The 144,179-nt window shown below is 35.4% G+C and overlaps 6 protein-coding genes and 1 long non-coding RNA gene across 20 annotated transcripts; 3 read left to right on the forward strand and 4 right to left on the reverse strand.

The window, feature by feature from the left end:
- Positions 1–20,026: 20,026 nt before the first annotated feature.
- On the reverse strand, positions 20,027–109,505 carry LOC101887672 (kinesin-like protein unc-104). Of its 8 annotated transcripts, none has more exons than XM_059124945.1 (28): positions 63,522–64,294; positions 60,020–60,182; positions 53,043–53,210; positions 52,895–52,977; positions 52,587–52,826; positions 52,080–52,520; positions 50,902–51,065; positions 50,569–50,708; positions 47,324–47,350; positions 47,028–47,069; positions 42,946–43,077; positions 37,013–37,680; positions 36,828–36,939; positions 36,401–36,758; positions 34,816–35,250; positions 30,489–30,744; positions 30,258–30,414; positions 30,023–30,200; positions 29,868–29,955; positions 29,509–29,805; positions 29,075–29,434; positions 28,836–29,016; positions 27,570–27,962; positions 27,394–27,505; positions 24,000–24,189; positions 23,788–23,924; positions 23,608–23,709; positions 20,027–23,544 (listed from the first exon to the last, which is right to left on the reverse strand). In XM_059124945.1, exons 3-28 carry the CDS (start codon positions 53,143–53,145, stop codon positions 23,448–23,450), a joined length of 5,493 nt encoding a protein of 1,830 aa, XP_058980928.1. In that variant the 5' UTR covers positions 53,146–53,210; positions 60,020–60,182; positions 63,522–64,294; the 3' UTR covers positions 20,027–23,447. The 8 variants fall into 8 exon arrangements, with proteins under 8 accessions (XP_058980928.1, XP_058980927.1, XP_058980929.1 ...); XM_059124944.1 differs by having other exon boundaries at positions 28,827–29,016; positions 63,522–64,293; XM_059124946.1 differs by lacking the exon at positions 34,816–35,250 and having other exon boundaries at positions 28,827–29,016; positions 63,522–64,292.
- Positions 109,506–113,228: 3,723 nt separating this feature from the next.
- LOC105261658 (uncharacterized) lies at positions 113,229–114,549 on the reverse strand. Its single transcript, XM_059124952.1, has 4 exons — positions 114,371–114,549; positions 114,118–114,322; positions 113,695–113,825; positions 113,229–113,634 (listed from the first exon to the last, which is right to left on the reverse strand). The coding sequence occupies exons 2-4, from the start codon at positions 114,249–114,251 to the stop codon at positions 113,330–113,332; spliced, it is 570 nt and encodes a 189-aa protein (XP_058980935.1). The 5' UTR covers positions 114,252–114,322; positions 114,371–114,549; the 3' UTR covers positions 113,229–113,329.
- Positions 114,550–114,702: 153 nt separating this feature from the next.
- On the forward strand, positions 114,703–116,842 carry LOC101887500 (selenide, water dikinase 2). 5 transcript variants are annotated; one of them, XM_059124951.1, is made up of 2 exons: positions 114,703–114,725; positions 115,499–116,842. In XM_059124951.1, exon 2 carries the CDS (start codon positions 115,512–115,514, stop codon positions 116,649–116,651), a length of 1,140 nt encoding a protein of 379 aa, XP_058980934.1. In that variant the 5' UTR covers positions 114,703–114,725; positions 115,499–115,511; the 3' UTR covers positions 116,652–116,842. The 5 variants fall into 5 exon arrangements, with proteins under 5 accessions (XP_058980934.1, XP_005180930.2, XP_019891396.1 ...); XM_005180873.4 differs by lacking the exon at positions 114,703–114,725 and adding an exon at positions 114,940–115,077; XM_020035837.2 differs by lacking the exon at positions 114,703–114,725 and adding an exon at positions 114,967–115,081.
- Positions 116,843–119,496: 2,654 nt separating this feature from the next.
- On the reverse strand, positions 119,497–120,568 carry SOD2 (superoxide dismutase 2, mitochondrial). The gene is given in 3 exon segments (NM_001286887.1): positions 119,497–119,771; positions 119,840–120,303; positions 120,477–120,568. Coding segments are annotated over 3 exon segments (645 nt in total). The 5' UTR covers positions 120,515–120,568; the 3' UTR covers positions 119,497–119,628.
- Positions 120,569–125,503: 4,935 nt separating this feature from the next.
- Positions 125,504–131,144, forward strand: LOC131803569 (conserved oligomeric Golgi complex subunit 8-like). Of its 3 annotated transcripts, none has more exons than XM_059124936.1 (2): positions 125,504–126,366; positions 131,018–131,144. In XM_059124936.1, the coding sequence occupies exons 1-2, from the start codon at positions 125,698–125,700 to the stop codon at positions 131,024–131,026; spliced, it is 678 nt and encodes a 225-aa protein (XP_058980919.1). In that variant the 5' UTR covers positions 125,504–125,697; the 3' UTR covers positions 131,027–131,144. The 3 variants fall into 3 exon arrangements, with proteins under 3 accessions (XP_058980919.1, XP_058980918.1, XP_058980917.1); XM_059124935.1 differs by having other exon boundaries at positions 125,504–126,594; positions 131,018–131,131; XM_059124934.1 differs by lacking the exon at positions 131,018–131,144 and adding an exon at positions 128,547–130,923 and having other exon boundaries at positions 125,504–126,594.
- Positions 130,331–131,158, reverse strand: LOC131803570 (uncharacterized). The gene is made up of 4 exons (XR_009342659.1): positions 131,028–131,158; positions 130,809–130,955; positions 130,673–130,746; positions 130,331–130,607 (listed from the first exon to the last, which is right to left on the reverse strand). It is a non-coding gene; the product is annotated as an uncharacterized LOC131803570 (long non-coding RNA).
- Positions 131,159–136,637: 5,479 nt separating this feature from the next.
- LOC101888998 (vitamin K epoxide reductase complex subunit 1-like protein 1) lies at positions 136,638–140,165 on the forward strand. The gene is made up of 3 exons (XM_005180882.4): positions 136,638–136,966; positions 137,037–137,155; positions 139,839–140,165. The coding sequence occupies exons 1-3, from the start codon at positions 136,809–136,811 to the stop codon at positions 140,063–140,065; spliced, it is 504 nt and encodes a 167-aa protein (XP_005180939.1). The 5' UTR covers positions 136,638–136,808; the 3' UTR covers positions 140,066–140,165.
- The last annotated feature ends 4,014 nt before the right edge of the window (positions 140,166–144,179 follow it).

The following is a 144,179-nucleotide window of genomic DNA, read 5'->3' on the forward strand; positions in this document are numbered from 1 at the left end:
CGCTAACAAAAAGTGGATATGTAAATATAGTTCATATATAAGATCCCAGTTATACACATACAATTTTGGCGAGATTCTGTAACAAACAGCCATTTACTGTTCAAAACGATGGGTCTCCTTCTATCATTTTTTTCTGACATTTTCGTTTGTATTTTTTCGTTACAAAAACCAAAAATACAAGGAAGGAAGGGGAAGAAAGCTTTATTGTGTTTGTCACTCACAGAAAAAAAATATGCATTACAAAACCACAAAATATATTTTTTTTTCGATAAAATTCCAAACGGAATGAAAAATAACGTTACAAAAATTGGCTGTAAGTCTGATATAAATATAATCATATAACCATGTTTAGACTATATGGATTACTTGGATTACCCTTCAAAACTAATGAACTAATGAATATTATACGGTCGCAAACGGACCGATACTTGCGATTACCTTACTCTGTCTGAATGTGTCAATTTTCATTGTTTGCAACCTTAAATATGTCAGCTTTGAAATGAGTGCTGATTTCTACAAAATATTTCTGAAACCAATAATGTCGAATAAACAATTCTATTTTCATTTTTTGACTCTCTTTATCGAATGTTTCTATATTATGTAGCTCTCTATTTTATGAAATGTTCAAAGATATTTTCAATTCGTTTAGTGTTTAATTAACATTATGCAAATGGTAAATGCCAGAAATCGCGTCGCCTACCAACCGTTAAAAAGTACAATCATCACCAGCACAACAATATCTATCGATTTTGAAAATGTCCGCAAATCGTCCCTCACATGCCCTTTTGAAAGGGCAAGTTGTTCATAACGCACTTTGCACCCACAAATATAGCTATGACCTAATCACTATTGTATACACACACATGCATACACATACGAGAATTTCTTGTAAAACATTTTATTGTCAGTTCTTTTTCCGGTTTTAAATAAATATATTTTTTCGCACATTTTATAGCGAATAAAAAACTCTAACAAGGATGTTTTTATCAACATCCCTGACAGCTTTACACCACACGCTTTTGTTGGCAATAACAATAGAAGACCCGATGCCAAAAATATTGTTTACGACAATGCCAACGCATATTGAATATTTATACAACCTTTGAATATATATTCCTCTAAACCACATACATTATCGTAATGAACAAGGATGCACTATGCAGCCGGCAAAGAACATATATTTACAGGTACATTAGGATGTCCTTGAAAATGAGAGGCAAATGAAGTACAGACTTCAATAAAGGAGTATATACTTATAATGTTTCTAATTCTATAGAGTCTGAAATTGAGAAATATCAAGTGCAATGCCGGAAGAAACATAGTGCTTAGGATTTGTTCAAATTGTACACCGAACTTTAAAATTAAACCGCACTTTATTTTAATTAGAGCGTTTCTTGAGCCTGGCGATGTCCTTAGCAAAACTATAAATGTTAATGGGATCTTTCTTAAAAGAAAAAATTCTATCTCCCTTTGTCTCCTTTTGGCTGACTTAGGACTGCATCTACATCTTCTTAATCCTCACATACTCTACAGAAGTTAGAACAAGTAAAAAAGCTATAAGTTCGAACTGGCCGAACTTTGAATACCCTCCACCATTTGGAACAAATTTGACAATTTCAAAAAAAAAAAAAAAAATCTGTTAAAAATTCTGTAAAAATCTTAAAACTACCGAATATTAGGGTCTATACGACGACGTGGACCTGCATAGGCAACTATTGTCATAAGCCATAACAATATTCAAATACGAAAAATTCGGTGAATAATGTACCTATAGTTATAACAAAACTTAAACTTGCACAGACAACATTTCTGTCTTAGGCTATAGTATCCATTACGTACTTCAAATACCAAATTTGAAACAATTCCGGTGAATACTGTCGCTAAAATCATCAAAATACCGAATATCGGGAGATACCATAATATGGGGGCTATAAGAATAATTCGACCTGCACAGACAATTTTTCTGTCTTATGTGTGGACGTTGGCATGCACAGACAATTTTCTGTCTTAGGCTATAGTATCCATTACGAACTTCAAATACCAAATTTGAAACAATTCCGGTGGATAATAGCGCTAAAATCATCACAATACCGAATATCGGGAGGTACAGGGTTGCCCATATTCGACGGACCCATCTGGCAACGCCATAACTTTTGACAGAGATGTCACATCGCTTAATGACATACCGCGTTTGAAGCGTCAGTCCAAGCAGATTTTTACCATGAACCATGAGAAGTCAATTGTGAAAACTCAACGTGCTTTTAAAACATTAAAAAATGTGAGAAGCGCGCCTTCTAAGAACACCATTAAGCGTTTATACGAAAAATTTTCGACTGGTAGAGCCTTACTAGTCCGAAGAGGCCATATAAAAGTCGACCGAGAATATCGTTGCCGTACGAGCCAGTGTTGAGAGGTCCCCAAGAACATCCCAAAAACGCCGTTCTCAGCAGTTGGGCATGGCTCGGTCCACTTTAAAACTGATTATTCGCATTGATTTGCATTTGTTCCGGTACAAAATTCAATTGACGCAAAGAATGTTGCCTGCGGACAAGCCTCGTTGATTGGAATGGGCCCAAAGGGCCCAAAGATCCGTCGAATATGGGCAACCCTGTACTGCTATATGAGGGCTATACGAAGACGTGGACCTGCACATACAATTTTCTGTCTGAATGCTGTAGTATCCATTACGAACTTCAAATACCAAATTTGAAACAATTCCGGTGAATAGTGTTGCTTAAATCATCCAAATACTGGAAATTTGGAGGTACTATTATATGGGAGCTATAGAAAAAGTCCTACATAATATATATTTGAGTAAAATTTTATTAACCTACTTCATTTCGTTCAAATGCTAGAGTGATTTTCACAAACGGACTGTCGGGTAGACGGACAGAAGGACAGACATCGCTAAATCGTCATAGCATTTTATGCTGATCAAGAGATGTTACAAACGGAATGGCAAATGTTATATACCCTCCATACTATGGTGGAAGGTATAAAAACTGATGTTCCATTTAAAAAATCAGTAATCTAATACTGCAGTGACCTACCAACGGTTCGCGTTTGGTACGAAGTTTTTCTCCAATTCACACTTATACGACCCGAACGAATGCGGCAAGCATAACAAAGATAACAAACACTTTGATTTTTATGTTTAATCGCTTGGAGTGTCTAAACAATTCAATCATATATTTTCATGAACAGTCTCATTTTTCATACACTTGCATTTTCGTCAGGTCTTATTTTGGTCGACCCAATCATAGTTTCATAGTAAACCATGTTATTACTACAACATATATATGTACACGTATGTATATGTATGTGCAAATCATGACACACAAAAAAGAAATTTGCCGTCAGTTTAAAGGAGAATTTAATTTTGGCAATTTGACAAAACAAATACAGCGTTTTCCAGTATCTCCACCCCTGTGAATGATGTATTTTTGCTTTAATTGAAAATACATTTCTATACCCATACCAAATGGCAAAGATGCGTAATGGAAAAAGTTTTTCCCGCCAGGAAAGTTAAACATTTTTGTTTTTATGATGCTTTGAAATATTGACTCAAATACAGTAATATCGATCGACAGGCAAGTAAAGCAGCCTACTATCTAACTTGGCATGAAATCTCAACCAGATTTTTGCATCTAAGATATTCTTCTAATTAGAAAGGTGAGTACAATATACTACAATAAGGCCGAGAACTGCGTCGCTTATGAATCAACCTTTATAAAAAAAAATCAAGGTGGCTAAGAGGAAGGTATAGCAAGTTGATAGGAAGGCTCAAGCAGCTTTCCTTGATAAAAAAGAGCATTCAACTTTTCCTTATTATTGCACGATTTAAACAGAACCGATAAAGCTGGGATCCTGAACTATGGAATTAAGATTACTGTCAGAGTGTAGGATTGGGATATGTGCATGAAACATACAGAATGGTACTAAATTGGGTATTGTGTGAACGGATATTTCTTGAATCTCAACTATGACATTGGGAACACTGTTAATGTGAAGGGTTGAGATAAGAAGGTGGTTTTGGAAATACGGATTAAAAAGTAGTTAATGGTACTAAATTTGGTTTTTGGATAAGGAATTAAGTCCGAAGTCTAAAATTTGACATTATTGTCACATTTTGTGCGGTTTGGTTTATACTTGGCTGGGGATTTGGAAATACATACTAAAAAGTAGTGAATAAGGGCTAATATAAGTACGTGGTATTGGAACTAAGTGTGAGAACTGTACTAAGTGGTATTAAATTTTGTATATATTGTAAGAAAATAATAATTTATTAGATAGAAAAATAATATTTCGACTATACGTTTGAATTTATAGCATGCAAAGTTACTATTTTAATGTGTAAGGAAATCAGTGATTCAATTTATAACTTGAAATGGTGGTATTTTATTTAATACATTCCATATTCCAAATTCACTTAATATAAATTCATATTTTTTGCATACGAAGTAGGGGATATTTGCTAGTCTATATATATAAAAGTATTAAAAATGAGTGAGTGACTGACAGAGTAAGAATCAAAACCAGACGAAACGGCTAAAACCAAAATCTTGAAATTTTACACGAGGGTCAGTCTTGGTGCGTAGTCGAAAATAACAAAAACCAGTAAAGAAAGTCTTAAAGTCGGGCGGGGCCGACGTTATGATACCCAACACCACTTTGCAAATTTAGTAGAGCTCCACATAATATAATAATAAAAATAATCAATCATACACGCTATTATAAGTTAAAGTTCAAAAGACTAATTGCCGAAGCATTTGTATCTTTTAAATTCGGACTTATATTGCCCATTTGATATATATGGGAGCTATATCAAAATCTGAACTGATCTTGATAAAATTTGGCAAAGATATTTCTGTGCTGTATTTCATATATTTCCCTGAATATCGTTGTTACGGAGTGCATATTACGGCTGTGGGTAACAAATATAACAAATCGGATGAACAATATAAATGGGAGCTATAGCTATATCTGAACCGATCTTCACCAAATTTGGCATAATAGCTTCTAGACTCAATTCGGTCGTAAGTGCCAAAGTTCATCCCCTTTGGCAAATATAAATCGGTTATATAGGGGATATATATCCAAATCCGAACCGATCTCGATCAAATTTTGCAAAGGTATTTCTGAGCTGAATTTGATATATTTCCCCAAATATTGTTGTTACAGAGTGCATATTACGGCTGCGGAGGACTAAAATAACAAATCGGATGAATAATATATTTTGGAGCTACAGCTATATCTGAACCGATTTCGATCAAATTTGGCATACTTATTTTCAGGCGTAATTTGGTTGTATGTGCAAAATTCCATACTATTCGGGCTGATATTACAATTACGTTTGGTGCACAATAAAAGGCAAATCGGACGAAGATATATATGGGAGCTATATCTAAATTTTTACCGATTATCTCCAATTTCAATGGGGTTCTAATTTGAAAATTTGGAACTTTAAGGTTACGGAAAGTTCTAAAATGGTACTAAATTTCTAAAATAGTACCATTTGGTACTACGTGAATGGATAGAGAATGGTGCTAAATTTAGAAAAGTTAGGTTAAGGGTGAACGGATGAAGCTGGAAAACTTTATATTGGGGTCCCTGTTGGTGGTAGGTTTGCGAAAAAGAGGTGGTTTTGGAAATGTGTATTAAAAGTGCACGAATAGTACTATATTTGGTATTGGATGAAGGGATAGAGCTGAAATTCTGAAATTCGGTATTAATGCCACTGTTGGTGTCTAGTAGAGGCAATTTTGAAAATGTGTACTATGAACTTGAAAAATGTGCAAAATGCCACAAATGTGTCGTCGTACTGTAATTGTACTAAATGGTACTAAATTTTGTTATGGAGGAAACTACAGAACTGAATTCCTATGGTCACTGTAGGAATCTGAGGTTGAGATATAGAGATTATTTTTAAAATGCGTAATTTAACTGTACGAAAAGAACTATACGCTTCTAAATTTAGTATTATATTATTAAATAGAGCTGAAATCCTGAAATTTGATATTGAGATCACTGTTGGTTTTTAGAGTTTACATATGAATGAAATGAAAGCTTTTGAAACCTTTTGAGGAAAAAGATAAACATTTTCATACTATTCTTTCCGAAAAAGGAAAAACTTAAATAATATATAAAACCTTGAAAGTCGTTAGCTGGGAATACAATTGGAAATGGCTCTAATTAGGAGCTTCGGCTCGTTGTTCCCCCTCTACCATAGCTCAAACATTGGTAGTAACTTAGAGGTAGTCATAAACTGTACTGGTAGCCAGATCAATCCCTTAGCCATTCTCACAGTGAGCTGCCTAATCCGATCAATTCCGATCCATCTTAGAAACCCGAGATATTTACTCTGCTGTGAACTGCAATGCCCGAACCAATACACCACAATTTTCCGATCCGTATCTGAGAACCTGGACATCAACATCAAATACACCAACATCGTAAACCCTGATTATCTACCAGTCTTGATACAAATATGAAATAATTACGAAGTTAATTAAAAAGTGTGAAATTGCGAAGTCTGCAGCCTGTTTTTGGAAAAAGAATTTTCACAATTTTCCTTGCCTTTTAAATTATTGTTTTAAAAAAAGTTTCGAAAATATGACCTTTTACCATGTGCACGCCGAATTTTGATGTCCCGAAAATTCTTATACGTAAATTCATAATTCAAACCCATAATTCTGTACCAAAGAGCTAATTTTTTCATATCGTAAATAGTTTAATCATTCTATGACATTTCTTGAGGTGGTCACCAAAGGACTAGGGTGTACATGGAGATAGTGCCCATAGTCAGCCAGGACACCATCGAACTAGAGAAACTTACATTCCTTCTGATTAAATGTAATCGTCCATGATAGATAAAATAAAATTTCAGGCGAAACATTTGTCCACTATTCGATTTTTTTTGCATAATAATAATTCCCACTCATTACTCTTACCATTAATTTTTAATGTGTTAACATTTATTTTGTTGTTAATTTATTCCATTACATCTTTGAATCCTATCCCTAAATAGTCCAACAACCCCAATAGCAAAATGTAAATTAATCAAAATGGAAAAAACACATTTTTCTAATTTTATGTTACTGACTCTGTAATCCGTCCACAATATTGCCTGTCATGGCATTAACGAATTTGTTATGATGTTGATGTCGAAAACAGACATCACAAAAATTGTAAAATAAAAAAAAAAAAACATTGACCGAATAGAAAATGGAAAATAAATGGTGGCCATTATGAGCAACCTTGAGTGTGAATGCTCTACACTAAGCCTGGAAATCTGTTGTTCCATCTGCCAACCTATCCCCGGGCAATGTTGTTACAATCTGCATAATGTTCGACAATCGACTAAGAGGATTTCTAATGGCGTTCAGAGTTATTTATGTAGGTTTATTTAAAATCCGATTAGATGCGTGTTTCATTTAAATATTTTTAGGATTTAGCAAGCAATTAACACTTAAAATTGCATTAGGTTTTAGAGATGAATTATGAACATGTTACACCAATTTTAAGTAATTTGTATAAATAGTTTTCGGTATTGCAGGACAATTTACTTAATGATTTCCAATTCCTTATTATATAAATTAAGAAGTAAAAAAACAACTAAGTTCGGCCGGGCCGAACTTTTAATACCCTCCACCATTTGAAGGAACTTAAAAAATTTCCGAAAACTACCACTTAATTGAATACCGCTACATGGGGACTATACGAAAACGTGGACCTGCATACGAAAATTTTTGTCGTAAGCTGTAGCACCTATTACGAACTTCACATGCGAATTTTTCCAATAAATAATATCGCTAAAATCATGAAAATACCGAATATAGGGAGGTAACGTTATATAGGGACTATACGAAGACGTGGACCTGCATACGCAAGTTTTTCCCATAGGCTGTAGTACCCATTGAAATAATGTTGCTGAAATCATCAAAATACCGAATAGCGGGAGGTACCGTTATATGGTGGCTATACGAAGATCTGAGCCTGCATACAATTTTTTGCCATAGGTTGTAGCACCCATTTGGATCTTCCAGTATGAAATTTTAAACGATTCCGGTGAATTATGTTGCTGAAATCATCAAAATACCGAATATTGGGAGGTTACGTTATATGGGGGCTATACGAAGACTTGGACCTGCATACAAAAATTTGTGTCATAGACTGTAGTACCTATTACGAACTTCAAATACGAAATAATTCCGGTATATAATGTCACTGAAATCATGAAAATACCGAATATTTATGGCCCATTTACGAAATTATCCTGCCTAATATACCGAATACTAAATTTTCTAATTCGTTCCAAATGTAGAAGGGTATTCAAAGTTCGGCCCGGCCGAACTTACTGCTTTTTTACTTGGTATTTCTGACATTAGTCTGATACAGATGTAATTAGAAGCACCCATGGATGCACCCTACTGTTTATTGAAGATTTAGGATTGAAATTTGAGGCTGTACGCCACATCAAGAAACTTTCGATAAAAAGTTGTATAAACTGTCTGTATGCATTGATATCGGCTGTATCGCTTTCAATAACCTTCCAATGACTTTCCAATAACGCTTTCAAACTTTATATAAACATTTCGAACCTATGTCGACACCGCTTTCAGATAATTCAACATTTTAAAACATCTCAGGATATGCAATTTTCTTTGCGTTGTTTTGGGAAATTTCAAAAAAAAAATCAAGTGCTGTGAAGTCGTAATAAGCATTCAATAATGATAAAAGTAGGCATGATTTACTTTGAACAAATTCCAAATAAAAATGTATATTTGTTACGGGTAGAACTATTTAAATGTATTTATCTTAAAGGTGAGAACTAATAAAAACAAGTTTATTACTGACTTAAGTCATAATAAAGGAGTGTAGGGAGAACAAGTATAAATTATGCACCTAAATTTAACTAAGTCAACCTAAAGCTACCTTGTTCTTTTACGAAGAAGCTAGCCTAGGACTAACCCAGTAAAAAACTTTATATTTGCTTGCACCTTAAAGGTGCCGGTACAAAAGCATGTTGGCTAGGCACATTAATTGCTTATATGGTTGGTGGGGATAGTAAAAAGATCGTAAAAGAACAAACGATTTTTAGATAATTCGTCCATAAATTATAAGTTTTTAACATTACGATCTTGTGTTTTTTTTACGAAAAACAAGCATACCCTCCACCATACTATGGAGGGAATATTAACCTTGTTATTCCATTTATAACTCCTCGAAACACGCATGTGTGTCTGGTTCCTTTTCCTGCAGGAATTGTCCAGCAGCATCTTTCTGAGAGAGTAAGGTAGTTTTATTCTCTTTTGGAAAAAAAATGTAAAAAGTAAACAGACGGTATCCATGCAGAAACTTGTAAACAAATTTGTTAAGTTGTTCTGCAAAAACAATTAGTTTTGCTAAATTCAAAATTTTCAGTGGCAAAAATTTTCAGTAAAATTTAATCCCGATTCTTTTATTTTTAAATGTTTTCTTTACCTCATTGTAAAGAATATTAGAAGTTAGTCCTACCTAGGACTTAATGCGTTTTTACTTGTTGTTATACCCTACACCACATTGTAAAATGGAGAAGGAAACTATATACACCCATGGTTACTTTTTAGGATCTTCATAGAATCACTTTCTGAGTCGAATTATTCATGTCAGTCCGTCCGTCCGTCCGTCCGTCCAGTATTCTTGTGAACAAAATACAGGTCGCATTTATTATCCGATTGAGATGAGATTTTCCAAACAATGTTTGTTTGGCTCAAGGACGAACCGTATATATAGACAGATATAGCATTAGTTCCCATATATATGTTTCATCCGATTTAGTGTTTAAGTCCCTCACATTCGTAATATGCACTCCACAACAATGATGTTTGGTGCTGGATATCCAATAGAGCTCGGAAATACCTCTGCTAAATTTTATCAAGATCGATTCAGATTTGAGCATAGCTCCCATATATATCTTTAACCGATTTCCGGTTTACTGTACAAAAATGGCTAATATCAACCCAAATGGGGGTGAATTCCGGGACGTACGTTTTCATTTGGTGGAACTCGGATCCGATACATATTTTTTAATATAATCCTTCTCGAAGTGATATCATACACTCTATATTAATGTTATTTTGTATAAAATATTAAAATGTCTCTGTCAAATTTAGTGAAAATCGATTCAGAATTGGATATGCCTCCCATATATTAGTTAACTTTTAAACCAAACTATAACTGATCTTAAGCCAAATGTTGATAGGTGGTATGATCTACTTCAAATAAATTCTCTTATTACGGGAGCTCTACTAAATATACATAATGGTGTAGAATATTATATAGACTTTTGACTTTTCCTTACTGGTTTTTATACCCTCCACCATACTATGGAGGGTATATTAACTTTGTCATTCCGTTTGTAACCCCACGAAATATTCATGTCAGAACCAACAACGTATATTCTTGATCTGCGTAAAATTCTAAGTCAATTTAGCGATGTCCGTCTGTCTGCCTGTCTGTTATAATCACGATATCTTTCGAACGAAATGACATAGAATGCTAAAATTTTGCACACATGTTTATTTTGCCAGTAGGCAGATTAAGTTTGTAAATGGGCGATGTAGGTCCACGTTTTCATATAGCCCCCATATAACGGTACCTCCCGATATTCGGTATTTTGATGATTTGGTATTTGAAGGGAAGTTCAAAATGGATACTACCGCCTAAGACAGAAAATTATCTGTGCAGGTCCACTTCTCCATATAGCCCCCTTATAACGGTACCTCTTAATATTAGGTATTTTGATGATTTTAGCGTCATTATTCACCGTAGTAGTTTCAAATTACGTATTTAGAGTTCGTAACGGGAACTACAGTATGTGACAGGTCTTCGTATAGGCCCCATATATCAGTACCTCCCGATATTCGGTATTTTGACAATTTTAGGTACAATACTCATTGAAACTGTTTGAGATGTCGTATTTGAAGTTCGTAGTGGATGCTACAGCCTGTGACAGAAAATTGTCTATGCAGGTCCAGGTCTTCGCATAGCTCCAAGATAACGGTACCTCCATATATACGGTATTTTGATGCTTTTTTTGAATATGGTATATTTCGAATTTGAATATGGTATATTCGGTATTTTTAAGATTTTAATAGAATTTTTAACGGATTTTATTTCTTGAAAATTTCCAAATTCGTTCCAAATTGGGGGAGGGTATTCAAATTTCGGCCCGGCCGAACTTTCTGTTTTTCAAATGTTTTTTTTTTTTTTTTTTGAGATGTTCCAGAGGGAGTGGACATACATTGCGCTTCTCTGAACTTGATTGAAGTTTGCTAAAAATATCATAATGAACCAAATCGGTTACTCTCTCAGAGAAAGTTATAGGGAACAGCAGACGGACGATCTAGATCGGCTCCAGATTTTGTCTTATCAAATGGCATAGACCCGGAATACCATTTTAATTTTAGCAATTATATAAATTGATAAGGCTGTAATTCGAACTACAACTTCAAATATTATATTAGTTGTGTTGCAAGTACTATATTGTACTACGACATCAGATTTTCATAGTTGTTATTTGGCATAATAATGTTGGCATTTGCCCACACAAATTTCATTTCAAATAAACTGTCATCGTTAGTTTATCTATTGTCAGAGGATTATTGCATTGTAACAATAAAATGACAATAATTGTTTTTAAGTAACCCTTGTTAGAAAAGTTAAGTGAAGTATGTCATTTATTTGAAATCTGATATCAGTTTTAAGTGAAACGCAACATTTTGTATCAATCAAGTGTGATTGATTTCATAATGGATCATTATTTATATGGAAAGACAAAAAAATAATTAAAATAATTAACATCCTGTCGATAAATTTCAAACATGGTTCAGGGATACAAACGTCACACAAAAAAAGATGACGGAAATAAAATTAATAAAAATCAATTAATTTTGTTTCCGTTTCCACATTCCTAAAACATTTTTTTATTTTATTTTATTATTATGACCCATATCAACAACATTGGTATAATATTAATAAAACCTAATTTGTAGAGTTTTTCAAGCCTTGTATCTTTACATTTGAAACGTAAAATTAAAACAAGTAAGCAAAGGCTACGGTCGAGCGGGCCGACCGTTGAATACCCTACAACACTATAATAAACGATACAGTTTATATAAGCGAGATACTCGAAAGAATTCCACAAGATATTGTGACAAATAATAAAAGAAAACCATCAGGTTTCGTTCTCTAATTTTCGAATAATAGCAACTGAAAATAATTTACTCATTTCCAATTTATTGGTAGATGTTGCACTTAAATGGTCTTCCTAGATCTGGAACCAATATTTCCCAAAGACCTATAATCTCTCAGAAGTGGCAAAAGATTAACATTTATTATTGGTTTTTGACTGAAACGCATCTATATGAGATGCAGACATTCAAATATATTCTTCAACGAAATCAGCGTTAACGAAATAGTCAGAAGCGCGTCTTTCCTGTATTTGTGAATTCTCCAAAAAGTTACTGGAATGGACATTTTCGTATTTTGTCTATAAAAGTTGGCAAACTCCTTCACACATTTAATATTTTTGGATGGCCATCCAAAGCTGCTTGGCTTTTGCAATGTCCGGTAACCTCCATTCAAATGCGCGTGAGGATCGGGACATAATTACGACTTGCGGACAATTTTGCAGTTTTTTTGTCCATTTCAACCCCTAAATATATGGCGATTATCTCCAAAGAGAGTAGGCTTCTATTCTGACCCTCATCTTATCCCCATGCAAAATTTCATAAGGATCGGGCCATAAATGCGATCTGTATATGATATCCTGATATCCTAACTACTTAGTTTTGTTAGCTGTAGAAATATTACCAAATGTTTAATTCAAAATGAAAATATGCCAAAAATATGACAAAATTGAAAAAATATGAGAAAATGTTACAAGATCAATATTTTCATCTTTAGAGAGATATTTTTATGCAATTTTTTTGACGTTTTTTCTTTCCAGCCAAGAGGCCATTTTGAATTAATGCGAACTGTCGAAATCAGTTCAGCCGTTCTCGACATATAAGAGATCTTTCAAGCATATCTTCTTTGATAGACATATATATCGCACATATTTTGCTATATATCCGATGTGATGGATGTTAACATCAATGTAAAGATCAGAAGTAACCTTGTCATGGCTTTGTGATTTCGCCGGGATTTAAAGTATTCGCGGTTTAATGAAAAATTTTGAATTTTTTCAACACAAAAGATATGGTCTATTTTACCCGCTAAATATTATCCGATGACCACCCAAATTGGTTGGCTTCTTCCCCGACCTAAACTCTAGCTACATACGAAATTCCGCGTCGATTGGTCTATAATTGCGACCTGTAGAGCAACTGCAAAATCCGGAATTTTTTCAGTTTTTGGTCCATTTCAACCCCTAAATATTATGCTATCATCTCCAAAAGAAATAGGGTTCTATTCTGACCTTAACCCCACCTACGTTCTAAATTTCGTGAAGATCGGGCCATAATTGCCATACCTGTAGCGTGATTACAAATTAGCATGGACAGACGGACAGACGGACAGACGGACGGACGGACATACATAGCTAGATCGACTCAGCTCGGCGAGCTAGGAAGATCCATATATACTTTCCTATATGGGAAACCAATATTTCGAGGTGTTACATAAATTCTGGCCCAATCAAACTTATAATACCCCCAACACATAGTGTTGTAGGGTATAATGAAGAAATGCTGTCTAACTTTTCGAATCATTGACATTTTTGGAAAAAATTAAAAATCAGTAAATTTGATTAAATAGCCAAGAGAAATGAAACAAGGTCATGGAAGCCGGTTAATGTTGTCAAATCCAACGTTATAGGCAACAAATTAGCTTAGAGCAGTCGACATTGGAAATTTTTAAGGATCAGGATTTAATTTGGACAGGCATTTCTACAACCCCTGCAAGCATTTGGAAGTGAGTTACAGACTCCCTGGTATGTACGATGGTATGTAAATTTACAATAACAAAACTACTGTTGTCTACTCTATCGGCACGGAGTTATTACTTAGTTATTACCATGGTACAATAAAAAGGTAAGGTAGAGCTACCAGCTGATTACAATTTTTTTCTAAGTGTGCCCGACTTTTGCCAATTTTGTGTATGAATGTATTAATTGTTTTGAAAAATAAAAACAGAATATTTTCAAAATCAATGATTGGAAGACGCGTAAATTGCGAGACGTGCATTAAAGCTATTCGTCAGTTTTGCCATGTAGTTGAAAGATAGAACTGTTTGGATCATATTTTTTAAAGAAAGAAAGTCATGGCATTTCATTCATCTTTCCCGCTGTTTAACAGATTTTAACCAGTAAAGAAAGTCTTAAAGTCGGGCGGGGTCGACTTTATGATACCCTACACCGCTTTGCTAATTTAGTAGAGATCCGCATAACATTTAAAAGTTTTTATGGGAGAATTCAATCATACACGCTATGATTATAATTATAATTTAAAGTTCAAAGGACTAAAGATGACGAAGCATTTGTATCTGTTAAATTCGGACCTGTATTGGTCATTTGGTGCACAATTAATTTGAAATCGGATAAAGATATATATGGGAGCTATATCCAAATCTGAACCGACCTCGAAATTTACTAAAAATATTTCTGAGCTGTATTTGATATATTTCCCTGAATATCGTTATTACGGAGTGCATATTTCGGCTGTGGGTAACAAATACAACAAATCGGATGAACAATATATATGGGAGCTATAGCTATATCTGAACCGATCTTCACCAAATTTGACAAACTAGCTTCTACACTCAATTCAATTCTACATTCAATTCCATCCCATATGGACAAATATTATTATTTGGTGCACAATAAAAGGTAAATCGGATAAAGATATATATGGGAGCTATATCCAAATCGGAACCGATCTCGATAAAATGTTTTTGATATATTTCCCTGAATATCGTTGTTACAGAGAGCATATTACGGCTGCGGAGGACAAAAATAACAAATCGGATGATATGGGAGCTATAGCTATATCTGAACCGATTTCGATCGATCGATGGCATACTTATTTTCAAGCCTAATTTGGTTGTATGTGCAAAATTCCACACTATTGGGAATTGTACACGTTTGGTGCACAATATATATGGAAGCTATATCTAAGATATATATGGGAGCTATATCTAAATTTTTACCGATTATCTCCAATTTCAATAGGGTTCGTCCATGGGCCAAACAAATGATTTGTGCAAAATTTCATCTGGATAGGGCAATAAATGCGACCTGTACTTTGTTTACAAATATACATGGACAAACGGGCGGACAAATGGACAAAGACATAATACCCTGACCACCTTGTGGTGTAGGGTATACAAATGAGGAAAAATACTGAGTAAATGAAAACAACTTGTTGCATACAAATTTGACAGGAAGCGGGCATAGCCTCAGAGCTGTATTTCTGTTGTTCTACGAAGCTGTTCTACCTCCGTATTGTACCATGGTTACTACCATGGTACAATGATATCAAGGTAGGGCTATGAAACCATATGATTTTAATTTTTTTATTTTCTTGGCTTAATATGTCTCATTTATTTGTCTATGTATGTGTTTTCTTTTCAATAACAAAAAAATAGTTCAGAAAACATTCAAATTTGGGTGTTTTCAAAATGTTTATTTCAACGTATGCATCGACAAAATCTAGAGTTTTTATAGCGAAATAATCCTTTAGAGATATATAGTACATGATTTTGAAAAGAAGTGTTGACCTTTCATTCAGTTATCGCAGTTTTCAATTATTTATTCAAAATAAATGCAACAAGTTGTTTGATTTTTTATTGTTTTGATACTAATTCTGACATTACAAGCCAAACAGGTAGACCTCTATACTTGCAATTTTTTTCAAAGTTGGCCTACCTTCTCTTCATTGTACCATGGTTACTACTACGAATTGAACAAAAATAAGACTTTATTCCATACTAGATTACAAGACACTGTGGTGCAGTGCTAAGCATGCTCGCGTTGCTCTCTGAACACTCAGGTTCGATCCCATTTTTAAAACGAAGAAATAATAATCTATAAGTATTCCAGCTAATTAGTATAATGTCCATGCAGGGGCAGATTGGAAAAAGTACCAATAACAATATAAAAGATTAAAAATATTTTTTCACTTCCAATAACTGTCGAGAAAGTGACTTCCATGATTTTTTTTTTTTTTTTTTTGGCTAAAGTGGTTGGTATGTGTTGAGAACGTCAACAATCAAATTTGAAGCACTTCCGTTGAAAAACGTAGCCAAAATCATGAAAATACTAAATGCCTTGAGTTATATAAGAAATTTAGGTACATGTGGACCTTTATAGATCCAATGTTCTGCCACAGTGGGTGGAACCTAAAATGAACTCTAAATTCCAAACTTGAGGCAATTCAATTATAAATTAACAAAATACCGGATATCGGGACGAATTAGTACTTGTACCGAAATTCATCTTCATAAGTCAACTCCTTCTATTTTTGGCCACCGTTAATAAAAATACGCAACACAGTATTGCGCGGGCGGGCATCCCGTCCACCATAGTATGGATGGTATATTGAGTTTGTCATCCGTTTGTAACACCTCGAAGAATACATTTTAGACCACACAAATATATTTTTGATAAGCATAAAATTTTATGTCGATTTAACAATGCCCGTCCATCTGTCTGTGGAAATTACTCTAGCTTCCGAACGATAAACGGGAGAGATAAAAAAAACTGCAACAAAGTCAAACGCCATAATTTTTACATTTTATTTTTAAATTTTATTGAATGAAAGCAAAAATTATCGGAAATAGCATCAAATTTTACAATAAGTTTAGATTTGTTCGAATTGGTCACCTTTGTCACGAATTATGGCCTTCAAACGGCCAATGAAACCGTCACACGCTGCCCGAATGTTGCTGTGCGCTTGCTTAAGGTAATCGACACTTTGGTATTTTTAAAGCCAACCTTGCTTTCCAAAATACTCCAGACATAATAGTCCAACGGATTGGTATCCGGAGATTTTGGTGGCCATTGCGCACTGGAAATGAAGCGAGGAACCTCATTTTGTAACCATTCTTGGATGGCGCGAGCTAAGTGCAATGGTTCTGAGTCCCAAGGCTTTGATACACCCTCCAGAATATTTTTGCGATGATATTCGGCATTTATTCGGACGAGCGTAGAGCGACCATTGGCTGTTATGGCGGCCCACACCATCACCATGGCCGGCGCTTGAGTTCTGGTGACCAACCGAAGGTGCACATTTTCAGCTGACCTCTTTGGCAAATAAACACGATAATTTTGTTTGTTACAAACTGCTGGACAACGAATGTTTTCTCATCGGAGAAAACCAAATTCGGCAGTTCACCATCTTCGGCCACCGAAGCAACACTTCAGCTCTATTTTCTTTCTGTTGCGGTGTAAGTCCTTCCACTTTTTGGAATTTCAATGGTTTTGCCCCGAGCTCATTTTTCAATATTTGCCGAATGGAATATCGCGATATGTTCAGCTCAGGAGCCATTTTTCGGCCACAGCGACGCGGGTTTCAATCACGTCGCTCCTTTACTTTTCGAACCATTTCTGCTAATGTTACTGTTTTCTTCCGTCCACCTCCCACTTCCTTGACGTCGAGCTACGCTACCAGCATAACGGTAACGAGCGATGATACGAGACACAAAAGATTTATTCACATTTAAATGCTGGAGTGCTCTAACGATAGCCACTTGTGGTTTTCCAGCCAAATATAAAGAAATCACACTATCACGCTTGAATTCCATCACGATAATGAGCTATCACTGGAATAATTTTAACATCTGTCGGACGAGTGGCTTAGAAATGACAGAAGTCTGAAGTTGGTTACAGTTTTTTTCATCATACCCACCCTAGCACCTCACAGGTGCTATACCCCAATCTGAACTGATCCCGACAAATTTTGTCATAGATATTTCTAAGCCGTATCTGATATCTTGTAGGTAATAACATTGATATGGAGTGCATATGAAGATTGTAGGTAGCTTAAATCGGGTGATACAAATATACATCTGCACCGACTTTCACAAGGCTCAGTATATTTGCTTATACTCTAAATTCGATCGTATATGCTAAAATCCAATCAATTTGAGTTGATAATATAGTTTCAGTGCACAACAAACGTATAACGATATATGTAGTATCGTTGTTATGGAGTTCATATTACGGCTGTAATGGACTTAAATATAAAATCGGATGAAACATATATACGGGAGCTATAGCTTTATCTGATCTGATTTTCACTAAATATCATAAAATTGCCCTTGGGATAAATTCCATCTTATTTGTGTTAATATTACTCACTTGGAAGAAAATATATATGGAAGCGAGTTAGGTTTTTAAAGAAAAAAATATGGACCACGCCTACTTTTACGCCCATTATTTTGATTTATCTAAAATCCTTATATTGGCCAAAATAATGAAGATATCGCTTTGAAAATTATTACACGAGATACTGTTGACTTCCCATCCAACCCTTAGTATTTATTTGGGGTCCGATGAATAATATCACTTCAGAAAATAATAAGATTTGAACAAAAAATATTACTTTTTTAAAATCGCTAAAAAATTACGAAAAAGGCTATCTCATTGCAAAAATTCTAAAATCGGGGAAAAATTTTTAGGGAATCCAATTTTAAAATAATTGTACATTCTATTGACAAACTTCGTAAGGTCCTTTAAACATTTGTTTTTCTTTTTTTGTCAATTTCATATAATGTACGACTTTTTTTCAATCATATTATACACCATGTTTTCATATTTCCTTGATAACATCCTATTTTCAAATTAAAAATAAAAATTCCCGCCTTCGAAATTTGCACACAACTTGTGTTATGTGGTAAAAAAAACTATAATATTGTTTGTGATTTGAGATTTCCGAAATATTTATACCATAAAAACAAAATACTTTTATCCAGGGCTGTCAACTACTTGGGTTGGTTCGATTCAGTGTTTCGATTTTTTGAAATGGGCTTTCAGGCAACTCTAACCGTGATTTGGTTCGGGTCAAATGTTTTTATACAATCCACCATACATAGTATGGAGAGTACATTAAGTTCGTCATTCCGTTTGTAACTCATCGAAATAATATTTTTGGACATAACAAAGTATATATATTCTTTATCAGCGTAAAATTCTAAGACGATTTAGCCATGTCCGTCCGTCCGTTTGTTCTAATCACGCTAGAGTCAAAACAAGATAAGAAGCTGAAATTTTGCAAAGATCTGTCTTTAGTCTGCAGGTAGGTCGAGCAGATGGGCTATTTCGGTCCACGATATGGTATATCCCCCATATAACAGTACCCCACATATCCGGTATTTAGCTGATTTTAACCAAATTTTGGTGTCTTTTCGTATATGAAGCTCGGAACCGATATTACAGCCTCTGACAAAAACTACTTATGCAGGACCACATCTTCGTATAGTCCCCATATAACATTTTTCATTAGAGCGGTATTTTTCGACGGTTTTTTTTTTTTTAATTTTTCAAGTTTCTTCCGAATAGTGGAGTGTAAAAAAGTTTGACCCGGCCTTAACTCCTTTTACTTGTTTCTTACGGTTAATTTATAGAAATAGAGTTTCGATTAAAACCAGGTTTGTAGCCCTTTTTTAGCGATAAAGTGACTTGATCTAATTTATTAGTGTATTTCTGAAAAAGCCAACCCATGACTTGTGTCAGAAAAAGTTCTTATTATGAATTTTCTCCAGGAGTTGTTATTAGGAAACCATTCTTTTACCCAAAAACAAGTAATTCTAGAAAAAAAAATTATATAAAAGGACATAGATGGCTGATAATGAAGTTCTCTTTAAAACTTCTTTCTTAGCAATGTTGGCAGTGGATCCAGTTTGGGCATTTTTACTAAGTTTCCGTTGCCGCACTTTCGTTGTAAAGTATACATATTTCTTTCATTGCTAAGCCAAATTTTAAAGAATGTAAACAAAAAACCAAATAATTAACCAACCCTACATTGGACCCATTAAAACTTAATAATGATCGATCGATTTGCTACAGTTCATATTTATTTAATTAATTTATTTATTTAATTTATTTAAATGATTATACACTTTTTGTTACTTTACTTCTCCATCTCCACTGGTCTTCTGACTCTGACTATATCTGAATTTTTCATATATATATTTTTGTATATACTTTGTGTTTTTTTTTTAATTCTTAATTTGCTTTTTTCTAATACTACATGATTTCTTCTTGTTCTGGTTCATCGTTTTGTTGTTGTTCTCAATTTTGTTTTTGTTGCTGATGTTGTTATTAGTGTTGTTGTTATCCAGTTTTTTTGGGGGAAAATTGGATTTCAAATGACCATCCCATGGTTGTTTTCGACTTGCAAATCTGTTTTACTGACTGACTGAGACTTTCGACTGCTTTGAATAAATTATTGTATATAGTTTTGTTTTGTTTGTTTTTTTTTTTTATAATAAATATAAATAGTATTGGTATTCCAGTGTTGTTTCATAATATATTTTATTTTCAATTTTTTTTCTTCTTCTTTAGGATTTATTTTTTTTTTTATTGGTAATAATACTATTTTCTTGTTGTTCCTTCTCTTAAGAATGGTTTTCATAGGTTTTGTTTTTTTATTATTTTTCTCTTTTAAATAGTGTGAATTGTGTTGCCAATTTGCCAAAAAAAAAGAAAGAAAATCAAAACAAATATTGGTTTTTATGCATTTATATATATGTATGTATAAGTTAGTATGTATATATAGAGAGATCTATAGTTTTTAAAAACTAACCGACTGACTGAATGACAGAAACGAATGCCATAAGAAGCAAACACACGCACACACACACACAAAAGACTTCTAGAAAAGAATCCTTGAGAGAGCGAAACATGAAAATATAAACGCTTAAAATCCAAATCAATTTCACATTTGTTTTACTTTTTATAAATAAATAATATCAAAACATGTAAATACACTGAGAGAAAATGTAATTAAATTATTTAATTGCTTACTAACGAAAAAATAATAACTATGTACAATTTAAAAATAAAAAAATGAAACAGAAAAATGATACAAATACTTATGCATGTATATGTTTAGGGTAATATTTATATAACAAATTTCGATAATATAATAAATATACATAAAAAAAAAATAAAATTAATTAAAAAAATACAATTTCATAAAAACAGTTGTATGTAAATTGTAGCGCAGTAATTGGGGCGATTTGTAATAGACACAAAATATATGTTATTTTCTACATTTTATTGTTGAAAATGTGAGCTTAAGTAAGTTGCACTTTTTTCTTGAGAGCTTGCACTTTTTAGAAATATGTTTGTAACTACACAGATTCCAAATTTGATTTATTCAATTTTAACCTATTTAAATGAATATTGCACAAACATTTATATACATATAGCTATATTACCCATAGCCTCTATAGGATGGACCACAAGACATATATATATGATTTTAATACTCCCCCTTTGACTCAGATATCTATTTTCATAGGAAAATTATACAGAATCAATGATTTCCTAAGAAATCCTTTTAATGTGAGCACAATTTTTCTTGGCTTATTATCAAGCATTGAATTGAATTGTTCAAATACATTGATAGCAAAGTGCCAATACTTTTTACTATTTTCTTACATTAGACCACCTGTTAGACCATGGGGATTTGAAATTTGAAATAGCACTATGATTTAAAAGAAATGTTATTTTCGAATTCAATTCAGTTATAGTAAATAATTTTATTAAGAGGAATAAAATCCCTTTGAAACACAAAATATTTCCTAGCATTTGGTTCCTTGTGAATAGAATGAATATGCCATGGTTACATTGAATTTATGGCCATTTGGAACACAAATTTCTATTTCTGGATTTAAAACAGTGATTCATCAAAAAAGAAGTTCCTTCATCCGTTAATTTATACAAAAATGAATAAATATGTTATAACCCAGGGTTGAATAAATATCGTGTGAATAGAATAGCTATTTATAGCTGTGGAATTATTCTTAGAATTTTAAATAATCACATTTAAAAGCCGAAGCATTTTTTCTCAATAAGGCATTACTATTTTGATGACAGCTATATGTAGTCTATATACAGCAACATGGAAAATAGAATTAAAAATTACAACAACTATGTATAATGTGAATTCTTGCTCGTTCTGGGTGGGTGGAAGAATATCTCCGCTCTAATTTGACTAGCCATCATTTTATTGTTTGATATATTGTCTTTACGTGCTTCCTCAATACTGCCTTTAATTTACACACAACTGATCTTAATTCATAAATAATATCAATAATAAATTACTAATAAAAATCTGCTGCACATTTTCTTCTACTGCTTCCTCTTAATTTCTTTAGTTTTTTTAGGGGTTTCTTTTAAGTTCTTCATTCTTTTAATTATAACCAACAATAAAGCATTTTTTCGGTTTTAAATATGTGTTTCGTATAGTATAAGTAATAATAATAATAATTGTAGTTGTAATAATAATAAATTTTGACAAAAATTTGCTTACATTTAGAAATAATAATATTATTTACTTTCTTTGCGTTTAACTTTGCATTATTTGTGTTTTTCTTTGTTTTCTTGTAGATGCCGAGAAAAGATAAATGAATTAATAAATACATTAACATTAATTTAAACATAGAATGTTCTAAGGGGCGGGAACGGCGAAGGGGAAGAAACATATTACACATCAATTAATTTGTAGTTTAGCATTTGATTGGGATTTGCATATCTTTGCTGTATGCTTTTGGGTTGTTCTGGTAGTTCTTATTAGTTGAAATAATTGTTATTGATCATGAGGCTTCGGTTTTATAATAAACTTTGTTAGCGTTCTTTTGTGGTTATGGTGAATTTCCTTACTTTCTGTTTTTCTTGGAAACATTTATAGAGATTCTTTATAAATAATTATTTTGTTTTAATATACTTTTCCAAAAATTCGAACCTTTGCTGCCGACTTTGATGCTTTGTAAAATACATTTCTTTTGTTTGTTCTTAAATTTAATTTTTGTTTTGTTTCTTCTTTTCTGGGAGGGGTTTGTTTAAATATAATTCGAATAAGTTTTGTTTCTTTAGACTTTATATATTTTAATTATAATTAATCTTTGGGTGTTCTTATTCTTTCCCTTTTTTTGTTAAATATAAATGTAAACAATCAATGCCTGCATTTCAATTTTGTTGTTGTTATTTGTTTCAAATCTTATTATCATCATCGATGGAATCCGTTTATTTTTTGCATTTTAGATAGTTGTAGAAGATATTTTTTCCTTTTGTTATTTTTTTGGTCTTTTAACAAAGTCCTTGCCCATTTCCATACTGGCACTCCTTGACAAGATCCAAAGTCCATGACTGCTATCCTTATGTGTTAAATGTTGTTATGGAGTTTTGTGAGGATAGAATTTGTTCAATATACTAAAACGGATTCCATCGTAATCGTATCTCATTTATTATTACTTCCGGTGTTTGTGGCAATTGTAGCCTGGATCTGTGAAGCTGTTTGTGAGGCGGTCTCTTGTGTGCGTCGCGCTAAACGAGATCTGTAATGCAAAGGTATAATTGAGATTAGAGATATACCACTTTATATGGGTGTTGCTGCATACCTGATTTGCCCAGCCAACAATGGATTAATGGCATACAGCCAATCATGGACTTCTTTGTCGCCAAGGGTTTGCAAGAGATAACCACGGTGTTTGGTTACAACGCTAAAGAAATAAAAACAAAAACAATCAAATCGATTACAGTTGGTCTTCATAAGGTTCCTTTTATATTTGACAACCTACCTGAATGTATTTGGAATCTTAACCATGGCTGCTTGATCTTCGCTGCACTCAACTTGAGCTGTACCCAAATTCAAGATTGCACGTTCAACCGGATCTTTTTCAGATTTGTAAATAAAAACATAAGGACGGCGAACAATCTGAAATATGAAAATACATTGTAATAAAAAATTAATTTGAAATGCTGCCTGCATCGCTTAAATTTGGTTACATACCACCCAGCGTTTCTTCCAACCGGAACCGCCATGTTCCAACACATTCAACAAACCCTTGCGGGCCACCACAGGACTGACACGAATCTCCTCCAATTCGGGTACATACAAGCGTAGAGGGAGAGCTGGTTGAGTAGCCGGGGCTGGAGCTTCCCAGCCATTGGGGGCATCCGATCGATCGGGAGAGCATAATCTAGAGGATAAAGAAATAAAATGTTAAATTACTGTGCTTAAGAGGTAAGGTTTTCCTTTTTTTGTGTAACAAGTAACATTTAGAATATTAGTTTCGATAAATATTTGTTGCAGCATTTTTAAGCAATTTTACATAATTTTGTTATGAAGTATTAGTTAAGTGGTTTTTATTAAAGGAAAATTAAGAATGACTACACAGATGAAAATAAAACAGAAGCTGCCACATTGAAATAGGGAAATTGGTGTGAAAACAACGTAACAAAATTGAACAAGTAAACAAAAACGAAAAAAAGAAATTGAAAATTTTACCTTCGTCTAATACAGTAGTAACCAAAGAAGAGTTTTTTTTATTTAAATACACACACAAATATGAAAAAAAGAAAAAGTTTACAAAGTTAAAGAAAGTAAGATAAATCAATCAATATTATAAAGTTTTTTATTTAGTTTTCATGACCTTCCAGTTTTATTTAAGAATGAAGCAATTGTATTTTAGAGACACATATAAAAAACTGATCCAATGTAATACAAAGCCAGGGTGCAAGTGATTGCGGATGTATCACAAACTATTCGCAGGCAGCACTTTGCTTGTGAATGAAACACAAACACGGCAGAGGTGAGTTTTATAACTCATTAGTTAGTAGAATCACGATGTATAGACAAGCCCATAATCTGAGTAAAGTGATATGAATATCGATTTTTCTCAGCTAATTTAAGAACACTATTGTTGCTAAGGTCAGCAAAAAGACGATCAAATTGTTTTGTATCCTTTACAAAACCTAACAGAACCCATTATGGTCGTGCTTATAGGTCCAGGTTAAACGAAATGTTCAATTTTTAGACAATTCATATTTTGTGCATTTGGCTCCCTTTAAAATGATTTTTTCTATTTCTCTCTATGTCCACGGCTCAATGACACATTTAAACCATAATGTTCTTTTGTAAACCCGAGTAATATAAAAGGATATCGCAACTTGAGTGGAAAAACAATAATCTTTGGATTTTCTGCAAAGTCAAGGAATGATTAACATTCCGCAATTATATAGCCATGGGCATTACTAGTCATCAACACAGACTTCCCACTTGTTAGTCATGCCATACAGTTCGTAGATGTCGAAAGAACAACACTTCAGCAAAGTTCGAAGAATCGTTGACCCGGTTTACTTTATTGTCGTCAAATTCAAAATTTCGGTCTCTTTAATAGGATGTGGCCAAATTGGGAAATTTTGGCAGAGTAGTTAGCACACTGTATCGCATGCTGGGCATACGTTTCGCACAATCTAACAATTCGCGCCTAAACGCATTGGGACGACTTCACGATTGTGAAGACAATCGACGTTCTTTAGCTGCAATAGAGGGGATGTAGAGACCGAGGATGACATTGATACTGTATTGGTTAATAAAAACGGTGAATGCATTGGTAGGATCTTGGGGAGGGTTCTGGTCGGAATTAAATATCTACGACCAGCTGTATGCCTTTCTCTGTAGACCCTGTGGCGCATTCCTTGCTTGGAAGAAGCCGGCAAGTTCAGTAAAAAAGAAATGCAGCCGAACACATATGTCATCCATACGGAGACTTGAACATGCTGTTGAGTGTGACCCCTAGGATCTTAATGAGGTTTCTGCCCGGAATTAAATGTCCCTCGACCTGCACATTTACCTGTGTTTCCATCTACACAGTCCATGTGGCGGATATCTTCATAATCCTCGATTGGAAGAAGGCGACAAGTTCAGTGTGGAAGAAAATCAGCCAAACATATATATATCTCGTCAACGATATATGTCGATAGTCAAGCAGCCCTGAAGGCTCTAAATTCTTTTAAAATCAAATCTATGGCAGTTCTGCATTGCAAGAATGCTCTAGAAAAGGTTAATTCGCTTGTCAAACTCTGTTGCGTCCCTGGACACTACAACATATCTGGCCATGAATCGGCAGATGAGTCATTAGATGTAGAGATTAAGAGCTCAGTGAATGCCACTTCTTTCAAATACTGCATAAACATTATCTTGGGAGTTTTAAACAGCACTACCTAACTGGAAGGGGATGTAATGTCTTCAAAAAGACTTGGCCGGTGAACTTCGAAAGGAGATCAAGGTCACCCATATCCATGACGAAATCGGGCTTGAAGTTTGTGGTGGGCCAAATTACAGGACACTGCAACATAAGGGCCATGACTTCCAGATGGGGAGAGGTGACAATACTAAATACTGCAGGCTTTGTCAGGACGAGGAGGAAACTGAAAGGGTGGAGCACTTACACTGCCACTTTCAACTCTTATCGGAGTGAGACCGCCCGACTTGTCCTCCCTCTCCGAAACCGAGCCAGCGGTAATTCTTTAGTTAGCCAGAAGACTAAAATGGATAAGGAAGACACGCTGATTTCACCGTGAATACGAACCTACTAACTTATATATTCCTATCATCAAATTTACGCTTCTCCACTATTCGTTTCCTTCCCTAACCTAACTTAGGCTGAGGTTTGACCTCCTAAGATATCATCCGTTTTTGAGGAACTTCCTATTTCATTCTATGGTGGTTGAACTTCCTGTTCTGGAAATCCACATAAGACTGGCGTTCACACATATATCGGTGATTGTTCAACGTGAAACATGAAGCCCTGTAGACCCAGAGGGCGAAACAAGGAATTCGTCAAGGGCTTGTGACTTCTTACGATTCGCGATAAGCATCGGATCCATCAATGTGGGTGCACAACAACGCAGAGTTATTATTCTCCCCTTATATAAATCATGAATGGTCTTCATGATCTGCCTAACTAAAATACTCGCCCTGGAGCGTCTTGGTTCCGATTTCTCGATTCTCGGCGAATCCTGGATCAAAAAAAACACTTCTGCAGCTCGAATTTTCAATTCTCTATGATGTTTGTAAGGAGGATTTCTCCCTAAAACAGTTGCGGTCCCTGTAAAGAGTGTCCAGGTTCACTTGAAAAGGTGATTCGGCAACAACCTTTGGTGAAGATCGTGAAGGATTCGAAACTTAGAAGTCATCCTCAACGTCAATTTAATATATTAAATGCTCTTTCATGAATAAATTTCTACTCCATTTTGACTTCTTTAACTATTCCAGGAAAATGCCCCCTGTATTAAAAACATTTTCTTTAAAACAACATTTCTTCCTGACAAGATGTTTCCATACATTCCCGCATTATATTATATTTAATGCCTTATATCATTTTTCATTTCATACTTACTCTATGGAACTGCTGGATATGCAGCTGACAGTCATATCAGCACATCCTTCATCGCTGGGCGACACATCCGATTGTGATTGGTTATCATTATTATCTGATTTGTTGCTGCGGCCTGAAATCAAATACAATGCATTAAAAGTATATCCATTTCAACACAACCTCATTGATTGCCATACCTTGTATTAGTTTTAAGCATTTGTTCATCAGCTCGATTTCACGTTCATTGTACTCACGCTCAGGTAGTATTTGTTGTGAGTCCTTTACTGGGGTCTGTGGTGATGGTGGTATGACCATATGTACAGGCGATGTTGCCGCTTTAGCTGCCAAATTGCACACATCCTTTTCGGTTTTTGTTGTTGGATTTGGATTTGTGTCCATGCCCAAGCGTTCACGCAACAATAACAAATGACGAACTCGTCCCACCTCTTCGAGGCGTGTCAATTTCTCAAGTTCCCATTGATGATCGAAGATGAGCGAATCACCACGTGGACGCCAGCCATGTAAGTTTTCTTCACCGCGGACATAGGTTGAGCTAGTATCAAGGACGCGACGTTGTCGGCGTTGAACACCTTTGGGAATTTGAAAAAAGAATTATGTATAAAAAATACGGTTCAAAAAGAACGAATTCAAAATAATAATTAAAAAAAGTTCAACAGTACCAACGAAACTAAGCATTGAAATCATTTTAATTAAGCCGTTTGACTTTCTTGTGAGAAGCATATTTGATAAAAAGCTCTTAATTAAAATAGCCTTTCTATATTTGGTACAATTTGGTACAATATCATCATAATATTTAATTTTTGGGTACTAATATTGAAAAGTTTGATAAAAGTGACTGTAAAATTTTGTTGGTTAAAGCCTGGAGCAAAAACTTATATGGGAAGAGTTTTGTTTTTAATTTTTTGAGCTATGCTTTGTTGAGGCGAAGATCAAATGTTAGTTAAGCCAAGATGGACTCTAGTTTTGGTAAAGCTTCTTTCTACAACAACTATTTTGCTTCCAACCCATACAAATTTTGTTGTGCATCTTCTGAAGACGATTTGAATGCTTTATGGTGACAAAATCTAGTTGATTGTACACTAAAAATACCACTCGGATTCAGTGGAATTTTTATTATTTTTTTATTTTAGTTTTGCCCTTTTAATTTATTTCAAATCAATACTAATCCTTGTAATGTGATTAAAAGAATTTCCCACAAAATATGCAGAACTAACATTTTCTCTTACATTATAATCTGCTTTTTTGTAATTCTGAAAATTTATAAGGATTTCAGTTATGTATTTAAAAGAATAATTATAGTTGATTGAAACTTCTCAGTCATTTCTAAAACATTAAGTTCCTATCTCTAAGTAAGCTAACGGCATAATATCAACAATTTTAAAGCAACATAAACACACAATGATAACAGCAACGACTACATTTAGAACTTCTACCTGGACTACCTGCATCAGATGCTCTTCTTAATGATAATTCATAAACGCCCGACAAACGATTTGCCTCTGGATTACGATATTGACCAGAGAATAGATGTTTCAACGAACGTGGACCGGTACGAGCATCACGACCATAAATGATCATGCTCAAATCTTTTGTAATAATAGCTGGACGAGCACAATTCTCCAACTGGAAATAAATTAAAATTAAGGTTTTCGCTTCTAAGAGATTAGTTCCACTTCCATACCTCCAAGTAAGCACTCAGTGTTATGTAAACTGTTTCACCACCCTGTGACACCCGATTCAACAATGCAGAATTATGGAGACTCGAATCCCAAGCTGCTTCAAATCTAAAGAATGACCGATCATCACCGGGCACTTCGATGGCTTCGCCAGGGAACAGACCCAAAGACAAAACACATGAATCCTCATCGTCCTCGGACGATTCAGGGGTATTGCGTATGCGTCCCACAACTAATTCGCGAATATCCTTCCATTTCACTTCGGGTGTTGGTTCGTGGACAATGGTAATGCGTATACGTCGCTGAATGCCTTGATGCAATAGGAATAGGCCACGGCAAGGAAGATCATCGCTATGTTCAACAACCTAGCGTTTAAAAAGGGAAAACAAATTGAGGATAATATCACATAACAAGTTTAATTATTTCCACCCCCACTTACCGCCGGCACATATTCGCCATTGGGCGCCAATTCGCATATTTCAAACCACACCAAAACATCATGTTTTGCCAAGACTGTCGACGATGGAGGACATGGCAGCGGTCCAAATTTGGGACTGCGTACTGGCTGTGAAATGGGTATGCTTGGTGGTAACATGCGTCTTGGTGGTGGTCGTGATACGAATTCCTGTTTGGCATCCTTGTGCAAAGGATGTGTCTGATAGTGGCCAAAAACTTTAAACATAATCGGTTGTGTTTTCAAATATTCAATGAAAGATTTGGTAACGGGAACAGTAATCTAGTAAAAAGGCCAAGGAATTTTAATGTGTCCAGAAAAGAAATCAAAACAAAAGCACTTACATTCTGCACATGATAGAAACCCAATCGATCACCGGCCGAGTTCTTCACAGGCTCAGTGGAGAATGCCTCTTCGTGACGATGTAAGAAACTGCAATAATGACAAAGAAAATTTAGATTCAATTCTACAAAATTCGTATAGAGAATAAACATCATACTTGAATTGGCAGAAAATATCTGCATATTCAGCTCCAATACCAGTAGCCTGCAATACTGTAACACGGAATGTAAATTCTTTGCCAATTTGTAAGTGTTCACCAGGTTCATCCTGGGCCTCCTGACATTCCGATGCCGAGTTGGAATCAATGCCGCGGCCAGAGTCGACATCTCCCAGTTCTGGAAAAAATAGAAGATTTCACGTACGATCTAAAAATAAATTCGTGCATTACCAACCTTCAAGTTTGCTATCCAAAGCACTGCCATTCTCAATGTAACGCTGCACATCATCCTTGTCATTCAAAGCTCTATAGCGGGGCTTGGCATCGTCTTCATTGAATATCAAGCGAGCCGACTGTTTCACACCATTATTGAAATCCAACGATTCCTCATCCTATTGTCAGTGAAAAAGAAATACGTTTTTGTGATATCTACTTCGTTTTAATAAAACTTCTCATCATCACTTACCAAAACTGGTTGTACGGCAATACGCAAATAGCCACGAACATCACCACGTTCATTGACAATGGCCACCTTGTGAACCAATGGAACCGGATACAAGAGATTGCTCAAGTAGACAAATGATCGACCCACCATACGGAACCATGGGAAACGATCGTAGAATGGATCACCGCCTGTGAGAGATTCAACATTGTAATCGGGCGACGATGGACTGAGTTCGGCTTCATTGTGATACATTTCACGCATCAACTCCAATCGTTGTCTGCAAATAAAGTATTGGGAATTTTAATAAAATTGAAGTCCAAGTACAAATATTATTTCATATATGCTTTGCTAAAATATGTTTATATAAAAACCAATGAAGCAGGTGTTTATAATAGTAATATGCAACTGAAAGTAATTAAGTAATCAGCCATATGATATTTAAAAAATATTTTTATGTGATTTTTAATTTCATCGAGAATAGGATAAATAATGTAATACCTGTACCTTTATAATACTTTTTTACTGAGAAGGTTTCCATATAATAAAAACTCAAAATATCAAATTCTCAAACAGTTTGTCTATAAAATCCAAAACTCTTTTGGAGGTTTGATCTATAATCCGAATACTATCAAATCCAATTGGAATATCCCACACCCCAGATTGATTGCTGCACAGTGGCATCATAAGCTAATTCCGAACATTTCTAACTTTGTGAAAAGTTTAAAATGTTTTATTTTTAATTTTGAATATATTTTTTGTAGAGGAATATCGAGAAGCGTTCGAAGATTAGCTTAATGTCACTTTATTCTTTCAACTCTCTATAGGTAAGAACTGGGGCCTAAAACAGCATATAATTCAATAGATATACGACCTTACAAAATCATACTATAAAAGAGCGGAATCTCTATTGATGACAGTTGCATTATGGTGTGCATCACAAGCTGCAGGAGCGAGCGAAGAAGGCCTTAATTGCTCTTTATTCCTGCAAAAACTCCATAGGAAAAGGCTGGGGTCTCAAGCCTCACATAATTAAATGGTTATATGAGTTTGTCGTCCGACCAATTCTAACCTATGGGGGGCTTATTTGATGCCACTCCTTAGGGAAAACCACTTTCAGTAAAAAAATTGATAAAGTCCAAAGAGTTGCATCGCTACTAATTACATGCACGTTTAGGAGCACACCCCATTCCGCACTCGACACCCTACTCAATTTAAAACCGTTAGGTTTATTTGTAGAGGAAGACGATGCTAGGTGTACCCTGCGACTTAATGAACTGGGACAATGGCGGAGTCATCCCTTTGACACCGTCCGTCATTCTCAAGTATGTGGGAAGCATGCAGGAATGCTCTGGAAAAGGTTAAATCGTTTGTTAAATTCTGTTGGGTCCCTGGGCACTGTAACATATCTGGCAATGAATTGGCCAGACGCGGATCTGAGTCAGTAGATCTAGAGATTGGGGGCTCAGTGAAGCCACCCTTATGTCACTTCTTCCAAGTACTGCATAAGCATTATCTTGGGAAATTTCAACAGAACTGGCTAACTGGAAGAGGATGTAATGTCTCCAAAAAGATTTGGCCGGTGAACTCCAAAAGGAGAACAAGGTCACTCATATCCATGACGAAGCTGGAGTTGAAGCTTTTGGTGGGTCTAATTACAGGACACTGCAACATGAAGGCCATGACATACAAATGGGGGGAGGGTGACGACACTGAATTCTGCAGGCTTTGTCAGGACGAGGAAGAAACTGAGACGGTGGAGCACTTACTCTGCCACTGCCCAACTCTTATAGGAGTGAGACAGAGGCTTCTAGGTAAGCAATTTCTGGCAGATTTGTCCTCCCTCTCCGACATCGAGCCAGTGGTCATTCTTCATTTAGCCAGAAGACTAAAATGACTAAGGACGACACGCTGATGCACCGTGGATGCAAACCTACTAACCCCTCTACTCTTTATTCAGATTCTCACTTCTTCACTATCCGCTATTCATTTCCTTTTCTTCTCTCTATTCTATTCTCCTATCTTCTTAAATTAGGATGAACACAATGGACCAAAAGGTCTCCGAGTGGTGTGGTTGTTTATACAACCGCGCATCTTTTAACCTAACACAGAACAGGCAGACCGGTGCGACCTGGGACTCTACGATTCTAGGGCATGTGTAGCACATAAGGGGCGAGGTCGAAAACCGTCTACTCTGATGGTTCAAAGATGGAAAGTGAAACGGGTCTTCTTAAGATAAGAAGCTCCTTCAAACGTAACAACAACCGCAAGGTATTCCTGGCATAAATATGGATCTGCTGAAAGACAGAAACATTGAACTGAAGGATTCGGTGACTAAATATGTAAATAATCAAGGGGCCCCAAAAGAATTAAATTTTTGTACCTTGTACCATAAAAAGTACTCCTATTTAAGTTACTTTGCAACTTTCATAACGTGTCTTCTATTTTTACATCTACTTTCACCGTTTACTGAGTTTATTCTGTAATTTTGAAAAAAAAAAAACAAGTAAAAAACCATTAAGTTTTTTTTAAGGCCGAACTTTTAATACCCTCCACCATTGGGTAAAGAAAACATTTTAGATAAAAGTATCTGAATTCAAACGAGTTCCACTTTAAACTACAAATACCAGTAAGACCGTTTGTATATTGCTGTTACACATTTTAAAAAGCCATAAAGTGGGTGAGGCCGTTATATGGGGCCCTACCAAAACGGGAACCTCTATAGACAATTTTATACTTCAAAGATTGTCATCTACCAAATCTTCTTAAATACCAAATTTAAACAATTTCGTGCGTAAATGTGACTAGGATTATCAAAATATCGAATATCGGTGGTTATCGTTATATGTACGCTATAGGAAAACGTGGACCTCAATATTTAATGTTCTGCCATCGGAGCTAGAACTCATTATGAACTATAAATACCATATTTAAACAAATCCGTGGAAAATATGGCAAAAATTATCAAAATACCGAATATCGGGAGGTATCGTTACATGGGGCTATACAAAAACGTTGACCTATACATTCGTTGTTTCGCCACCAGAGCTAGAACCCATTATGACCTACAAATACCAAGTTTTAGACAAATCCGTTGAAAAATGTGCCAAGAATGTGGCGGCTATACCAAAACCTAGACCGATATATCTCATTTTCAATACCAACCATCTTAGACATAATACAAATTGTTCTGCCAAATTTTTTAGCTCTACGTCAAATAGGTGGGCTGTATAGTGATTTCAACAGACAGACGGACATCGTTAAATCGATTTTGAATTGTGTGCAGATCATAAATATATATACTTTATGGAGTCTACGACGAATATTTAGGGATGTTACAGACGACTAACTTTAAACTGTTATCTACGAATTTTGGGTAAGGATTATATACACAAGGGTATTATATCAGAAGAATTATTTTCCTAAAATGAATGGGCCAAAATCTGGTATTTCTCTTCTTTGCACAAATTGTACTCCTATTTCCTATTCCTATTAGATAATTTAAACATTGTATATACATGTATTTCAAACTCTAATTAAACTAATTAAATATATTTCATGCAATATTGTTATATACTTGCAAATAATATTTTCCTCAAAGGCACACAACAATTAATAAAACATAAGCAAAAACTTTAAAACTTTAAATAAAGCATGCAAAATACTATTGTGTTAAAATATTGAAATGAAATTCCCAAATTTGTTAGATGTATTTATTTTTAATGGAATGCTCACAGAAACCAACTTCAACAGAAGTATTAGGAACATTTGTTTTTGTTATTCCCTAGAAAGGTCAATAATAATTGAATACAATTTGTGTATATTCATCAATTGTAATGATATTTTTGTTATTATCAACGTCTTGTTATTCATACGCTAATAGTTTTTTGTGATCAAGAAAGATTCTTAAAGATAGAAGTGTATGGGTATGTTTTTTTTTATCTCTGGAAAATATTTGCATGAATGTATGCTACAGGACTTTGATGAAGAGTACAATTCTAACTATTCCAGTTGAATGTCGGCCTTTTATGTCGGCCCTCTTATAAAAACTTAAGATGATTTGGCAGTGTTTTGTGTTCCCAATATGAGTCCCAAATAATTGTGCTTTATTCAGAAGAATAGTTTCAATCATTTCAACCAAAGTTTCAATTCAAAGTATACTGCAATCCAAACCCAAATATAAACATTCAACTAGGCAATACATTAAAAACAGACTTTTTGCAAACTAAAATTAAAAAAAATAATAATAATAATTAAAAAGTGAAACTGAAAAACAAAGACACAAATAAGTTTGGAATAATATAGATGTAGAGTAGAAAATAAAAGGAACCTCGAAAAAATTAAAGCCAACCTAGAGGGCATAAGATTAGCCAATGATAGACGGGATGGTGAATTGCTGTTTGATTTCAATTGATTCGATTTTGAAGGTGATGGTTGTTGCTGTTGATGTTTTTGTAGATGGAAATTGGATTGTTGTTGCTGTTGCTGTTGTTGACGCTGTAGCTGATGTTGTTTCACAACATTTCCCAAATAACCGTTCAGAGCAAATTCTTGCAATCGATTACAACACTCAGTCGTTGCCTCACTCAACATCGACGACGATGGCGTTGACGAACTGGACGACAATGATTCCGAAGGATGGGGGACATTAATGTCGGTATTGTTGTTGGGAGTACAAGCTGAATTTTGTATGGATGAACCGTCAGTTAGGGCTGAGGTATCATAGAGCATTGAGGATGGTGGTGACTCCACATTGTAAATTTGTCGCATCATCTCCAAGCGATAACTATTTATTTTATTGAGTTTTGTTTTGTTTTTGTTAAATAGTATTCATCGATATGTATTTGTTGTATAATGAGAGTATTGGGTTTCGTTTGATTTTTTGTTTTTGTGTATTAAAGAAAATGAAGAAAACAAATAAAATAATTTTCCTCAGAGAATGAAAGCAAAAATGAAACATATAGTCTAGAGACAGATAAACAAATAGTTTCTTCTATGAAATTAAAAGAACTGAAGCAAAAATAAATGAATAACCAATGAAAAATAAGGACGGTGAAATGAGTCGTGTTATGGTGGTTACAGTGTGAAGTTTTAACAATTTTCAAAGCTCAATATTTATGTCAAACAAAATGGTATGAATTTTCATTTTTATTTTTACGTTGCCTTTTGTCCCAATAATATTTTAATATCAATAGGAATCTCAAGAAAGATAAATCACACACATTTGTAATTCTACATTTCTACAAACAAATTATGCTACAATCGATGATGTTTTATGTGACATTTTTAAAACGATTTACAAATAAATACTTGTTGGACCAATGGGAAATTTTAACATTTTCTTTTCAAACCTGCGAAGTTTAGTTCTACCTCAAAAAGAAAAGGAAACTATATCCCCCTCCCTCCACAAAATTTCAGACGATTTTCAGTGAACAAATTTTACAGTCGCTAGTCAACAATTATAGTGGAATATTATCTCGAAATATCTGCCATAATATTTTCTAGGTTGGTGTCAACGATCAAGTCTATTATATTTATATCCCAAAGCAAGCCTTTAGAATCACACATAGAAATAACAACTTTTTTGGATAATACTTCAAATCAAGAAAACAACCACCATGCACGTTCAAAATCATTGATATTGGAAAAATTTTCTATACAAAAAAAAAGGTTTTTCTAAAAAAAAAAACAGCTTAAACAATTATCAAAACTGAAGAAGCCTTTGAGGTTATGATGGAAAAGAAAAACTAATTTTGAAACTAAAAATAACTATTGAAACAAGTTTAAAAACAATTTAAATACAAAAAATTTTGCTCTTTAAAACAAACAATGGTTGTGAGAAGAAAACAAGAGGTTAATAAAACAAAAATGTCTCCCGCAAAAAACTAGAACACATATCTGGGGAGAGGGGGGATCAAAACAAACTAACAGCTTACCGTAACTTCTCCAAGGACCAGTAATGTGTGGCACCATTCTTTGTATCGGTAACTTCCACGGCAACCAAGGTTTTCGATACTGGTGGAGTACCGAATTCATCTTCAGTCTGGAGAGGAGATGCAGACGAGGCCAACTCCGGTGGCAAAGGTGAATACAGAGTGTCGGTGAGAAGAGTGAATTGGAATTGCACCTTCTTTTTCAATTCGACGGAAATAGCGTTGGCCTCTTTGAGGAATATGGCATTGCCCCATAAATCATCACGCAGTGAGGTAAATTGATGATAACGCCATTTGCGGAAGGCCCAGGCAGCCAGGCCAGCCTCGCGTGCGTTCCAACATGATTCATAGGCTGGATTAGCTATGGGAAAAGAGAACCACAGAGGTTTAGGTTTCATCCAAGGCGAACTAGACTACAAAGACAACTTACAGTAAACCTCTTCATCTTGCAAATCTTCTGGGGTGTAGCTGCTGTACATAGACATGGTCATCGATTGTTCTTCCACTTGTTTTTGCAAAGCATCAATACGAGCCTCATATGACTGGAATTAAACAAAATAAGAATTTAAAGTTTGCATGTTTCTAATTAAGATGTAACTCTTTCCATTGCCCTACCTTACGTTGCTCCTCAAACTCTTGATCGGCCTGTAGTTTTTCACGCTTATACTGTTCTTCCAGGACATCTAAACGCTTCTTCATTTCAGCTTTCAAATCAATACCCTGTTTTTCCAGCAATTCACATTGAGCGAAATTCCAATCGACCTCTTGAGTATCACATTTCTCGTTCTCATTTTCATTCTCGGCGTTTTCGACAATTTTTTCACGTATTTCACGAGCCTGCTCGGGATTTGTAAAACGGAATACATGATTTTTGCCCAAAATAACACGCGATCCAGTTCTCAACACTTGTGGCTCGACCATCTGGCGACCGTTCAAATAGACCAAAGCGTCTTTGTGGGGTATCAAGGTGACAACATTGTTGCGATTCTCAAAAGTGCAGTGTTCTTTCAGGATGTGTGAACCGCACAGTTGAATATCCTGTGGCACATTGGCCTCATGGGTACCCAAACGAGTAATACCATCTTTGATGTAATACAACAGACATTCCGACAAATTGGGATCCTCATTCAAGTTCACCAAATGGGGAGTTTTCTTGGGCGAGAAAACACCAACAGTCATGCCATCCTCTTTGACCGCTACACCCATTTCGGCAAATACTGCTTCACGCTGTAGACGAATCTCTTCGGTACGTTTAAGTTTCTCCTCCCAGGTTTCATTAAGCTCTAAAGAGGGGATAAAAATGAATAAATTATATTGTCAAGTGATCGATTGAAGTCTGTTGGTTTCCGTATACTCAAATGAAATACAACGACCGTTTTTATATTAAATTAAGAATTCACAAACGTTTATTAAAATCAATTATACGAGCTTAAACTAGTACGCCTTGTCAGGTTGGCTTCGTATCTTCAACTTTGTTACATTTTTCAAAATTCAGGGTTGTATCCGGGTTGCATGTAATCGTATATTTTCACATGTATGCAACAAAAGGTATCTACTACTACTTTTAACTTGACAACTCGGCCTTTCCTGACCTGAAGTCGTCCTCGGCTTCATCTTCGCTTGAAACATCCAATTCGGGGGAACATTCACACCATTTCTTCAACTTGTCGGAACTGAATACGGAACAGAATTTCCTATTCGTGATGTTTATTCCAGGAATGTCCTCTATCAGGTACCTGTCGTTGCCCAATACTCGTGCTATTATGTATGGACCTTTGTATTTAGGTTCTAACTTCCGGGATTCACCTGTCGCTGGTGGTTCATTCTGTATGAGGATCAAGTCACCTTCCACATACAATTTCGGATTCGAATGCTTGCTGTCAAATCTTTTCTTCCATCGTTCTCGTTCGCTTTTGATGTTTTCTGCGGCCATGATACGTTTTTCGTTGATGGAAATTTCTTCGTTTTGTACATCATCTTGTACAGCTGCTAACAATCGGTTTTGTATTAAGTCGGTGGGCTTGTAATCGAAAATCAACTCATTCGGACTGTAACCTGTTGTCGAATTTTTGGTTGAATTGATTGGCCATTGTAAAACGTGAAGTGCCGAGTCCCAATCCTTCGGTTCTTCAGTGGTAGTTCGTAAATAAGACAGGATAAGTTGATTGACCCTCTCAACTTGTCCATTGGCTCTTGGTGTACGAACGGCATTCTTAATGTGTTGAATATTGTTTCGATCGCAATATTCCTCAAACATTTTTGACGTAAAAGCTGTCCCACGGTCCGAAATTATTCTTCGAGGTAAACCAAAGTATCCACTAACCTCATTTAAAACGTTGATGACGGGCAATGTCTTCGTATTCCTTACAGCTTTAATAACCACAAATTTCGTAAAGGAATCGGCGATTGCCACTATATGTGTATGACCATGCTTGCTTCTTATAAACGGTCCCAAGTGATCAATATGTACTTGCCTAAATGGTAGCGGTTCGACATTACTAAAATGTAGAGCTCCTTCGTGTTTACCACCTTTTGCCTTGTTGTAGCAACACTCTACACACGCTGCAATGTACTCCTTCATATATTTCCTCATGCGGGGGAACCAAAACGTTTGTTCGACTCGTGAGAGGCTTTTCTCCAACCCGTAATGGCCAATATCATCATGACAGTATTTAGCTATGCGCCATCGTATAGCCTTCGGTATGACCAATCGTAGTCCATTTTTCGTTTTCCGGTATAGTCGATGTTTTTCCAATAAGTATTCAGATTTTATCTGTTTCTCTTGCTCAGATTTCAATTCATTTCGCAGTACTCTCATAATATTCTTTATGTGGTCGTCGTTTAGCTGCATCGTGAGAATCCAATCATCGCTATCAATATTCATTATGAACCCTGCTGGTTCAATCTCCGTCTGTGGCTGATCCGGTGAACGGCTGAGAGCATCAACGTGAGCCATACGTGACCCTTGTCGGTGTACATACTCACAATCAAATTCAAGTAATTTCATCAGCCATCGTGCTACTCGAGGTTGTAATTCCTTCGTTGTCTTCACATTAGTAATTGCGGCACAATCAGTGACGATTCGGAATGGCTTTCCAAGTAAATATATACGGAAACGCTGCACCGTTTCAACCACAGCTAAAACTTCCAGCTCGTAACTGTGATATTTCGATTCCGTTTCAGAACAGTGGCGGCTAAAATAAAACACTGGTTGCCAATTACCATTACCATCGGACTGTAATAACACTCCTGCTAATCCGAGACTGCTAGCGTCCGTGTGCACCTCGTGATCTGCTTTCATATCGTAGATTGCTAAAACTGGTTCACTACACAAAATTTGGATTAAACTTCTGAATGCGTTTTCATGGTGTACGTCCCAACGAAATTTATTCTCTTCGCTCTTTCGTGTCAACATCGCAAGAGGTTTCGTAATGGCTGCATAATCCTTTACAAATTTTCGGAAGAAGTTAGTTAGGCCAAGGAATCGTCGTACTTCTGTTACATTCGTTGGTACCTTAAAATTTCTAATCGCTTTTACTTTTTCTTCTCCAGGTAAAATTCCGTCACGTGTAACTATGTGTCCCAAATAAGAAATCTTTTCGGCTAGGAACGAACATTTCGCCAATCGTAACGTGAGACCACATTTCTTAAGGATATCCAAAAATCTTTTTATTCGGTCCAGACCTTCATCGACTGTTTTACTGGGAATTATGACGTCATCCAGATACGCTAAAACTTCTCCTGGTTTCATAAAGCTTATAACTCGGTTCATCGTTGCCTGAAAAACTGCAGGTGCGTTTACCAAACCAAATGGCATCCGGTTGAATTCATAATGACCATCTGAAGTCACGAAAGCTGTGAACTTTTTCGATTCTTCCTCTACTTCAATTTGGTGGTAACCCATACGTAAGTCGAGTGTGGTGAAATAACGATTTCCGGCGAGTTGTGCAATCTGTTCATCCAGTACAGGCATAGGATGCGCTATACGTACGGTTATTCGATTCAACTGTCTATAATCTATACATAAACGGTGTTCACCATTTCTCTTCTCGACCAAAACAATTCCCGATGCATACGGAGAATTCGATTTCCTTATGATTTCGTTATCCAGTAAGTCTTTCACAATATTTGCCACAATAGGACGTTTGGCAAATGCTAGTCGATATGGCTTGCATCGTATTGGTTCTGGAGTAGTAACTTCGATTTCCATCTTCACTAAGTTACACTTACCCAATTCGCTTGACTTTTCTGAAAAACATTGTCGGTTTTCTTGAATGTTCAACTGCAACTTCTTATGCTCTTCAGATGTTAAGCCTTCGTTGATACTAATCGCATTTACGTTTTGCATCCAACACTCATCTCCTTCAATAATGGTGCGTCGACCTTTTTGGCATAAAACATCTCGACCTAAAAGAACATCATTCGGGATCATAGAATTTTCCACAACATAAAGGTTCACGTCGTAACTCGTCTCATCAATGTCAATTGGCACTTTAACCACCTTTGTGCACTCGTATTTGCCACCAGCAAAGCCATTTAAAACCATACTGCAATTTTCCGTTTCGCCAATTATCATTGCAAAACTTCGTCTGATCAGACTCCGATCACTTCCCGAATCAATAAATGCCTCAAACTCCTTGTCCTTTACTTTGACACGTTTACATAGTATTTCGTTGGACTTTACGCTGTCCCTTATATTGTTGACATTTGTGTTCAGGGTTTTTGTTGGACATTCACTTGCACCGTGTGAAGTCCGTTTGCATATCGTACATCTATTCTTCTTCTGTGGATCTGGGCAGTCTACGGCTTTGTGACCAGTATTACCACAATTAAAACATTTGAATTTATTCACTCTTTCATCGCTTTTCCTTTCTGGGGCAGTTCTATTTTCATTGCTACGTTTCGTCTTATTCGATATCGGGTTCAGCACTCTTCTTACCTCGTTATAACTACAGTATGCGTTGATGTCACTCAAAAGTTGATTACAGGTAATATACTCGTTAGATATTTTCTGCTTCAATCCTTGATCATTAATTCCGTTGACTATATGCCGTGCTATGGATGATTCATTTATATTGCCCCGTTTTCCAATAGCATACATTCTGTAATAATATTCCTGCGGCGTTTCGTCGAACTGCCGTTTTGTCTGTGCCATTCTAATGTGTACATCGGCTGCATTTACATTTTGAGGGAAATCTAAAAGAAATTTGTTAACAAACTGAGGCCAAGACAGAAATACCTCTTGCAGTGAGTCAACCCAATACTTGGCTGGGCCAGCCATTTTCTGTTGCACTGCAAATATAACTGATGCGTCGTCCCAGTTATAAGCTGTCTTCAATAATTCCACACGTCGCACGAATTGTGAAGGATTAATCGATTCTTCAGATGACGGATTAAACTCTGGCAAAAGTTGAATTATTTCCTTAACGTTCCCAAAGGGGTTGTGCTGAACATAACGTTGTGAAGGCTGCATAACTATTTCTGACTGCGGCGGCGCTGAATAGACACTTGTTGCAAATATCGGCGGTTGTAGATATGCGTTGTAGGGCTGCGTTGATTGAACATATCCATTGTTCGGCTGCGTGAACACTCCTGTCGGTGTTGCTGTTGTAAAATTCGAATGTGTCGTTATATGTGTTGGTACGTTGTAGCATGACGTCGCTACATTTTGCGTTGTATTTCGTGGAAGTTGAGCATGTCCGTGCAATGAAGGTGTAAACGTTGGTAAACCAGCAGAAGCACACGTGTGGACCGTTGGAATTGTTGACGTAGTCTGAAATGCACCAAAAGAAGTATTCGTTTGAACATACGATGGAATCGAACGTGATTCCGGTAATATTGTCACAACGTTTGCCACGTTTGGCAAGCTAGGCCGTGTGCCTTGCAGGGACATATTACCATCCGGTGTCGAAAACGTGTTCAAAGGGGATGATGCGTTGTTCGGCTCAAATTCTGATTGTCCACGTTGCTCCATAGATGAACGCAATTCAGTTACCATATCTTCCAAATGCGAAATTCGCTCCTGCATATCATGAGGAGATGCGAATCCGTGCAGCTCGCTTTCGTTGTTGACTTCAAGTCGTTCGATCAATTGCTTTTTGTTACCACTTTGAGAAACACCAATTTCTCTGCATTTCGCTTGCAACTGCTTAACCGTGCATTTGTGCAAATTCTCCATATTTCTTGTTGGTAGACGCTTCTTCCAATAAGACTTGTCGTATCCCACTTCTGAGAAAAATGTCAAGTGATCGATTGAAGTCTGTTGGTTTCCGTATACTCAAATGAAATACAACGACCGTTTTTATATTAAATTAAGAATTCACAAACGTTTATTAAAATCAATTATACGAGCTTAAACTAGTACGCCTTGTCAGGTTGGCTTCGTATCTTCAACTTTGTTACATTTTTCAAAATTCAGGGTTGTATCCGGGTTGCATGTAATCGTATATTTTCACATGTATGCAACAAAAGGTATCTACTACTACTTTTAACTTGACAATATTAAATTACAAGTTCGACAATCAGGGTCAAATGGCTCTCCAACTTACCGGCAATCAATTTTTCACTGGCCTGTAATTGATCCACAGCCATTTCGGCTGTTGAACCATTGCGATTACGATTAATGGGCGATTTAATAGTTCCACCGCCATTATTACCACCACCATTCTTGATTTCATCTTCTGTAAAAAACGAATGGCAATTGAAACGGGTGTTTTGAGATATGTAGCTGTGCTTATAAGATGATGTAAGCTATACGGATATTAGTTAAGTTTATGCATGGCTACAACGTCTATATACATACAACAAAAAAAAGCAATTGCAAGTTAAAGGAAATGAAAATGCCTATTGAAGAAATGCAATGTTAATATAACAGCGGCTTGAAGACGGACAGTGGTTTGGACGAAGACATACACTCACAGGACGATGTGATCTTGGAACTTGTGTGAGTACCAAACATAATTGTAATTCAACAATCCTAGGATTCAGGGGATATGACTGACTTATACACACTTATAAATAAAGGTACATATAAAATAACCTAAATATGGAGGATGGGGACCTTATTCAATTAATTAAATTTTTATGTGTAGATTATAATACGTATAAATTTTTATTATTAGATACAAAACCAACGGGTTAGTATAATCAACTTCCAATAAAGCATTCGCATATGCCGATGACGTAATGGTGCTCATAAGTGGTAGATTTCTTCCAACTATTTCCGACCTAATGCAAAAAGAACTATTACAGCTGTCTGGTGTGGCCCTCGACAATGGTCTGGGGTTTAACCCTGCAAAGACTGAACTGAAACTGGAGCAAGAACATCGATGAGCCTACGAAAAAGGATCTAACTGAGCCCTATTCATGTAGAAATTCCATAGGGAAGATTCGAAAGCTTTGACCACAAGTCGTACACTGGATATACGTCACAGTGGTCTTATCTGTTCTGATCTATGGGTGAGTCGCTGCAGAGAGCCGCTTCCATACTTTTTTTTAAGGCGGAAATTCTTACAATCAAGAAGGCAGTCGAAAGAGCAAGTGAACTTGTTTATAACATAACAAAACCAATGACAATATATGTCGATAGTCAGGCGGCCCTCAAGGCTATCAAGTCAAGTGCCATCAAATCGAGAATCATTATTGTCTGTTAGAAAGCCCTTATTGAAATTCGTGATTGCCTTGAGCTTTGTTGGATTCCAGGACATAGAAACATAGTTGGGAATGAGGTGGCTGATATATTAGCTCTAGGAGGTTCCCAGTCAATTGATGAATGAGTTAAACCACAAATAAGCTATTACGTCGATTTCTTCAAAAAGTTTTATCGAAGAAGCTGACACTTACAAACCGGTTGCAGGGTATCTAAGAACATCTAGTAGTTCAGATATAGAAATCGAGGTGGGCATACTGACTGGTCACTGCAGTAACAGATATATGGCCTCAAGATGGGACAATAATGTTCCTGACTACTATAGACTGCGTAAAGATGAAGAAGAGATGGAGACGATTGAACACATATTATACAGATGTCCCATGTTACGTAACAAGAGACATCGACTGTTTGACAGATGAGAGATATTAACAGTAAATTTCTTTTCAAACATAGATTCCATCATCATCATCTACATCTGGCTAAGTAGACCGCGCTGTTAACTGTACTCTGTCTCTACAAATCCTTCCTTCTCCTTCATCTATCTCTCTCCTTTCATCAACAACTACAACTTTTCCTAGGACGAACACAATGGACCAAATGTCTACCAATGAAGCAGTTTGCGACTTCCACGCAGCTGCACATAACCAAAGCAAACCGAATTTATTGCCCAAAGTTTGAGCAAATTCCAGATCTGAAAGTGTTTCTCTACCCAAGAACCGTTGCTTGACATTTGAGAAAGCTGGTCAGAGGCAAAATATATGTTTGGACCGTGCTATGGTCCGATAGACGAAGGCAGATTGTGGTTTTCAGGTCATCTATCAAAAAGGCCCAGCTCCGTTCTCTCCAAAACTATATATCTATTGAATGTTAAAAAGTAATTTTCTCTTTTTTTGCCCCGCAGATTCATGGGCAATATATTACACTTGTATTTTTTATATTTATTGCCTAATTCCAAAAACTGATTCATCAGAGTGCCCAGGCTTAGTTTGCATTTTGAATAGACAAACTTTCGTTTTTTCCAGATTTATGCCCTCATAGTCTGACCCAGTTATATGCTATCTTGAGGAACGATTCGGCCCTCCTACACCCTATGTTTGGATTCCCGTCGGCTACATAGCAGACTGATTCAAATCGTTCCTTAGTTAAGTTTCTTAAAATGCTGTTTATGGAAGGTACGCACAGGAGGGATTATATAAATCTAAATTGTGGCTTTCCCTGAAAAAAAATTTAGTACGAAGATAAACAAGCATTGGATTATGCTACCGATTTCATTTCAAAATTTACGTATCATATTGCTTGTAGCAAATTGAAAATTGTGTTTAAATTATACATAAACTACCCCTGGCAATTTTTGGCGCGTTGTGAAACAGTTTTAAAATTTAGTTTAAAACACGGAAGAAATAATAAAAGCGTGTTCTGATTTTTAACTATTTTTAGTTGCTAATATAAACTATCCATTTTTGATACCCTCCACCAAACATAATATGGAGGGTATATTAAGTTCATCATTTCATTTGTAACTCATCGAAATAATAATTTTAGACCCAACAAAGTATATATATTCTTGATCAGCGTAAAACTCTAGGACGATTTAGTCCTATCCATCTTTTGTAACCACACTAGAGTCAAAACGATAGGATATATAAGGCAGAGAGCTAATTTGCACAGATCAATCTTTTGTGTGCAGGCAAGTCAAGTTCGAAGATGAGCTATATCGGTCCACGATATCGAATGGCCCCCATATAACGGTACTCCCAATATTCGATATTTTTATGATTTTAGCCACATTTTTCAATGGAATTGGCTTAAAATCCACACAAGGAGTTCCTTCTGTGTACTTTACTCTATATAGGTCCACGATATTGTATATCCCCCATATAACGGTACCTCCATCTATTCGGTATCCTGATGATATTAGAGACATTATTCACCGTAATTGTTTCGAATTTCATATTTGAAGTTCGGAATCGTTACTACAGCCTATGACAGAAAATCGCTTATCCCGCACCACGTCTTCGATATTTTCCGACTGAACTTTTTTGAAATTTTTCCTTCCGAATTGTGGAGGGTACTTGTTAAAACTGAAAACACCTTACTATGAGTCTATAGGTGGATAGCAATTATTGGAAAACCTACAAATAATGCAAGAACCTTAAAAGCCAATTTTTATTTAAATATATGTATATTACATACATAGAATTCAATTGATGATAAAAATCAGGGTTTTTAGAGTATTGAAGTCTTTAGAATCAACACGCCGATGTCACCTATATCTATTATAATTTGTTTATGTGTATAATTTTTTTATCTTCTTAAATGATTGTTACACAGCAAATTGTATTATTTGTCCCTCACATTGGAGTACAACTAACAGATATTTTTGAGTTCAATATAGTATGTAGTAGCACACAATTTTAGGAAACAATGCACACGCAGATTAAAAAAATATATATCATATAAAAATGGTATGAATAGGTAGTATACGAAAACACAAAGCTCTTTGGATACTTTATAAAAAAAATTGCAAAGCATGTGATATACAACATATTGACATATTGTTGGTACTACAACAATGAATTCGTACAAGTCCATTATTATAAAGAAAAAATATGAAACAGAATTAATTTTGTGTTTCAAGATTTTGATTGTATATAAGCTTCGAAAGCAAACATGAAATCAAATAGTGTCTTACAAAAAATAGAATTGCTTATACAAATGTACATGTGTAGTCATAAAACTCTTTTTCGGTCTAAAGTAATTATTGGTATACACCCAAAGAGAGCAAAAAAGTATCGTCCTTTTTGTTGGAATATTTAAGAATATTAACTCTATAATAATGAACTTGTAATCTTGTTGGTATTTGGTATACCAAACATATTTGTTGTTGTTGTTGCTTGTAAGCATATATGTAGAATTGTATATATATGAGTACACTATATAGATATGCATTGCGTTTGGGTTTGTTACGAAACTACTTACTATTTGTATCGCGTTTTTCACAAACCACTTTGCCATCAGGCCCTAAATATGAACACAATGGAATTATTACCAAAATCAAAAAAGAAACATGTTTAAACACACACATACAACGGGGGAAAATGAAAAAAAAAATTAAAGAAATAAGAGAGGAATATGCATATGATGGGGGTTAGTTAACATTGGTACATACAAAGTATCAAGCCAAAAGTGTTATGCTAAGTAGTAGGGATCAACTCAAAATTGGAAAAAAGACTATGCCAAAATAATACAAGTTACAAACAAAATTTGAATCATACTACTATTTTCATCGGTTCCGCTTAGAGCTAATTGACAAAGTAAGAGAAATTAGTAGATGGATAGTAAAATCAAACAGCAAAGACATTTGTTTCTATCTAATGGTGAAGTTATTTGAACTAATCATAATTGATTATGATATTTTGGCCTGATACTGTATGTTTTCTATACACTGAAGGTGGCAATTGTTGATTGATTTGATACCAAAACAAAAATGCTGGTGGCAAAATTTTGTGGTTTTTGTAACACTTTTTCAGTGCCAGGAAACCATAACCTTGGCATTGCTGTTCTATGAGTAACACTCTTTTTATTATTTTATTTTTCAATTACATTTTGCAATTGCAACCTTCAATAGAATCAACACACATCATGTGTACATATGTAGTAGTATTAGAGTATTTCACATCTATATACTTATAAAAATAATATATTCTTTTAAAACTATTTTAGGGAAATTTTTAGTTTATTTCGAAATGTGTATGTAGGAGCTGTAAGTACGTCAAGATGACTAAGATAAAACATCTCTATACACTCTATCATTCTCTCAGACGTGAATTCTTTAAGACCAACACAAGAGCCATGACGTCCATTTTGAAAAAAAGACTATGTGGACATTTTCATGATTTTAAGATACAAAAAGGGGGAAAGAACGAGAAACTGTTGAGCGTTTTTAATTAGTGTAAGAATTGGAATTTTGTATCTCTACACGACGATCAAGATCGGTAGAAAGTAATAGAAATTTTTATTTTCTACCCGTTAGGTTGTGTCCTATGACATTTCCTTGTTAACGGGTAGAAAGATATTCATCTACGTCGATTCGAGAAGACTATTTCGTTAAAAAGGCAATCACTTAAACATCCCGATGTTTGCCCTCGAAGAGTTCAAAAATAGTATCTCAAATTACGTGATTTTTTTGTAAACAATAGAATTCAATCGACATTGTTTATAGCAAAGACGAAGAATAAACTCACACTTCTTAAGATGTCATGACATTCTGATTCCAAAAAAAATCTATTGGACTTTTACCATGGACACATTTGCAATGATTAAAAAGTCGCAAAGTGTCCACTGATAACCGTTTTTGCCAACAGTTATGAGGAGTTGATGCCACTCATATAATTCTTTATTAACAATTATCATAAAGAATGAGAGTTATACATTCTTTAACAACCTTAATTATCGTCCATCATCGAGTATCAGGGTATCAACCTGAGTTTTTATTCAGATTCCTATCAGAGACGAGTGGATGGAGTCACTAAAGTTATGGTTGTTCTGGAATATACTGTCTATAACTGAACCTGGAAACTGAATTACTAATGCTTTTTGTTTACTTCAGAAGGTCAGGTTAAAGGATGCGCGGTTGTATAAACAACCACTCCACTCGGGGACTTATTGGTCCATTGTGTTCATTCGTATTTGAGAAGATAGGAGAAGAGAATAAAGAGAAGAAAAGGAAGTGAATAGCGGATAGTGAAGAAGTGAGTCATTTTAGTCTTCTGGCTAAATGAAGAATGACCGCTGGCTCGATGTCGGAGAGGGAGGACAAGTCTGGCAGAATTTGCTTACCCAGAAGCCTCTGTCTCACTCCTATAAGAGTTGGGCAGTGGCAGAGTAAGTGCTCCACCGTCTCAGTTTCCTCCTCGTCCTGACAAAGCCTGCAGTATTTAGTGTCGTCGCCCCCTTCTCCCCATTTGGATATTATGGCCTTTATGTTGCAGTGTCCTGTAATTAGACCCACCACAAGCTTCAAGTCCAGCTTCGTCATGGATATGAATGACCTTTATCTCCTTTCGAAGTTCACCGGCCAAATCTTTTTGACATTACATCCCCTTCCACTTAGCCAGTTCTGTTGAAATTTCCCAAGATAATGCTTATGTAGTACTTGGAAGAAGTGACATAAGCGTGGATTCACTGAGCTCTCAATCTCTAGATCTACTGACTCAGATCCGCGTCTGGCAATTCATGGGCCGATTAATTGCCAGATATGTTGAAGTGTCCAGGGACCCATCAGACTAACAAATTCAATAAGAACTAATATCACTGAATCAGTGACTATATGCCTAGAGTTTTTTGTAAACATAAAATACCGGACATTAAATATTTTAGCTTTCGAAAGGGAAACTGTTCACACTCTCAAGATCCAGAAATCTACACTATACACATTCATAAACGTACCAAAACAAAACAACTACGGAACTTAGACACTAAATTTTAATATATGAAACGCTTGTAAGTTTCGATCAACTGAGAATAAAGGCAGCCGCCTATGCCATGAGATAGGGCATCGGTATTGGCGTATTCTGTCAAAATCCAATGATTAAAAGCCCATATAAGCTTAATGACAACTGCATCGTTCTCAGACTCAGATTCTCGCAATCAGGAAGGTAGCCGAAATGGCAAGAGAACAGAGCCAGAAACAGCTATCAACACAAGCGCCATGAAATCTTGAAATAGTGGGCTATGAATTGGCAGACGAATTAGCTCGAAGTGATTCCCAGTCGATTGATCTACCGATTGAAGGAATTGTCAAACCATCCATAAGCTATTGTAATAGCCGATTCAAAGAAGCTTTGGCACCCGAAAATCGGCCGGCATCCTTTTTCAAATAGTAGGCCCGATCTAAGAATCGTAGGGGGGATTATCTGATATCTGACCTCTAGATGGAATAACGATGATCCTGACTACTATAGACTATGTGTGGACGAAGAAGAGGTAGAGACGATGATATGGTAAATGATGGTAAATGACATAGGCTGTTCGGTCGATGGGAGATAGAAACTCTAACGTTCTTCCCAGACGTAGAGCCCATCATCATGCACAGGTTTGCTACGCAGGCCGTCTATAACTAAATATCTCTATCTCTTCTTTGTTTCCCAATTTATATCTTTCCTATCATAACTAACTCTTTATAGGACGAACACAATAGACTCAGAGCGAAGCAGCTGTCGAATCTATTGTAGCTGCGCATTCTGTAACCTAACCTAGATGCGTAATTTAAATTTTGAATGCCTATTCCAATTTAGATTCCCTTCATAAGTCACTTCGATAAGGGATTTTTATTTCTATGGTCTCAGAGAATTTTGAAAAGACTGAGTACCTTGCAAAGTTGAGCTTGCATTTTCCAACAATACACATTTCGAATTTGGAGTTTAAAAAGAGTTTTTTTCTGTTAACAAAATTTCAAACATAACGATTCTAACACAAAAGAACACACAAGAACATATTATATTCTTATACACAACAATACCTTCTTGCACTTCAATACCCTCGGCCTTCAAGAGATCTCGCAGTTTTTGAATTTCTTCCTTGAGTTCGCGAATAAGTTTGGCATTGGCGTCTTCATTGACAACAGCTTTGCAGACAATTGCCTTTGCACGATCAGCATATCTGAAAAACATGATTTTATTAGAAAGAATTTAAAAAATGCATTTAATAAATTATACTATTCAACAAAATTGGACTCAAAATATTAAGATAAAAAAGAATGTGACTTTTATTTAGGTGTATTTGTTCTTGAATTTACGCAGAATCCCAAAAGAACACTTTCAAGCTGTTGCACAGTTATTTTGAATAAACTTACCTCAAAGTACTCAACGTTTCATCGTAATTGATATCGGCTGGTGATATAGCTGCAATCATAGCAGTTTTGGAGTTTCCACCCAAATTCTCACGCAACAACCAGGTTAAAACTGAGTCACGATATGGTATGAAATCAGCTTTTTTAGATTTTTTGTTTTTGGAAGCCTATATGGAAAGTTATAATAAATTAGATATTAACAAAATGTATTAGTGGTAGTGGGTTATTCAAAGAATGTAGAATCATGTGGGCGCTATGACCATCGCCATGAGTTCTACTTTCCGAAAGGAGAATTGAAGAAAACCATGCAGCAATTCATATGTAAGGATAGTTTTCGAAACATACGCATTGTAATGCTAGTTAATTAAGCCAAAGGAGAAAATGTCTGCTTTAATTTTGAAAATAAAAAAAAACATCGAAAACTATCCTTAAACAAATGTGGAAAAAACTAAATCTGAATTGTTTCAACTACTAATGTAACTTGAAAAATGTAAATGTAATTATGTTTTAAATAAGAAAACTTTTTTCAAAAACAATTTTAACTTAACAAAAACACTTTAACCAAAAAAACATTTGGATTCTTCTCCGAGTTTGTGGACAAAAGCACTATCTTTTAAACGAATGATTTAAGCAAGGATTTCGAAGGTCATTGTTTAATAGTTAAATTTTCAATTAAATCTCTTTAAACATTTGTTTAAAGAAAATGAATTGTGTCCTACAAACTTAACGAATATCAAACGAAACAATAAACTTTAACTTTACTTTTATTTTACAAAATTGTATTGTAGAGAAAATTAATAATCTTTATTTTCACGTTGTTTATACTTACAGACTGTTAAAATTCAAATTTCGCATTAAAGGACGTTATGGATAACCAATTGTTTGTGGCAAATGGAATTTATGAATGTTACATTTTTTTTTTCGAGGTGAAAGAAAAAGCAAAGTGGATTTCATAGAAATTTAGAAAATATTTCGACAACTTCATTGAAAGTATTTATTAAGAGGTATTGTAATATAAGAAAACAAAAACAACAACATAAAATTCCCGACAAAAACTCGATGTCATGGGAAATGAGTGTAAAATGTCTATGTGGGTGTGCGTGTGTGTGTAACAAAATAAGGTAGTTTGTGTGGGAATGAAATCTAACGGAAACATGAAACTAAAACTACACAACACTTACAATTTCTGCCAAAGCTGAAATAACTTTGCCCAATGTGGTCAGGGACTTATTGATATTGGCGCCCTCTTTTAGACGTGTACCCTTGGCACCCGTGGAATCGGCACGTTCCGAACCGGCCAAATCAACCAAACTTATTTTGGAGACTTTTTCTGTGTTCAAATCGGTCATTGCATCATGCCGCTGTTGGGTAAAGAAAATTGTAAAGACGGCATGAGAACGAGAACTGGTCTCGTTCATGTTGGTGGCTGCCACAGTACGGGCTTTGTTGCCCTCATCAATGAGATCGTGGATATCTTGGTAGCTGGTGACAGCCAATTTGGATAGATCCTCAACATAGGGACCCAACAGTGGATGTTCACGGACACGTAAATTTCCCTTGTTCTTAGGGTTGAGTAAATCTCGCACACGTTCGCAATAGATTTCCATATAGGAGACCTCAACCTGAAAGGAAGAAGGCAATCATTTATTATTTATTTTTACATTCTTTATATTCTAATATAATCTTACGGAATATTTCAAATCATCTGATTCTGTTGCAGCAATGCGCCGGAATAAATCTTTACAAATCATGGGTATTATACCCTCCTGATGTTCTTCCTGTTTTCCCATCATGGTATAGGATTTACCAGCACCAGTTTGCCCATAGGCAAATATACACACGTTATAGCCATCGAATGAGTGCTGCAACATCTCCTCGCCAATATCCTTGTAGACCATGGCCTGTGTAGAGAAACATGGATCTTTGGGCTGAAATAGAAATTTAAGACATAATATTTATTTGCATTTTGCGTAAAATATTTCCAAGGTATGCTTACATTATGTGACCAATAGGAATAATCGAAATTAAAACGTTTAACCGAATCAGCAGAATTGGGTGGAACTTTGGGATTTGTAATGGCTGTAGAGAATGGAAAAAGTTTTAGTATATCTTCATTTAAATGCTTGTCATCCGAGAATTCTCACCTGTGGTTGTATTATCGAACATTTCTATGATACATTTTGACTCTCGACTTATCTCCCGCGAGTTGAAGGGACGCACTCGAACCGCCACTTTAACCGACGACATCTTGGCGGTGAGAGGCCCAAAGGCGGCCTAGTACAACGGTGAAATAAAAAAGTTGACTAGAGAATCTAAAAGGAAATTGAAAAAAATACGGAAAATGTTATTTAAATATTTTGAATAATGTTCAAAACTATTTTTGAAATATTTAAAATTTAGAGAGAATATATTTTTTGTCGATATTAATAACTTTTTTTTGTAATTTCAGGATAATCATTAAAAAATACAATTATAAAAGTTCGACATTTAGCGACATGGAGAACATGATTTTTAGTTCAAAAATGTGTAGATGAAAACATGATATGCTAGGGTGGAGGCCCCCTATTGTTTGACGCCAAAAAAATTAACGCATGAGCAGGTTTTAAAATGGAACCCACATTAAAATTAATTCAAATTATTAAATTTTTTGAGCCCTCGTCACGTCTGAGATTACAATAACAATGAATGGATTACAGTAACAAGAAATGTGAGCAGTTTGGAAGCCAACGGACTTCACTATAATTATAGTTTTTTTCCATATGTGTATGCAAATTACACTTGGTAGATCTTATTTCAGTTTTCACTTGTGTATGTTTTTGTTTCGATCCAACGAAAATCATTTCTTTAAAAAAAAATTACAGGCATAGAATTGAATGGTTGAAAGTCATAATCAGTTGCAGCATATACGAGTACATATATAGGAGTTATGGCAATATCTGAATCGATCTTCATCAATTAAAAATAATTCGAATTCAAGTGTTATCACCTTATTAGCTCGGGGTAAAACCATTGAAATTCCAAAAAGTGCAAAAACTTACACCGCAACAGAAAGAAAATAGACTAAAAAGAGCTAAAGAGTTGCTTCGTTTGGCCGAAAGTAGCGAACTGCCGAATTTGTTTTTCTCTGATGAGAAAACATTCGTTGTCCAGCAGTTTGTAAACAAACAAAATGATCGTATTTACTTGCCAAAGAGGCGCATCTTCGGTTGGTCACCAGAACTCAAGCGCCGGCCATGGTGATGCCGCCGATGTGGGCCGCCATAACGGCCGATGGTCGCTCTCCGCTTGTATTAATCGGCCGTGGCATCAGAATAAATGCCGAATATTATCGCAAAAATATTCTGGAGGGTGTATTAAAGCCTTGGGAACGCAAACAGACCACAGACCTTGGACCTTCCAACAGGACTCAGCACGCGCCACCCAAGAATGGTTACTATTGTGTCTGGTGTATTTTAAAGCAAGATTGGCACTAAAAAATACCAAAGTGTCGATCACCTCAAGCAAGCGCTTCACCGGGAATGGCCCAAAATACCGCAGAGCAACATTCGGGCAGCGTGTGACGGTTTCATTGGCCGTTTGAGTGCCATAATTCGTGCCAAAGGTGACCAATTCGAACAAATCTAAACTTATTCTAAAATTTGATGCTATTTCCGACATTTTTTACTTTCATTCAATAAAATTAAAAAAATGTAAAAGTTATGGCCTTTGACTTTGTTGCAGTTTTTTTCATCTCACCCTGAATATAAAGGAGTAGTGAAATGACTAACTGATCAGCGCCCATAAATTACGGCTGAAGCTAGAGCCTTGAAATTTTGCAGGAGTGTCACTTTAGGTGCTTAGGCGTGAGATAAGATTGAGTTTTTGGAAATTTGTGCTAAAAGGGTACGAAAATTAGTAAAAGTTTAATATTTTCTATTGGACAAACGGAATTAGCTAGAATTCTGAATTTTGGAATGAGAGTCACTGATGGCGTGCCGGATAGATGTGCCAAAGTATTCGAACTTTAAGGTAACGAAAATTTCTAACATGGTACAATTTGGTGTTATGTGAACGGACAGTATATATATATGAAAGTGACTTTGAAAATGTGAATTAAATTTAGGATTAACGGAATGGGACTAATTTTTTATTAGGTGAAAGAATAGAAAATAGAGGTATTGGGTGAAGGGATAAATATAAAATTCTGAAAATTGATTTTCAGACTACTGATGATGATTTTCAGACTACGATGGTTTGGAAATGCATATATTTCTACGAAGCGCGCTAAATGGTGCAAAATGTTTCATTAGGAGAAAAAATAGGACAGAAATCCTAGAATTGGACATGTGTGCTATAATTGTACGAAAAGGTTCAAATGTTACTAAATTTGATATTGAGTGCATGTATAGAGCTGAAACCTCGAAATTTAATATTGAAGGCTCCGTTGGTATCTGGTGGTGGTTTTGCAAATGCGTACTATAAGTGTTCACTGTTAAATGGAGAGATGTAGATTTTATGAATATACGTACTAAATGTTACTTAATTTTGTTTTGGGTGAAGGAATAGAGCTGGAATCCTGTAATTTGATATGAATATGGAGTCGTTGAAATAGTTTTGGACAGAAAATTTATAAGCCTAACACGAACTGTTGAAATGGTTGAATTTGAAGATTTTGCAACAGATTTAACTTTTAAGCTACCTGTAAGCCATCGCTTGCTCCCAATAATAATAGTTTTTGATACGTGCCATTTTATATAGCTTACACCATTCTGTGATAAAGTTTTAAAAAAGGATGCAACGGACCAGTTGAGAGTTCATAATAGTTGTATTAATTTAGAATTATAACAGAAAAGCATTGGCACTACAACAACATTTTCTTCCAGCTTAAAGATAAATTGAATTCACTTTTATGACTCAGAGCGAGAAATTACGATTCGAATTTGTCTTGGGGTTCGATAGTCTAAGATTTGAGTGCTTTTAGGAACCTGTAAGAACTGCGAATATCAATTAACGCGAAGTAGGTTCTTCTAATAATTGGAAAGCAAATCCATTACTGAAAGTTTTGAGGGGGTTTTAGCGTTTTTCTTGAGCCTCAGGAGGTTTAAGATTATCATCGCTGCACCAATAATCAAAGGAGATCAGCTCCCTGAAATCCATTACTGAAAGTTTTGAAGGGGTTTTAGCGTTTTTCTTGAGCCTCAGGAGGTTTAAGATTATCATCGCTGCACCAATAATCAAAGGAGATCAGCTTCCTGAATTGTTGATAAAACTCTCTAAATGCGTTTTTTTAATCTAATAAAAAACATGTTGTTATTGGGCTATTTTTGGAAAAATGTACGATTAGAAATTCCACATTCATTGCTCGACAATTTCCCTCCCTCTAAGCCGGTGGCCGAGAAAAATGCCAAAAAAAACTTCGTCTCTGAAGTATGCCTTTAACTGGGGATATTGTGGTAATGTATTTTCCTTTAAAATTTCTGAAGAACTGAATTCCTGCTCGGTCATAATTAACACTCTTATAACAGGAAAATTTTGAAATAAAACTAAAATGTGCTGCAAATCCCAATCAAATATCTGCCAAGGAAAAAATTATCAAAAACTGAGAAGAAGAAAATTGGCAATTTTAAACAAAATCTGTTTAAATTATATATTAAATCTTTTACAAATCTCAAGTTGAGGGTTCTTTTGCACACATAATATATCAAAATACCTTTATATAATATGTATACATAAAATCAATATCTTTATATAACACTTGTTTGAAACAAATGTTTGATTGTGATTCGGCTCATGTGTTCGTAGAAAAAAAAAAAACACATAGTTAATTCGACAATCACATTTTTTTATATATTTCTCCTAAAATATTGCTCTTGTTATTGGACTATAAATGTTGTCTGTACCCTCATATTAAATCTGAAACCATCTGCTTTTGTTTTTGTTGGATTCATTCCAAAAACTCATTTGTTTTCGTTGTAGGCAAAATAATTTTATTCTATTTCTAAAGATTTGCCATTTCACCTCAATACATTGCTTCTTTTTAATAAATAATAATAAAAATCATTACCTCTAGAGAATCTTAACAACTCTCAAGCATAGATATTCCCTTTTCAGTATTTTCTTTTATTTGTCGCAAAACAATATATTTTCGAAAAAAACCTTTGACAATATTCAATTCAGTTCCTTTTACAAATCACAAAGAAATTTTCTTTTGTCCTATCCACAAACACCACTATCACCAAAGAAAAAACCCCATAAAGTTCACTTCGTAATACTACAAAGTTTTAAAAAGCGACAATAACAACAACAAAATAAATCACTTGAAATCTCTTAAAATTCCATTGGAAGTAAACATATGTTCCACACAGTACGGCATGACAGCAGAGACAACAACAGCAGCAGCACAACCAGTGGAAGAGCACAAGACCATCCTTCCAGTGCGCACATAAAATCCACATGGAATGAAAAATGTGTCCGTCTGTCTGGCTGGTTGGCTGACTGACAATGTCTACATAACACACTTCCAGAGTTCGTTGTATGACTCACACAATGAGAAAAAAAGGACACAAAGGATGGAAGAAAGCAGAAATGGAAAAATAACAACAAAATAGAAAAATTCTTTATTGTCTCGTCATTTTCGAAAAACAATGTAGATATAATTCCTATCAGAATATACTATAAATTTTACGAGTGATTCCTAATGCCTGAAATGCAGCCAAAAACATTACTTTTGCGACACCTTGTATATGCATATTTACTTGACAGACATTCTGATGGTTTTTTTTCTGAAATTAAGACATTAGAGGCCAATCGTAAAATTTATAGCATTTTCTGATAGGAGGATTACTAAGATATAGCACTCATATATAATCGTCATAAACATTCAATATCTTTCATAGCTGGAGTTACGGGAAGCTTTGGAAAATATGCATATTAGTCTATAATTTAGTCGGTGCAGCTCGGTCCAATATTTGTCCTTTCCAAACTGTTTGAAGAATTAAATTTGGTCACAGCTACGGCCCGGCCGCTACGGTGAAGTGTCCGCTCAAAATATGGAATTGGTCCAATAATTTCGATGTTGTTGCTCAATATTAATTTGTATTTATTTTTATTATTTTCAAAATCAGTATTGGCATCCCAACACTTTATTATCGAAAATACTATAACTGATTTTATATTACTTGCTGTTTCGCATCGTTTTATTAAAACGTTTGAACATAGTCCAGTATAGTAAAGAGTGATATAAAAAAAGAAATCAAATAAATTTCACTTCACGAATTCTGTTTATTTTACAGAATTGAGTACTAAATCCAATAGAATTTAAAATTAAAAAAAAAAACTGAAAAAGCCTTGTTACCATTCCCTTGGCCAGTATCAAATCATAATATTGGTAGCGATCAGCAAATATATACTCTCTGTTAAAGAGAGCCAATGGAGGAATTCTCCAGACTTAAATTTAAAATTCTTTAACAAGTGTATGTTAGTTAGTTGCCATAGCCCCTATATATCGGTACCTTGTAATATTCGATAGATTGAAGGTTCTGATCGAATTTTTACCAGATTAGGCTGTAATTTGGTAATTTATTGTAATAGTTATGGAAATCTAATACTGGTTTATAATTTTACATAACTATCAATTGAAGGTATTTAAAGGGCCTGATATTTCTACATCCTAATAGGTAGAACACATTCTCGTAAAAATGGTTCAATAGATCCTGATTTTTGCATGCCCTCATAGAATGGGACCAAAGATTTGTATTATGAATTCGAAACCGGTAACCGGTTACATTTGTTCGTGGATTGCAGCCGCTTTTCCAAACTTTGAATTTTAAAAAATTATGTAGGGTATATGCATATTCTTCTTCTTCAAGTGATAAAGACTGTTATTTTAAAAATGACTCCCATGCCAAATTTAGAAGAATTTCCAAAAGAATTATAATATAAATAATATAAAAAACTCGTGGGGGAATATTCCAGAGGATTGGTGGCTCTTTCCGAAACCTGCCTTGCCTAAACATAATTATCTTTCTCCACCAATAAACAAACGTTGTTTTTATAAAAAAAAACAACAATAATGGGATTAAGACAGACTAGTTTGCAACAACAAAATAATACGGTATCCCGAAAAATATTAATTTAAAAAAATCGGAAGATATTAATTTTCATTTTAAAAACAAGAATTCATAATCTTATAAGCTCTCCATAATTTAACAAGGATTTTCAGTCAGCTCCAAGCAATTCGAGAGGCAACCATTGAAATGCGCTGTTCTCAAAACAGAAAATTTGCGCATAGAACACTTGAGCATTACAAAAACGATATTTATCTTAAATTTTTGTAAATTTACTTAGCAAAAAAGAATTTCTATTATACTGCACTAATGTGTAATAGTGTTGGGTATCGGTCCCGCCCGGATATGAACTATTTTACATGTTTTTTTAATGCGTCGATTATAAATGCATATTCGTCGTTTGCAAATACATTTTACCCCATTCCAAAAAAAACGTATTCGAATTAACTTTTGTTTTCAAATGCTGTGCATTTTTTGGTATAAACCCTACATAACGTCCACTTTGGTATTGTGCACTAGTTTTTCACAAACAGATTTTGTTTTCAACTTGAGGTCTATTTGCGATATTTTAAAATGTGTACACCATTTCTCAATTGTTTAAAAAGCATATTCCGGCAAATACCTCAATACACAAGTGTTAATTAATAATATCAAATTTTGTATTATTAATAAACAAATATAAAATTAACACAGTAAACATTTGCAAGAAACCATTGAAGTAACTTTAAGAATCTTTTGGATGGCTTTCCCCCCATTAACCACTGCAAATCTAAAAACACAATTGCCATAATATTAATATAAGAGCGAGGATATTAATCTTGACTATTTTGATAAAACAAAAATATTACAGTATCCCAATTTTACTCAGAGAAAGAAAAGTATTGTAGTTTTCACACGATTGCGAATCGTTTTAAGTATATTTTCGTACCCTACAAAAATCCTTAAAATTTTTCTATCGCTAATTACCGAAATTATCCGCAATTGTATAATTGCTGTTATTGATAATTATCGTTAATTTTATTGTTAAATAGTTAGAGAATAGCACTACTGCTATTTTAAAATTCAAATCAAATTACCTTATGTTTCAAATTTATTTGTTGTGTATTGAAATTTATTCACATTTGCATCATATTTCTCTTTATTAATAATTTTCTTTCACTTTTCACGTTTTGAATATTTCAATTTGGTATTTTATCTTTTGTGTTCAACTTTCTATTGATCTTTTTCACTTTTAGTTTTCTTTAAATGAGAAAAAAGGAAATTTCATTAAAATTTTTTTGTAAATCTTAATGTTTTTATTTGTTTGTTATTATGATTTAATGGAGATTTAAACATGCACATTTAGATGAACTAAAAATAAAAAAAAGATAAATATAAATGAAAGGGGGTTTCCTTAAAAATTGGAAATGTCCTGTATTCGAGTTATAATAAACGGGGCCATTTCACAATTCTGTTTCACAATTCTACCACAAATCGGTACTGTTATTCAGAATTATCCTATTTGCAAAACAATGATATTTGGATGAAAGTTTAACAATTTATTGATAATTGTATTAAATTATCTTTGAAGCTAATTAGAAATTAGATGAGCCATTTTGTCAACTATTGATCAATGAAATAAAAAAACAATTTTATTCTAATACATTTGTATTATTAATACTCCATACTATGGTGGAGGGTACATTAAGTTTGTCATTCCGTTTTTAACACCTCGAAATATACATATTCTATATCAGCATAAAATTCTATGTCGATTTAACGATGTCCGTCCGTCTGTCTGTCTGTGGAAATCACTCTAGCTTCCAAACGAATTGAAGTAGGTTGTTAACATTTTACGCAAATATGTGTTCGGTCAGCAGGACTTTTGGTATTAAAAATGTACCTGTACCTCCCTATATCGGTATTTTGATGATTTTAGCCACATTATTCAACGGAATTGTTTCATATTTCGAAACCTGCGTCGCAGTGGCCGAAAAATGGCTCGTGAGCTGATTACATCGTAATATTCTGTTCGGCAAACATTAAAAAGCGAGCTTAACAGGATAAAGCCATTGAAATTCCAAAAAGTGCAAGAACTTACACCGCAACGGAAAGAAAATAGACTCAAAAGAGCTAAAGAGTTGTTTCGCTTGGCCGAAAGTGGTGAACTGCCGAATTTGGTTTTCTCCGATGAGAAAACATTCATTGTTCAGCAGTTTGTAAACAAACAAAATTATCGTGTTTACTTGCCAAAGAGGTCTGCTGAAAATTTGCACCTTCGTTTGGCCACCAGAATTCAAGCGCCGGCCAGTGTGGTGGTGTGGGCAGTCATAACAGCCGAAGCTTGCTCTCCGCTCGTATTAATCGACTGTGGCATCATAATAAATGTCGAACATTATCGCGAAAATATTCTGGTGTATTAAAGCTGGGGTACGCAAACATTTTGGCCGCAGACCTTGGACATTCCAACTGGACTCAGCACCATCGCACTCAGCAGGCGCCACCCAAGAATAGTTACAAAATGAGGTTCCTCGCTTCATTCCCAACGCACAATGACCACCAAAGTGATCTGGATACCAATCCGTTGGACTATTGTGTCTGGAATATTTTGGAAAGCAAGGTTGGCACTAAAAAATACCAAAGTGTCGATCACATCAAGCACCGCTTCGCCGGGAATAGGCTAAAATAACGCGGAGCAACAATCGGGCAGCGTGTGACTGTTTCATTGGCCGTTTGAAGGAAATTATTCGAGCCAAGGTGACTACTTCGAACAAATCTAAACTTATTCTAAAATATGAAGTTATTTCCGAAATTTTTAGCTTTCATTCAATAAATTTAAAAAAAAAAAATAAATAAAAAATTATGGCATTTGACATTGTTGCAGTTTTTTTATCTCATTCTGTACATAAAGAGGGACATATTTACAAATCCTATTCTCAAACTAAATTGGACACTTCAAAATAAAATCGATGTAATTTAGCGGAGAGGCGTTGATTATTGTAGGTTGGTCGAAACCAAATTTCACCCACCACAGTCCCAGCTACTTCTCATCCAATGGCAAGTATCATACGATCTTGAACTTTTTCAAATATCTCTCGTTGGGAAGATTTCTTTCAGCTATAGATAACCTGGAGGAGACATTCTCTCTATAGTAGACTTAAAGGCCCATTAACGTTTTGTTTCTGTTATAAAGGCAAACATTTGAACTTCTTCTTAAAATTTGTAAATGGCTACAAGAGTCCAAGGTAAAAATTAATTTCCAATTTCCCAATTAAAATTACAAAAAAAATCCCAAAGATCTCTCTAAAATGAGTCGTCAAGGTTTTTCCCCCTTCAAAATACGTCATTAATTTCAAAAATAATTACTATTCATGAGACTCTTCCTTGTCATGTTTAATCAACGATAAAACTTGACATCATTTAATTCTTTGTCAAACTAGCTGTGATGTGATGATGTAGATATTTGTTTAAGGACATTACTTGTTGTTGCATTACCGTAAAACAAAGGAACTGCTTTAACATCCCACACAAGCACACACACAAAGAATTGATGGAAAATCGAGAAGAAAAAGCAGGACATATAGTGAAAGTTTTGAAGGATGCTGCTGCAGTGGGCGTTAAACCACAATGCATGTGATTGTCACACATATATGTACATTTGTATGTATGTGATGATTGTGAGGAGCTGACGTAGTATAGAATGGAAAATGAACTTTATTTTATTATTGCATTAGCATTTGTTGCAACACAGAAAGGATTATGACAGATTAAATATCAACAGCGTCAGCCTCAGCAGCAGTGGAAAGCAGTGCCTCCTCAATGTAATTCAATTCAAGTGACTGCAACAATCACATCCTCCGGCAGAGAAGAGGGGAGAGGAGCTCACTCACTCACAACAAGAACATATGATTTGATTTCATTATTAGTCATGGAGGACAAAGGACAATATGCGTTGTGTTTGTTGTTATTCCTTTATGTCGGCAGCATACACACAGCACAATGTGTTATTGTTTTTGTTGTGATTGTCATGGATGGTTGGACGGATGGATGCTACACTATTGCCAACAACATCCTCCCCAATTTTGCCCGTCTTTGTCTCTTGTTTTTTCCTTTTTATTTTTCCTTGTCCACCATACATATTATCTTGACCTTTATTAATAAATTTTCATGTTATCTCTATACCATTAGAAGAGAAAAACAAACACGGACAGAGAGAGAGAGAAACTGTGGAAAAAAGTTGACTCTTTGGCAAAGAGCAACACTTCATATCAAGAGCCTCAAATTCTTTCTCTTTTTTAATGGCAATAAAACTCATCACAGAGTGGCAATAAGAGGAGAAACTGGAAATAATAGAATCTCCAAACTTTAGGGAGAACCCAATACTCCTACAGTCCTTTTTTCCTCTACAATTTTTAGGGATACCAGATAAATGAAATAAAATTAAAAAAATCTAATATAGGAAATTATACAACAAAAAGTTAAATAAAATTAATTAATGATTTTTTTGTTATGAATTGTTTAGTTCCTCTTGCTGATGTTGTTGTTGATGATTCGATTTGGGATGGTTGTTCATTTCTTTTTTTTCAATTTTTTCTTTACCAATTCATGGGGAAGAAGGAGGAGATTGTAAAAATATTGGCTGTTTGTCGTTTATAAATGTCGCTTTTGTTGTTGTAGTTGTTGTAATAATAGTTGATAAATTTGTAGTTGTTGTATTGAAAAAATTTTGGACTTGAAAATCAATCAATTGCAGCAACGATTTTTGTTGTGTTGTGGCACAAATTAGTAACAAAATCAAAATTGTCGTCAAAATCAAAGAAAATATTAAAAAATATCCAAATGCGCACATTCGTTTGAAATTTTCATATACACATACATTTGTATATGTGTATTCTTGTTTTTTAATAATAAATAGGAATTTTTTTCACTTTTATTGGAGGAAAAATAAATTTAACTTTGCTTTGCGTATTACTTTTTCGACTGGGTTTAAAGAAAATTTTCCAAAAGTTAAGACACCTTCACTCGTACACACGCACACTCTCACACAGTCACTCACTCACAATTTTCTTCTTTTCCTTTCCAAGTATTATACAGAAAAAATAGGATTTTTCTTGATGTGAGCTCAAAATTTTCACTATTGACCAAATGCGATTTTCACAGAATTTCACTTGAATTTCATGGAATTTTCTTTTTCGTTTTGAAAAAAATAACTTTTTCTCGAAAATTTGCAATCGATTGGAGGAAAAAAATCAGTATGAGGAGGAAAAAAACTTGTGTTTTATGATTCACTACTATTTTTTGTGTTAGAGATTTTTTTTGCTTCGTTAGTAATTCGTCGTCACGGCCGTGTTGTATACCCAGTAAGGGTAGAATTCGTTTTGAGACCTACGAATATTCAACTGACTTATGCCACCTCAGAGGGTAAAAGCGAATAGCCAACAACAGCTTTTCTAATCGCTGAGAAAAGGGGGAGGGTTGTGAGATGGGCACTCTCAGCGAGCGAGAGAGGGTAAACACCCCCGTAATGCGCAGGCGTTATTTTTACAAAGTTGGGCAGTAAAAGAGTTGACACGAGTGTTAAATACACCATTGAATAATAAAATTAAATTGAAAATTATAAATAAGTAAATGTTTTAAGGAACTTCTACAAACAGGACAGGATCCAGTTTTCCCTTTTTCAAATAAAAAGGAAAAGAGTAGTCATAAATATTGTTACATCTTCTTCCTCTTCTTCTTGTTCTTCTTCTGACACAAAGCAATAACAACAACACCATTCATCTTGTCTTTTGTAAGCTTTTTTCTCTTTCAAACTGTCGCAAACATTTCTCTTCTTTAGTTTCGAAAAAAATGTTTTTATGACACTTCAATGTCCTTTTTGCCAACAAATCAAAATCCTTGCTCTCCTCTCTTGTGTCGGTGTTACAAGGCCTACATGCGGTCTGGTCTAGGAATTGGGGGAAATATTTAATATTTGTTTTCTTTTTTGGCAGAAACTGGTCACCATTAAATCTCATTCCCTCAATTTGATTAACAAAAGCGTTTTATCAATTACACGTAATGTCCATTTCCATTCATCGATGATAGCATCGATTTTACTAATTAGTGTCGTGAATGGAGGCCCTAGACCACTTTGTCTTAATTTGTGAGATTTGGTTTGCAGAAAGAGTGAAATGTTATTGAAAGATATGATGATAAGAAGAAAAATGAATGAATAAATAATGGTTGGGATTGCTCAGTCGGTTGGTTATTTATTTGTGCATTTGTTTGTAACATGAAGCAGACAAGATGAAGCCATTGCTTTTTTTGACGATCTTCATAGAATTTGTTTCTTAGTCCAGACATTGATAAAATCGAAGTAGGTAGAATTTTTCTCCTATCAATGCGAAATTTCACATCCTTAATTTTAGGGTACAATGACGAATCCTATTGATGATTCAGATTTGTAGGGAGTCCTTATTTTGTATCACATGATTTAGATTTATTAAAAATCGCTTCTGATAAATCCTTCCCAAAACAGAAAAACAGCCTGTATTTATGATATTTGTTACGAGACGTTTAAATAAAACCCGATAGCTATAATTCTCTATAATTCAACTCCTAGAAGAAATGTCAAACTTAGATCGAGTTCGGAGTTGGGCAATATCGGTCCACTTCTTCTGGTACCTCCCCCACAAAATGTCTTCATTTTCAAAGAAAATAATTTTCTGCACACAAAGATTTTGCTAAAACTATGCGAATCCTAATATTTCCATCAGTGCTACAGCAGGTGCGAAAATGGACAATATCAGTCAAAGACAATATCAGTCAAAATTTGGAATTGATTGACTTCAAACTACACACATCATAATATTTGTATTAATCCAATGTCTGATGTGAAGATAGAATATATCGGTCCACTCCTTCTGGTACCTCCTCACAAAGGGTCAATATTTTGTAAATTCATGAAGCTGATAAAACACGAAATTAACAGCCGATCCCATTCAGACTTGGCACATCTCAATATTTTTATCAACACAAGATTTATTATAAAGATGGTAGAGATGGGACCATTCCTCATGGTACCTCCCCCACAACGAAATAAGCATCTGGTTCTCTTCAAATTAAACAAATCACAATATTAATCCAACGTCTGGTGTGAAAATGAGATATATAATTGTCCACTCCCCCACAAAGGATCAAAATTTTGAGTATCCATGAAGCTCATAAAACGTGAAAATAACGTCCAATTCTATTAAGAGATGTATCAATCTCAATATTTCTATCAACAAAAGATCTGTTATAAAGATCGTAGAGATCGCACCATTTCTTCTCTTACCTCCCCCACATAGGGTTCATGATTTAAAAAAACAAAACGCTTGAAGAAAGTAAAATAATCACTCAAATCCATTCATTCATCTCCTCAAATTTTCGACATACAAACATTATTGCTAACATAAGATCTGTTGTGAGGATGATATACATCTGCCAACCCCTTCTGGTACGTCACCCATAAAGGGAACAATTTCCAATACTTATATGTATCATAACTTGTGAAACAAGTCGGCGATTCTACACAACTAGCTATATCTAAATATTTCTCTTAAATCGGAATTTATGATTTCGCATAAAATTGGATATAAAAGTTCGGTTTTCTTCAAATTTTGCACATACCAATATTTTTATCTGTATTCGATGAAATATGAAAATGGAATACTTCCGTTCGCTATATCTGTTACCTCACGCACATTTCTACATTTAAAAAAAACAAGTAAGCAAAGGCTTCAGTCGAGCGGGGCCGACCGTTGAATACCCTACAACACTATAATAAATGATACAGTTTATATAGGCCATATACTCGAAAGAATTCCACAAGATATTGTGACAAATAATAAAAGAAAACCATCAGGTTTCGTTCTAATTTTCGAATAATAGAAACTTGATCTAATTTGCTCATTTCCAATTTATAGTAAGATGTTGCACGTAAATGGTCCTCCTAGATCTGGAACCAATATTTCCCAAAGACATATAATCTCTCAGAAGTGGCAAAAGATTAACATTTATTATTGGTTTTTGACTTAAACGCATCTATATGAGATACAGACATTTGACTATATTCTTCAACGAAATCAGCCTTAACGAAATAGTCAGAAGTGCGTCTTTCCTGTATTTGTGAATTCTCCAAAAAGACACTGGAATGGATATTTTCGTATTTTGTCTACAAAAGTTGGCAAACTAGTTCACACATTGAATATTTTTGGATGGCCATCCAAATCTATTTGGCTTTTGCAATGTCCGGTAACCTCCATTCAAATGCGATCGGGCGATAATTACGACCTGCTGATAATTTTGCAGTTTTTTTGTCCATTTCAACCCCTAAATATATGGCGATCATCTCCAAAAAGAGTAGGCTTCTATTCTGACCCTCATCTTATCCCCATGCACAATTTCATAAGGATCGGGCCATAAATGCGATCTGTATATGATATCCTGATATCCTAACTACTTAGTTTTGTTAGCTGTAGAAATATTACCAAATGTTTAATTCAAAATGAAAATATGCCAAAAATATGACAAAATTGAAAAAATATGAGAAAATGTTACAAGATCAATATTTTCATCTTTAGAGAGATATTTTTATGCAATTTTTTAGACGTTTTTTCTTTCCAGCCAAGAGGCCATTTTGAATTAATGCGAACTGTCGAAATTAGTTCAGCCGTTCAGCCGTTCTCGACATATAAGAGATTTTTCAAGCATATCCTCTTTGATAGACATATATATCGCACATATTTTGCTATATATCCGATTTGATGGATGTTAACATCAATGTAAAGATCAGAAGTCACCTTGTCATGGCTTTTGATTTCGCCGGGATTTAAAATATTCGCGGTTTAATGAAAAATTTTGAATTTTTTTAACACAAAAGATATGGTCTATTTTACCCGCTAAATATTATCCGATGACCACCCGAATTGGTAGGCTTCTTCCCCGCACTAAAGTCTAGCTACATGCGCAATTCCGCGTCGATTGGTCTATAATTGCGACCTGTAGAGCAACTGCAAAATCAGGAATTTTTTCAGTTTTTGGTCCATTTCAACCCCTAAATATTATGCGATCATCACCAAAAGAAATAGGGTTCTATTCTGACCTTAACCCCACCTACATTCTAAATTTCGTGAAGATCGGGCCATAATTGCGACCTGTAGAGTGATTACAAATTAACATGGACAGACGGACAGACGGACGGACGGACATACATAGCTAGATCGACTCAGCTCGGCGAGCTAGGAAGATCCATATATACTTTCCTATATGGGAAACCAATATTTCGAGGTGTTACATAAATTCTGGCCCAATCAAACTTATAATACCCCCAACACATAGTGTTGTAGGGTATAAAAATGCACATATCTCATAAAAAGTACAGGAAGAATTCGATAAAGTCCAAATCTTTCACATTGTAATATTTATATTAATGTTAGGTTAGATACGAATTGGTCAATATTGGCCAACTGCTTCGGAACCTCCCCCATAAAGAGTCAACAGTTTGAATAATCATAAGTCAAGGATGGGGGTTTACAGGGTGAGATGAAAATACTGCAACCAACTTCAGACTGTTGTCATTTCTAAGCCATTCGTCCGACAGCTGTTACAATTATTCCAGTGACAGCTCATTATATTGTTTACGAGCGTAAAAAATCATTTTGTTGAGAATTTTGCAGAAAAAGATTTATTCGTGATGGAATTCAAGCGTGATAGTGTGATTTCTTTATATTTGGCTGGAAAACTACAAGTGGCTATCGTTGGAACACTCCAGCATTTAAATTTGAATTAATATTTTGTGTCTCGTACCATCGCTCGTTACTATGATACTGGTAGTCAGGAAGTGAACGGAAGAAAACAGCAACATCAACAGAAATGGTTCGAGAAATAAAGAAGCGACTTGATCGAAAACCGCGTCGCAGTGGCCGAAAAATGGCTCGTGAGATGAACATATCGCAATATTCCATTCGGCAATTATTGAAAATTGAGTTCGGGGTAAAGCCATTGAAATTCCAAAAAGTGCAAAAACTTACTTCGCAATAGAAAGAAAATACTCAAAAGAGCTAACGAGTTGCTTCGCTTGGCCGAAAGTGGTGAACCGCCGAATTTGGTTTTCTCCGATGAGAAAACATTCGTTGTCCAGCAGTTTGTAAACAAACAAAATGATCGTGATTACTTGCCAAAGAGGTCAGCTGAAAATTTGCATCTTCGGTTGGCCACCAAAACTTAAGCTCCGGCCATGGTGATGGTGTGGGCCGCCATAACAGCCGATGGTCGCTCTCCGCTCGTATTAATCGACCGTGGCATTAGAATAAATGCCGAATATTACCGCGAAAATATCCTGGAGGGTGTATTAAAGCCTTGGGCACGCAAACATTTTGGCCGCAGACCTTGGACATTCCAACAGGATTCAGCACCATCGCACTCAGCACGCGCCACTCAAGAATGATTACAAAATGAGGTACTCGCTTCCAGTGCACAATGGCCACCAAAATCTCCGGATACCAATCCGTTGGACTATTGTGTCTGGAGTATTTTGGAAAGCAAATACCAAAGTGTCGATGGCCTCAAGCAAACGCTTCGCCGGGAATGAGCCAAAATACCACAAACCAACATTCGGCAGCGTGTGACGGTTTCATTGGCCGTTTGAAGGCCATAATTCGTGCCAAAGGTGACCATTTCGCCAGTTCTCTTGGCACCGAATATATACGATGCCAGAGTATTACGTTTCTGTGCATTTATTATAGTTCTATATTTCCTTTTGATGACGAACTGCATAGAATCACAAGATCGATTTATGCATGTCCGTCCGTGCGGACGAACCCTATTGAAACAAATTTAGATTTCAATTTTATTCTGCACTATATGTGTTATGTATTAGCCGAAATAAGATGGATAGAATTTAGCCTAGATTCAACAACGTCAAATTTGATAAATATCAGTTGATATAGCTATGGCACCATATAAAAAGTGAAAAAGAAACACATGAAATTCATAAAAAATGCGGGTTCGTTTGCACATATAGATATGAGGTCTTACATAGCCTAGCAAAAAATAGTCAAAAGGCGGAAAATCACACTATCAATTCAACGGTCCCGAACGTGGAATAAAATGTTCACCGACCTCGCCTCTCAATAAGGCCATTGTTACGTGTACTGTGTGGCATGTGGTCGAGTCTTGCTGAAACCACATGTAATGCAAGTCCAGATATAGAATTTTGGTTAAAAAAGTTGGATATCATATCACGATGGCGCTCACCATTCTTAGTTACGTACGTAGAAAACCTTCGCTCCAAAACTTGTCAGGACTAAGTTCTATTTAAGCCCCATATAAACAGCTATAACTTTTTAAAGTAATTTAACAGGCTTGGGTAGATTTAAAAGACATTGTTTTTCAATTTTAAGCTATTTAAAAAACATTTTTTTTGGTAGATATTGGATTAGGAACCATAATGGATTTGAAAATGAAAAAAAATAAGCTCTATTGCAATTCTTTGATTGACTTGAAGATGTGAACCTTGTGTTTTTTTGCGAAAACACGGCCGCACACATGCTGAAATCACAAAAATCGTATGTAATCTCTCAAACAGACTATTAAATTGCCCACCAGTGGCCAATAACGACTGCTCAGCAGACATTTATGAATAAACATTTATTAAAAAGCCGTCTATGCAGTCTGGCGAACTAAACCTTATGCAAATTGATTGAAACCTTTGTATTTTTCATTTAGTTAAGTAAATCGCCATGATTGGTTTTGTCAATTCGAGAATGTGACACGTGTCGGTGTGTGTGGCATCTGCCGAATCGACAATATTCCCTTTTCTATTCCACCCACACGCAGTACTTGCACTATATTTATACATATTTTATATCCTTCGTCGGGTCCTGCCCGCCATACTCCCGATGCGGAGGAGACATTTCCACAATATGGGTGTGTATGCATTCGTAGTATAAATGTGTGTATGTCTCTGTGTAGAATTCTCCACCTGTTCGGTTAAATATTTTCGCTGTCAAGTTCAAACATTTGTCTTTATTATGCGTCTGTGTATTCCATATTTTTTTTATCTTTTTCTATTTTGTTTTGACATAAACTACAATAACTACAACAGCAACGATTTACCTGCCACATATTAGACAAAATATTGTTGTTAATAACGTCAGCAACAGCAAAGTTACGACAAGAAATACCAAAATACAATGTGACACAAAAAACGAAAACAAAACCGAACAAATTTGCAATGTACGTACGACCCGACGTTTATTAAATGCCCTACATCGTGTCATTGCCATCATCTCCTACCGAGAATCAGAGGGGGATGATTAAGGGCTTCATTACTTTATTTAATGCAATTTGGATGAAATATAAAAATAGATTTCCTGCTAAAAAGATTTATTTGACATGGAAGATGTGCGGAGAGTCTAGAGTGTACAAGAGAACACACATATGTACATCCAGATCTCAAGTTTAGTACCAAATGTTATCTAAGTTCTATTTGTTGTTATTTGTTTTGGGCTTTATTAATTTGTCATACACAAATAATGAATATAGATTACCTTTTAATAAACCAAGTACTCCACACCGTTATGACGCAATAGCAAAGTGCAGATAATCGAATACAAACAATTTGTTTTTAAAGGGGTGCTCAACCCACGGTATGGATAGACACATAGAACGGTGCTTGGGATCAGAGATGTTCGCAGAAAGGACTTTCGAAACATATCAAATGTTAAAAAAATGCCAAAAAGAAATAATTTCGTAGAAGGTCAGAATCCCTTCTTGGGGTACAGAATAATATATTTGTATGCTTGAAACAAAAAGAGATCCAAATGACGAGTAAAAATGTATCAGTTGGTTTTTTTTTTTTTGACAGATGTGTCCTATAGATGAGATATACCCTCAGTTTTATCCTTCCGCTGAACGAATATGGTTGTGTAAACGCTTAAACAAAGCTGAAAAAATATTGCGACATTAATTTGAAAATCATGGTAATGTTGCAGAATGTATACGAAAATTGCGTACGAATTTTGCAAGAAGAGTAGCACTATCGGACGCGTTCACAGGTTTCGGATAGTGGAACGCCCAAAAGATATATTGGGTAGCTGCGAATCAAATAAGCAGCCGCGGACCAAATATAAGTAAGGGTTCCTAGGTTTATAGTCGAGGTACCGACTGTATTCGAACGGTTGCCTCGCTAATACCTCGGCCCCCAGCGAGTTTCAGCCTCAGTTTCTAAGATTTTACATTGGTATGGGGACCACGGTAATGTTGAACCAGACTGACTTTATCGACATTGAGGGGCCTTTTTCAACTTGGTCAGTTTACTAGAGATACAATACCAGGTGATTTCTTTTTTGTCACCACCACTATCACTTTTGATAATATATGATACATTAATGGATCTGGAACAAAAGTCGTGGCATTCGCTGACGACGTGGTTGTTTGTTGATTGAAGGAAAATGACGGCAAACAACGGTCCAGAGTTTTCGCCACCCATGATAAATGAAGTCTCGTCGACCAATAAATTTATTGGAAAAGGAATATCGAGAAGCGTGCGAAGAGCGGCTTGATCGCAATATATTCTTGCAGGAACTCTATAAGTATTAGCTGTGGGCTTAAACCGAATGTAAACAAATGGAGCGCTTGTTTGTTGGCTCTCTTTAGAGAAAACATCTTAAAAGAGAAGCATTGATAGAGTTTTAAGAGCGGGAGCTCTACTAATTACAGGTGCATTTCGAAGTACACCCCAAACTGCACTAGATACTAGACACCAACCTGAGGCTCGGAGAACTTGAAAAACAAGAACATCTGGGCAACATATGAGGCGGGGTTAAAGTCAGTGACTATATATCACCACGGCTGAACCTCGAATTACTAGATATATACCTAACGGGGACAACTGGACCGTAACAGCACATCTTCCAAAATTATAGCCGTCTTTACCGATAATTTTAAAATGGAGAGGGAACGAGTTCAGAAGTCTTCTGCGAAAATCCTTCCTAGTTGTTATTATTATTATTTTTATGCCCTCAACCAAAATATGGAGGATATATTAAGTTTGTCATTCCGTTTGCAACACCTCGAAATATACATTTTAGACCCCACAAAGTATATATATTCTTAATCAGCATAAAATTCTATGTCAAATGTATGGAAATGGACCATGTAGGTCCAAGTTTTAGTATAGCCCTCATATAATGGAACCTCCCGATATTCGGTACTCTGATGATTTTTGCGACAATATTCATCGGAATTGTTTCAAATTTGGAACTTGAAGTTTAAAATGAATACTACAGCCTATGACAGAAAATTGTCTGTGGAGGTCCACGTCTTCGTATAGCCCCCGCATAACGGTTCCTCCCGATATTCGGAATTTTGATGATTTTAGCGACATTATTCACCGGAATTGTTTCAAATTTGGTATTTGTAGTTCGTAATGGATACTACAGCCAAAGAAAGAAAATTGTCTGTGCAGGTCCACGTCTTCGCATAGCCCCCATTTAACGGTACCTCCCGATATTCGATGGTTTTAGCTCATTGTTCACCGATTTTTCTGTTAAGTTTGAATATTGTAATGGCTTATGACAAAAGTTACCTATGCAGGTCCATGTCGTCGTATAGACCCTAATGTAACAGCTACATTCGGTATTTTTAAGATTTTAACCGAATTTTTAACGGATTTCATTATTTTTTAGAATTGCCAAATTCGTTCTAAATTATGGAGGGTATTCAAAGTTCGGCAACGACGATGTTGCATTCATAGTTCTGTCCCCTAACTAAAGATATTATATTTGATCGCTGTAGTTGTATTGTATTGTCATTTTATGACCAATTAGGTCTGCAGATAAAAATAAGTGACTTTGACAAGATTAACAACTATCAGAGCCCAGAATTCGTAGGTGAAACTGAGATAAATTTGAAAACTACTTAAATAAATGTAGAAGAATACATTCACGTCGAACCATTACAACGACATGACCTCTACTCACGTTACTTGGTGGCCTTTTAGTCCTTTTAATACCATTGCAATAAAAATAAATTAAATACCCTAAACTTTAAGAGCTCATTCGCTACTGAATATTCATAAAATATAGCTAACGGCGGAATTTATTAAACGCAGACAATTATAACTTTGGTCATATAAGTGTGTGTGTGTGTATATATATAGACAATGACACTCATGTAACAATGACGGGTGGGAGGAATGGGAAAGAGAGGGAAGAACATATTATAAACATCCCCGTAGTGCGCACAACATCCTATTTGACTTAAGGTCATTAACAAATATTTGTTGACTTTGAATGGTTTAATGGATTAGCGGCACAAAGGAATGACAATCTTGCAAATATTGGTCATGTATTTTGTTGGAGTATCCTGCACATCACCCATGTAACGATATAAGCATCGAATTTGCTATTTAATATCCCTGAATATGGTCCATAATTTAAACGAGGAACAATTAACAAGATTTCACATGGCCTAGTTTAACGACACATTTTGGGGAGCAGAAAAGGGCAACGAGAAAACTTTCCCCAATTATGGGAATTCTAATATTAGTTTGTTTTTCTTGGCTAATATTATCGAGAATATTTTTTCTTTTCGTTCGAGCCTCTTGTATTCTTTGTCAAATCCCTCTTCACCTGACGCCAAGACAAAGGTGCGTTGTCTCAAGAGAAGAGATACACTTCAAAATAATGTAATTTCAAGAAGAGATTGAGTGCTATGTGCTGTTGACGTCATTCAAAAGGCGTAGGTTTTGGTTGTTTTGTCTGCGTAATGTCGGGGAGGTGTTTTAAATGCTTTTTATTCTATTTTATAATCGAAAACAAAAATAATTATTAAGAAACAAAGAATGATGTAACAGAACTTTAATACCCTTCATCTTGCGAGAATTTAAAACATTCAGACCGAACCAATTTACACTAGTTACCAAGTAATGAGAAAAGTCGGTACAGAGTGTTCCTGTCCAACTACAAAGCAAACAAAGATAACTTTTTGATGTTGATATAAGTCTAGAAATAACCCATAGGGCGAGTTTTTATATGAATACGAATAAATACGAATACGAAAACGAAAGTGAACAATTAAGCAATTTTAAACATATACAAGGTTTGTTTTTTTTTTCGCTTTCGAATTCACTTCGAATTCGTCATAGAAAACAGATTCTCAAGACTCGTAACCGTGGTACAATATGTAGCAAGGTTGCGAGTAATAACTTGGCCGATATTTTCAAGAGTAAGGATATAAGATTTTTTTTGCACAAAATGTTCGTTCTAGGATTTTAACAACAAAAATGTTGTATTACTACATACTATATAGGGTATATTAGGTTTGCCATTCCGTTTGTAACTCCTCGAAAGAATGATTTTAGACCCCCAAAGTTCATATATTCCAGATCAGAATTACGTCGATTTAGCCATGGGTACTTCTCATATCCGTACATATTCGATAATTTGGTGTTTTAAGCCATTTTGCAATTGAAATTTAAGGTGTAAGCAAAAACGTCTTGAAAAAATAATCTCTTTAGGATATATTTGTTAACATTTGGATAAATGGGTAGCGTTATGAAAGGTTGTACTTTGACAATAGTGGACTGAACTTTTTTTCCCAATTTTTAAAGGTAGACGGTATTATGGCCTGTTTTCTCTTACATTAGATTAGCAAACTATATACTAATTTTTGAGGCACACAAGGATCCACAACGTCGATATATCTCACTTGCAATACCAACCATCCTAGATAAAATACAAATTGCTCTGCTAACTTTTTAAGCTCTACGTCATATAATGTGGGCTGTATCGTGATTTCAACAGAAAGATAGACCGACAGACAGTCAGACATCGTTAAGTCGACTTAGAATTTTTGCTGATCATGAATATATATATACTTTATGGGGTCTACGACGAGTATTTAGGGATATTACAAACGAAATGGTAAAGTTAATATTCCCTCCTTTTCAAGGTGAAGGGTATTAAAATAGATCAGCTACACAGAGTCAGCAGTTGTTCGGAGACTGGGCCATTTTATTAATCCTAGGAAGAATAAAGTTTTGGTGATAGGAGGTATCGTTATCCCATGTAGAAGTCAGATATTTGAAACTAGTGGCCAGTCACTTCTACCTAGAAGAGAGTAGATTCTTCTTACAATCGGTTTCCAAGTGCCATCTTCTGCCAGCTTCTTCTATAAAGCAGCGGACATATTAACTTGTCACTGGTATGACAGCCTCATAGCTCGGTAGAACAATCGACTGGGAACCATCTCGAGCTAATTCGACATCAGACATTTCATTCCCCACTATGTTGCTATGTCCGGGGACCCAACAAACATTAACGAATTCAAGATGGCTTTCCTGCAATCAAGAATAGCTACCGATTTGATGACACTTGACTGGAAATGTTAAAAGCCGCCTGACTGTCGACATATATAGTCACTTCTATTCTATTTTTATATGAACCTCTAATAATTGGATTAGGGCAGACTTCGTCCATCTTGGTCCTTAATTTTATCAGCTTCACCGATGACATACCGACTTATTGGTATGTCCACGGTGTGTGCATTACTAAAGCGCGAAAAAAGGGACAAATCTCTGAATAATTACAACCCTCTTCAAAATTATTATTATGTTAACCATGATTAAAAATAGGATATATCGGTGCACTCCTTCCAAAAACATCGTATACCTTAAAGGAAGAGAAATAAGTGCAAAATGTTGTACAAACTTGGTACATCGAAATATTTGTATCACGTTTAAGGGAGGTGCCTACATCTTCTTGTAACTCCCCCCACTTTTATAGCGTATAAAATCAATGTCAATTTTCTTTAAACATCTTCTCATGCCAGTATTCCCGACAAATTATCAAAATTTTAATTTATCTATGTAGCATACATATATGCTGAGCGGAGTCCACCATTTAACGCAAGCTTGACAACGTAAGGCATAACCAACTGATCATTTCTGACTAGTTCGTTTTGAATTTATAAGTTTTGCAAACAAAAGTATGCAATTGCCAATTTTAAGCTTCCAAAATATCAAAATATACATGCCGAAATTTCAGTAATTTATGTTCAAAATGTTGGTATTTAGAGCGCTTGGTATTTTCGTCTAACAACGAGCAAAAGGCTATCATGCAAATTTATTTAGTCATTTAAAGGCACGACTATAGCCCGTAAAACAGTAAACCTAAATTTTAGGAATTTTGGACCAAAGTTATTTTAAATTTTCTCATGTTGGGGGTTATAAACAGCACAGCTCCGCATTTTTTTTTCTTGTTTTAAAAAACCTTCGCTCTTTAGAAATTTAAAAAGTTTTCTCCGCTACCAGGAAATCGTCACTTTGTTTATATGCTTTGGTGTATTTTGTATAGATTGTACACCATAGGTTTGCATAATAAACATTTCATTGAGCAAAACATAAATTTAACCAAAGGGAATCTGCTGCTTGAGGGGCTTAACTAGTTTCCCCAAACAAATACACCTACATACGTCTCTGCTCCACTGACACATTCCTCTCAAGAATTTTGTGCAGATTTTGTAGTGTCATGTCATTTCTTTCTACGGTGGGTTGGTGCCGCTACCACTTCCACTTCTACATAAAACAATCGTAAACAGGGCATCTCTTGTACACACACACATGGCAAGCAGGCAGCTCATAGATGTCCTCCTTATTTTGTGTGTAGGCGTTTTTTCCATTTCTTTAGCCTCTGTCCTGTCCCTATTGGCGTAAATGAATGAATGAATACGTACGTTTCTAGCTGTTGTTGTATATGTTTGTCTACGAGCGTTTAAAAATAGCTGGGAAACATGACGTTTTATAATTTTTTTTTTTTTTTTTTTTTAAACGAGTGAATCGCAAAAAAAATTGCGGAATGATGCGGTGAACATTTTAACTGCGTCGTTCAAATTAAAACCGACATTTATATTATGATTGATTTAATTTTTTTATTCCTTTTGTTTGTTTGCAAATATTAACCATATGGTGGGAATTAGTGGTGGTTATGGTGGTAGCGGGCGATGTAATGGCAGGACATCAGGCTTTGCGTAATGAAATCGATGGGTGTGTTGGCGTAAAAAGTTAAATTAACATGTCATTCAGAATTGAGCGACATTAGGAAGCATCTATGGAACTAACATATACTCTGAGGTTGCTAACAATGTTGTATTAGTGAAGGATGCTGTTAGTCCGATAACTTTTATTAATTAGCAAGAATATCTTAATATCTGATAGTTTGCACTTTCCGCCTGAAAATTTGGGAAAATATTTCAGACATACAGAGTGAGATGAAAAAACAGCAAACAAATTCAGACTGCTGTCATTTCTAAGCCACTCGTCCGACAGCTGTTAAAATTATTCCAGTGACAGCTCATTATAATGTTTACATGCGTACAAAAGCATTTTGGTGAGAATTTTCCAGAAAAAAATTATTCGTGATGGAATTCAAGCGTGATATTTGGCTGGAAAATCTTTATGTATGGCTATCGTTAGAGCACTCCAGCATGTAAATGTGAATAAATCTTTTGTGTCTCGTACCATCGCTCGTTATCGTGATACTGGTAGCGTAACCCGACGTCAAGGAATTGGACGAAAAAAAACAGTAACATCAGCAGAAATGGTTCGAAAAGTAAAGAAGCGACTTGATCGAAACCCGTGTCGCAGTGGCCAAAAAATGGCTCGTGAGCTGAACATATCACAATATTCCATTCGGCAAATATTGAAAAATGAGCTTGGGGTAAAATCATTGAAATTCTAACAAGTGCAAGATCTTACACCGCAGCAGAAAGAAAATAGACTCAAAAGAGCTAAAGAGTTGCTTCGCTTGGCCGAAAGTGGTGAACCGACGAATTTGGTTTTCTCCGATTAGAAAACATTCGTTGTCTAGCAGTTTACAAACAAACAAAATGATCGTGTTTACTTGCCAAAGAGGTCAGCTGAAAATTTGCACCTTCGGTTGGCCACCAGAACTCAAGGTGATGGTGTGGGCCGCCATAACAGCCAATGGTCGCTCTCCGATCGTATTAATCGACCGTGGCATCAGAATAAATGCCGAATATTATCGGAAAAATATTCTGGAGGGTGCATTAAAGTCTTGGGCACGCAAAAATTGTGGCCGCAGACCTTGGACATTCCAACAGGACTCAGTGCCATCGCAATTAGCACGCGCCATCCAAGAATGGTTACAAAATGATGTTCCTCGCTTCATTTCCAGCACACAATGGCCAGCGGTGGACTATTGTGTCTGGAGTATTTCTGAAAGTAAGGCGTCGATCACCTCAAGCAAACGCTTCGCCGAAAATGGGCCAAAATACCGCAGAGCAACATTCGGGTAGCGTGTGATGGTTTCATTGGCCGTTTGAAGACCATAATTCGTGCCAAAGGTTACCACTTCGAACAAATGTAAACTTATTCTAAAATTTGATGCTATTTCCGACATTTTTTGCTTTCATTCAATAAAATTTAAAAAAAATGTAAAAATTATGGTGTTTGACTTTGTTGCAGTTTTTTTTACCTCACCCTGTATATCACTTGATACGATCAAAACGTGACCGAACCTACGTCTCTTTGGACTAAATCTCTTTTAGAACATTTGGAGTCGATCGAGCAATGTCCGTCTGTCCGTCAAAGGTCAACATTTTGAATAAACATGAAGCTCATAAAACGCAAAATTAACACCCGATACAGTTCAGAGTTGGCACATCTCAATTTTTCTATCTACACAAGATATGTTATAGAGATAATAGAGATCACCATAGAGAGGACCATTTCTTCTGGTACCTCCCTCACATAGCGTTCAAGATTTGAAAAGCTAAACGCTCAAAGAAAGTGAAATAAGCATCCAACTTTCTTCAAATTTCACAAATGCAAACATTTTTGCTACCACAAGATCTGTTGTGAAGATGATATACATATATCCGACAACCCCTTCTGGTACCTCAACCCCAAAAGGCCACAATTTCCAATACTTTTATCTGTCATAACGAAGCGAAACAAGTCAGCGATTCTTTACAACTTGCTATATCTTCTCTCAACCAGAAACTTGATAAGAATATGATATTTATGATTTCGCATAAAATTGGATATAATTGGATGGATGGAATACTTCGGTCGACTATATCTGGTACCTCACATTTTAACACTTTATAAAAATTATCACATATCTCATACAAGTAAAGGAAGTAACGAATATGATCAAAACCTGGCACGTAGCAATATTTATATCATATTTATTTAGGTGAGATGCGAAATGGACAATATTAGCCTATTCCTTCGGAACCCACTCCATAGAAGATCAACAATTTCAATAATCCTAACAGAAGTCAATATTTCGTCCCATTCCAAATACCATTTCAATATAAACATATTTTCTACTGCATATATAAAACTTGCCGATAAAGTGCCACCAAATTAAAAATCCATTACCGGCCATAATTCAATGTGATGCCTTCAATTCTCAATTCTAACGAAGTTCATATTCTCTAAACAGAAATGATATTCCCAGCCATCAGTTTAAATGTAAATTTTCTATTTGGTTTTCAAAATCCATTTATCCAAATGCACAGCGAAGTAAATTGAAATTAAATGAACCTAAAATAACTCTCCACCAGCAAACATCGACCTGCAGGCAAACATCCATACGCCGAGAACACAGCATGGGCTTAAATTTCACGACGGCTTGAGGCCAGAGTTGTCTGCAACAAAGTGCTGAAAAGAAATTTCCATAGACATCCACAAGTAACCGGAGGCAGAAGTGACTATGACTGGGAACGAGAGACTGAATGAGAGAGTGAATGAAAGAATGAACAACGGACGAGTGAATGAACGATAAGAAGCGGCGACAAATTTGCATAGCAATGCTCAATTTTGAGTCAACACCAATGACAACGACGTCAACGTCAAAGGTACGAGGACTTTTTAGCAGTGAATGAGGAACAAGGAGAAGTACTTGAAAGCAAAGCACACAGGCGGACACTCACATACTCAAACACACTCACACAAAAAGGACATCAGTGACAACCACTTATCCCGGGGTAACGGCAAATCCAACAGCGAACATAAAACCAACCTATTTACACTTTGTTGTCCGAGAAGTTGGTTATGATGTTGCCATAAAGTGACACAACAGTTGAATATTGTTTTTACGAGTCACCACTTTGGACGTTGATGTTCAGTCCTTCACTCCTGCCACTCTCAATGTGTGAGTTCTCTCTACGAGGTTAGAAGAGAGTGGCCTCCATTGGCGAAGTAACCCTCAATGAAATGTTTTCAAACTATTCATGACTCATAGATTTTGGGGGGACAAAAATCAACAGTGACAGAATTATTTTCTTGAGGCAATGCTCAGTGTTGTGACAGTTTTAATTATGTAGCTGAGTATGAGTAGGTCCCCCAAGGATTTGATTAACATTTTTGAAGGGATGTTTTTAGTCTACTAAAATCTGGACTCCCAAACTGTAATCAACTCCATTTGCAATATTGATTGAAAATGCAAAAACCTGCAAAAAATTACAGTGTAATATCCATTTAACGAAATTGGCAATAACAGGTTAGAAAGTATCAGTTAGCCTTGACATATGATTGTTCAAACTGTTGACCCTTTATGGGAAGGAAGGAACCATTTCGTATCTGACCAGACAGATTTGGACGAGGTAGACTACTTCCTTCACATTTTATGAGATATGTTATAATTTTTGTAAAATGTTAAAATAGTTCACCTTATATTGTTAAAAATATTAGTATTCGTAACTTTTGTGAGGGTGGTACCAGGAGGAGTAGGCCGATAAATTCCATATTCACATTAGATCTCTGGTTGAAAGAAGTATTTACATATACCAAGTTTGAAAAGCGTCGCTGACTTCTTTTCCAAGTTATGAGAAATATAAATTCTGAAAATTGTGACCTTTGGAAGAGAGGTACCAGAAGTACTGGGCCGATGCCTGCCATCTTCGAAACAGATATTGCATTAGTAGGAATAGGAATAGGTACCAGATGGTGTGAACCGATATATCTCGTCTTTACACCTGATTTTTGGTTAGTAAAAATATTTTTGTTGTTTTGTCGCTTAATCAAAATTTTGACGTCATTGTGGTGGACGTACCAGAAGTGTTAGCAGAAATATTGAGATATGTGATATTTGAAGACAAACGGAATCTTATTTCACATTTTATAATTATTCTACATTTTGAGCTTTTGTGGGGGAGGTAATTGAAGGAGTGAGCCGATATTGCCAATTATCATACTTAAACTAGAACTGACAAAAATTTTGGGATTTGCAAAGCTTGAACAAAATCGAATGATCCATTATCTTTCTATGAGGGAGTTTATTTTCTTTGAAAATGTCGAACTTTTGGGGATGGTGCCCATCTCCGAACCCGATCTAAGTTTGACAATAAAAATACGATGTACCGGGTTTGGACCAAATCGGATACTTCTTTCGAGAGTTATCGTGCGCACCAGCCAGGCACAGACGGACGAATACCAGCGCATCGACACCAAATGTCCTGAAACGGATTGGGTCCAAAAAGATCTAGGGCCTAAAAAATTTATTTGGATGTGGCACGTTTTGGTATCAAATTATATATGCTCTTTAGCCATATGGCTGAAGGTAGAAAAAGTCGAAACAACGTCCACAATTTAAAATAGGGCTTTGACTACGGCTCGACTTAGAAGTCGAAATCCCATTAATTTCATGGACAAAAAAACTTACATAAATGTATTTAGAACCTTTAATACACTAATAATTGGAGGCCACCGTTGTATGATATGTTCTGAATTCTAAACTATAGGTAATTAATTGGAATTACAGAAAACCTATTTGGATATTCTTTAAAATACTTAAAAACGGAGACCTGCTGATGCACTGTGTTCGTTCTAAATGTGAAAAAGAGAAAAGAGAGAAAGAAAATAGATTGGAGAAATAATAATCAAATTGATGAGAGTTGGACAGTGGCAGAGTAAATGTTCCAGTTTCTCAGTTTCCGCCTCAGCTTGGCAGAGCCTACATTAAACAGATTCACAGCTACTCCACTGAGAAGTCATAGTTCTCACGCTATAGGGACCTGTGAAGATACATACATCAAGTTTAAGGTCAGGTTTCACCAGAGATTATAACCCAGAATTTTTTAGCGTCATTACACCGCCTTTCATATATAGTAACTGGGCCTTTAACTTCACTGGTCCTATTTGCCAATAGATCTATGGCTTTTTAATCGCAAAATTTTCTTTTTTTACTGTCGTTGCTAAATTTGTAGGGATATCAAAGAAGACCCGTTCACATTCCATCTTAGAATCATCAGTATAGACAGCTATACCGCATGGGTTGTTACGGGTCCAGACGTCCCTGTGAAGTATGGGGATGTCACTGTTTTTGACTTCGCCTTCTATAAATTCCAAACGACCTAAGACCGCAGAGCGTCCAAAGGATTGGCCACACCATTGTTTAAGTTCTTTGAATCGTATTCCAAACCTGATTGCATGTTTCTCTACTTGGAGACGCCTTTCCTATGATCCATAGCGATGCGGCTCTTTAAACTTTATCAATGCCTCGCTTATAGAATAAATTATCTTGAGAGTCCAAGAGATATTTGGCTTCTGAGGAGAGAGTTAATGTGACCCCATCTATCTGGTAAGAATTCAGGAACTTTACGTTTTCTCGAGAAAGGGACGACGCCCTGTTTTTGAAGAGGTTATTCTAACCCATTGCTGCGTGCCCACCTTGATAGTTTAACGATAGCTCGTTGGATTAGATCTGAGATTGCTTGAAGGAACTTCCATGCAATCAACAGATCCAAATCCTCAGCATAAGCAACGATCTCCTAATGGAGCTCTCGCCAATGTTCGAATTGGTGATTCTGCTACTGAGCATTGCATCAACACCATTTTATGGGAGCTGAGGGATATCAAGTTTTGAGAAAGAGTTATGAATGGATTTTAACATTACCTCAATAAGGAGAAAATCTGCTGAGGTTAATAGAGAACTATTCATATTTACCTGACCAGTGCTGCAGTCGAAGGTAATAAAGCTCTGATTTCAACGCCACAGTACCAGAATTTGCGATAGACACAGGCAGACATTAAAATCTCCGACGAAGGATGCTGTAGTATAACGGGAATAATAACGTCTGGTCCAGGTACTTTAATTTTGAGAATGCTTATAATTCTATCAATCAGGTTTATTTTCTCAGCTGTGTAATAGCGATCGCTTTAAATGAGTTGTCGAATGATTATCGCTAAAGTTTGGGAAGTGAGTGTTGGATAACAGATTAAGAGTCTCTAGACCGAAATCAATTCACGTGCTATCGCTCCGCTTTATACTTCTCATTGATTTAGGATACTTTAAAAGGGCTTTGCGGATCGTCATTGGCGCTCTCCATCGACTGACCTTCTTGATTTCACTATTATGTTTGTCAAGCTGGACCAGTTGCTAAGACTTTTAAAGGATATTTTTCAAGTACTTCAATGCTAAAGATCGTGGAATTTAAAAATATATTTTTACACAGACTTTCCTTACAAAAATGTGGATCATTAAGATTTCCTGGGGTTTTCAATGATTTCCATGTAACAATTCATAGAATTCAACAAAACAAAATATCAGTCTAAATACTCCTACCGCCGGAAACTGTTGAAAGATTTGTCAATTACCTTCACCTTCATCAAAGGAATATATGAAGCGAGGCCAATGCCTAATTTCCTAGATAAAATATCAATCCTATTTATTACCCTCGCTGCTCCGAATTCGAGAAATTCTCAATAAATAACAAATACAAAGGAAATTTAATTTTCATACCTAAGTTTCTTTCGATTTCCCAAATTAATGTCACCAAACTCTCCTGCAAACTTTCGCTCTCTTCCCCCATGCATTCTGCCATGACAATTTCCCCATCATTTCCCTTTTTACTTTTCCTCTACAATTCTTCGTGATGTTTTCACGAACAACATTTCCACATTTGAATGTTAATTTCGTTTCGACTTGAATCCTTCAAACGACAGTGAAGAACAAAACTCAAAATGGTAACTGGAACATAAAATTAACATAAAAGATTTATTTCTCTACAATATGTGGAGAGGGAAGGGGACAGTTTTAATGTGTGTGTGTATATATATATGTAGTAGTATTAACCAAACTCTGAGGGGGAGCCGAAACGAACATCAGCCTCAGCTGCTCTCCAACTTGCGCTCATTGTGTTTTTATGACTTGTTTATATTTATGAACATTATTTTAAAGCCGTTAGAGGTTTCAAGAACTTTTGCTAAGGACGAAACACTCTGCCCGGCTCGGAAGCGAAGGACCATTCATTAGCAACAAAAAAGTGCAAAACATTTTCATATTTAGGTCCTTGTTTCAAATGAAACACTTTGGAGTGTGTGTGTATTTTTTAAATGGTGAATTAAGAATTTTACATTTTAATAAGTATACCTGGAAACGGCTAGAGTTCCCAACTGAATAAAAGGCTCATTTTGGAAGCATATTTTTTTGCCAAGAAAATTAGATTCGAGCAGTGACAATATATAATATAAACGTCTAGTCGAACGAATGAACTTGTTTAATTCCAAATTTCGAATAGAATCTGTATGGATTTACAATTTTGACCATCTAGGTGAGGGGATATAGATAAAGTTAATCACCAAACAAGTTTTTTGTTTTATAGAAATATTAATATTTATAAAGTTTTTATAAATGTTGGTTTATGTTACGAATCAGAAATGAAAACAGGGGAAGTGCTTCCCATTGTTTAATTTTTATACCCTCAGTGATATGGCTACACGGGGTATATATCTTTTACGGCCTAAACGTGCCTTATCGAAATAACGGTTTTAAACGCTAGGAGTCGATCCAGTGATGTCCGTCCATTCGTCTGTCTCTCTAATAAAATTATTATCAAAATCAAATCGAGTTCGGAGATGGGCATAATTTTCAAAAATTTAAAAAAAAAATTATTTTACTACACCGAAAGTGAAAGGAAAGTCCGATTTTGCTCCAACTTTGCAAATCCTAACATTTGCATCAGTGCTAGGTCAGGTTCGAAAATGGACAATATCGGTCTACTCAATCAAGTACCTTCCCTTCCCCACAAAGGGTCAACATTTTGAATAATTATAACTCTTATAAAATGTGATATAAGGGTCCGACTGTCTTCAAATTACACACATTGCAATATTTTTATTACAACAAGGACTGGTGTGAAGATGGTATATATCGGTCCACTCCTTCTGGCACCTCCCCTACAAAGGGTCAAAAATTAGAATATCCACGAAACTCATAAAACGCAGAATTAACATCCGATTCCCTGTGAAGACGGGATATATCAGTCCACTCCTTCTGGTACCTCCCCCACAAAGGATCAATATTTTGAATACTCATAAAGCTTATTAAAATCGAAATTAACATTTGATTCTATTAGGATTCGGTACATCTCAATATTTCTATCACACAAAATCTGTTATAAAGATCGTAGAGATCGGACCATTCCTTCTGGTACCTCCAACACAATGGGTCAAAGTTCTGAATAACCAAAACGATCATAAAATCCGAAATGAGCATGCAGTTCTCTTAGTATTGCACACATCCCATTATTTCTACTAACAAAAAATCTGCTGTGAAGACTACTTTTTTTGTCATAACTTTCGAAACAATTCAGCGATTCTTTACAACTTTCTGTATCTAAATAATTCTCTCAACCAGAAACCTAGGATGAATATAGAATTTATGATTTCGATTAAAAGTGTATATAAATTTTCGTTTTTCTTGTAATTTTGTCCATACCTGTATTAAATGAAGTATGAAAATTGAATAATCATAACAGAAGTCAAAATATATTTAAATAATCTAACGTTTGCTGAGGGTATGCATCTGACTGCACAACTGACTGATACTTTTTATCTTGATCTTCTTAAAGTCCAACCTCTAGCCACAACAATAATTGTTCGACTTGAAGAAAGCTTCTGTCCTATCTCAGGACTTCTGTATATAGAAAACCATCCTCGTGGGTTTCTATCCCCTTAAAAAAAAACATTCACAGATCTTCGGCAGATAGAAAATTTCAATTTACCAAAGATCTTTTACAGGTATTTTCTAGACGCATTGATTGACTGTTGTACAATTTAATTAGTACATACACACAAATCTTTTGTTGTTCTCTAATCAATAGACATTCCAACAAATTCGGTCATTTGTTGTAACATCACGTTTAATTAAACAGCAAAAACGCATTAAGGCCACACTAAAGGGGCAACTCCAACAACCGAATGACTTCTTCTAATTTCTAATTAATAAAATAGAAAATCTTGGGAAAAGCACAAGGAGAATCACTCGTTGTGGACAAGATTAATTTGTATTAATAAATAAAAGTGGACATGTTTCTCAATGCCAACGACACACACATACATATATACACACCTGGTCATACACCTACACGCACACCAATTTATCTGTAGAAAGCCTTTAGTTATTGCAAGAATATGGCGTTAAGTTCAAAGGAAAAAAGGGGACTCCATAGACCACAAAAAAGAACCGAGCAACACCTACGCTAAAATAAAAGGATTTTTCATTCTTTTGCGGTTAAGTGAAAAGTAATTTATTGTCTCACTTTGCAGCAGAAGTAACAATGCCAGCCAGCCATCTTCTCAAAATGGGAAAGGTCTCAAAAACAAACAAAAACACTGACACCAAGAAACACTTTTAGGTGTTCTCTTGCGGTCAAAGGGGTTTCGCATTTTTTCTATTGAATTGAAGAGAAGAGGAATAAAGTTATTGGGGAAATTCTTAGACATGGTTTAGGTGTGTAGTTGACAGTTTTATTTAGAATTTGAAACATTTCACTTGTACTTTTGGGATACCACTTTCGAGAACAAATAAAAAAGTAACTTAAACAAGTCGGAAAGTTTCAGCCGGTATTCAAACAAATATATTTCCCTTTAGCATTTGGTCATTTTTGTAAACCCATTTTGAAGGACGCACCATGAAGATTAGACATACATATCCGATTTTTACGATGTAGTACTAAAAAATGTAAGATTATTGAAATATTTTGGCAAAGTAGACTTAATGTCAAACTCTAATTCTAAATCTACATTAATAAAAGAGTAGAGTAATTGACTGTCTGACTGACTAACTGACTGATTGACTGACTGTCTTAACAATTCATCAACGGAATTAGGGCCACAGATGTCAGTGAGTGTATGATAGATGTACGTTTACGAAAAGTACTAAAAAGTACTACGTTTGGTACCATTTCGTATCATGTGAACGGTTAGAGCTAAACACTTGCTATATGCAATGGGAATCAAGGATGAGGAGTAGGGTCCATGTAAGGAGTAAGTTTTGGAAGTGTATACTCATGTATACGAAAAGTTCTAAACGGTACGAAGTTTAATACAATTTGAATTTGGAAGAACGGATGGAGCTGGAATTCTAAAATTAGCATTACTGGCAGAGTGTAGGATTAGGATATGAAGGAAGTTTTCGAAATTTGTACTTACAGGGTGAGATGAAAAAACTGCAACCAAATTCAGACTGCTGTCATTTCTAAGCCACTCGTCCGACAGCTGTAAAATTATTTCAGTGACAGCTCATTATATTGTTTACAAGTGTACAAAAGCATTTTGGTGAGAATTTTCCAGAAGAAAAATGTTATTCGTGATGGAATACAAGCGTGATAGTGTGATTTTCTTATATTTTGCTGGAAAACTACAAGTGACTATCGTTAGAGCACTCCAGAATTTAAATGTGAATAAATCTTTTGTGTCTTGTACCATAGCTCGTTACCGTGATACGGGTAGCATATCCCGACGTCAAGGAAGTGGACACAAGAAAACAGCAACATCAGCAGTAATGGTTTGAAAAGTAAAGAAGCGACTTGATCGAAACCCGCGTCGCAGTGACCGAAAAATGGCTCGTGAGCTGAACATATCGCAATATTCCATTCGGCAAATATTGAAAAATGAGCTCGGGGTAAAGCCATTGAAATTCCAAAAAGTGCAAGATCTTACACAGCAACGGAAAGAAAATAGACTCAAAAGAGCTAAAGAGTTGCTTCGCTTAGCCGAAAGTGGTGAACTGCCGAATTTTGTTTTCCACGATGAGAAAACATTCGTGGTCCAGCAATTTATAAACAAACTTACCTAAGAGGTCAGCTGAAAATGTGCACCTTCGTTCGCACCTGAACTCAAGCGCCGGCCATGGTGATGGTGTGGCCGCCAGCCGATGGTCGCTTTCCGCTCGTTTTTATCGACCGTGGCACTAGAATAAATGGCAACTATTATCGTGAAAATATTTTGCGGGGTGTATTAAAGCCTTGGGTAAGCAAACATTTTGGCCGCAGATCTTCGACATTCCAACAGGACTAAGCACCATCGCACTCAGCACGCGCCACCCAAGAATGGTCACAAATTGAGGTTCCTCGCTTCATTTTCAGCGCACAATGGCCACCAAAATCTCCCGATACCAATCCGTTGGAATATTGCGTCTGGAGTGTTTTGCAAAGCAAGGTTGGCATTAAAAAATACAAAAGTGTCGATCACCTCAATCAAGCGCTTCGTCGGAAATGGGCCAAAATACCGCAGAGCAACATTGGAGCAGAGTGTGACGGTTTCATTGGCCGTTTGAAGGCCATAATTTGTGCCAAAGATGACCAATTCGAACAAATCTAAACTTATTCTAAAATTTGATGCTATTTTCTTATTTTTTGCTTTCATTCAACAAAATTTAAAAAATGTGCAGTTTTCTTTATCTCATCCTTTAGGATTGGGGTATGCAGGAAGTTTTAGAAGAACAATCCATTAACAGCGATTGTTTTATATGCTTCTATCGCAAAGTGAGGGACTCGGATGTCACAATTACCATTTCTATATTATAGCTTTAAAGTTATGTCCACATTTGAGTGTCCGGTTCATTGTTTTTCCTTACTTTTTTAAAAATTATATTTATTTTTCTTGGATGGATCTTCGCACGCGCTTCTACAAAATATTTTCCATTATTTTTGTGTATAAACACAATAGTCATCTGAACAATAGGAAATTGAGGTCATGTAGCCTATGTCTGTCACTGCTGAACCAGTTTCCTTCCTCGCTATTACAGCGAAAAAAATGATTCACACTCCGCCATCCCTGTTGGCCTAATACGCACGAAATTCTAGTAACCACAAGTGTCTACACATCCTTACACAACCAAATGTCTGTTACCTTAACATAAATTTCCTTAAAGCCCTCCAATTCTGGTCAAAACAGCCGCAATGCAATTCTGGTTATGGGAAAGCCTTATAACAAATTAAAAATACAACCTATTATTATGTCAGAAAATTAAAAAGGACTAGAAAGGATAACCCGCAAGAGAAAAAAAACAACAACAAGAGGAAACAAAAGCCATTTCAGACCAACAAATGCAAGGCGCACACAAACACACACACGCACACACACACAAATGAATTCTTTGTGGTTGCCACTGCTGCTGAATATCTCCTGCAATTCCAAAGACTCGAATGAACAAAATATGAAACAAAATCTGAAACACCACAACAGACCTGGTCACATAAAAAAATGGCAGATTCATAGATTTCTCCAAGGCATATGGAAAAATGTTTCATTATTTGTATAAAATAAAAGCCCAACCAAAATATTCCAACACCGAGAACTTCGTTTGCGTCAACGTCGTCCTAGTGCCACAAACCGATGAAAGAAACAATTGTGACAGTGACAAAACCAACAGCGGCAAGAGTAAAAAAAGGATATCATAATTACAAGGATTGTGGACTATGACAACAAGTATGGATATGAATGTGAAACATATTTGCCGTCGCCGCCACCGTCACCGCCGACGCCTGCTCTACGATACACAGGTTGGAGGCAATACAACTGTGGTGGTGGCGATGAAAAGTCAGTCATATCCACCAATGAAATATAAAACAGCCTGGTAGCCCACTATAGAATAAAAAGAAAAACAACACAAAATAGCAACAACAACTACAACAAAATTGCTTTAGTAGTAGTTGGGAAAAAAAGGCTTCGAACGAATGAGGTGAGGTTAACTTGTATTGCAATGTGGGGCTGGGGAATACAAGCCTAGAATTTTGTTGCAAACTACAAAAGGATATAAGTTACAGATAGTGTCGAGCATAAAATCAAAACCCAATTAACATCAAACAAATATAATAGAAATGTCAAAAATTTTGTTGGGCCGTCGAGTTTTTCCAATACATTTTTTGTTGTTGAAAAATCCAATATGTTAAATATAATTTGTGTCTTTTTGCGAATAGAAATATAAAACTTTTACCACTTTTAGAAATCATTTTTTAAAAATTGCACAATTGACTTTTATCCAATTTTCTATCCAAAACTATTTCAGCGTCTCCATATGTAAAGAAACCAACAGTGACCAAAATATTAAATTTCAGAATTTTAGCTCTATTCATTTACCCAATACAAAATTTGTACAATTATAGTACACATAACCAAAACCAACTCCTTCTCTAAACCATAGACACAAATAGTGAAATCTCTGTTAAATGTTCGGGGAGAGATAACGCCCTAATATCTACATTTTTTGTTTAAATTTTATTGAATGAAAGCAAAAAATGTCGGAAATAGCATCAAATTTTAGAATAAGTTTAGATTTGTTCGAATTGGTCACCTTTGGCACGAATTATTTCCTTCAAACGGTCAATGAGACCGTCACACGCTGCCCGAATGTTGCTCTGCAGTATTTTGGCCCATTTCCGGCGAAGCGCTTGCTTGAGGCTGTTTTTGTGCCAACCTTGCTTTCCAAAATACTCCAGACACAATAGTACACCGGATTGGTATCGGGAGATTTTGGTGGCCATTGTGCGCTAGAAATGAAGCGAGGAACCTCATTTTGTAACCATTCTTGGGTGGCGCGTGCTGAGTGCAATGGTGCTGAGTCCTGTTGGAATGTCCAATGTCTGCGGCCAAAATGTTTGCGTGCCCAAGGCTTTAATACACCCTCCAGAATATCTTCGCGATGATATTCGCCATTTATTCTGATGCCACGGTCGATTAAAACGAGCGAAGAGCGACCATCGGCTGTTACGGCGGCCCACACTATCACTATGGCCGGCGTTTGAGTTCTGGTGGCCAAACGAAGGTGCACATTTTCAGCTGACCTCTTTGGCAACTAAACACGATCATTTTGTTTATTTACAAACGCTGGACAACCTCATCGGAGAAAACTGCAACTCTTTAGCTCTTTTGCATTTTTTTCTATGTGTTGCGGTGCATGTTCTTGCACTTTTTGGAATTTAATGGATTTACTCCGAGCTCATTTTTCAATATTTATCGAATGGAATATTGCGATATGTTCAGCTCACGAGCCATTTTTCGGTCACTGCAACGCGGGTTTCGATCAAGTCGCTTCTTTACTTTTCGAACCATTTCTGCTGATGTGGCTGTTTTCTTCTGTCCACTTCCTTGACGTCAGGCTACGCTACCAGTCTCACGGTAAAGAGCGTTGGCACGAGACACAAAAGATTTATTCACATTTAAATGCTGGAGTGCTCTAACTATAGCCACTTGTGGTTTCCCAGAAAAATATAAAGAAATCACACAATCACGCTTGAATTCCATCACGAATAACATTTTTTCTTTAAAATTCTCACCAAAAAGCTTTCGTACGCTTGTAAACAATATAATGAGCTGTCACTGGAATAATTTTAACAGCTGTCGGACGAGTGGCTTAGAAATGACAGCAGTCTGAAGTTGGTTGCAGTTTTTTTATCTCCCCCTATTTCTTTACCCAATACCAAATTTAGTACTAATTAGTACTTTTCGTACAATTATAATACACATTTCCAACCCCATCTTCAAATCTAAACCGTCTGGAACAAGCATTTCCAAGCCACCACCAAATCTCAAACACAAATACCATCGGTAATCTAAATATCAAATTTCAGAATTTTATCTCTATCCCTTCACCCAATACGAAATATAGTAGCATTCAGAATTTTTCGTACAATTATGGTACAAATTTCCGAAGTCAGCTCCGTATGTTCTTGCTACACATAAGCAGTGACCCTAGCACCAAATTTTAGATTTCAAGCACTATTTTTCAAATTGTGCCAAATGTAGTTTCCGTTTTCCTAAATCCCCCACCACGTATCAACCAAACCACATAAAAGGTGATCTTAATGCCAAATTTTAAATTTCCAACTCTATCACATACCCAAATACCAAAAAAAGTACCATTATATATTATATATTAAACCAGAAGGAGTGAACTCATATGGCCCATGGACGGACATGGCCAGATGGATATTGATATTGCTCATTTTCAAACTTGATCTTAGTTTAGAAAAATTCTCTGATGCACCGAGTATGGACCGATAGTCAGCTGGCCACACATACAATCTGACTAAGAGGCATAAGAACATGGCTTGATCATATTCAAATATCCTTAAATTAATTTCGTCCAAAGAGATCTAGGGTATAACAATATGTTCTAATCCCTTAAGCCTTCGCTTTGACTTCAGATTCCGCCCTCCATACTTACAATATTTAATCGTTTCCTTTACACCGTTCACCTGTAGACTAAAAATACGACTTAAAGCCTTTTGAATATCATCGACTGCTTCGCACCACATAATCCTAGAAGGATGTAGAAATAAAATATAGCAACAGCAACAAAAGCCAGCTATGATGACGACAAAAAAAATAATAACTAAAACAGCAGTCAACGAACGAATGAGAAGGGAGGAGATTGAACTTTTTTTCTATGTTTTGGTATCCGACTTCTTGGCACCAAACGTGAAACCCGACTAATAACAAACTGTGTACAAACGAACACACGCACACACACACACGAGAGAGTCCTCCGCCACAAAACAAATGATAATGGCTCAGTCGTAATAGAAGCCGAAGGATACAGGAGCGTAGTCGACGTAGATGACGAGTTACTGAGTAACGGTTTTTCATGGCTTTAAAACTTAAAAATAACGGCATAACTCGGTGTAAAGTTCCGTCATCAAAGTCACGACATGTTGACGCGGATGTGGACAATTCCAGACGAGACGGTAATAAAAAATGTAATGGAAGCAAGCAATGCATTGGCGGCACCGAACAAACGCTTTCTGGTTGCCAACAATTCTAGCCAAATAAATGAATGACTCACGGCATGGAGAGAGAAAAAACAAATAGGAGGCGCGACTCCCTACGATCCTGGCGATGACCATTTCAGTTATTGTTGTTTTTGTTTTGTTTCTGTTTTTTTAGATAATACCAAAGATTACTGAACCGAACATTTGATTCGTTTGGTTTTTGTTAACAATCATCCTTCGCTGGTTGATTGTAATTGCAGAATTAATAGTTGCTTTTTTTTTCAATTATAAAGATATGGGATTTTACTTAGACAGGAAAATTATAGGGATTTAACATGTAATGTTGACAGTAGATTTAAAACAAGTTCTAATTTGTAGTTTTTGGCCGGCCTCAATCTACACCATGTTCTTTTGTATTTCGAAATATTTTACTTGACATTTTAGATTTTCACTTGAAACTCGAATTTGATTTGTTATAATTCGAAATATTTTGTATTTCAACTACATTTAAAATTCAATTATAATTTTTATTCAAAATTTGATTTTTTGTATATTTCGATACTTTTCTTGATTGTATTACGAGTTAAGTTGATTTGAACAATAATATGTGCGATTTATTTTAATTTCGAAAAAAAATCTTTGTTAAAATGTTCAAATTTAATGTTTCAAATGAAATAATTTAAATTTAATTTAAATAATAATTTAATTTAAATAATTAAAAAAAGTAGCTATGTTCGGCCGGACCGCACTTTAATACATCTACCATTTGGTAAGAATTTTCAAAATTAAAAAAAAAAAAAACGTTGGAAGATGCTGTCATAGTTTTGAAAATTTTGAATATCGGATATTACAGTTAAATGGAGCTATACGAAAACGTGGACCTCTACAGCCAATTATCTTTCTGAGAATGAAGTGCCTACTACGAATTCCAAACATTAAAATAAAATCATCAAAATACGTATGATTTTTGGGCAACTTTCTGTCATAGTAAGCAGTATTCACTGCGAGCTCCAAATTGCGAATTTGAAACAATTCTGGCAAAATTCGTCAAAGTACCGATACAGTTATATAGGATCTATGCCAGGCGTTTCCTACATACTGGAAACACAATTTACCAATTTACAGCAAATTCGGTATGAAATTGTGACTAAAACACCCAAAAAATCTTAAATTTGTAGGTACTTTTAAACGTGGACCTATACATCCCATTTTCAGTACCAAAAGTCATGAATTCAATACTAAAACACATCTAAGTAAAATTTTATCAACCTACTTCAAACGTTGGGAAGCTAGAGTTATTTCCATAGACGGACAGACAAGCGGACGAACATCGCTAAACTGACATAGAGTTTAATGCTGATCAAGAATATATAGACTTTGTGGGGCCTAAAATGTATATTTCGAGGTGTTACAAACGCAATGAGAAATTTAATATAACATCCATACTATGGTGGAGCGTATAATGAGGTGTGGAAATCTTCAAATGAAATTATACCAAAATAAATTTCAAATGGAATGTACAATTGAAATATCATGAATAGCATAAATTGCTTTTTTGAATTATAAGTAAAACGGCGTATAATCTCTTATACTTCTACTCTTGCAACATTGAGAAGTAATTTCAAAAGTTCTCGAAAGGTTGATTATTTGCGGGCGATTTATGGTTCTTCGTAAATTTTCTACTAAAGAAGTGATCCCCTATAGCCCTTTCCCAAACTTCACCCAAACTTAAAGATATTACGATCTTCAAAATTTGCACCAGATCAGAGACATCCTTCCTCTTGTATAAAATTTTATCCTTTTTGGTGGGATGTCAAAAACACATACAATCTTCTTTTAAAATTGGTCCAAGTTATGCCGAGAAATTGATATGTGCGAAATTTTGTACAAAATGTTGACTATTGGAAGGTATGAGAAGATATGGCAGAAGGACAGGTCGAATAAAGATTAAATACATACAAGAGATATAAGCACATTTGGCACCATTTTGGAATGGAAAGAGTGTAGGCTATAATGTAGCATGTAGATATGTAATGGATTTTTAGGGGGTTTTCAAAAAGTTCCAGTACAAAAATAAAAATGTTTTTGTATTGCTCCGGAACAGGTTCAAACAACCCCATTATATGAGTACCTGTTGGATAAGTATTTCCATAATGATACCTATTTTGAACATATCAGTTTTGTGGATAAAATCCTGATTTTGTAGCCGAATTTTCAGGTCAAATAACCGGTAACCGGTTTCTGTATAGGTCATGGTATGACCTTGATAAAGACTATATTTAAAAATATTTGTTAGAGCAATAGCAATTTAGGCTGATATTACATATATTGTGAACAATAACCGTAAAATCGGACAAAGATGTATATCAAAGGCATATACAAATCTGAACCGATCTCGATAAAATTTGGCAAAGGTATTTTCGAGCAGTATCTGATGGCCGGTGTCAAATATCATTGTTATGGAGTGCATATTACGCATGTGAGGGACGTAAACATCAACTCGGATCTGAACCGATTTTCACCAAATTTGAAGTACTTGTTTCAAGGATGAATTCAGTTGGTTGTGCCATAATTCAGCCCATTTGGGCTTATATTAGCTGTTTGGGGTACAAAAAATCGGATAATTATATATATTGGAGCTATATCCAAATCTAAACCGATTTCGATAAAATTTGACAGAGTTATTTTTTTGCTCAATAAGTTGGGTCCGTCCTGGGGCCAAAACAAATATTGTTTAGAAAATTTCATCTCAATCCGATAATAAATGCGACCTTCATTTTGTTCACAAAAATACATGGACAGACGGACGGACATGCATAAATCAGCTCAGAAAGTGATTCTATGAAAATCCTCAAAAGTAACTATGGGCCTAGCTGGTTTCCTTCTCCTTGTTACAAACAAATGCACAAAGACACTATGTGGTCTAGGGTATAAAAAGTGTATTCGACCCCAAGGCTATTAATCTTGACTAAGGTCATGTCTCCTAGTCCCGACCACAAACTACCCCTACCTAGAGGAGCTAGCCGGCGCTGACAAGGATACCTTGTTGACCTCTTATAAAGCAATATGTCGAACACTAGTTCAACACAATGGAGAAGTATTCAGACCTCCAGGAATGCCGTCCTGAGAACTGCAATAGGGTTGTTGCTCATGACTCCATTGAACAATTTACATGAGCAGAAGAAGATTATTTTCTTGCGTTAACATAACAACGTGTTTTCGTTGCATTACCTGCTTGGGTAATTTCGCAGTAGCCATCCAAAACCATTTCTGGTGGGCAAAATTCTACCGCCAAGGTGTGTTAGAGAGGACCTACGATGTAAGAGTGAGTCTCTGGTATTCATAATGATTCAGTCACCTATGATATCAGTCTTTACATTATGAACGCCATCCACACCTATGCATTAGAACCAGCGTTCGAAAATAAACAGTACACTAACATAGCGTACTGTACCGGTACAGTATCACTAAAAAAATTTTAGCGGTAGTGTACCCGTACACTACCACTAAAAAATATTTTAGTGATACTGTACCGGAACACAACGATAATCGTACTGTACCGCAGTCGGAGCACTAAAAAATCGTAGTGTTCCGCAGTCGGAGCACTAAAAAATCGTAGTGTTCCGTAGTCGGAGCACTAAAAAATCGTAGTGTTCCGGAGTCAGAGCACTAAAAAACGTAGTGTTCCGCAAACGGAGCACTAAAAAATCGTTCTGTACCACATGCACCACATTATGACTTGGGAAAATAATATTAAATGTTTGATTTTTTAGTATATGGCATTGTAAATTAATAAAATGATTATAATAAAAGAAATTAAAGATAATCCGACTTTGCTTAATTACACAAAATTCAATGTTAGTATCACTCTTTCTTCAATCAACGCAAAAAACTAAATCCAGCATTTATTTCTATAATATTGAATTGTATTATTTAATTTTGCATTATCAAAAACATCAAACATTCAATTTTTCCCCAAATCGTAAAGAACACTCATGTGGTACACTACCGGTACATTATTTTTTTAATGTTCCACCATATTTTTTTAATGTACACTACGATTTTGTAGTGCTCCGACTGCGGAACACTACGTTTTTTAGTGCTCCGACTGCGGTACAGTACGATTATCGTTGTGCTCCGGTACAGTATCACTAAAATATTTTTTAAGGGTTGTGTTCCGGTACGGTACACTATCGTAGTGTACCACACCACCTCGGTACGGTACAGAACACTATGGTACTGTACCATAATGTTTATTTTCGAACGCTGATTAGAACACAAGAACGTGGGCTTTGTCTAAACAGGTTAAATTTGACCTAATTGCGTTCAGAATGGTGGTCTTAATTTGATATAAAATTTATTAGAATGTGCGCAGTGTCAAGTGACTCAGACCCGCACACAATACTGCGCTTGGTAACTAACTCCCCAAAACTGCTCCAGAAAATGTCTCCAAAAATCAGAATAGCGATTGGTAGATCTTTGGACGCTAAATACATATTTAATTTATTTTATTGATATTGCTTCGAGAAGGGACACTATGAAAGTGGCTGAACAGTCAATTTGCTCTGCCAGAGCTGATTGCCTCTAGTCATTATCACGAATAGACCTAATATTCCTTAGAGAGATTAACTATTTTGATAATGCAATTATTATACAAGTTTATATTTTGCAACATCAATAAAAAAGTTCTCTGTTCTTTGATGATCATATGTATCTATGACTCGCCGAAAAACGTATCAAGTCAGACTTCAAAATTTCAAGTTCGCGAAAAAACCTACCCGTTCCTCAAAACTCCGAAAAAAACCATTTTAAAATCCCCTATTAAATTGAATGGTGTCAGAGCATCGAAGTGCAGAATACTTCATTGCACAAATATCACATATAATACTCTTCATCTAAAAGCTTTAATAGGCTTTAAAATTTATATATTTTTGTTGTTAAATTGACAGTTCAAAGTTAGCCATAACAATTTTAAATACGCCTACCGTACCATCAATCGAACAATTTTGTTTTTCTTCCTAATACTGAATGCCTATAAACCAAGCATGCATATTTGGAAGTATTTCAGCTACCAAAGCAGTCCTTATAGGCCATCATTTCGGGCTATTGTCAATGTTTTAGGGGCAGATTTTTTCTTTTATGCCATGCCATGAAGCAGAAGAAGAATCGACAAAGAACGAAAGCAAGAACTAAGGCAAAGCAGCAGAAGCAAGTATGAATCATCAACATCAGTCGGTGTTTCCCCTTCCGTTTTGGGGCAGAGAGAGTGTGTGTGTGTATGTATTTCTACTTGACTGCTTGCTATATCACATTCCATTCTTTGCCAATTGTCAATTCTTGTCACACTCATCGAAGCCTCTGCCTTTTGCTCCCATTGTGTGTGTACTTGGAGCAGTTGTTTAGGTGTTTAAGAGACAAACGCTATCCTTGTCTCTTTGTATCCCCCATATTTTCGCTCTTTTTCTCTTTAAATGTCACTCTCGCTCTCAATTTCAAAGGGTCTCCATAATATCTTGCCAGTTGGCTTTGACGAACATAAATGTATGAGAAGCCCCAACAAATTTAACATAAGCTTTACAAATGTAAGGGGACACAGTCAGAGTCGGTTGCTCGTTGAATTCCGAAGACCGTGTTGTCAGGACAAGTGGCGACAGGATTTTAGTTTGGATACCATCATGGGTAGGCAAAAATAGTTGTTGTTTAGGTTTGCCTGCCGCACTGCCAGCCAGACCCCATTCCTCCCCAAATAAGTATGTACGGATATATGTGTGTACTTGCGTGAAGGATACAACTGTGTATGGCCAAACAAACACTTTCAAACACATGCCATTTGTTGTAATTGCCTGTGGAAGGCAGGCAAAAGTTTTTATGAAGCTTCTAAGAAAAGCGTATGGAAATTTAAGAAATACAACAAAACAATTCTTCAAAAAATAATGATGATACAATACATTTAAGTCTGAGGACTGCACTCCTAATTAACCCGATTTGAGGTAATACGAATCTAGATTATCAAACCACTAATACCCCAAAAAATCACAGTCTCTTCATGTAACTGGTACATGGGTGCCATGGGGAAAACGCTGTTGAAGTACTCAAAGAGCCATTCTGACAAGTCTAAACTCTTCTCCATTGCGTAGGATTCGTATACAATCTTATCACAGACCAACCAACCGCATCATAAGTGTTCAAGCTACCCAAATTATGCCGACTAGCAACTTGAGAATCTTGTTCGTACTTAAACATGATTCAACTTAAGTTATTCCGCATATTTTCCTTGCCGATATGCATATTTTGCGTCATTTTAATTTGCACAGTCCATGTGGCAAACTGTGCCAATGAATTACAGAAAGGTAGAGGATTAAAAGTTTTTCGGTGTTTCTAGCACCGTGATGTCTTTACTGTATTAAATGCTTAGGATAAATCGAGTGTCCTCAAGACTGAGACAGAGTGAAATTAGATACCTCACCCTCATTAACATTGGCGACTGGGGAATATTAATCAAGTGACTTTTCTTGGTTTACTGGAAGATAGTATTCGAGTTTGACGAGACTGTAAGTCTTATAAAAATGTTTAATTTAAGCGCTATGAGCAGTCCTGCACGCTACATTTTTTGGACTCAGAATACAAACCTATATCGAGTTCTTAACAAATATTGAAATTCTGGGGTCAAAAAGAAATTACATTGTAAAGATCATTCATTCAAAAGTAACTGACCGATTTTTACATCTTGATCTTTTGGAGACTTTGGAAAATATTTTCGTCGATCTCAATATTGGAAGTATTTATTCTCTTAGAAGCGCGAGGAATATTGAAATACTCGCCACTAAATCAACATTCACATTCTTTTCCACATGGACTGCGGGGATGAGAAAGCAGCTGAACGTCCAGCTCGAAGGACACATAAATCCGACACTAGTGGTCAACTTCGTTAGGAAACCACAGCTATCTGCTTTAAAATCAAAACTAGGTACAAGGTCCTCCGGAGATCGGCGATCAAGGTGCCTCCTAATGACATCAGCGGATCATCTATATGTAGAGACGAAGGTTCTTCCCGTACTTCAGCATTATCACATGATTTCATTACAGTTTTATTTACAGTTTTATTTACTCAAAAATTGGCATAACTCGAAAAATGTTTTTTCAGCGATCAAGCTATGTCTGTTCGTCCATCTGTCGGTCCAAACTTGACCCATCACAATATTATTCCGAAATGGGTAATATCGGTCCACTCCTCCTGATACCTCCCCCACAAAAGATCAAAACTTTCACAGAAAATAATTTACCTCATGGAACAAGAAAGGATCATTCGATTTCCTTCAAACTTTCCAAGTCCTAATATTTTATCAGTACTAGGTCAGGTGCGAAAAATAACATTTTACGCATCCCAATCCTTTTCCCATCACAAGAATTGGCATCAAGAACGGATAGAATGGATCACTCCTTCTGGTACCTCTCCCACAACTGGTTAAAATTTTGAATAACCGTGACGTGCATAAAAGGTGAAATGAACATCCGATTCTTTTCAAACGTGACAAAACCTAATATTTTAAAAATTATATCAGACTTAGATCAGATGTGAAATTTACAATATTGGCCCACCTCTTCAGAACTTCCTCCATAAGGCGTCAACAGTTTGAATAATCATAACGAAAGACTGGTGGTATACATCTGTCAGCAGATGATACTATTTATTATGATGTGTACCCTTTGCAGCCGTAGGACAGAAGGTATAAAAAGTGAAGGAAGAAGCCTCAAATTAAAAAGTTAAAAACATTAAGGCTGGGCCGAACTTTTAACACCCTCCACTTTAGGGTAAAGGAAGCATTTTTTAGATATATTCATGGGAAAATGTGCCAAAAATCATCAAAATACCGAATATCTGAAAGTACCGCTATATGGGGCTATACAAAAACGTGGACCTATACATACAATGTTTCTCCACCGGACCTAGAACCCATTATGACCAACAAATACGATTTTTTAGACAAATCCGTGAAAAAATGTGGCAAAATAATCAAAATACCGAATATCGGGAGGTACCGTTATATGGGGGTTATACCAAAACGTGGACCCATACATACAATGATTACCAACCCCCCCCCTCCCCCCCTTCCAAGGTGGAGGGTATAAAAATTTTGTCAAATAAGTTTCTTTCCTATGCAGAATTTTCTGCCTCACCATATCTCTTATGGCTATAATACAAAAAAGAAATATATATCAGTTCACTTACGAATCTGTGGTTCCATCCCCTAAAGTCGGCGTTTTCCACATCCTCGAAAAATCCCTACCATTCTTAGCATACATCCCTCGCTTAATTTGATAAAACTCAATACTGTTATGGTAATAAAAAATGACGTTAGTCTGTGTTTTTTTCTGTTCTTTTTTTGCTTTTCCATAGGGAGGGTTATTCACTCTCCATGAATGAATGAATGGATGGTCGGGATGTTTGGATATTGAAGAATACTTGGGTATCCAAATACAAAGTGTTTGTTGTATATGTTCGCTTGTTATTGCTGTTGCTATTGTTGCTTTTAAATTGTGCAGGATGACTCATTCGCAACCAGCACGCACTTTCGGTTGGAGCACGAATGTACCACAACAACACCACCAAACACATATAGAGCAATCATTTCTACTATGCGAGGGGGAATATTAGACATAAGGACACGGTAGCTATGGCGTGTGTGTGTGTGTGGGGGGGGGGTAAACGGGTGACGGGACGAATGGACGGACGAATGTAAAACTATTTTTGCTGCTCCTTCCTTCCAGTGGCAGTTGGATGATTATATGATTTTTCATTTCATTTAAGGAACTTTGAATGAAAAACAAGAAAAAATACTTGTTATTCCACTCTATAAGTATTGAAGAGCCGTATGGGTGTTTGACTTCATCTTGCATGTGTGTGTGTGTGGGGGTTAGAGAAAGCTCTATAATGTGCATGGGAAACTAGCTGACTGTCTTGGCAATAGGATATTTTATACGCTTTATATATAGTGTAGAGTACCATGATATTTTACTCGCTGCCAAGGGTCCATGTGTGCAAACATACTTACATATTTGCTCTCATGTGTATGTAAGTGAGAGTGTGTTCCACTGTTGTTATTGTTGTTGTTGGAAGTACATATTTGATTTCATTATCGTTTAGGGAAGGATTATTTTTATTATTTGTTTTATTTAAATTTATTGCTCTTTCTTTTGGTATATTTTAGTACGCACAACAACAACAGCAAAAACAAACAACAGCGTGATCTGGATTCTTTTGGTTTGAAGAATCTGTTTCGGTGCGATGCTATGGATGCAGAGAATAGGTGAACTTTTGGAAATTGTCCGAATTGAGTCTGTGGAGTGACTACAACGAAAGGGATTATGTTGGGATGTGCTGCAGCAACGTTGACACCAGCGAGTCCACGTCGTTCTCAACTAAGTCATCATTTAAATCGTCGTCGGAGTACGGAACTCCACCACAGTCTACTGGAACATCAACATAGTTTCAACTCTAGATTCTGCACAGTTCTTGCAATTTAGTTGCAACGGATTCCGAAGCTAATCGATGATATAGTGGAATTTATAAATCGAAAGACTATCTTGATCGCAGCGATGCAGGAAACCAATCTCAATGAAAATTGCAGCCTACAATGTTGCTATGGTTACAACGTAATGAGGAAGGATCGCCCCAGAAGTGCAAGTGCAGGATTGGCGTTCCTGTTACACCATTATGTTCAATACTGGACTACCTCGGTTGAAGAAATCTCTAATAACCCATAAATACAATGGGAATTGCAGTCAATGGGGAAAGTGTCGCAGTTTTCCAGACGTAACCCTAGTGTCACCCGGTCTTGTAAATGACGTTATTTGGCAACACGTCATTTTGCTTGGATCAGATCATCTCTCGGTAATCGTCTCCATGAAGATTTCGAACGATTTCATAAACTCTGAACGTCGTACTTTTCTTTGAGAGTTCAAACGGTTCATCAACCTTCGATTCAGATAACTTACCAACCCTTGTGATGTTCGGATAGCAGAAAGGATTTTTCGAGATATCATGAAAGCTGCAGCTCACTATATATCTGCTGGTCAAATAGACGAAATAAATCGTTCCAACCGTTCTGATCCCAGAATCAGTAAATCAACTAAATGTGTGGACGTCAGTCATACGTGGAATTCCGAAACCAGAAGTCCAAAACCCGTAGAGTGAAACAGGGTAGGGTGATATCTTCTAAACTGTTTAATCTCTACCTTTCCTGGATTCCTTGCTCTCAAGACGTCATATAGATCGTAAAGTGTGCAGATGATTGTATGATCATGACGTCAGGTCCTATTTTTAATGACATACAGGGTGAGATGAAAAAACTGCAAACAACTTCAGACTGCTGTCATTTCTAAGCCACTCGTCCGACAGCTGTAAAATTATTCCAGTGACAGCTCATTATATTGTTTACAAGAGTACAAAAGCATTTGGGTAAAAATTATTCAGAAAAAAAGTTATTCGTGATTGAATTGAAGCAAGATAGTGTGATTTCTTTATGGTTCGAGAAAGTAAAGAAGAGAGAAGAGTGGTTACAAAATGAGGTTCGTCGCTTCATTTCCAGGGCACAATGGCCACCAAAATCTCCGGATACCAATCCGTTGGACTATTGTGTCTGGAGTATTTTGGAAAGCCGGGAATGGGCCAAAATACCGCAGAGAAACATTCGGGCAGCGTGTGACGGTTTCATTGGCCGTTTTAAGGCCATAATTCGTGCATTCCGACTTTTTTCCTTCCACTCAATAAAATTTAAAAAAAAAAAATTAAAAACTGCTGGACAACGAATGTTTTCTCATCGGAGTAAGCCATATCGGCAGTTTACCTTTGAGTCTTTTGAGTCTATTTTCTTTCTGTTGCGGTGTAAGTTCTTGCACTTTTACTCCGAGCTCATTTTTCAATAACTGCCGAATGGAATATTGCGATATGTTCAGCTCACGAGCCATTTTTCGGCTACTGCGACGCGGGTTTCGATCAAGTCGCTTCTTTACTTTTCGAACCATTTCTGCTGATGTTCCTGTTTTCTTCCGTCCACCTCTTTGTCGACAGGCTACGCTACCAGTATCACGGTAACGAGCGATGGTCTGAGACACAAAAGATTTATTCACATTTAAATGCTGAATGCACATTTAAATGCTCTAGCGATAGCCACTTGTGGTTTTCCATCCAAATATAACGGATTCACGCTTGAATTCCATCACGAATAACTTTTTGCTGGAAAATTCTCACCAAAATGCTTTTGTACGCTCATAAACAATATAATGAACCGTCACTGGAATGATTTTAACAGCTGTCGGACGAGTGGCTTAGAAATGACAGCAGTCTGAAGTTGGTTGCAGTGTTTTCATCTCACCCTGTATGTTTACATTTTTTATGTGAGATTCTCTAACTCATTTTTCAAGTTACCGACAAAAATCGGTAAAATTAAAATGCTTCCAATTTCGGCAATCAACGAAATTTTTCATCATGTTACCGATAAAAATGAAGTAGTCTTTAGGTCTTACCGATAGCAAGAGGGTTGTCAACTTTAATTTGGACTTTTCATTTTTAAGTTTGCGTTTTAATTTTACAGATGTTTGTCGGTAACTCAAAATGCAATACAGAATCCCACAACAGGGAATTATTATTTGAAATTACTTTATCTTTTTGATTCTACCATGGGGGATGATTTATATTACTAAAATGATACTAAATATAATAATAAATTCATCAAGACTATACTAACTAATTAGCTTTAAATAGTTTCGTTCTAAAATAAATTAGCAATGGAGACTATACGGACACGTGGACCTGCTTACGAAATTTTTTTGTCATAGGCTGTAGTACCCATTACGAACTTTAAATACGAAATTTGTTACAATTCCGTTGAATAATGTCGCACAAATCATAAAAATACCGAGTATTGGGAGGTACCGTCATATAGGGGCTATACGAAGACGTGGGCCTGCATACAAAAATGTTTGTCATAGGCTGTAGTATCCATTACGAAGTCTGGTAAATAATATCGCTTAATTCATGAAAATACCGAATATAGAGAGGTACCGTTATATAAAAGCTATACGAAGACGTGGACCTGCATACAAAATTTTTTGTCGTAGACTGTAGTATCCATTACGAACTTTAAATATGAAATTTGAAATAATTCCCGTAAAAGCGGTCGCCAAAATCATGAAAATACCGAATATCGGGAGGTACCGTTATATAGGGGTTATTCGAAAACGTGGACCGACATGGCCCATTTACGAACTACTAGTAAACTACGCATGTATGCAAAGTTTTAGCATTCTGTCTCAATTCGTTCGAAAGATAGCGTGATTACAATATACAGAAAGACAGACTGACGGGCAGACAGACGGACATGATCGAGAGATCGTCTTAAATTTTACGCTGATCCAGAATATATATACTTTGTAGGGTCTATTATAAATATTTCGAGGAGTTACAAAGGAAATGATAAAGTTTATATACCCTCCATAGAATGTTGGAGGGTATAAAAATCTGTTTTTGTAGTTAAAACTTTTACATTTTTGCAGTTCTGAAACATAACATTAAAAAGGCCTGGTACGTTTCAGGCCTTAGTCCTCTTTCATTATCAAAAGTTTTCCTGTGTAAAATCTATAAAAAAGAAAAGCGCTTAAAAATGTTTCACAAACTTTACAATATAACGTTGGTCAATAAATATTTACAAAGTATTTTAAATTATAACCAGTAAAGAGAGTCTTAAAGTCGGGCGGGGCCGACTTTATGATACCCTACCCCACTTTGCTAATTTAGTAGAGCTCCACATAACGATTAAAAGTTTTTATGGGTGAATTCAATCATACACGCTATGAGTATAGTTATAATTTAAAGTTCAAAGAAGTATGCCGAAGCATTTGTATTTTTTAAATTCGGACTTGTATTGCCCATTTGGTGCACAATTAATTTGAAATCGGATACAAATATATATGGGAGCTATATCCAAATCGGAACCGATCTCGATAAAATTTGGCAAAGATATTTCTGAGCTGTATTTGATATATTTCCCTGAATATCGTTGTTACGGAGTGCATATTACGGCTGTGGGTAACAAACACAACAAATCGGATGAAGAATATATATGGGAGCTATAGCTATATCTGAACCGATCTTCACCAAAATTGGTATACTACTTTCTAGACTCAACTCGGTCGTATGTGCCAAATTCCATCCCATTTGGGCAAATATTAGACGTTTGGTGCACAATCCAAGGTAAATCGGACTATGTTATGTATGGGAGCTATATCAAAATCTTAACCGATCGCGATAAAATTTAGCAAATGTATTTCTGAGCTGTATTTGATAAATTTCACCAAATATTGTTGTTACAGAGTACATATTACGGCTGCGGAGGACAAAAATAACAAATCGGATGAACAATATATATGGGAGCTATAGCTATATCTCAACCGATTACGATCAAATTTGACATACTTATTTTGAGATCCAATCTGATCGTACGTGCAAAATTCCATACTATTCGGACTAATATTACACGTTTGGTGCACAATAAAAGGCAAATCGGACAAAGTTATATATGGGAGCTATATCTAAATTTTGACCGATTATCTTCAATAGGGTTCGTCCTTGGGCCAAACAAATGATTTGTGCAAAATTTCATCTGGATAGGGCAATAAATGCGAACTGTACTTTGTTTACAAAAATACATGGACAGACGGACGGACGGATATGCATAAATCGACTCAGAATGTGATTCTATGCAGATCATCAAAAGGAACTGTGGGTTAATCTCGTTTCCTTTTGCCTGTTACAAACAAATTCGCAAAGACATAATACCCTGACCACCTTGTGGTGTAGGGTATAATTATGTTTTGAGATCTTCATATAATCTGTATTAACAGAAATTACTAATTGTTTTGTTGTTTTTCCATTTTATGCAATTTCAAACCTTTTACTATTTTGATATGTTTTCAGGGCATTGCTTATAACTAGAGATTAAAATAAATTTGACAAAATGTAATTATTGAACCACTCGTTGGAGATTGAATCTAACAATGTTTTGCATAAAACATCTAGATTTATATTTATGGTTCAAAAGTTTCATATTCATTTTACAATTTCGGGCACTAGATAAAGAAAATGAACAAAAAACCTCTTAAACGCTTAATTTTTTTTATTAATAAACAAAATTGATTTTTAAAACATATTAGTCATGCCTTAATGGAATTGATCTCTGTATTATGATGTCAACATACAGCATTTACAGACACACATACACACTCAAATGACAGAAAAATTCTTTTGCCAATAACAAAAAAGAAGTAAATATTATTTTATTGTAGAATCAAGTGGAAAAAATACAAAAAGTTTCATAAAGATTGTGTCCTGTGAAATTCGAGTGGTTGACATACCGGAAAATGCCTTCCACTAGAACAAAATCCACCGAACAACATGAGAAAAATATGCAGAAGAGAAACTATTTTCTAATTGGAATGTGGAATGCGTAGCAACAGTGCAAGAAAGGAGAAGGAAAATCGATTTTTCACCAAGGTAAGATGAAAAATTTTCATAAATTCCTTTCAAATAGATATTTCAAACAATTTTCGGAAAATGTATGCTAAAACTTACCCTGTACGACCAGAATATCCGTATCCAAATGGATGGATTTATTTTATCGACTTCAAAAAGTCCAACACTTTATTTGCGAATGCAAAGTAATTAAAAATCCGTCAAAATTGTATTTCTCTTATCTCTTTTGCAATAGTTTACTTTTATTTACACTGTAGTACGGAAAAATCCACGAGTCCTTTTTGAAATTGTCTTATTGGGAATATCCTTTTTTTTATATATTTTTTAATAATTTTTAATTTCAATCAAAATAATAACAACAATGATTTCACTCCACAGAACCGTAACCGCAGACCGTTTTCAAAGACGAGCAACGTAGTTCTGAATACTGGACAAGTGTATTCGTATCCTTTCTCTCTTTGATTCATATCCTGAGTATATGGATGTGTGCCTGTGGACCGTGTGACTTGTGGAATTTAAGGAAATTGATAGATTTTCTTCCACACACACACTTTCTACTCACAACGCGTATTGTAATATTTTGCGCATTTCTTTCATTGTTTTGTTAAAATAGAGTCCATATTGTGTGGAGATTGTAACAAGTGTGTATGTCACTGGTGGCCCGTACTGAACCTTCCATTCAAATTTAAGATCCACATTACTTTCATATTTGTGATAAGTTCTGCGCAAGTTCTTCTTTGTGCCGTTGGAATTGATTCCTTTTTGTGTTGTTTTGATGATTATGAGTCTATTGTTGTTACGAATTACTTGGGCTCATTTGCTCAAATATTGATGTCAGATGATAGGCTCGTTCAAAAATCCTTTCCGCATCCGAATTTATCCACATATATACATTTTCATCGTATTTATCGTATAGAAATACGCAACTTTTTCTTTATAAACTTTTATAACTTCCACAAGAATGGTAGAGCTGAACCAGATCACAAAGCTCCTGTTGGGAAACTACCGCAGTCAATGTAACAAACAAATAACAATGCGAGACGAAGGTGAAAATCAAAACAAAAACACCGACTATATTAGAGCTCTAAAGATCGAAAGCGGTCTGCTGTAGGGGCTTAGAAATGCAAAACAAACAGCTGATTAATTTTGTTTTGTTTTTTATAGGTATCTATAGTTTAAATTTTGCAGTCTTTGAGAAAATCGATTATCGTTTTAAATTACAGTTTTACAGTCACTGATAAAACTTATAGTTGTGTATATCATGCTCTCACGTACATTTGAACAATGATGTTCACAACCATGATAGCAGAATAATGATAGTCACATCGACACAGCTGCTGGTACAACGAACTTTCAAAATAATTTTGGAATTGAAATTTTTAATAAAAAAAATATTGAAATGTCTTTTCAAATATAAGTAGATTTTTATGTTTTCTTATACGACATTCGGAGGTTATTTGTCCCAGCAGCTGTGTCGATGTGTCTACCTATATTCTTCTACCATGAATGTTCCTAAGCGTTGATGCATCTACCTGTATTCCTCTAAAGTGTTCACAACTGAATAATATGCACAAATTAACTTGTGACTACCACGATCTTTTAATTTATATAATAACATCCGAATGACGTCGTATAAGAAAACATATAAAAATCTACTTATATTTCAAAAGAAATTAAAAATTTTTCAATGTTCCCAAGCCTTGATGCATTTGTATTCTTCTACCATGATTTTTACAATTTTGTTCGATTTCACAAAGGGAAAATCGGTTAACGTAGTCAAAAGTTTTACATTCTTGCAGTTCTGGAACAGGCTAAGTGTGCATTTGCAGATTTTTTATGAATTTCGTATTTTTTATAAAAACCACGCTTGTTTATTAGTGGATGGTAATGTTTACCAGGGGGTTTATTGTTTAATATCAATAAAAATGTTATTTTTTAAACATTCTTGCCAAAGGAAATTGCAAAAAAATGTCAGTATGAGCAATTCTTGTACATTTCCATTTCCCTTAGACCAGATTTAGACTAGCCGAGATTGTTCGTGGTATTGTTATCATTCTCTTTTTATCTTGTTCCTAGCACTTTTTCAAGACAAATTTAATTAGCAAATTTCTTCTTCTTCTAGATACAATTTTATATAAAATTAAACAAAAGGAATCTTCAGAAAATTTCCAGTATTTTCACCAAAGACATAGAAGTATAAATATGGGACAAGACAGAGTCAAGATATGGCAACCCTGCGAAAACACCTCTGTTGTTATGATATCGTAACAACATAGTTAGAAATGTTATGCGATTTAAACCGCTTAGGCAATATGCAATTAATTTGTAACGTCTATGGAATAGAATTTTGAAACCCAATTTTTGGATTTTTCAAACTTTTGTTTGTCATTTTTTTCTATAAATATATTTTTTTATATTAACATGGTCCTGCCATAAGCTGTTACCCAGACAGTATAGACACAAACCATTTGCTCAGAATGCATTTTGTCTAGTCTTTACCATTTTATGTGGCGTTTCCACGGCACTTGATTCGCTCTCTATTCGTTGTTTGGCCCTAAACTACGGAAAAACTACTTAATTCTCCACACAAAATTTCCTGAGCGAACACTCATATTTTTACATTGTTCAAATCAAATCACTCTCAGAACAACGAAAAAATATGTCCCATCACTAAAAAATGAGAGCATTTATCGAAAATGTGTCATATTTGTCAACCGCTTGTCAAAAAATAAACAAATTATTGTGTCCGTTGCGAAAGTAATTGAAGAATTTTTAATTAATAAAAATGTGTGTGAATTCAATGGAAACGATAAATTAAATGTGAGCGAACAAAAACGCGTTTTTCATATAACCTATATTAGTTATTTTTTCATAGGAGTGTACAATGGAGAAGAAAAAGAAATTTGTGAAAAAACTAATTATAAGTCGAAGAAGGCTCGCGTCTTTCACCTTGTTTGAAAAAGACAGTTGCGATGTAAGGAAGCTGCTAACTCTGGTGCCGCACAATAGCAAACATGTTTGGAGTTGGAAAAAGTACAGTGTGTAAAATACTCTTGCAGTTTTGTAATGAGGTCTGGAGAATTCTTGCTCCAATTTATTTAAAAAATTTCCCCTTAACAAGAGAAAAGATAGAAGTACTCTGTCAAGAATTTGAAATACTAGGGTTTCCGCAATGTATAGGTGATCTGGGTGAGTTTTGAAAAGTTGTATTTAAATTATTATTATTATTATGTTAACGTTTGCAGACGGTTGCCACATTGAGGTTCATCCATCCAAGGAAGACGCTACAGATTACTACAACTACAAGGGATGGTACTCAGTCGTACTCCTTGCATTGGTAGATGCGAGGTAAGTACTAACTTTTACATTTTCTTTACTTTTTATATCCTACGCCCCACTATGGTGCAAGGTATTGTGTCGTGAGATAGACGCCTACTTCTCATGGGTCTTCATCCGACTTCAGGTTTAGTGTGCATCAAATGGGATGAAATTGGACACAAGTGGCCGAATTAAGCCAAAAAGTAAACCTATTATATTTGGTGAACATAACAACAGTATTGTAACGTATCATCAAGTCGGCCGGTCCGACTTTTATCCTTTTATAACTGCTTTCTACATACTTTTTTATTTTAGATGTCGTTTCATTTATGTTAGTTGTAGGAGTCCAGGACGTTGCAACGATTCTCAGATCTTTGAAGGTTCTTCCCTCAAACAGCAGCTTAACGAATGCAGTCATTTAAAGGAAGTAAATCGAAATATTTGGGCGTTGAGGTTCCTGCCCTTATGATCGGCGATTCGGCATTCAAATTAAGCGACAAGTTGATGAAACCTTATCCATTTCAACTGTCACAAAATCTCGAGCAAAAATGCTTTAATTACGCATTGTCAAAATCACGCAGAGTAGTTGAAAATGCCTTTGGCCACCTTAAGGCACGTTTCCGACGAATCGGAAAAGGCATAGATAATTCTCTAAAGTATGCCAATGCAGTCATATTATCTTGTTGTGCTCTTCATAATTTTCTCAGCGAGCACAATGATGTTGTTAACGACAAGTGGTTGAAAGCATTACAATCAGTTGAGGCAAATAGATCCTATCCTGAAGAAATAATAATTCTTGCAGATCAAAGCAGCGGCCATAATGGCGAAGAAATACGAAATGCTATTTCAATATATTTATGTACGTATTATTGTTCTTAGTAAAATGCTATTGTCAAACAAGAGTTGACATAAGCACATTAAATATATGTAGGCATTCATTTTTTAAATATACATTCTTTACTATTTTTTAAGCGCAAAAAAATTGTTGTAACGAAGAGGATAACTTGTACAATATTGATGAAGCTAATTCATTTTTAAATGTGGAGGAAGAATATACGTTCCCTTCTGGAGAAACCGTCTGTAATTTTCAAGATATAAATTAGTATATTAGTATTATTCATTTTCATTATTCATTTATTTCGTCAGAATTCATTGTTTCATTAATATAGTTTATGTTATTTTTAGATAACTATGTACATATTTAAGCTGCATTTTGAAGAATTTGTTTAATTGTTTTTGAAAATGAAAAAAAGGTATATATATATATATATATATATATATATATATATATATATATATATATATACATACTCAAAATAATTTTTGTATATATTTTTAATTTTAGAAAAAAACAAATGTTACATTGAATGATAAATAAAATGTATAACATTGAAACGATAAAAATTAAAACTAATCAAAGTATTTAATTAAGATAGTAAGAGCAAACTATAATTAAAGGAAATATAAGCAGTTTAAAAAAAAGTCGTTACATATCATAAATATATATTCAATTTTAAGCATTTCTTAAAAAATCTACCAAAGCCTTTTGTACTTCCGCTTCCCTTTCCACAATGCTTCTTAACAAAGCCTCTTTCTTCTCTTCTATAGCCTCCTTTCTTTGTTCTATCTCTATTAAAATGTCAATTTTTCTTTCCACCTTTTCAGCATGCTCTTTTTCCCTTTTTCTCTTTTTCGACGATGATGTAAATGGTAATTCCGACGATAGGTCAGTTGTATTTAATTGTGAAGAGGAACTAGGAATGATTGGTGAAGAGGGTGGGGAGTTGGACATTTCGCATGTCAATATGGCATCAATATCTGTGCAATATACAACGTGAGAATAACAAATATATATTTTTTTATTAATTTGATTCTTACCATTGACACTGTCCAAAACGAGGAACTCAGTATTGTAGGTCTTGCAAGGTGCTAGCAACATTTCCATTTCTTTATATAGCTCCCAATCTGATGGTGAACCTCCGGTTGTACCAACTAGGCGCTTTTCCTTCCTATAAAAAACATGGTTTTTATAAAGTAAATAAAAACATACGTTACATATTGTAAATATTCAAAAGTAAATAAGCTATCATCTTGCAATATGTATCTACAACGAGCGTGTTGGAAGACAAACTTTCTGTCATTCTTAACTTAAAATGACAAGTTCCGAGAATATTGTACCTATCCTTGGATAATAACGAACGAATTTTGATGCAAACAAACACATCCGCAGAAGCTCCTCCCAGCATGATCGAAGTCGGAGGCAATGAAACTTCATGCAAATTGAAATGTTCAAAAACATACCTAAATCTCGCAGCCATGTTGTGCATCTTGGTTTTTATTTCGTGAGATGTATACGAAAACCCATGTTTCCCGAGTTCGGACGCCATTTCTTGAAGAATGTGGCTATTTTTTCGACATCCACGTAGCTGGCTCATAAATAATCCCCACACTTCCAACAAAGCCCGTTCACTTATTATACTCCATTTGTTGGGAGTTTTTCGGATACCTAAAACAATAAAACATTATTCTTGGTTATATTAGTATTTTTACTCACATTTTTTTTTCGAATTGAGCCATTTTTATTAATTTTTCTTTAAATAAAAAAAAAACGAAAAATTGTGTATAACCATAAATGAAGTTGTCAGATGTAACTACGAACGTATCGTGGGAACAGGTTAGTTCGTGTACGTGATTCTGAGAGCAAACAACGTCATTCAATTTACCGTGTGAACATGCTTTGTTTTCACAATAAAATAATTTTCTAATTCATTTGTTTACCCATTTATCCAAAAATCGATTATGTCGATCTACATATCCCTGATATGTAATAGAGATGGAAAATTTACTACTGTGTCACATTTGACAAATCTTACGAAGAGATAATATCCGCCGAATTGTCAAAATACATTGTATGTTATATTAATTGTATGGTAACGGATCACGTTACTGAGACTCACTATGCCTGGATCGATTAATCAGAATTGAAGCCAATATTTGCTTTTATCAAATATCTTCCATTTTTGGATAATACAAGAAGTATTCCTTTCAAACATGTCTTGCAAAATGTTAAAAATTGGTTCAAATTTCGTACGCTTTAATGAATATTCAAAACTTTCATTTTACCATCTCTATTATGCAGCATAGAATTTAGTGTGTTGAATCGGCACTGTCCGATAATCATCATGTGTGATTTTATTATTTATTTGTTTTCCTAACTTCTCTAGAATGTTATCATTAGTCAAATAATTTTTTCTACAACAGGTGGGTGCGTGTGTCTCTCGTTTTGCGTAGAGCCATTAAAGTAATATCTAGAAATTACTCAGTAAATTAGGACTGAATCCAATATTTTTAATCAAATATAATTATATTAATTATATATTCTGATGAGAGAAAACACACGAATCTACACTGAAAAGCAAACATACAGCCTACACAACTGATAATAGCAATGTAAACATATTTGTCATTGATTATGGGGCAAGTCGTACTTCGCCCTGTTTTCTAAAATTTTCCATTAACTTCATTATTTTAGTAAATTATTCATTTCATCCTATTCAGCTAAAAATCGCCTTAGAACGATTGGAAGTAATAGACAACGTCTATAAAGTACTATTTTTTATAAATTCGAACATCCCAACAAAATCAACTTCATTAAAACTCATTTCCTTATGTTTATTTACAGTCCCACCGGTAATATGTTCAATCCCGAAAAACACGGCCTCCGGCCAGACTTCCAACTAACTAAGTTTTCAACATTGCGTGGGTGAGGCTGTAAAATACCCCAGGATACTTTAAACAAGTATCTATTGGGTACAGAAATTTTAAGAGTCAACCCCACAATAGACCGAGAAGAACATGGCGATGATTATATTGGATCTGGAATGGACTGTGCTGTAATCCCCTTGAAAAGACACCCCAACATACGTTTAATTCAAACTGTCGATTTCTTCTATCCCCTGGTCAATGATCCTTACACAATGGGCAAGATTGCTTTGGCTAATGTTGTGAGCGATGTTTATGCCGTAGGCGTCACTGAATTTGATAAGATCGACATGGTGTTGAGTGCTCCGACTGAGTTAGCCGAAGAGGAACGCAACATCATTATGCCCTTGATAATGAAGGGCTTTCGAGATGCTGCTAGCAATGCAAAATGCAGTCCAACGATTAAACATTCCGTTATTAATCCTTGGTGCATGCTTGGTGGCATTGCTTCGGCAGTGGTTAGCAAAGATGAAGTTATAATGCCCAGTAACGCTAAAGCAGGAGACCATTTGGTATTAACCAAGCCCTTGGGAACACAATTGGCAACAAATGCTTATCTTTGGCTTTGTGACAAAACCGAAAAGCACACAGAACTTTTGAAGCACTTTACGGAGGAAGATATCATTTTGGCTTTTAAAATGGCTGTGAAATCTATGACATATCTAAATCGGAATGCTGCCTTACTTATGCACAAATACGAAGCTCATGCTGCCACTGATGTGACTGGATTTGGTCTGCTTGGCCACGCACAAAACCTGGCCGAATTTCAGAAGGACGAATTGAAATTTGTAATCGAAAAATTGCCTATAATTAAAAATATTTTGGGATTTGCCGAAAAACTAAACTACACATATGCTAAGTTAAAAGCTGGAAAATCTGTTGAAACCTCTGGTGGTCTTTTAATAGCCATGCCTGCTTCCGCTTCGGAGGGCTTTTGTGAGGAATTTAATAAAATTACCAATGGAGAACAAAGTGCTTGGGTTGTGGGACATGTCGCAGAATCGTCGAAAAGAGAAGCTGTCCTTTGTGAGAATCCAGAATTGCTAGAAATTGTATTTCCTGTTGACTGTTAAAATTCTTGTTATATTCTAAATGCAATAATCCAATAGAACTTATGACGACTATTCCATAAAGATGGTAAAACATCGGGGAATGGTCTGAACCTATTTTTTCTATTGGTGGACTTGAGGTAGTATATAACTCGTTTTTATATGTTTGACAATAAAGATCTATAATTTCTTGTTTATCTAAAATATTGAAATAAGTTTTATTTTTTAAACAAGTTGGTGTGTATAAACTTATGTATGAAGAAGACTTTGGCTCTGTTCCAGTATATGCACGAATCTACTAGTTTTGCAATTTCCTTCGATATCATAAAGGGAAAAAGTCCATGTCAGTATATTTGGATTCGATCTAGAAATATCCGTCCGGAATACGATATGGGTCATTGCAATATTGCTGTCAAACTCGTATGGATTTGGGTGGTGGAGAAAATCTTAATTTCATGATTTACATTACAAATATCTTTGGACTAATAAGAGAAATCAGCACATATGATACCATTTTGGAAAGCATGTAGATCTTAGTATCCCATAATGGGTCCATTTTCAAATGTTTAGGGGTTTTTCAAAAAGTACTAGTATAGAAATAACAATTTTGCATTTACGCATTACTTCGGATAACCCTATCAGATGGCAATAGGCAATTCCATAAGCTTTCAAATGATACCCATTTTGTAGATAACAGTTTTGTAGAACCGGATACAAACCGGATGTTGTTTTCTAACTTTCGGGTCAAATAACCGGACATTTTCCCCACGAAAAAATTACTTTTCCTTAATCATGGTAAAAATACCCACCTGCGATAAATAGCCCCTAAACTCAACTTGTTCCTTCAATTTGTAGAAATATTTTGCATTTCTATTTTAAATAAAAATGAAATGAGTCAAGAGACTGCAGTACGTCAGGCAAAGCCTTAACATGGTGGAATTCAGTGTTTAATTTCACATGTAGAAATATTTGTCAAACAACGACCGGGGACATGGTAGAAATACCAGGTAGCAACATAGGCGAAAATTACAATAAAGCAACTTTTTTGGAAACTTGATATGTCAAAGTTGTAGTCAGGGCGAATTGATTTGAAGTACAAAATTTGGGGCAAATTATTTTTCCAATCAAAATATTGAATTAAAAATTTTCAAAATTGTTGTTTTTTCTATTACAAAAGCAAATATTCAAAACTTCCAACATCGATTGAAAGTAATGCTGAAGCCGCTGCATCTTGGTTTGATTATAGCACGTTCAATACAACATTTTTGAAAATCACATAGACTGGAAATGGAGTGATTGTAGTCTCCAGCGCGCCAACGAAGGACATTTGCGATAATAGATGTCCAATCGTTGTTATCTCTTCATCATCCTTACACAGCATACAGTCTTGGTAACGTTGGCAACGTTGATTTCATATTCAACAGCGATAATGTTCTTTAAAGGAAATATCCGGAAAATTATTTTTGATGCTTTAAAATTAGGTTTTGTGGTGGTTCTGGGGTGTACCCTTTTTTCTTTTGCTACATCGTCAGCTTTCTCGCTGTAGTGACATGCTACCTAAAAGGTACTTTATATATTTATATGAGGTATATTTACTCCTCAGGCTTACTTAAGATTTGGATCATTCACCTTTCACTGTTGAAGACCTATAGTGTATAACATAGTTGAAAATCCGTACAAATAAGATGATGAAATTCCATGTATCGGTTTATTTCCTAAATGAAATTGATTCCCTGTTTCACTTATTTCAAATATCCACGAATTTTAGATCTCCATATTACCTATGCCTACCATATGTTGAATATACACTTTTTCCCTCATACTCTATAAAAATGTAAAATCTCGATTTTCTATCAATAGCATTGTTAAAGTTTGAAATCATGCAACAATTTTCTTATGTGTAAATGAAGGCGAATTCAAATTACAACAATTTTTTGACATATCAAATTGATACCAGCTGGCCTGAAAGGGTTACCTTGTAATTCTACCATGACCGGGGACTAAAGCAATCCGTATAGAATTTGTTTGTAACGATTCATACAAGTTAGTTTGCAAATTTTATAAACGAATTGATAACCCACACATTCTCTTAGATATGGTAGCTCGGAAAACGTAAATTTTATACGTACAATTCATCATCCATTTGGTCCATATTTGTATATATTGTGTGGGTTTGATGAATATAAAACAGTAGAAAGTATGCCAGATTTTTCGGTTATATTTCGTGAAGACACCCGATTTTCGAACGCTAATATATATATTACGAGATTCGCTTGGAGAATATTCATCCCCTGTTGGAGAAGTGGAAGGATGGCTGGATCAATATAAAAGTTTTTCACACATAGTAGATTTATTGCACAAATAGTATATATTCCATCTGTTTTATATTTAATACAGGAATTTATTTCACAAAACAATTTATGTCTCTACTTAAAGGAGAGCTAATTAATACGAGTCCAATCGAATAGATTAATAAGATTTATATATACCTGAGGTAATAAGACAAACATTTTAGTCGAAATGATATCTTCCTGAATAAGTAAGTTTATAAGTTCATGCCAATATTACCTCAACCATAGGGCGCATTATCAAAACCACTGTAATTCTCTTTCTGTCTCAAAAGAAATACATTTCTACTCCTACCATTAGACCCTGGCTAGCTGCTCTAGCCTAAGGACTAGAAAGTCACTTCAAAAAAGTAAGCTAAATCTATAATGTATTCAACATACAGTATGTATATACATTTATCCACGCTTATATTCATAAAAAGGTCTCAATTTAAGATCCGAAAACTCTAATAATATTCTACTATTATTCCCAATTAACCATTACCCTTGGTTATATCACCATTCAAAACTTCTTTGTAGTATTTGCTAATATGTATATATTTTAATTCTTCGAATGATCACATAATGTGTTACAAACATTACTTGTTTATCCTATAACTGGTTTAAGATGATATTGACAGTGCTTTATTCGAAAACAACGCCTGCGCTGCTTCTTACTTGGCGTCGGCGAAACGTTTGGAGATATCATTCCAGTTGGCAATGTCCCATACAGCTTCCACATAAGAGGGGCGTAGGTTTTTGTATTGCAAATAGTAGGCATGTTCCCAGACATCAATGCCAAACAATGGTACCAAACCTTTTGTGTGGAACAGATACATTCATTACAACGGATTTCAATCATTTGAACATCACTTTTATACTCACCAGTGCTAGCTTCCAAAGGATCTTGATTTGACATGGCAACAATTTGCAATTTTTGAGTTTTCTTGTTGTAACCCAACCATCCCCAGCCAGAACCTTGAACAGCAACGGTAAGAGCGGTCATTTCTTTTTTGAAAGCATCCAAACTCTTCCATTGGGATTCAATTGCCTTCTTCAAATCAGCAGAAGGTTCAGTTCTTTCGCTGGTCAAGTTTTGCCAGAAGATTGAGTGGTTGATGTGTCCACCACCATTGAAACGCAAAGCAGGAGCCAAAGAGATGATCTTGGTGACATCATTTTTGCTCTGGGCTTCGGCCAATTGTTCTTCGGCAGCATTCAAGTTGTTGACATAGGTCTGGTGATGTTTGGTATGATGTAATTCCATAATTTCCCGACATACAATGGGTTCCAAAGCTGCATAGTCGTATGGCAGCTTGGGCAAAGTGTGTTTGCCTCGTACGGCATTTCTGTTGAAAGAAAATTATAGAATTTTATGCACATGCATGCAGCACACATTACGAATACACAGGCACTTTCGGGTTCTAGGGCTTCGGATTTATGTAATCACATAGTCCCGTTTCCCAAAATGCCCTTACTGTTTTGACACTACTCCTAATTATCAGTTTATTATCAAACTTACTTGGCTACATTGCTGACATTACGGCTGAGAGCAAACATGTTTCTTTCGACTTCCTACCGGTAATCTTCAACAAAACAAGTCTATTTGAAAAATCAATCTGCTAATTTTTCGCAAATATGAGTATTAGCGCTGGCAAACTATCGATGTTAGTATCGATATGTTATTTTTGTATCAATTCGATTTGTAGCGCACATCGATTAATTCCGTTACTTTTGAATATGTATAACATGTTCATACGGCATAACTTCGCTGTTATTATATAGTGGAAATGTATAAGAAATGCTTTATTCGTAATTAAAATATAAGACGTATCTATGAGTTAATCTGCAATTTGAAAACAGTTAAAGGAACACCAAAAATAACATGATAAAGAAAGACATTTTCGGAGAAAAATTTATCCCTAAATCAAAGCAATTGCTTTGTTCCAGAACCCGCAAGAATATAAAAATAATATATATTGCTACGATAACTGATTTTTCCTTAATGGTATAAAAAACTCATAATAAAATGGTACAGGTAGGCGCATCAACATAGCTGCTAGTACAATAAACTGTCAAGACATTTGTAGAATTCTACATTTTGAATAAAAATTATTTAAATTAGTGAAATTTTTTGAAAATCACATATTATACCAACCGTATAAGAAAATCTTTAAAAATGCACTTATTTTTGGAGACATTTGTAAATATTTTTCACATGTGTAATGTTCGCGAGTGTTGAAGCATCTACCTGTATTCTTCTACCATGAAAAAAAACTTGTAGATTCTTGCAAGTTCAGTAGTGAGCAAGGTAGATCTAATAGATAGTCGCATTACCCCAGCTGACGGCACCTTTAGATGTCACAACAAGTAGTTGTAATGCTGAATTCGCCCCTAAATGAATGCAACACAAAATTTGTTTATGTCTTCTTCATTAAAAGTATCTTTTTCTAATATTTCATATAATTTAAGAGTACGTTTATAGTTTTTAGGCGGCCGGTCAGGTTTTACTTTCTTTTCCAATAGAGGGGCCAAGATGGTGGAGCATCCTCTGGAAAGGGTTTAACATCGAACGAAGAGGGAACCGCAACAGGAATATCACCGTTCTTGTGGTGATTACGACGAGAGGCACACAAAATAAAATGTAAAGAAACACCTCGTTTCTGATTGGCTGAAACAAATTTGCCGCAAACTTAAAATGTCATGGCGAATCTATTTTTTTCGTCGTAGATGCCAATTTTGACATTTAAGGGTGCCACAAAAATTTCTTTGTTGTAGCAATTCGTCGATGCGATTACCTGTTGAATGTCCGTGAGGCGGTTACAAGAAGGAAAGGGCCAGATAATATCTATTTTCGCAGATTTTAATTTTATCGGGTAATCTATACACTTTAGATCCGTTTGGCCGGATTTTCGTGAGGCAGGTACAGAAAGGTCCAGACAATATTGTCTACTTTTGCAGATTTGTATTTTATCGGGCAATCCATTCACTTAAGATGAGATTATACTTATTTTCCATTTTTTGAAACTCATTTGGGAAAGGTAACAAAAGAAAAAGAAATATCCCAGCGAATTTTTTTTTGCACATACATTTTTCAACTGAGACCACTGACAATGTAGGTGCCACTCATCCAAAGCCTGTATACAATTTCTACTAACATTTACACAGCGATGACCTAGGCCGTCAGACGAGTCCGAAATCTACCGACAATGTAAGCGAATGGTGGATGGGTCTGAAATCTACCGACATTGTAAACGAAGGCTGGATGGGTTATAAATCTATTGACATCCGATATAGATGCAAGTGCGATGGACACATTTTATTATACTTTGTTTTGTTCTTTAATTCTAATATGGACTTTGTAATAGCAATACGACTCATCTAAATCGGATGCTAGTTGTATGCTATTAACGCTGTTATTTCATTTTTTCCTATTGACAAAATAGCATACATTTGGATGCGTATTAAATTGTAATGACCAACTGACGGTTGGGATATTGACATCAAGCCAGATTAAAGTAACAAATCAGATCAGATAATCGCCTCTGCAATTACAATGGTCCAGATGTGTAGGCATTTCAAATTAATGCTTTTGAAGCCATGTGAGTTGTAAATGAACGGCATTTGTTCCAAATTATAAGTAAAAATTATTTTTTTGTTTATAATTTTCGATTCGAAACTAGTTGTCAAAATTACTTTTATACCCTCCACCTTGGAAAGGAGGATATATTAACTTTGTCATAAAGTATATATTTTCAAAATCAGCATAAAAGTCTATGTCGATGTCTGTCTGTCTGTCTATCCGTCTGTTAAAATCACGATACAGACCACATTATTTGACGTAGAGCGTCAAAAATTAGCAGAACAATTTGAATTGTGCCTAGTATGGTTGGTATTGGAAATGAGATATATCGTTTTGGTATAGTCCCCAAATAAAAAATGTGAAAATATGTGGCAAAAAATTTAAATATCGAATATCAGGAGGTGCCTTTATATGGGGGCTATACCAAATCATGTACCCATACATGCAAAGTTTCGCCACAGGAGCTGGAACCCATTATGACCAACAAGTACCAATTTTCAGACAAATCCGTGAAAAAATGTGGCAAAAAAATTAAAATACCGAATATCGGGAAATACCTCTATATGGGGGCTATACCAAAACGTGGACCTATACATGCAATGTTTTGCCACACGCACAGGGACCCGTTATGACCTACAAATACCAATTTTCAGACAAATCCGTGAAAAATGTGGCATAAATCATCAAAATACCGAATATCGGGAGGTACCGTTATATGGGGACTATACCAGAATGTGGACCGATATATCTCATTTTCAATACCAACCATCCTAGACAAAATACAAATTGCTCTGCTAAATTTTGGAGCTGTACGTCAAATAATGTGGGCTGTATCGTGATTTCGACAGACAGACTTAGAATTTTATGCTGATTATGAATATATATACTTTATGGGGTCTACGATGAATATTTAGGGATGTTACAAACGAAATGACAAAGTTAATATACCCTCCTTTCCAAGGTGAAGGGTATAAAAATAGGTTACTACGATTTTCCCTTTATGATATCGAGGAAAATTGCTAAACTAGTAGATTCTTGTAGTTTCTGGAACAGAGCATTTGTAAATGTATTTATTATTTTGAAAAAAAAAAAAATGAACGATATTAACGAGATGCATTTCATTCTTTTGTCGCGCTGTTTAATTCATCTTAAAAATTAGGTATTTATAAATGAAAACATCTTGTTGCATATAATTTTTATTAATTCTAACATAATGCTGGTAAAGGCTGTATTTCTGTAGTTTTACGAAGCTGTTCTACCATAACCAGTATATAGATAATGTTCCGGATTAAGCAAACAAGTTCTTATTAAGAGAGTGAAGAGTGAGTGAGAGTGCTTTGTTTTAGTACCTCTAAGAGTCTACTAGTTTTAAATTGTTTTTCAATATCATAAAGGGAAAATCGGTTATCGTAGTAAAAACTTATACATCCTTTCAATTCTGAACCAGACCAACGGATAAAAGGATTGTTTAGATAACATTTAATGCCCAATACACTTAAAGAGGAAAAACAAAGTTGCTAACATACCCTCAGATCCGCTTTTGCACGTGACTGATTTATTGCTTGTTAATTCTTTCGATGTTATGACACAGATGTGACAGCAGCTATTCCTTCAGTACCATTCAGTTAATTTTCATGCATCGTTCTCAAATCGCTGACGAACTGCTCGAACAAACAATGTTTTAGTAAACAATTATAGAGAGTAACAAATTATGATGCTTCTTGAAGTTCGTTCGCCTGCTGCGCTTTTCTGCGCGAGCGAGCGAACAATCATCATTGCAATCATTACGATCAGCATCGGCGTCACGATGAAGACGTGCCACAATTTTGTAGCAAAAATAACAGACGAGCGACGAGCACATAAAATTACGCAACACCATTTAAGTACCTACTGAACATTCGACATTCGAAACGGTGTTAAGATTTCAAAGTGCCCTATCATATGTACGCTCAAGTGTGTCCGTGTGTGTGTGTGCGAGTTGGATGTTGTGCCACAAACGGTGGCACAGCACGAACAATATTTAAGATCCGTATTTAGGCAGCAGAATGCCACAATTCTCCTGAAACAGCGCTGAAAAGAAGACTCTGGCGGCTGGCATTCTACGCAGGCACACAGTACGTACACGTGATATATCATCGTCACCATCACCGCTGTCACATTCATTCGACGATATGTGAGTTGTAGGTTCTCCATCCACGAATCATGAATATGACATGATGTTAATGTGACGGTGTCCTTCATTCGCCATCAACCAACCAACCAACAACCAATTCATTAGTTTCCATTTTTGTTACTATTTCTTTCATAGTTTGCTATGCCTGAAGTTCATGCAAGTCTCAGCAATTTGTTTTGTGCACGTCCAGCTTCCATTGTGGCGGTTTTCATTCCAACGGAGTTACTACATTTACCGCTTTGCCATTGACATTAAGAGCGTGTGTGTCACTTGTGGTCGGTCGACTCCGTTTTGAATGGAAGTGATAAATGCCTATGGCTCGTGTTAAGCAGATCATTCAAGCAACCAACTACGCGTTTAGCCATTGTCAGCCATTCAGTCATTTTCACCGTATTGATTGTTTTGATTTTGTTTAACATTTACGCTTCATTTAACCAATGTCAGGAAAAATATGCATGTGTGTTACATTAAATGTAAAGTTGTTAGAGGTGAGCTTCAAAGATACGCAGACATGAGATGTTATGATAAGTATGACAATAGCGCGTTTATACTATTGAACCCACTGGGTTTATATATCTAACCCATTTTTGAAGGTAGGTAGGACATAGGGAACAGCTGATTACAAATTTTAATTGTTGACAATATTAGCAATGTCATTATAATAGTTATTTGAAATCAAATAACTTTATTGTTCTTTCTTCGGAAAAGAACAAAGAAACCTAAGACCAAAATCGAACTAAGTCAACCTAAAACTCCTTTGTTCCTCTACGAAGAAGCCAGCCGATGCAGTCGCTATTCAACTTTTGTTGACGATAGACTTTTTCGCGCCGGTCGCAACCAAGACTTTTTTGCTTTGTCTTTTGTTTACTCACACATACACACACACTGCAGTAACATTTTCATACAAAACAAATCGTTTTTTGGTTTCTTTTTATATTATTGAAACAATTTCTTTTTCTGAAGAAAAGTGTTTTTCCAACTCACCGGATGGATGACGAGGACCCACCTCCTCGTTTTTTGCCGAGGAGGAAATATGAGGCTGGAAGTAACCCGGACAGCAAGAAGTTTAAAAATCTTCAAACACCAACAACAATAAAAAACAAAATGGTTTTTGTTTCGGAAACGAGTTCACCAACACCAACAACATCTACAGCTGCACAAGTTACTGAAGACACCAGTCATCAAAACAATGATACAAATGAAATTATTTCTAAAAATACTAATAACCCCACTACCAATTATCCCAATACCATTATTTCCAACACAAATAGATCCAATCCCAATAATCCAAACAATAGCGCCAACACCGATAAATCCATCATTTCACAATCCATTCATCCCAACAACTCACACTCCAACCATCCCACTCCCATAGCGGCCACAACTAACACCAATCAAGAAGATTTTCACAACTACAAAACATATCAAAATACACAGATTCTCTACAACAAACTGCATCCTGGTCCTTTTTATGTATTAGTTAAGACTGATGAACCCATCAGCTCAAAGAGGAAAAATTCTGAGCTTCATTTATATGCAAAGCTAACTAATGCAAACATAAATTATCATTTTGTTTCAAAAAACATAGCATACAAGACTTTCCGTTTAACTTTCAACAACAGCGATTCAGCGAATAGTTTTGTTTTGGATTCGAAAGTAAAGCAAATTGGCCTTAATGCATTTATACCGGATACATTTGTGCAAAAATTTTATGTTGTAAAATCGGTACCTACTTTTTTCAGCGGCAAAATGATCATAGATCAAATCAATAACAGCGATAATGATTTTAAAGCGGTGTCTGTATACCGTTTCAATTATAAGAACGAAAATGGACAATACGTCCCATCACAAACAATTAAAATAGGAATTGTAGCGAACTTCATGGTAAAACAAATACGAATGTTCAATTGTTTAGCTGAATGTGAATTGTATACCCCACCTACACGTCTTTGCAAAAACTGCGGCCGTCTGGGCCACATAGCAATTAGATGTCGATCATATAAAAGATGTCTTCACTGTGGAAGGAAGATAGATTGTCCTAATAATTGTGGCGAATTAAAATGCGACTTTTGTCTCTCAACCACTAAATGCAATAACTTTTGTTCTATGCCCAGATGTATTTTATGTAACGACGATAAACATAATGCCATGGAATCAAAAAAATGTCCCAAGTACACCGAGGAAAAAAATATTAGGGAGGCTATGGCTATCTCAAATTTGTCCAGAAATGAAATTATTCGCAAAAGCAAGCCCAATTATTATGCAATTTTTGATGACCCACAATATGAGAACGATTTTCCTTTGATTTCTACAATGACTAAGCCTGTACGCAAATCACTGGATGAGGAGCTAAATCGGAAATTAACAAAAACTAAATATAGTAAAGTGGTATCTTCGGTTCCGAAACGGATCCACGTAACAGGAGACGAAGAAAATATAACTCCCAGCAAACCATCATATGATTTTAGAAATTTTTCTAAAGTTACGGAATATGAAAAAATGATATCATCTTTTACAAATCAAATGGCAATTATTTTATCAGAGGCCAATTGCAGTGAAGGATTAGACATGTTAAACTGTTTTGCAAGTGCACTAAAGATAGCTTCAGAAGGAAACTCTGAAGTTCCCCCAAATAAAAACAATGAAAATTTTGCAGTACAACATTCAAAGTCTTAGTAAAAACAAAAACTATCTCGAATTATACATAAATAATTTATCAGTGGACATCTGTATACTAAGTGAAATTTTTAAGGTCAACGAAAAAAATAACAACTCTTTCCTAAGGAATTACAATTTGATTTGCAAAAAACGAAGCGATAATTATGGTGGTGTAGCCTTTTTACATAAGAACAATATTTTTATGAAAAAAATCTCTTTCAATACGGATTTGGACATTTTGGTCTGTGAAACCACTAATCTATGCCCCAATTTCACCTTCGTATCAGTATATTTTCCTCATTCTGTTAAATCCAATCATTTAAAGAGAGAATTATCTAAACTTTTTACACTGCTTGAAGGAAAACCAAACGTGTTCATAGCTGGAGATTTTAATGCAAGATGCAGAGATTACGGAGATATCTTTGACACTGTTCGTGGTTCGACTGTGAAAACTTTGTTTGATGGTTCAATATTCCGATGCATTAATGATGGTTCTGCAACTTTCAAGAAAAATTTGTATGACAATTCTCCTGGTTCTGTCCTGGATCTCACTTTTACTAACTCGGCATACCATTTTACATGGAAGGTGCAAAACATTACTATCGGTGGTAGTCATCATAAGCCAATACTACTAGATATTAGTAATATTAAACATAAAGAAAAAACCTTTCTTGCAAAAAAACACCTTTTGAATAATATATGCAATCTTCATATAGGAACGGATATGCATACAATACAATCAGAGTTAAGTCATCAAGTAAAGAATTCTACTTTTGCTATTGGACCGAAAACAAAATTCAATTCATGGTGGAACGAGGATCTAAAAAGATTACTTCGTCTCAAAGATGCCGCTGAGAAAAAGTTCGAAAGCTATAAAAATACTGAAAATGCCTTAAATGCTATAGAAGCTAAAAATAATTTCAGAAATGCCGTTAAAAAAGCCAAAGCCCTTGCACAAGTTTCCAAAATCAATGAGTTAAACACCATCTCAAACTCAAAGTCTCTTTTCCGCTACATCAAGGGATGTAAGTCCTTTTTTGAAAATCAAACTCATTCAAAGTGGTGTTCCGACAACAATATCGTCTTTCTACAACATTTGAAGGACCAAGTTCCAAATAACAATCAAAATATTTTCAATGACGAATACTTAAAAAAATCCGATGTTTTTTCATTTGCAGAGCTACAAAAAGTTCTTGATATGAAGAAGAAGCCATCTGCAGCTGGCCTGGATGGCATAACATATGAAATGGTAAATAATCTTTCCATACAATCCAAACACCATCTTTTAGTCGCATATAATAAATTATGGAGAAACTGCAATTATCTTGATGAATGGAGAGAAATCAAAATTGTGCCCATTCCCAAAAAAGACAAAGATCTGGATATTCCAACTAATTTCAGGCCAATTGCCTTGATTTCTGTTTTTGCAAAAATAATAAATCTAATGGTAAAGCAACGCCTAAATCTCTATATTGATGATAACAAATTGCTTCCACATAGATCATATGCCTATAGGAAACACGTATCTACATCAACATGCATCAACGACATTCTTCACACAATAAACTTTCACAAGGAAAGAAATGAGAAAGTTGTTATACTATCAATGGATGTATCTAAGGCCTATGAATGTGTAGACATCAGCTGTCTACGAATGATCTTGCAACAATTGGATATTCCCGAGCAAATCAGAACTTGGATCCTAAACTTTCTATGCAAAAGAACACTCAGAATGGGAAACTCCCTGCTAAATATTTACAATGGCATTCCTCAAGGAAGTTGTTTAAGCCCAACTCTGTTTAATTTATACACACTAGGCCTGCATGGTATTTCAGATGGGAACACTAATCTTTTTCAATACGCTGATGACTTCATTCTATTAGTTCACGACTTCGACTTTGATCTGGCAAATAGAATTTTACAAAAAAAAGCAAGTAATTTCGTCAACTTACTTATGAAATTAAACCTTAGCGTCAATATAGAAAAAACAGCTGTTATGTATGTTGCCAAAGGAGGCCGTAAGAAACCTCATGTCATGATCAATGGAAACCAGGTTAAAGTTGTAACATCCATAAAATTTTTGGGTAGACACATTAAAAACAGTCTGTCCTTGAAAGAACATTACGATGAGGTGATACTATCTTGCAAAAACACTTTAAACGCTCTAAAGATGGTAACTGGCCCAAAGAAAGGATTACATCCAGCAAAAGCAGTAAATTTAAGTAAATCTCTGATTTTTTCCAAGACAGAATATGCAATATCATCAATGGCTCACAGACCAGCATACATAAATAAAAAATTAACTTCTTTTCAAAATCAACTTTTAAGAAGAAACTTGGGACTGGTGCCATCAACGCCAAATCATGTTGTATGTGCTCTCGCTGGTATTCTTCCAACGGATTTAAGAGCCCAACAGCTTGCGGCTAAAGAGTTGTTAAGATTAAAAATTTATAATCTTTCTCTATATGATTACTTCACAACGAACTCATCTCAGAAAACGAGCATTGGATACGTCTACAACAATTTCAAAAACATATTTGATAAAACAAGAATTGGTTACAACGTAAAATCGTCAAAAATTGAGACAAAACTAAACATTTTTAATTTCTCAAAAAATGATGTTGCTTCTGAGTGCATACAATCTCATTTTCGCAAAATGTTTAACGAGCTAAAATCTCAAGGGGTTTCCATTTGGGCAACAGATGCCTCGGTAACAAATAATAACACAGGATGCGCTGTCTGTAACATATCCTCAAGTCAGAACTTCTTATTTAAAATCGAAGAAAAGTTATCTTCTCTAGCTGGAGAACTACGAGCTATAGAAAAAGCTATAGATATAATAATTGAAGACGGAATCAGCATGGCTGCGATCTTCACAGACAGTAAAAATGCGTGTCTTCTTTTACAAGATAACTCCTCCAACAATTACACCACATACAACATAATACAAAAAATTAATAACTCATCTATATGCAAAGTGACTTTTATTTGGGTTCCATCACATGTTGGAATTTCCTTAAATGAAACTGCCGATTTCTATGCAAAACAAGCTACGGAAGCTGGATGTGTTATACCATACGAACTCTCGGTCACAGATGCAATCCAAAAGATTGAAGCAAATCTCTGGAACGATTTTGTTGAACGTTTCAAAGAAACTTCTCTGCACAAAGGATCTTATTTCTTCCGCTTCTTCCCAAATCCTCCCAAACAACCATGGTATAAAAACTCTAGCATGAAACCTGAAAACATAAAAATCATTAATAGACTTTTTACTGGACATACATATACCAAAAAATATTTTCACCGTGTTGGTATTTCCAACTCCAGTTTATGCGAGACCTGCAATGTGATCGAGGATGAAAATCACATTATCTTCCACTGCAAGAAATTTAATAGAGAAAGAAATGAACACAACCTTTTTAAAACACACAATAACTTACCGGATGTCCTCATGGCCAAAGATTTTCAACTCATAGATGATCTCCTGAATTTCATTAGCAAATGTAAAATTGTTTTATGAAATCAATTAATCTTTTTATCCTGTCAAAATCAAAATATTGCTTTTCTTGTTTTGTTTTGCTACACTCCTTTCAAAAAAAAAAAAAAAAAAACAAAAGCTTTGTTTATACGTATATTCATGTATACTTAGATGCACTAACACATATGTATCCTCATGTAAAAAGAAGAGAAATAAAGAGAGTACTTTTATATGGTTTCAAGTAACCAACAACTAGCACTGGTGAATGAACACTTCGTGTTCCACCAACACACTTGACAACGTATGAAGTACAAAAAAAAAAAAAAGCCAGCCGATGACTGGCTTTTTCGTAAAAAAAAAAAAAAAATGCGCTTTAGGTTGACTTATTTCAATTTCAGCCCTTAATCTATACTTTTTAACTCTACACCCCTTTGTTATTTTACAAAAAAGCCAGCCGATTTCACTCTCATCTTATGTTCTTTACATGTAGTTTAAATACCACAACCCAATTCTTCTTTGAGGATCTTCATATAATCAGTTTCTTAGTCGATTATGTCATGTCAGTCTGTCTGATTCTCCGTCCGTCTGTCCACGTATTTTTGTGAACAAAATGCAGGTCACGTTTAAATTCCGGTTGAGATGAAATTTTCCAAACAATTGCTCTGTTCCAAATCTGCTAGGATGTAAAACTTTTTACTGTGATAACCGATTTTTTGAATTTCAAATTGCAAAACTAGTAGATTATTACAGGTTCTGGGAAAGAGCAAATATTTGTTTGACCCATGAATGAACCCTATTGAACTTGGTGAGAATCGGTTCAAGTTTCGATATAGCTCACATATATATCTTTAACCGATTTCGGTTTAATTGTGCATCAAATGACCAATTTCAGTTCAAAATGACCTGAATTTTTGCACAACCGACTAGAAGGAAGTACATACGATTTGGTGAAAACGGTTCAGATATAGCTCCAGTATATATGTTTTATACGATTTGGGGTTTTAAGTCGCTCATATATGTAATATGCACTACACAAGAATGATATTTGGTACCATATAATTTATAGAGCTTAAAAATAATTCTGTCAAATCATATTGAGAACTGATCAGATTTGGATATAGCTCCCTTTTATGTGTATCCTCAATCGATTTCGATTTAATTACGCACCAAATGGCTAATATCAGCTCATATAACCTGAATTCTGGCACATCCAAGATAATTCAGTCTAGAAGCAAGTACTTTAAAATTTAGGTGAAAACCGGTTCAGATATATCTATAGCTCCCATATATACGTTTTATCCGATTTAGTGTTAAAGTCCCTTATATGCGTAATATGCACTCCACAACAATGATATTTGATACAGGACATCAGATGCAGATCGAAAATTCCTTTGCCAAATTTTACCGAGATCGGTTCAGATTGTTATATACTTTCGATATACATCTTCATCCGATTTTATGTGTATTGTTTACCATACAGGGTGAGATAAAAAACCTGCAACCAAGTCAAACGCCATAATTTTTAATTTTTTTTTTTAATTTTATTGAATGGAAGAAAAAAAGTAGGAAATATTATCAACTTTTAGAATAAGTTTAGATTTGTTCGCATTTCTCACCTTTGGCACGAATTATGGCTTTCAATCGGCCAATGAAACCGTCACACGCTTTCCGAATGTTGCTCTGCGGTATTTTGGCCCATTCCCGGCGAAACGCTTGCTTTAGGTGATCGATACTTTGGCATTTTTTAGAGCCAACCTTGCTTTCCAAAATACTCCAGACACAATAGCCCAACGGATTGGTATCCGGAGATTTTGGTGGCCATTATGCGCTGGAAATGAAGCGAGGGACCTCATTTTGTAACCATTCTTGGGTGGCGCGTGCCGAGTGCGATGGTGCTGAGTCCTGTTGGAATGTCCAAGGTCTGCGGCCAAAATGTTTGCGTGCCCAAGGCTTTAATAGACCCTCCAGAATATTTTCGCGATAAATGCCGAATTTATTTTGATGCCACGGTCGAATAATACGAGCGGAGAGCGCCCATCGGCTGTTATAGCGGCCCACACCATCACCATGGCCGTCGCTTGAGTTCTTTGGCAAGTAAACACGATCATTTTGTTTGATTACAAACTACTGGACAACGAATGTTTTCTCATCGGAGAAAACCAAATTCGGCATTTCACCACTTTCAGCCAAGCGAAGCAACTCTTTAGCTCTTTTGAGTCTATTTTCTTTCTGTTGCGGTGTAAGTTCTTGCACTTTTTGGCAATGAAACAGATCATCTGTTAAAAAAATACTGGAGGGTCGAATTTCAAAAAAAGGTGTGCTCAATATAAACAATGAAGTCCGCCAAAAAATTGTACATAAAATTCGTTGTGGGCACAACTCTTTAAACCACAGAAAACTCCTTGGCTTCTTACAAAAACAGCGATATGTATGTCTGATTCCAATGAAATTCAGAATGTGTGGCGGAATTTGGTTACAATAATAATTTCCAAATTCATTAGAATTCGATTGAGATTTGGATATAGCTCCCATATATATTCTCGGCCGATTTCACATATTTGATGCACCAAACACAGTATGTATCTCCAATTTCAATTAAATATAGAAGATGTGACGGAATTTGGTGTGAAATTAAATTTTGTCAAATTATATTGATATCGTTTCAGATTGGGATATGATTTTATGAAGAAGCATTGACCGACAAAGCCTCTGCAATGGTATTAGACTAACAGTAAAAAACTACACAACAATTTAATTGAGGATACGATTATTACGGGGGAGAATGTTGCTACCTCGAATTGCAACAGAAATTCCACTCAACTTCAAAAGATTGCAGTTTCCTTCACGATTGTTATTTGCTACGAAATTAATAAATCCGAAGGACAAACCCTTAGTGTATGCGGACAAAATTTGGCATGTTCCTGCTTTTCTCATTGTCAGCTGTTCCTGGCATGTTCACGGGTTGGGAGACGAGCTATTTGTTTGTTTAATTTTATTTTAAAATTTTTGAATTTGTTTCATTTATTTATTTATTATACCAACAAATATTTTTATGTAAAACTTTGAATGCTATAAAAGCAAAAGGAGTATCGAAGCGCGCCGGGTTCAGCTAGTATAACATATTGAGTCATTTTGGGGCATTTATCCCCTCATATTGGGGAGGTTTCTTAAAAATGCATGTCCTTTTTGGTTCAACTTATTTTTGTCAGCAAATAATTTCTGATTTTAAATATCTCTGTTCGGCTCTTTATATGTATAAGCATAATACTGATAATGAACTGTAGCAAGACCCTTGTTCTTCTAAAGTTAGTGGTTTGAGATATATCTAGTAATAGCAGTATTTAATCCAAATTCCTGTCATTATTAGAGTTCTAAAGATCACTACGGAAAAAGTTGCCCAGCTTTTTCATAAAAGAACGTGTAGGGTGATATCCAGCTACAAATATATTTGGGACTGGCAATTTTAACAGGGTCTGAACACTTGAATTTCCCTATGATGGAATTAATGCGGGAAAGTTTTGACATATTGTAAAGTTGTGCTGCTCGCGAAGCCATTTTGGTACTTTTAAGAGTCAAATAGCATTGACAAAAATGTCACTGTATTGAATTTTTCATCCCTGTTGCGTAGTAAACTACAAAACCAAAGTGTGACGAAGTTTCTCACGAGGTCCCATCTATACGAATTGAGGACTTTAATCCGAAAAAGAATCATTTTGTACTTGTTTTCGAAATTCGCTTCTATAAGAATTTATTTAGATGCTTTAATTTGTGAACAATATTGTTTACAATTATGTATGTTTATGTTTAATGTATGCATGGATTCCGAAGTTATTTACTCATTAAATATTCATCCTCATTTGGATTCACAACATATGTATGTACATGATAAGAGCTGTATATAGCTCTTTCCTGCCGGCAGATTTATCTATTGAAAATTTAACTATTTTTCAATGTTTCAAGACTTTTTGTTATTGGGATTTAATGTGTGAGTACATAAGCAGCTTGACATCATGGCTAGGCATATTAATGTCATATTAGAATTAAGAAGGAAAACCGTGCAATACTATGTCGATTTAGCGATGTCCGTCCGTCTGTGGAACTCACTCTAGCTTCCGAACGAAATGATTGAATTTTACTCAAATGTATATTATGTATGCAGGACTTTTGGTATTGAAAATGGGCTATGTAGGTCCACGTTTTGGTATAGCCTCCATATAACGATACCTCCCGATATTCGGTATTTTGATGATTTTAGCGATATTATTTACCGGAATTGTTTCAAATTTGGTATTTGAGGTTCGTAATGGATACTACAGCCTAAGACAGAAAATTGTGTGTGAGGGTCCAAGTTTCGCATTTGATTATTGTAATGGCTTATGACAAAAGTTTTTTGAAAATTGCCAAATTCGTTTCAAATGGTGGAGGATATTCAAGCTTTTTTACTTGTTTGTTTGTCATTAAAGCTTTTTTACTTGTTTGTTATAGGCTGTAATTCCTATTACGAACTTTAAATACAAAATTTGAAATGTTGCTAAAATTTTGAAAATACTGCCTTCTATCTTAATTCGTTCATAAGATAGCGTGATTACAACAGACAGACGGACAGACAGAAAGACACACATAATCAGGAATATACATGAGTAGTTCGAGCAGTTACAAAAGGAATGACAAAGTTAATATACCATCCACAGTGTGGTGGAGGGTATAAAAAGCTTAAACGTTAATTTGTTGATTGTTAAGAAAAGGAAATTGGCATTAAATAATGATTTTTAATATTTCATTATGAATATGTTTACTCTCTTTTAATGCTGCATTGTCATTGGCGTTTTCCTATCAAGGTATTTTTATTGAATAAAACGAAATAGGGCAACGTTCATCCTATTCTACTGTTACTGTATTATGGAAATATACAGTTGGCATCAAAAGTGTCGCAACAACGTGTATTCTTCATTATTATAGTGTTATTACTATATTTTGTTTGCAGCACCGTTTATTATCTTCTCCTCAGTTTTCTTTATTATATGTCAGAATAACGTGCGAAACATGGGTTAAATTAGACAAAATAGAAAGATTTGAAATATACAATAGGGTAAGTGTACCAGTAATCGGCACTTTTAGAAGAAACAACAATAATGGGATTTTGCCTGACGATTTTGCAGCAACAAAATACTATGGTATCCCAAACAAGCAAGCCAAACACTGTTCTAATAATAAATAAAGATTTAATAACTTTTTCTTAAATTTCATAAATTTGTAGTTTTATTAAAACAATGCTTTTTTGCCAGTAGTCGGCACCACTTGCCAATTGTCGGTATGACATTTTCCAACAGTTGGCATACCAATTTTTTTGTAAGAATAATTAATAATAATAATAAATTAATTCATTAAAATATAATATTTTTGTTTAGTTACACTGATTCGACGTCTTTATTGTACCTTTCTTAAGAATATGGATTGTTGAGGACCTTCAAAGACAAAAATTTAATTTTTATTAGAATAATTCATCTTTTCTTAGCGAAATTGTGCACAAAGATAGCTGACAATATATTTGAAGTAAACAAAATACATTTAGTTACAATAGTTTCATTTATTTGGGCTTGAAAATTAAAAGTGCCGACTACTGGGACATGCCGAACTTAGGCACACTTACCCTACCTGAAATATTCAGCGATTTCTGTAAGATTGCGTTGAAAGTATTTCATGCCTTTAAAGGTAAGAGGGTTTGCACACTTTTGCTGTTTACTGTATTCATATGTCCGCAAAGCGCCTGTGCGAAAAATGAGGGTAAAATACTTATTTTGATCAAAGCAAGTCAAGCGGTAAATGTGTCTCAAAAAAAGCATTGTTGATGTGCCGAAGAGATGGAAAACGAAATCAGTGCACAACTAGCTTTTAAGAGAAACTCATCATCGTTTCCAGGCAAAGTAATATTGTCGAAAGTACAACGCAAAGACATCGAACAATGATTGAGAACGGTTTACTGAGACTTTGGTGTATATTAGGTTTTCTGTTATCGGCATATGCCACGTATGTAGAAATCAATTTAATTCTAAATAAAGACTATAAGGCCCTGTGTGATCTGGCACCGAAAATAAGCTGCACTGCTGCATTTAGTTCATCGTAAGTTTTATTCGATCTCAATAAATTTTATTTATCTGGTGATATAATATTTCCACATTTCCTTTATTAGCTATGGCAAAGGTTTTGGATTTTTGAATAATGTAACTTCGAAGTCTAACATATTGTCGGAATGGAATCCACCCAATGGTATCTTTGGCCTGATATACTATGCAGCATTGTTTGCAACAGGTAATTTTAAACTCTCAGCTGTTTCGTGTATATAATAAATATTTTGAATCAACAAGTTAAGGAGAGTGTCACAGACGAAATAGAACAATGTGAATGACTTTTTAATGGCAATCCATTAATTTCTATTACAGTGAATCCAAATTGATAAACGTGTTTTATTTATACGCAGTGAAAAAAAAATTTAAATAATTAAAATAAGTCTTTATTGAGTTTCAGTTTCTCTTTAAAATATTTGAAATAATAACACTTATGAGGTGACAAGTGATCAAAGAGTCATAACGTTCTTTTTAATTGAGCTGTTAATTTAAAAAAAGGCAATTTAAACAAGTAAAAAAAAGCTGTAAGTTCGGCCGGGCCGAACTTTGAATTCCCTCCACAATTTGGAACGACTTTGGCAATTCTCAAAAACAATAAAATCCGTTAAAAATTCTATTAAAATCTTAAAACTACAGAATGTTATGTTAGGGTCTATACGACGACATGGACCTGCATAGGTAACTTTTGTCATAAGCCATTACTTCAAATGCGAAACTAATAAAAAATCGGTGAATAATGTCGCTAAAATCATCAAAATACCGAATATCGGGAGGTACCGTTATATGAGGGCTATACCAAAACGTGGACCCACGTGGCCCACTTTCTCTACCAAAAGTCCTGCAGATATAACATACACTTGAGTAAAATTTAACAATCTATTTCAATTTGTTCGGAAGTTAGAGTGATTTCCACAGACGGACAGACGGATAGGCGGACGGACATCGCTTAATCGACATAGAATTTTATGCTGATCAAGAATGTATATACATTGTGGGGTCTAAAATGTATATTTCGAGGTGTTACAAACGGAATGACAAACTTAATATACCCTATATACTATGATGGGGGGGTATAAAAAATGTAAAAATTATGGCGACTGACTTTGTTGCAGTTTTTTTTATCTCTAAATGGTTATTATTATTCATAAAATTTTAGTATGTGGTATTTTTTAAGGTTTGAACTTTAGTGGTGGAAATTCCAGCTTCAAGCGGTATTAAGAATGACCAAAACTTTGAGATGCGTGATGCGTAATTGAAGATAATCGGTGAAATATTTTGTGTTGTATGTATGTTTTGATTATATACAATTTTGAACTTTTGTGGTGGAAATCTGTCCTTTAATCTTCTTTGAACGGATACTTAAAAGCAGCTGATTGATTGTCGCAGCAAAAGGAAGAGTTGTCAGTGGCTACGTATGGAACACATTTATAATTATACAAAGTGTTACAAAGTGCCTTCTAATCTAAAGGTACAGTACGTGAGCTTGATTGCAGAGAGCAATTTTCACAGTTTCCTTAAAGAGAGTCTAAAAGTTCTTAGTGAGAAATGTTTTTCAGTAAGAATTATCCTGTATCATCTTCTGCTTGCTATTTTGATTCGATTTGTTCAATAATTGAAAAGTGTCGCGCATACATTTTTATCGACGGATTTTTTTTAAAATTTTAAATTTTAATAATGGAGGATATTTAAAGTTCGGCCGAACTTAGCTGCTTTTTTATACCCTCCACCATAGTATGAAGGGTATATTAGGTTTGTCATTCCGTTTGTAACATCTAGAAATATACATTTTAGACCCTAAAAATTATATATATTCTTGATCAGCATAAAATTCTATGTCGATTTAGCGATGTCCGTCCGTTTGTCCGTCTAACCGTCATTCCGTCTGTGGAAATCACTCTAGCTTCTGAACGAATTGAAGTAGATTGATAAAATTTTGCTCAATTATATGTTATGTCTGCAGGACTTTTGTCATTGAAAATGGGCCATGTAGGTGCACGTTTTGGTATAGCCCCCATATAACGGTACCTCCCGATATTCGGCATTTTGATGATTTTAGCGAAATTATTCACCGGAATCGTTCCAAATTTGGTATTTGATGTCGTAATGGATGCTACATCCTATGACAGGAAATTGTCTGTGCAGGTTCACGTCTTCGTATAGCCCCCATATAACGGTACCTCCCGATATTTGGTATTTTGATGATTTTAGCGACATTATTCTCCGGAATTGTTTCAAATTTGGTATTTGAAGTTCGTAGTGGATACTACAGCCTAAGATATAAAATTGTCTGTGCCGGTCCACGTCTTCGTATATCCCCCATATAACGGTACCTCCTGATATTCGGTATTTTGATGATTTTAGCTACATTGTTACCGATGTTTTTAAGTTTCGCATTTGAATATTGTAATGGCCTATGACAAATGTTATCTATGCAGGTCCATGTCGTCGTATAGACCCTAATATAACAGCAACATTCGGTATTTTTAAGATTTTAACAGAATTTTTAACGGATTTTATTGTTTTTGAGAATTGCCAAATTCGTTCCAAATGGTGGAGGGTATTCAAAGTTCGGCCCGACCGAAATTACAGCTTTTTTACTTGTTACTGTTTCATTTTGATCCGTGGCATGTCTGGTGGCAGGCTTTGTCCAAGCTAATTTAATATGGATGTCTCGATTTGGATCTGCTTTTATATTTATTTAATGCATTTCTTAATTGAATCTCCTAAATCTTATGTGTATTCTGAATCATTTTCTTTGGGATTTAAGCTTTGTAAAACCACCAATTGGTAAAGAACATAAAAACTCTCCGATCTTACCATATATTTCCTATCTTTTAAAGTATTATTCTTTTTTTTTCCTTTTGCAGCAAACAAAAACCAGCGCCTGTGTCGCGTGATCCAGTTTCTATTTTGCATTCTATCCAATGTAATGTCTATATATCTGGCCTATATCTTGTACATTTTGGACGATATTTGTGTGGTGTGCATATCAATATATGTTGTCAACTTCCTGTGTCTGTGGGAAATGTTAAGAACTGACAAATGGACGCAATGTTTCCGTAGTCAAAAAACCCAGTGCCTTAAAACGGATTAATCTATTTGTTTAAACATTGTATGTGTATATAGTTAATAAAATTCAATTGAAATTGTTGCAACTGCTCCTCAACCCGGCATTTGTGAGACATCAATAAAAATGTTGTAATCTACTAATTTCGATCGAAGATATCTATCGCCATTGTCATGCATAATAATAATTTGTAAGTAGTTGCAATAAATTATCCCCAGTCACAGTTGAGATTACCAACCTATTTGCCATGGATCCAAGTGTAAATGTGCCAAAAATGGGGTTACCTAATGATAGACATTGAATGAATAAAACAGAAAAAGGAAAACACAACAACACAATGAGCTTATAACAGCCATCCTCATCCTTAAGATCCGTCGTATCATACAATATATTCCAACACGTACTTTGCCGCTTTGAATGGCGCTTTTCAAAATCAAATAACGTCAAATCAACGACATTGTTTCAATTTTATGTTTTTTGTTTTTTTGAAGACGACTTACTAAGCAAGTACCTTAAAATGGGCATTTTACACTCGAAAATTGTTGACTGTCTAAGAGTAAAGAGTGGCGCCCAAATAAATTCCAAAGACAAACAAAAATTTGTTGTAGTCGGTTAGTGTAGGGAATGTGTTGAAATATTTTGTTTCGATGAAAATAAACCATTGATAATTTAAATCTACGCAAGCACAGCAATTTAATATAAAGGGAAAATTCGTTGTAGTAAAAAGTTAACATATCTTTTGAAAATATTGTCTGATATTTGTAATCAGCATACAAGTTAAGACTATTTTACTATCTGTAATTACAGTATAGATCCAATATTTGATACATACAGGGTGAGATAAAAAAACTGCAACAAAATCAAATGCCATAATTTTTACATTTTTTAATTTTATTGAATGAAAGCAACAACTGTCGAAAATAGCATCAAATTTTAGAATAAGTTTAGATTTGTTCGAATTGGTCATCTTTGGCACAAAACCGTCACACGCTGCACGAATGTTGCTCTGCGGTATTTTGGCCCATTCCCGGCGAAGCGCTTGCTTGAGGTGGTCGACACTTTGGTGTTTTTTAGCGCCAACCTTGCTTTCCAAAATACTCCAGACACAATACTCCGACGGATTGGTATCCGGGGTTTTTGGTGGACCTGTTGGAACGTCCAAGGTCTGCGGCCAATCACGGTCAGGAGCGATGGTACGAGACACAAACGATTTATTCACATTTAAATGCTGGAGTGCTCTAACGATAGCCAAATATAAAGAAATCACGCTTGAATTCCATCACGAATAACTCTATTTCTGGAAAATTCTCACCAAAATGCTTTTGTACGATTGTAAACAATATAATGAGCTGTCACTGGAATAATTTTAACAGCTGTCGGACGAGTGGCATAGAAATGACAGCAGTCTGAAGTTAGTTGCAGGTTTTTCATCTATATTAGCTATTATCTTTTGGTAAAACTTATCTAACCAGCTCACGCACGTTTTGTGTTTTGTTTCACTGTCAAACATCTTAAGCCGAGACTGTCAAACGTCTTCAGTTTGGTCTATTATTTAACCGTGAATATTCTTACAAACGAACAATGCGTGGTCAGTTAAGAAAGTTAAACGCGCGCTCGTTGACGAAGAAGTAGTAGAAGTATTGCAAAAGCTACCATTGCATCCAGAACAAGTCACAGTTTGGTGCGATTTATGGTCTGGGGCATCATTGAACCGCACTTCTTTAAAGATGCTGCAAATCGTAACGTAACTGTAAATGGCGAGCGCTACCGTGAAGTGATATCCAACTTTTTTTTGACCAAAATGCGATAGCTTGACTTACATGACATGTCGGCTGGGATAAACTCAGTGTCTGTCAGGGCCTGCATAAGGACTCACTAAACATTACGTAATGAAAACAGTAGAATTCTCACTTTCTTGGGGTAAAATCGGGTGTCTTCAGGTTTTAATGCGAAAATATCGATTTAGTAAGTATGAGATACTGGAGAATTCAATTCGAAGTTTTCGAGGTCGGGAATGCTTGCCATTTTGATTTTTGACGATTAGTAGATAATCACAGATTTTGATGTATGGATTCTAGACGATTGGTGGGTTATGGATGATCTGCGGATAATCAAGAAAGGTCAACGTTTACGCATAGCCCTCTTGTAACGGTACACTCCGATATTCGGTATTCTTCCACAATTTCCAACCAAATCAGCTGAAACTTGACATTTGGAGTTCTTGAAAGGAATTTTCTCTCTTTGCCAAAAGTTTTGGTGTAGCGTTACACGTAGCGTTACATTACGACTTTCGGTATTTTCAGGTTTCTGCCACAATTTCCAAATAAATCAACTGAAACTTGACATTTGAGGTTCTTGAAACGTCTGGTCTCTTCTTGCGAAAGATGTTCGATTCAAATGGGCTAAATGTTATAGCCCCCCATATAACGGTACCTCCCGATTTCTGGTATTTTGCAGGATTCTGCCAAACTTTCGACGTTATAATCGGGAACTACGATCCGGTTAGAGTTGATATTGCTGTTCGGGTTGTAGACTATTTCGCTGTTCGGGTTCGGCTTACAAGGCCGTGTACGAGGGGTAGATGATAGGAAACTCGTATCTGAGCTCGTATGTTAGTTAGTCGGGCTACTCTGCGGTCTACAAATACCGCTACATTACTACTCTAGATTTCGGTTGGGACATTGAACTCGAAGCTCCATTTGCAAGTCTTTAAGTATGGAAGACAATACTGAAGCATTTATTCGTGAGATACCGGCTGAATTGTTGGAAAAATTTAACTATGATCATTTGCATGAAATTATATTCCAACATTATATTAATTATCCAAAAAAAGGTTTTCATACATTTTTATACCCTCCACCATAGTATGGAGGGTATATTAAGTTTGTCATTCCGTTTGTAACACCTCGAAATATACATTTAAGACCCCACAAAGTATATATATATATATTCCAGATCAGCATAAAATTCTATGTCGATTTCGCGATGTCCGTCATTCCGTCTGTGGAAATCACTCTAGCTTCCGAACGAATTGAAGTAGATTGATACAATTTTACTCATAATATTTGTCTGCAGGACTTTTGGTATTGAAAATGTGCTATGTAGATCCACGTTTTGGTATAGCCCCCATATAGTGGTACCTCCCGATATTCGGTATTTTGATGGTTTTTGTGACAATATTCATCGGAATTGTTTGAAATTTGGTATTTGAAATTGACATAAAATTGTCTGTGCAGGTCCAAGTCTTCGTATATTCTAGCTACATTATTAACCGATTTTTTTTTGTTAAGTTTCCAATTTGAATATTGTAATGGCTTATGACAAAAGTTGCCTATGCAGGTCCATGTCGTCGTATAGACTTTAATGTAACAGCTACATTCGGTATTTTTAAGATTTTAACAGAATTTTTAACGGATTTTATTGTTTTTGAAAATTGCCAGATTCGTTCCAAACGGTGGAGGGTATTCAAAATTCGGCCCAGCCGAACTTACAGCTTTTTTGCTTGTTTAACCTTCCAACAGCTTAAACTAATCACCCGTTAGATAGCTCCCAAATTATAGGTATTTCTAAATTTTTCAAATCATTGAGTATAGTTACTGGTTGTAACATATAACATAAACAATAGATTTTGCAAGAATTTGAGATTACCATTATAATATGTTTTGTTTAATAAAAACAAAAATAAAATTTCAGCCCAAAAATCTCCTTAAATAAATTTTGAAGTTATCGTCGAACTCAAATTGATTTAGTTTCGAACGATGCGGATCTCTGTAACTCAATACATCTTCGAAATTATTCAATCTGTTTATAACATTCATCACTTTTTCTTGGGTGTAGTGAAGTCAAGTGAAGTGCTGCGGGATAATCTTACAAACCTCCTGTGCTACATCTGGTCTAGGCCGATCTGCCAGACACAAAGACGAGAAGATGTTACCTTGCCAGACACAGTCACATACGTTCGTTCAAACATATTTACCTACATGCACATATGAGGCAATCCAGCACCAGCAGCACCCAAAATAGTGCTTACCATGGATGATGGAATAGACATGGAACGTTTTGATTTTGTTTTGGTCTGTTTCGTTATGTTTATTTGTTTTTGTACGTCTTTAGAGATTTAATTTATGAGATCACGATGTTT

The sequence above is a fragment of the Musca domestica genome, unplaced genomic scaffold (genome assembly GCF_030504385.1).
Source record: "Musca domestica strain aabys unplaced genomic scaffold, Musca_domestica.polishedcontigs.V.1.1 31, whole genome shotgun sequence".
Taxonomy (NCBI): Eukaryota; Metazoa; Arthropoda; class Insecta; order Diptera; family Muscidae; genus Musca; species Musca domestica.

Bases quoted from the DNA above. Each gene is read 5' to 3' on its own strand.
- LOC101887672 (XM_059124944.1), bottom strand. From the start codon at position 53,145: ATGTCGTCGGTTAAAGTGGCGGTTCGAGTGCGTCCCTTCAACTCGCGG. The intron at 47,351-50,568 runs GTATTGTTGTGT...TTTGTCAATTAG, and splicing joins GGGTATTGAAGTGCAAGAAG to CTCTAAGCGGAACCGATGAA. The intron at 29,435-29,508 runs GTAAGTGGGGGT...TTTAAACGCTAG, and splicing joins ATGGCGAATATGTGCCGGCG to GTTGTTGAACATAGCGATGA.
- LOC105261658 (XM_059124952.1), bottom strand. From the start codon at position 114,251: ATGAGCCAGCTACGTGGATGTCGAAAAAATAGCCACATTCTTCAAGAA. The intron at 113,826-114,117 runs GTATGTTTTTGA...TGTTTTTTATAG, and splicing joins AACATGGCTGCGAGATTTAG to GAAGGAAAAGCGCCTAGTTG. The intron at 113,635-113,694 runs GTAAGAATCAAA...TATATTGCACAG, and splicing joins CGTTTTGGACAGTGTCAATG to ATATTGATGCCATATTGACA.
- LOC131803569 (XM_059124934.1), top strand. From the start codon at position 125,698: ATGGATGACGAGGACCCACCTCCTCGTTTTTTGCCGAGGAGGAAATAT. The intron at 126,595-128,546 runs GTAAAACAAATA...TTTCATTTGCAG, and splicing joins GAATTGTAGCGAACTTCATG to AGCTACAAAAAGTTCTTGAT.
- LOC101888998 (XM_005180882.4), top strand. From the start codon at position 136,809: ATGATTGAGAACGGTTTACTGAGACTTTGGTGTATATTAGGTTTTCTG. The intron at 136,967-137,036 runs GTAAGTTTTATT...TTCCTTTATTAG, and splicing joins ACTGCTGCATTTAGTTCATC to CTATGGCAAAGGTTTTGGAT. The intron at 137,156-139,838 runs GTAATTTTAAAC...TTCCTTTTGCAG, and splicing joins TGCAGCATTGTTTGCAACAG to CAAACAAAAACCAGCGCCTG.